Source organism: Liolophura sinensis, chromosome 13 (assembly GCF_032854445.1).
Source record: "Liolophura sinensis isolate JHLJ2023 chromosome 13, CUHK_Ljap_v2, whole genome shotgun sequence".
Classification (NCBI taxonomy): Eukaryota; Metazoa; Mollusca; class Polyplacophora; order Chitonida; family Chitonidae; genus Liolophura; species Liolophura sinensis.
The window spans coordinates 29,483,609-29,627,787 of record NC_088307.1 but is presented as its reverse complement, the minus strand read 5'-3'; the positions used below and the strand labels follow the sequence as shown (position 1 = coordinate 29,627,787).

Here is a 144,179-nt window from a genome sequence, read left to right as displayed (position 1 = left end):
GACCTTAGATTCTGGATGACTGTACTAATGTCTAGAAAGATAATCAGCATATATCAACGAAGTTCATCCTCGACCATTGACCCCCACATTCTGGAATTTTCGCGATCTTGTTGAGCGTACTGAATGCTCATATTAAACTGGAATAATCAGAAACGCTTGCACAACATTTCTATTTGCAATTACGTTTGTTCATTTCAAAGTAATGACGTCCAGACAACTCATTATATAACCCTCCATGCTTATTTCTGGGGCAAGAATGTTCAGTTTGATTACGTAAAGAGTTTAAGAAGAACTTTAATGAAGTCTGGACAAAATGTCATTTTTCCTTGTTTTTTATTTCACTCATCGATCAATCTTTGACTTCCGCATGGTAACCTCTTAATCGTTTCGACATCGAAGCTGGCTGGATGTGGTATATATAACAGTCTGGACAGTTAGCTTAAACATTCGGGCTCCAGTTACCGTTGTCTGGTGAGACCCAATGTCGAATGGGGTGAAAGCCGATATCTCCAAACTCAGCAAAATGCATCACAGTAGATGACAGTAAATAAAACTGCTCACAAGTGTAAATGACTGTAAGCTGCACAAATCCGTCGCTCATATTTATAAGCTAACGTAAAGAACACTCTGTGTGTTTGACCGTAAACATATTTACAAAACCGATGGATATTTGCAGAATGTGTACTCTATGTACAATGACACTAAAGCCTCAAATACCGAAGCCTCGGGCAAGGTCGACTAAACAATAGTCCAGGATATAAGGCAGGCAGAGGGAAAATGTAGATCAGACACTGACCCAATAGCTCAATAAAAAATGAAAAATTAAAACGCTATACAAGGAATAAGTTTGTTACAAACTTTTAATAGTTTTTCCATTCTGTTTTGGTGTGTGTTGAACATCGTCTGGGAATTGGCCTCGTTATGATTGACCTGGGACAGCCATATTTGATGACGCCTTGTATGAGGCGACCAATGTACGCTTCAACGTATAAATCTATACGTATAACTGACGACAGATGCGATCTCACGGTGACGTTTGCTAATAAGAAGATCCCTGGCAGCTACATGGGAAATCGTTCCCCTGTCGCTGGGGTCGATTGCCAAACTGCCCAAGGTGACCTAAATGACACAAGGGCTTCCCGGTATGCGGTTGAAGTTGTTATGTAATAGGTGCAGTCGATAGAAGAGGATATGCTAAAATATTTGGTGCTAACCACCAGGCTACCCATCAGTCTAATGTTGGTATTTGAACCAGGATTTGTCTGACTAATTATACCGTGAATATATTCTAGTGGTTTTATATTACAATTACTACTAAAGTTTTACAGCTTATTGACCTTTCCTCAGAAAAACATTGTACATAAGCTGTAGACAATTGCTCTGTTTTTCATTTTAGCCGCTACCCACTCCACCACTACACCACTTAACACTCATAAAAAGAACAATTATGCCGTGATGGGAATCAAGCTCGTTGTCCTGTCACACTAAAGGTTCTCAAAGCGTGTATGTTACCATTAGACCAGTGGGGACAATGAGCAACAAACCATGAAATGTTATTGTGAATGTAGGCTTCCTTTAAATTTCTCACTTATTCAACTTTTCTGTGCATTCATAGTGTGATTGCGTCAACAAATATGATTTTTTCTTGTATCATACTACTCTTTAACTGGACAACATTTACGTTTAAATGACTTTGATTCCCGTAATTATATATTTATTATGAAGAGAAGTCAATCCAGAAAACGCCTTAAAATAAAAAAATCTGCTTTTTACTCTATTTTTGTCTTTCGATATATCAAAAAGTATAAGCACATCACTCCAATTTTTGACGCACATGTTGTTGGGTAATTGGGCTTCGTATTTAAGTAAATTTTGCTTGTATGTCTGCATGAAAAATTACACCTAACTGCTGCACAGACGTGGAAAGATTTCCTATCCAGTTGCAAAAGGTCCTTTATGTGTGTGGCCTGGCAGATTTACGGGCGAATGATTAAGGGGTTGGGGAGAAGTGGACGGGAGGGGGGCACTGGTTAGGGAACAGTCATATGAAATATCCCTCCAAACGGGCCCCAGGTCAATTTAGAACTCACATATAAATGTCCTATTGGAACACGGTTGATCAGGCTAAAAGTCACAACAGTGCACTGATTTTCCTTCGTATGTAGTGAATTTGTCAAGTTCAACCCAAAGAGTATATCTCGCCCAGGTTTTTTACGGTGCAGTGTCATATCAACACATGCAGCGTGGACTTTGCTCAACAACATATCAAAAAGTTTATATAGTGTATGCTCAAATATGTTCTCTTTGCAAACATTTACACATATGAATGTGTTTGCTCCTGATTTCGGAACGAGGCAATAATTCCTAGAAGCATGGCCGACTTGTCTTATTATGGTCACGATCTGTTAAGCTTTGATTCTGGATTAATGATAAAGTCTAGACAGATAATCCCAATTTATCCTTGTAGTTGAAGCGCGACCTTTGACCCCCGCATGCTGACATTTTAACTGTCTTGCCGAGCGTACTGAATGTTCACGTCACACTGAGATTATCAGAAAAGCTTACTTGTTCACAACATTTTTATTGGTAATCACATTTGTTCACTTTACGTTAATGATGTCTAGACAGTTAAATATATAACCCTTCATGCTGATTTCTTGAGCCGGAATGACTCGCTGAGAAAATTTTACTTAAAAATCTGACTCTGGCTGTTTAATACTCAGTTTTGTTGACAACTAAAAGAATAAGACGCCAGGATTATTTCCTGAGTTTGATTACGTAAAGAGTTGGAGAAACACTTTAATAACGTCTGGACAACATGTCATAATTTGATTGTTTCGTATTTCCCCTATCGTTCAAACTTTGACCTCCGCCTGCTGACCTCTTGATCGTTTCTACATCGAGGCTGTCTCTGGTATATATACCAGTCTGGACAGTTAGTCTAGACATTCCGGCTCGAGCTCTCCTTGTCTGTCAGATCCATCCTTCACTAAAACTGACAATCATGGAAGTTCAGACCAATATCACAACTTCCGACTTTCCCTTTCTCTCTCCGCCATCCGGAAGTGACGACTCTGTTCTCACTTCCAGACGGACAAAATGGCCCAGACGAAAAAGGCGACATATTCCCCACTCCGAGCGACCTTATGAGTTTGTTAAACGTCGTAACTTGAGAGAAAAAAGAAGAGTAGAGAATCTTAACTTTGAATTGGAATCTTTAAGGCGCTGTATTCCTAGTACACGAAGCAGTCCAAAGGAGTCGAAAATAAATATTTTGAGGGAGGCCACAAAGTACATAGCCTATCTCAACCAGCTTTTGTGTGAAGAGAAACCAAATGTTGTGGCCGTGGATGAATTTCCTTGTCTGTTTAAAGGCATAGGCAACAGTGATGGTTTTGCACTGAACGAAAATATCCCAGTCTCCGACTGTCAAGCATGTGTTTTGCCTGCACCAGGCCTATCCAACTTTTTCTCATCTCTTAATCAGGCAAGTCATGATTAATATTTGCATTTCATGTTAGAATCTGTTTTAAAACATTTTTTGTAACATCTATTGCCAGCATTAACTTTATTTAAATCGATGAAAACTGACAAAAATAAAATAAGCAAAGCGCTAATGTTCCTTTTATTTTACAGGATATTTGGGCTGACGGGACAGTCTTTGGTCGTGGCGGACCACGTGTGGAGACCTTGTCAGCAGGAGGGCTAAATACATCTCTGATCTCAGACGACTGTGTTGATGTTTGCACAGCGTCACTAAATACCTCCCTCAGTTGGCTTTGTGCATCTCGATAATTACTTGATTAATTTGCACTTGGCAGCTTGTTACGTGCTACCATTTTTTTTTCATGTGAATTCATTTTTGTTACCTTATTGAATTTTCTACATTTACGTTTTGTTCTTGTCTGTTCTCTATATTTGTTTATTTATTTATTTGATTGGTGTTTTACGCTGTACTCAAGAATATTTCACTTATAAGACGTCGGCCAGCATTATGTTGAATAGAAATCGGGCAGAGCCCAGGAGAAACCCACGACCATCCGCAGTTTGTTGCAAGACCTTCCCACGTACGGCCGGAGAGGAAGCCAGCATGAGCTGGACATGAACTCACAGCGACCGCATTGGTGAGAGACTCCTGGGTCATTGCGCTGCGCTAGCGCGCTAATTGACTGAGCCACGGAGGCCCCCTCTGTTCACTATACAGCTAATAAACTATTTGGTAGTTCGTTTAACATAGTTTCCTTCAGGTATTGTTTTTTTACGAAATTGGATTGATTATACATTTGTCGTGTAAAGTTTGAGTTTTCGGTTTTTTGAAATGACCACACTCCGGATACTCATAACGACACAAGACCTGGTTATTAAGCTTCTTTATAGACATTTACAGAATTGGAAGGTTCAACATAGTATAAGTCACTTGACGCAAGTCTCACGTTTAAATGGATTAAACTACAGTGATCTAACAGGTCACATTTATTGCCTTTAGCCCGAATCTGCTTAGACGGTTGTAAAATCTTATGGAAAATGTTTGCAAGATTGTACGACTTGTTCACGACATTTTAACAATCTCCATTATATCAGAATTGTAATTACCTATTTTGGCCATTCTTTGTTTCTCATTCTCTGGTGTTGTGGATCGCAAAGGTCCAATTGAAGCCAAAAAGTCCCGATTGAAGCAAGCTAAACCGAACTAAAACTAGAAAATTCCCAATTGATCTACATATTTTTGCCAACTTATATACAAGAATGATAGACAATGTTAATACTTATTTCACTCAATCGCCTAGAGCATTCCATGCATATTTTCAGCTTCACTGAAAACAGTTGACTGCTGTTCTTTGCATAGTTTCGCCCTTATTTCAAACTGTTTGCATTTTCTCATTTTTTTTTCTTTTATTTGCGTTTCACACGCTGCTTTTGAGATATTTCGATGAAAAAAGTTGCTAAGTCTCACAAGTTGTTTCTGTAAAAACTAGTTTGTCATGGTCTTTCCATCAACCGTCTTCACCCGAAGTCTCCTAAGTTGTACAATGAGTATAACTCTATTGTAAGTAAATATCGACAGAACGCCCAGAATTTCTGAACGATTGTGTCTAAATCATTTGAGCCCAGGGGCTAGGGGCATATTTATCGTGTTGAATTGGATCGCCACATTGGACACATGAAGAGCTGGAATTAAAAGCGCATTTGATATACCTGTTTTATTATCAAACACTTACATACGAGCTTCGAACCATCTTTGAATGCTGATTTCACTCGTTGGCATAGAGCATTGCGTCTTTTCAACATTATTGAAAACTGTCGACTCTTTCTCTTTACATAATTCTTTTTTAATTTCGTATATGTACAGGTACCATTATCGGAGAATAAAGACAGGAAACATGCGATTTTCGTAAAATACACAAATAATACAGCTGACAATAATGTACAAAACAACACAAACAATTACAAAAATATAAAGTCTCTTACTGATGACAGCGTCCAAATAAGGATGGAATATGCCTACTTCCTAAGGCCACGCAATCAACGTGAATATACAATCCACATTTAAAAGGAATGTAGCTCTGGAAGTGATAATCTGTAGTGGCCACGGCACACTGATGGGGTAAAGTGGGATGAAATGTACCTATTGGCACAAGAAGATTATAGGCGATGTGCTCCAAATTAATGTCTCAAAAATAAAGCAAATGGCGAAACACAAGACCACAAAGTGCTCTGTACATAGAATGGAATACAACTGACTGATGTCGAATGGCGTGAAATTCGATATCTCCAAACCGAGTAAAACCCTTCACTGTGGATGACAATAAATAAGACTGCTCTCAAGTGGACTTGAGTAAATAAATGTGAGCTTCACAACTCCGTTGTTCATCTTTATTAACCAACGTGAAGAAAATTTTGGACGATTTGATCGTAAACATGTTTACAACACCCATGCGTATTTCCAGTAAGCTGTGCACAATGACACTAAAGTCTCTAAATACCCAATCCTCCACAACTCTTGCCTGAATTACAATTCAGGTTATAACGCATGCAGAGGAGAAAATGTAGATCAGGCACTGACCTCATCAACTCGATAAAAAGTATAAAACCATTTATTACGATATTTTAAGACAGGTTTGTATACATTTTTTAATATATCTTTTCATTTCTGTTTTGGTTTGTGTTAAACGAGGTTGTAAATTGGCCTGCTGATGTTTGAACTGAAGCATCCCATATTTGATGACGTCTTGTGTGTGTCGACAAATGTGTATATTGACACATTAATTGATACATATACCCCACAAATGGTGGAATCTCACAATGACGTTTGCTACAAGGAGGATCCCTTGCAACTAAATGAGAAATCGCCCCTCTGTCGCTAAGGTCGATTACCAAACTGCCCAGAGTGACCGAAATAATACAAGAGTTTCCTCGGTATGCGGTTGAACTTGTTATGTTATAGTTGGAAGAGGCCATGTTGAAATATTTACTGTTTAACAGTTTACTGTTTGCCGTTAAATGCATAGAATGATATCATTTTCCCTCTAATATTGGTATTTGAAACAGGTTTTGTCTGACGAATTATACCGTAAATATATGCCAGTGGTTTTGTTATACAAGTATTACAAAGCTCAGCTTATGAACAGGTGCTGCATTTCTCAATGTAATTGTACGATACTCTGTTAGCTGAAGTAAAAAGCTTTGAGCTAATGGGTTTCCTCCCATCATAATGCTGGGCGCCATCGTATAAGTGAAATATTCTTGAGTACGACCTGAAACACCAATTAAAAGAAGAAATAAATAAATCAATCAATAAGTACAGAAACCAGGCAATAATTCCTACCAGCATGGCCGATTTGTCTTATTCTTGAAGCGATCTGTTAACCTTTGACCTTAGATTCTGGATGACTGTACTAATGTCTAAACAGATATTCATTAGCATATATCCACAAAGTTCATCCACGACCAATGACCCCCACATTCTGGAATTTTCGCGATCTTGTTGAGCGTACTGAATGTTCATATCAAACTGGAATAATCAGAAACGCTTGCACAACATTTCTGTTTGCAAATACGTTTGTTCACTTCAAAGTAATGACGTCCAGACAGCTAATTATATAACCCTCCAAACTTATTTCTGGGGCCAGAATCTTCAGTTTAATTACGTAAAGAGTTTAAGAAGAGCTTTAATGAAGTCTGGACAAAATGTCATATATTCCTTGTTTTTTATTTCACTCATCGATCAATCTTTGAAATCCGCATGGTGACCTCTTAATCGTTTCGACATCGAGGCTGTCTATGGTTTATATATACCATTCTAGGCAGTTAGCTTAAACATTCCGGCTCGAGTTACCGTTGTCTGCTGAGACCCAATGTCGAATGGCGTGAAAGCCGATATCTCCAAACTCAGCAAAATGCGTCACAGTAGATGACAGTAAATAAAACTGCTCAAAAGTGTAAATGACTGTAAGCTTCACAACTGCGTCACTCATGTTTATAAGCTAACGTAAAGAACACTCTGTGTGTTTGACCGTAAACATATTTACAAAACCGATGGATATTTGCAGAATGTGTACTCTATGTACAATGACACTAAAGCCTCAAATACCGGTACAGAAACCTCGGAAGCGCTCGACTAAATAATAGTCCATAATATAAGGCAGGCAGAGGGAAAATGTAGATCAGACACTGACCCAATAGCTCAATAAAAAATGAAAAATTAAAACGCTATACAAAGAAGGAGGTTGTTACATAGTTTTAATAGTTTTTAAATTCTGCTTTGGTGAGAGTTGAGCGTGGTCTGGGAATTGGCCTCGTTATGATTGATCTGGGACAGCCATATTTGATGACGCCTTGAATGTGTCGACCAATGTACGCTTCAATGTATAAATTTATACATATACCTCACGACAGATGCGATCTCACGGTGACATTTGCTTATAAGAAGATCCCTGGCAACTACTTGGGAAATCATTCCCCTGTCGCTCGGGTCGATTGCCAAACTGCCCAAGGTGACCCAAATGACACAAGGGCTTTCCCGGTATGCGGTTGAAGTTGTTATGTAATAGGTGCAGTCGATAGAAGAGGTTGTCCTAAAATATTTGTTGCTAACCATCAGGCTACCCATCAGTCTAATGTTGGTATTTGAAACAGGTTTTGTTTGACTAATTATACCGTGAATATATTCTAGTGGTTTTATATTACAATTATTACCAAGCTAAAGTTTTACAGCTTATTGACCTTTCCTCAGAAAAACATTGTACATAGCTGTGTTTTTCATTTTAGTCCCTACCCACTCCACCATTACACCACTTAACACTCATAAAAAGAACAATTATGCCGTGATGGGAATCAAGCTCGTTGTCCTGTCACACTAAAGGTTCTCAAAGCGTGTATGTTACCAATAGACCAGTGGGGACAATGAGCAACAAACCATGAAATATTATTGTGAATGTACGGTTCCTTTAAATTTCTCACTTATTCAACTTTTCTGTGCATTCATAGTACGATTGCGTCAACAAACATGATATTTTCTTGTAACATACTACCGCTTAACTAAACAACAATTACGTGTAAATGATTTTGATTCCCGTATTTATATATTTATTATGAAGAGAATTCAATCCAGAAAACGCCTTAACATACCAAAATCTGCTTTTTACTCTATTTTTTGTTTTTCGATATATCAAAAAGCATAAGCACATTACTCCAATTTTTGACGCACATGTTGTTCGGTAATTGGGCTTCGTATTTAAGTAAATTTTGCTTGTATATCTGCATGAAAAAATTACACCTAACTGTTGCACAGACGTGGAAAGATTTCCTATCCAGTTGCAAAGGGTCCTTTATGTGTGTGGCCTGGCAGATTTACGGGCGAATGATTAAGGGTTTGGGGAGAAGTGGACGGGAGGCGGGCAGTAGTTAGGGAACAGTCATATGAAATATCCTTCCAAACAGGTCCCAGGTCAATTTAGAACTCATATATAAATGTCCTATTGGAACAAGGTTGATCAGGCTAAAAGGCACAACAGCGCACTGATTTTCCTTCTTATGTAGTAAATTTATCAAGTTCAACCCAAAGAGTATATATCGCCCAGGTTTTTTACGGTGCAGTGTCATATCAACACATGCAGCTTGGACTTTGCTCAACAATATATCAAAAAGTTTATATAGTGTATGGTCAAATATTTTCTCTTTGCAAACATTTACACATATGAATGTGTTTGCTCCTGATTTCGGAACGAGGCAATAATTCCTAGAAGCATGGCCGACTTGTCTTATTCTGGTCACGATCTGTTAATCTTTGATTCTGGATGAATGATAAAGTCTAGACAGATAATCCCAATTTATCCTTGTAGTTGAAGCACGACCTTTGACCCCCGCATGCTGACATTTTAACTGTCTTGCCGAGCGTACTGAATGTTCACGTCACACTGAGATTATCAGAAAAGCTTACTTGTTCACAACATTTTTATTGGTAATCACATTTGTTCACTTTACGTTAATGATGTCTAGACAGTTAAATATATAACCCTTCATGCTGATTTCTTGAGCCAGAATGACTCGCTGAGAAAATTTTACTTAAAAATCTGACTCTGGCTGTTTAATCCTCAGTTTTGTTAACAACTAAAAAAATAAGACACTAGGATTATTTCCTGAGTTTGATTACGTAAAGAGTTCGAGAAAACCTTTAATAACGTCTGGACAACATGTCATAATTTGATTGTTTCGTATTTCCCCTATCGTTCAAACTTTGACCTCCGCTTGCTGACCTCTTGATCGTTTCTACACCGAGGCTGTCTCTGGTATATATACCAGTCTGGACAGTTAGTCTAGACATTCCGACCCGAGCTCTCCTTGTCTGTCAGATCCATCCTTCACTAAAACTGACAATCATGGAAGTTCAGACAATATCACAACCTCCGACTTTCCCTTTCTCTCTCCGCCATCCGGAAGTGACGACTCTGTTCTCACTTCCAGACGGACAAAATGGCACAGACGAAAAAGACGACATATTCCCCACTCCGAGCGACCTTATGAGTTTGTTAAACGTCGTAACTTGAGAGAAAAAAGAAGAGTAGAGAATCTTAACTTTGAATTGGAATCTTTAAGGCGCTGTATTCCTAGTACACGAAGCAGTCCAAAGGAGTCGAAAATAAATATTTTGAGGGAGGCCACAAAGTACATAGCCTATCTCAACCAGCTTTTGTGTGAAGAGAAACCAAATGTTGTGGCCGTGGATGAATTTCCTTGTCTGTTTAACGCCATAGGCAACAGTGGTGGTTTTGCACTGAACGAAAATATCCCAGTCTCCGACTGTCAAGCATGTGTTTTACCTGCACCAGGTCTATCCAACTCATTTCCGTTCTTCTCATCTCTTAATCAGGCAAGTCATGATTAATATTTACATTTCATGTTAGAATCTGTTTTAAAACATTTTTTGTAACATCTATTGTCAGCATTAACTTTATTTAAATCGATGAAAACTGACAAAAAAAATAGACAAGGCTCTAATATTCCTTTTATTTTACAGGATATTTGGGCTGACGGGACAGTCTTTGGTCGTGGCGGACCACGTGTGGAGACCTTGTCAGCAGGAGGGCTGAATACATCTCTGATCTCAGACGACTGTGTTGATGTTTGCACAGCGTCACTAAATACCTCCCTCAGTTGGCTTTGTGCATCGCGATAATTACTTGATTAATTTGCACTTGGCAGCTTGTTACGTGCTACGACTTTTTTTTTCATATGAATTCATTTTTTTGCTACCTTATTAAATTTCGTACATTTACGTTTTGTTCTTGTCTGTTCTCTATATTTGTTTATTTATTTATTTGATTGGTGTTTTACGCTGTACTCAAGAATATTTCACTTATAGGACGTCGGCCAGCATTATGGTGGGTGGAAACCCACGACGATCCGCAGGTTGCTGCCATACCTTCCCACGTACGGCCGGAGAGGAAACCAGCATGAGCTGGACATGAACTCACAGCGACCGCATTGGTGAGAGACTCCTGGGTCATTGCGCTGCGCTAGCGCGCTAACCGACTGAGCCACGGAGGCCCCCTCTGTTCACTATATAGCTAATTAACTATTTGGTAGTTCGTTTAACATAGTTTCCTTCAGGTATTTTTTTTTTACGAAATTGGATTGATTATACATTTGTGGTGTAAAGATTGAGTTTTCGGTTTTTTCAATGACCACACTCCGGATACTCATAACGACACAAGACCTGGTTATTAAGCTTCTTTATATACATTTACAGAATTGGAAGGTTGAATATAGTATAACTCTCTTGACGCAAATCGCTCGTTTAGATGGATTAAACTACAGTGATCTAGCAGGTCACATTTACTGCCTTCAGCCCGAATCTGCTTAGACGGTTGTAAAGTTTTATGGAAAACGTTTGCAGGATTGTACAACTTGTTCACGACATTTTAGCAATCTCCATTATATCAGAATTCTAATTACATTTTATCACCATAATTACCTATTATCAGCATGAATAGAGCATTCCGTGCATATTTTCAGCTTCATTGAAAACAGTGCTGTTCTTAGCATAGTTACGCCCTAATTTCAAACTGTTTGCATTTTATCTTTTTTTTTTTCTTTTGTTTGCGTTTCACACGCCGCTTTGGAGATATTTGGATGAAAAAAGTTGCTAAGTCTCACAAGTTGTTACTGTAAAAATTAGTTTGTACTGGGCTTTCCATCAACCGTCTTCACCCGAAGTCTCCTAAGTTGTACAATGAGTATAAGTCTATTGTAAGTAAATATCGACAGAACGCCCAGAATTTCTGAACGATTGTGTCTAATTCATTTGAGCCCAGGGGCTAGGGGCATATTTATCGTGTTGAACTGGATCGCCGCATTGGATACATGTGGCAAACCACCTCTAAATACTGATTTCGCTCAGTGGCATAGAGCATTGCGCCAACATTATTGAAAACTGTCGACTACTTCTCTTTACATATTTCCTTTTTAATTTTGTATTTGTACACGTATCATTATCGGAGAATAAAGACAGGAAACATCTGATTTGTTTATTTCTCAGATCAGGGGCAGGCCTTACACAAGACACGAAGGCACTTCTATATATATATATTCTATAAATGTTCTATATATATATATATATATATATATATATATATATATATATATATATACATTTGGACAAAATACACAAATAATACAGCTGACAATAATGTACAAAACAATACAAACAATTACAAAATATAAAGTCTCTTACTGGTGACAGCGTCCAAATAAGGATGGAATATGCCTACTTCCTAAGGCCACTCAATCAACGTGAATATAGAATCCACATTTAAGAGGAATGTAGCTCTGGAAGTGATAATCTGTAGTGGCCACGGCACTCTGATGATATTTTTCACCAACTCCCTATGAATGTGTAACTTCTCAAGGGGGACAGGTTTACAGCAGCGTCCGTGATGCCTAGCAGGCGTACAATCTTTCAGGCCTTGGAAATACACGCAACGTCACCTTCGGGGTAAAGTGGGATGAAATGTATATAATCGCACAAGAAGATAATGGGCGTTGTGCTCCAAAGTAATGTCTCAAAAATAAAGCAAGTGGCGAAACACAAGACCACAAAGTGCTCTGTACATAGAATGGAGTACAACTGACTGATGTCGAATCTCGTGAAATTCGATATCTCCAAACCGAGTAAAACTCTTCACTGTGGATGACAATAAATAAAACTGCTCTCAAGTGGACTTGAGTAAATAAATGTGAGCTTCACAACTCCGTTGTTCATCTTTATTAACCAACGTGAAGAAAATTCTGGACGATTTGATCGTAAACATGTTTACAACACCCATGCGTATTTCCAGTAAGCTGTGCACAATGACACTAAAGTCTCTAAATACCCAATCCTCCAGAACTCTTGCCTGAATTACAATTCAGGTTATAACGCATGCAGAGGAGAAAATGTAGATCAGCCACTGACCTCATCAACTCGATAAAAAGTATAAAACCAAATATTACGATATTTTAAGACGGGTTTGTAAAATACATTTTATAATATATCTTTTCATTTCTGTTTTGGTTTGTGTTAAACGTGGTTTGTAAATTGGCCTGCTGATGTTTGAACTGAAGCATCCCATATTTGATGACGTCTTGTGTGTGTTGACAAATGTGTATATTGACACATTAATTGATACATATACCCCACAAATGGTGGAATCTCACAATGACGTTTGCTACAAGGAGGATCCCTTGCAACTAAATGAGAAATCGCCCCTCTGTCGCTAAGGTCGATTACCAAACTGCCCAGAGTGACCGAAATGATACAAGAGCTTCCCCGGTATGCGGTTGAACTTGTTATGTAATAGTTGGAAGAGGCCATGTTGAAATATTCGTTGCTAGCCATCAGTTTACTGAGTGCCGTTAAATGCATAGAATGATATCATTTTCCCTCTAATGTTGATATTTGAAACAGGTTTTGTCTGACGAATTATACCGTAAATATATGCCAGTGGTTTTGTTATACAAGTATTACAAAGCTCAGCTGATGAACAGGTGCTGCCTTTCTCAATGTAATTGCACGATACTCTGTTAGCTGAAGTAAATAGCTTTGAGCTAATATCAGAAGAGCACTGCATATATTCTGTGTAGAATTGTTGTGATATTCAATGTTACTCCGCCCATTCCTGCATTACCTCACTTCGTTTAAAAAAACAATATGCAGTGATGGGAATCATGCTCGTTGTCCTGTCACTCTCAAAGTTTTCAAAGGGTGCATGTTACCATTAGACCAGTGTGGACATTGAGTGACCGTTTTTTCTTTTTTATTTTGGAAATATTATTTTGAACTTACAATTCTTCTAAACTTCTGACTTATTTCTGTTTTTGTAATTGATAAAAATACGATTTTTGCCAACCAACACAATACTTCGCTACAACATACCACTCTCTCACTAGACACCAATTACCTGGAAGTGATTTTGATCCATGTAATTATATTTTTATTCTAAAGAAAATTCCTCCAAGAAAACGCCTTAAAGTACCAAAATCTGCTTTCAGCCCTACTTTTGTATTTCGATACATTAAAAAGTGTAAGTCATATCACTCCAACCTCACACGCACATGTTGTTCGGTAATTCGACTAAGTATTTAAGTACGTTTTACTCGTCTGCATGGGAAAATTACACCTAACTTCTGCACAAAAGTTGGACGATTTCCTATCCAGTTGCAAAGAGTCCTTCATCTGGATGACTGGCAGATTTACGGGCGAATAATTCAGGGGTTGGCGGGAGGTGTCGGGGGTGGTTTAGGGAAGAGTCGTGTAAAATATCTTTCCAAACATCACACGAGCGCACTGATTTTCCCTCCGATGTAGTGAATTTGTCAACTTCAAAACAAAGGCTATATATCCCCGAGGATTTGTAGAGTGCAGTGTCATACCAATACATGCAGCTTGGACTTTGCTCAACAACATATCAAAAGTTTACGTAGTGTATGGTCAGTTATTTTCTGTTTGCAAACATTTACACATATGAATATATTTGCTCCTAACATAAAACCGAGGCGGTTTCCTCCCATCATAATGCTGGACGCCGTCGTATAAGAGAAATATTCTTGAGTACGACCTGAAACACCAATCAAATGAATAAATAAATAAATAAATAAATCAATAAATACAGGAACGAGGCAATAATTCCTACCAGCATGGCCGATTGGTCTTATTCTTGAAACAATCTGTTAACATTTGACCTTAGATTCTGGATGACTGTACTAATGTCTAGACAGATAATCAGCATTTATCAACGAAGTTCATCCTCGACCATTGACCCCCACATTCTGGAATTTTCGCCATCTTGTTGAGCGTACTGAATGCTCATATTAAACTGGAATAATCAGAAACGCTTGCACAACATTTCTGTTTGCAATTCCGTTCGTTCACTTCAAAGTAATGACGTCCAGACAACTAATTATATAACACTCCATGCTTATTTCTGGGGCCAGAATCTTCAGTTTGATTACGTAAAGAGTTTAAGCAGAACTTTAATGAAGTCTGGACAAAATGTCATATTTTCCTTGTTTTTTATTTCACTCATCGATCAATCTTTGACTTCCGCATGGTGACCTCTTAATCGTTTCGACATCGAGGCTGTCTATGGTTTATATATACCATTCTGGTTAGTTAGCTTAATTATTCCGGCTCCAGTTACCGTTGTCTGGTGAGACCCAATATCGAATGGGGTGAAAGCCGATATCTCCAAACTCAGCAAAATGCGTCACAGTAGATGACAGTAAATAATACTGCTCACAAGTGTAAATGACTGTAAGCTGCACAAATCCGTCACACATATTTATAAGCTAACGAAAAGAACACTCTGTGTGTTTGACCGTAAACATATTTACAAAACCGATGGATATTTGCAGAATGTGTACTCTATGTACAATGACAATAAAGTCTCAAATACCGAAGCCTCGGGCAAGGTCGACTAAATAATAGTCCAGGATATAAGGCAGATAGAGGGAAAATGTATATTAGACACTGACCCAATAGCTCAAAAAAAATGAAAAATTAAAACGCTATACAAGGAATAAGTTTGTTACAAACTTTTAATAGTTTTTCCATTCTGTTTTGGTGTGTGTTGAACGTCGTCTGGGAATTGGCCTCGTTATGATTGACCTGGGACAGCCATATTTGATGACGCCTTGTATGAGGCGACCAATGTACGCTTCAACGTATAAATTCATACACATACCTGACGACAGATGCGATCTCACGGTGACGTTTGCTAAAAAGAAGATCCCTGGCAGCTACATGGGAAATCGTTCCCCTGTCGCTCGGATCGATTGCCAAACTGCCCAAGGTGACCCAAATGACACAAGGGCTTCCCCGGTATGCGGTTGAAGTTGTTATGTAATAGGTGCAGTCGATAGAAGACATTATGCTAAAATATTTCTTGCTAACCATCAGGCTACCCATCAGTCTAATGTTGGTATTTGAAACAGGTTTTGTCTGACTAATTATACCGTGAATATATTCTAGTGGTTTTATATTACAATTATTACCAAGCTAAAGTTTTACAGCTTATTGACCTTTCCTCAGAAAAACATTGTACATAAGCTGTAGACAATTGCTGTGTTTTTTATTTTAGCCCCTACCCACTCCACCATTACACCACTTAGCACTCATAAAAAGAACAATTATGCCGTGATGGGAATCAAGCTCGTTGTCCTGTCACACTAAAGGTTCTCAAAGCGTGTATGTTACCATTAGACCAGTGGGGACAATGAGCAACAAACCATGAAATATTATTGTGAATGTACGGTTCCTTTAAATTTCTCACTTATTCAACTTTTCTGTGCATTCATAGTTTGATTTCAACAAACATAATATATTCTTGTAACATACTACTCTTTAACTAGACAACAATTACGTTTAAATGACTTTGATTCCCGTAATTATATCTTTACCATGAAGAGAATTCCCTCCAGAAAACGCCTTAAGAGATCAAAATCTGCTTTTTACTCTATTTTTATCTTTTGATATATCAGAAGGTATAAGCACATCACTCCAATTTTTGACGCACATGTTGTTCGGTAATTGGGCTTCGTATTTAAGTAAATTTTGCTTGTATGTCTGCATGAAATATTACACCTAACTGCTGCACAGACGTGGAAAGATTTCCTATCTAGTTGCAAAGGGTCCTTTATGTGTGTGGCCTGGCAGATTTACGGGCGAATGATTAAGGGTTTGGGGAGAAGTGGACGGGAGGCGGGCAGTGGTTAGGGAACAGTCATATGAAATATCCTTCCAAACGGGCCCCAGGTCAATTTAGAACTCATATATAAATGTCCTATTGGAACAAGGTTGATCAGGCTAAAAGTCACAACAGCGCACTGATTTTCCTTCGTATGTAGTGAATTTGTCAAGTTCAACCCAAAGAGTATATCTCGCCCAGGTTTTTTACGGTGCAGTGTCATATCAACACATGCAGCGTGGACTTTGCTCAACAACATATCAAAAAGTTTATATGGTGTATGGTCAAATATTTTCTCTTTGCAAACGTTTACACATATGAATGTGTTTGCTCCTGATTTCGGAACGAGGCAATAATTCCTAGAAGCATGGCCGACTAGTATTATTATGGTCACGATCTGTTAAGCTTTGATTCTGGATTAATGATAAAGTCTAGACAGATAATCCCAATTTATCCTTGTAGTTGAAGCGCGACCTTTGACCCCCGCATGCTGACATTTTAACTGTCTTGCCGAGCGTACTGAACGTTCACGTCACACTGAGATTATCAGAAAAGCTTACTTGTTCACAACATTTTTATTGGTAATCACATTTGTTCACTTTACGTTAATGATGTCTAGACAGTTAAATATATAACCCTTCATGCTGATTTCTTGAGCCAGAATGACTCGCTGAGAAAATTTTACTTAAAAATCCGACTCTGGCTGTTTAATACTCAGTTTTGTTGACAACTAAAAAAATAAGACGCCAGGATTATTTCCTGAGTTTGATTACGTAAAGAGTTCGAGAAACACTTTAATAAGGTCTGGACAACATGTCATAATTTGATTGTTTCGTATTTCCCCTATCGTTCAAACTTTGACCTCCGCCTGCTGACCTCTTGATCGTTTCTACATCGAGGCTGTCTCTGGTATATATACCAGTCTGGACAGTTAGTCTAGACATTCCGACCCGAGCTCTCCTTGTCTGTCAGATCCATCCTTCACTAAAACTGACCATCATGGAAGTACAGACCAATATCACAACCTCCGACTTTCCCTTTCTCTCTCCGCCATCCGGAAGTGACGACTCTGTTCTCACTTCCAGAAGGACAAAATGGCCCAGACGAAAAAGACGACATATTCCTCACTCCGAGCGACCTTATGAGTTTGTTAAACGTCGTAACTTGAGAGAAAAAAGAAGAGTAGAGAATCTTAACTTTGAATTGGAATCTTTAAGGCGCTATATTCCTAGTACACGAAGCGGTCCAAAGGAGTCGAAAATAAATATTTTGAGGGAGGCCACAAAGTACATAGCCTATCTCAACCAGCTTTTGTGTGAAGAGAAACCAAATGTTGTGGCCGTGGATGAATTTCCTTGTCTGTTTAAAGCCATAGGCAACAGTGATGGTTTTGCACTGAACGAAAATATCCCAGTCTCCGACTGTCAAGCATGTGTTTTACCTGCACCAGGTCTATCCAACTCATTTCCGTTCTTCTCATCTCTTAATCAGGCAAGTCATGATTAATATTTACATTTCATGTTAGAATATGTTTTAAAACATTTTTTGTAACATCTATTGCCAGCATTAACTTTATTTAAATCGATGAAAACTGACAAAAATAAAATAAGCAAAGCGCTAATGTTCCTTTTATTTTACAGGATATTTGGGCTGACGGGACAGTCTTTGGTCGTGGCGGACCACGTGTGGAGACCTTGTCAGCAGGAGGGCTAAAAACATTTCTGATCTCAGACGACTGTGTTGATGTTTGCACAGCGTCACTAAATACCTCCCTCAGTTGGCTTTGTGCATCTCGATAATTACTTGATTAATTTGCACTTGGCAGCTTGTTACGTGCTACGATTTTTTTTTTCATATGAATTCATTTTTGTTACCTTATTGAATTTTCTACATTTACGTTTTGTTCTTGTCTGTTCTCTATAGTTGTTTATTTATTTATTTGATTGGTGTTTTACGCTGTACTCAAGAATATTTCACTTATAAGACGTCGGCCAGCATTATGTTGGGTAGAAATCGGGCAGAGCCCTGGAGAAACCCACGACCATCCGCAGGTTGCTGCCAGACCTTCCCACGTACGGCCGGAGAGGAAGCCAGCATGAGCTGGACATGAACTCACAGCGACCGCATTGGTGAGAGACTCCTGGGTCATTGCGCTGCGCTAGCGCGCTAATTGACTGAGCCACGGAGGCCCCCTCTGTTCACTATACAGCTAATAAACTATTTGGTAGTTCGTTTAACATAGTTTCCTTCAGGTATTGTTTTTTATTTTTACGAAATTGGATTGATTATACATTTGTCGTGTAAAGTTTGAGTTTTCGGTTTTTGAAATGACCACACTCAGGATACTCATAACGACACAAGACCTGGTTATTAAGCTTCTTCATTTTTACAGACATTTACAGAATTGGAAGGTTCAACATAGTATAACTCACTTGACGCAAGTCGCACGTTTAAATGGATTAAACTACAGTGATCTAACAGGTCACATTTATTGCCTTTAGCCCGAATCTGCTTAGACGGTTGTAAAATCTTATGGAAAATGTTTGCAAGATTGTACGACTTGTTCACGACATTTTAGCAATCTCCATTATATCAGAATTCGAATTACCTATTTTGGCCATTCTTTGTTTCTCATTCTCTGGTGTCGTGGATCGCAAAGGTCCAATTGCAGCCAAAAAGTCCCGATTGAAGCAAGCTAAACCGAACTAAAACTAGAAAATTCCCAATTGATCTACATATTTTTGCCAACTTATATACAAGAATGATAGACAATTTTAATACTTATTTCACTCAATCGCCTAGAGCATTCCATGCATATTTTCAGCTTCACTAAAAACAGCTGTTCTTTGCATAGTTTCGCCCTTATTTCAAACTGTTTGCATTTACTCATTTTTTTTTCTTTTATTTGCGTTTTACACGCCGCTTTTGAGATATTTCGATGAAAAAAGTTGCTAAGTCTCACAAGTTGTTTCTGTAAAAACTAGTTTGTCATGGTCTTTCCATCAACCGTCTTCACCCGAAGTCTCCTAAATTGTACAATGAGTATAACTCTTTTGTAAGTAAATATTAACAGAACACCCAGAATTTCTAACGATTGTGTCCAATTCAATTCAGTAAAAAGGCTAGGGGCATATTTATCGTGTTGAATTGGGTCGCCACATTGGACACATAAAGAGCTGCAATCAAAGAGCATCTAATATACCTGTTTTACTATCGAAAACTTACATACGAGCTTTGAACCATCTTTGAATGCTGATTTCACTCGTTGGCATAGAGCATTGCGTCTTTTCAACATTATTGAAAACTGTCGACTGCTTCTCTTTATATAATTCTTTTTTAATTTCGTATATGTACGGGTACCATTATCGGAGAATAAAGACAGGAAACATGCGATTTGCGCAAAATACACAAATAATACAGCTGACAATAATGTACAAAACAATACAAACAATTACAAAATATAAAGTTTCTTACTGATGACAGCGTCCAAATAAGGATGGAATATCCTTACTTCCTAAGGCCACTCAATCAACGTGAATATAGAATCCACATTTAAGAGGAATGTAGCTCTGGAAGTGATAATCTGTAGTGGCCACGGCACTCTGATGATATTTTTCACCAACTCCCTATGAATGTGTAACTTCTCAAGGCGGACAGGTTTACAGCAGCATCCGTGATGCCGAGCAGGCGTAGAATCTTTCAGGCCTTGGAAATACACGGAATGTCACTTTTGGGGTAAAGTGGGATGGAATGTACCTAATCGCACAAGAAAAAAATGGGAGATGTGCTCCAAATTAATGTCTCAAAAATAAAGCAAATGGCGAAACACAAGACCACAAAGTGCTCTGTACATAGAATGGAGTACAACTGACTGATGTCGAATGGCATGAAATTCGATATCTCCAAACCGAGTAAAACTCTTCACTGTGGATGACAATAAATAAAACTGCTCTCAAGTGGACTTGAGTAAATAAATGTGAGCTTCACAACTCCGTTGTTCATCTTTATTAACCAACGTGAAGAAAATTCTGGACGATTTGATCGTAAACATGTTTACAACACCCATGCGTATTTCCAGAAGGCTGTGCACAATGACACTAAAGTCTCTAAATACCCAATCCTCCACAACTCTTGCCTGAATTACAATTCAGGTTATAACGCATGCAGAGGAGAAAATGTAGATCAGGCACTGACCTCATCAACTCGATAAAAAGTATAAAACCATATATTACGATATTTTAAGACAGGTTTGTAAAATACATTTTTTAATATATCTATTCATTTCTGTTTTGGTTTGTGTTAAACGTGGTTTGTAAATTGGCCTGCTGATGTTTGAACTGAAGCATCCCATATTTGATGACGTCTTGTGTGTGTCGACAAATGTGTATATTGACACATTAATTGATACATATACCCCACAAATGGTGGAATCTCACAATGACGTTTGCTACAAGGAGGATCCCTTGCAACTAAATGAGAAATCGACCCTCTGTCTCTAAGGTCGATTACCAAACTGCCCAGAGTGACTGAAATGATACAAGAGCTTCCTCGGTATGCGGTTGAACTTGTTATGTAATAGTTGGAAGAGGCCATGTTGAAATATTCGTTGCTAGCCATCAGTTTACTGTGTGCCGTAAAATGCATAGAATGATATCATTTTCCGTCTAATGTTGGTATTTGAAACAGGTTTTGTCTGACGAATTATACCGTAAATGTATGCCAGTGGTTTTGTTATACAAGTATTACAAAGCTCAGCTGATGAACAGGTGCTGCCTTTCTCAATGAAATTGTACGATACTCTGTTAGCTGAAGTAAATAGCTTTGAGCTAATATCAGAAGAGCACTGCATATATTGTGTGTAGAATTGTTGTGATATTCAATGTTACTCCGCCAACTCCTGCATTACCTCACTTCGTTTAAAAAAAAAATATGCAGTGATGGGAATCATGCTCGTTGTCCTGTCACTCTCAAAGTTTTCAAAGGGTGCATGTTACCATTAGACCAGTGTGGACATTGAGTAACCGTTTTTTCTTTTTTATTTTCGAAATCTTATTCTGAATTTACAGTTCCTCTGAACTTCTCACTTATTTCTTTTGTTTTTTTTTTAATTGATAAAAATACGACTTTTGCCAACCAACACAATACTTCGCTACAACATACCACTCCCTCACTAGACACCATTTACCTGGAAATGATTTTGATCCATGTAATTATATTTTTATTCTAAAGAAAATTCCTCCAAGAAAACGCCTTAAAATACCAAAATCTGCTTTCAGCCCTACTTTTGTATTTCGATACATTAAAAAGTGTAAGTCATATCACTCCAACCTCTCACGCACATGTTGTTCGGTAATTCGACTTGGTATTCAAGTACGTTTTACTTGTCTGCATGGAAAATTACACCTAACTTCTGCACAAAAGTTGGACAATTTCCTATCCAGTTGCAAAGAGTCCTTCATCTGGATGACTGGCAGATTTACGGGCGAATAATTCAGGGGTTGGCGGGAGGTGTCGGGGGTGGTTTAGGGAAGAGTCATGTAAAATATCTTTCCAAGAATCACACGAGCGCACTTATTTTCCCTCCGATGTAGTGAATTTGTCAACTTCAAAACAAAGGCTATATATCCCCGAAGATTTGTAAAGTGCAGTGTCATACCAAAACATGCAGCTTGGACTTTGCTCAACAACATATCAAAAGTTTACGTAGTGTATGGTCAGTTATTTTCTGTTTGCAAACATTTACACATATGAATATATTTGCTCCTAACATAAAAACGAGGCGGTTTCCTCCCATCATAATGCTGGACGCCGTCGTATAAGAGAAATATTCTTGAGTACGACCTGAAACACCAATCAAATGAATAAATAAATAAATAAATCAATAAATAAATAAATACAGGAACGAGGCAATAATTCCTACCAGCATGGCCGATTTGTCTTATTCTTGAAACAATCTGTTAACATTTGACCTTAGATTCTGGATGACTGTACTAATGTCTAGACAGATAATCAGCATTTATCAACGAAGTTCATCCTCGACCATTGACCCCCACATTCTGGAATTTTCGCCATCTTGTTGAGCGTACTGAATGTTCATATTAAACTGGAATAATCAGAAACGCTTGCACAACATATCTATTTGCAATTACGTTTGTTCATTTCAAAGTAATGACGTCCAGACAGCTCATTATTTAACACTCCATGCTTATTTCTGGGGCAAGAATCTTCAGTTTGATTACGTAAAGTGTTTAAGAAGAACTTTAATGAAGTCTGGACAAAATGTCATATTTTCCTTGTTTTTTATTTCACTCAACGATCAATCTTTGACTTCCGCATGGTAACCTCTTAATCGTTTCGACATCGAGGCTGGCTGGCTGTGGTATATATATACCAGTCTGGACAGTTAGCTTAAACATTCCGGCTCCAGTTACCGTTGTCTGGTGAGACCCAATGTCGAATGGCGTGAAAGCCGATATCTCCAAACTCAGCAAAATGCGTCACAGTAGATGACAGTAAATAAAACTGCTCACAAGTGTAAATGACTGTAAGCTGCACAAATCCGTCGTTCATATTTATAAGCTAACGTAAAGAACACTCTGTGTGTTTGACCGTAAACATATTTAAAAAACCGATGGATATTTGCAGAATGTGTACTCTATGTACAATGACACTAAAGCCTCAAATACCGAAGCCTCGGGCAAGGTCGACTAAATAATAGTCCAGGATATAAGGCAGGCAGAGGGAAAATGTAGATCAGACACTGACCCAATAGTTCAATAAAAAATGAAAAATTAAAACGCTATACAAAGAATAAGTTTGTTACAAACTTTTAATAGTTTTTCCATTCTGTTTTGGTGTGTGTTGAACGTCGTCTGGGAATTGGCCTCGTTATGATTGACCTGGGACAGCCATATTTGATGACGCCTTGTATGAGGCGACCAATGTACGCTTCAACGTATAAATTCATACATATACCTGACGACAGATGCGATCTCACGGTGACGTTTGCTAATAAGAAGATCCCTGGCAGCTACATGGGAAATCGTTCCCCTGTCGCTCGGGTCGATTGCCAAACTGCCCAAGGTGACCTAAATGACACAAGCGCTTCCTCGGTATGCGGTTGAAGTTGTTATGTAATAGGTGCAGTCGATAGAAGAGGTTATGCTAAAATATTTGGTGCTAACCATCAGGCTACCCATCAGTCTAATGTTGGTATTTGAAACAGGTTTTGTCTGACTAATTATACCGTGAATATATTCTGGTGGTTTTATATTACAATTACTACCAAGCTAAAGTTTTACAGCTTATTGACCTTTCCTTCAGAAAAACATTGTACATAAGCTGTAGACAATTGCTGTGTTTTTCATTTTAGCCCCTACCCACTCCACCACTATACCACTTAATACTCATAAAAAGAACAATTATGCAGTGATGGGAATCAAGCTCGTTGTCCTGTCACACTAAAGGTTTTCAAAGCGTGTATGTTACCAATAGACCAGTGGGGACAATGAGCAACAAACCATGAAATATTATTGTGAATGTGCGGTTCCTTTAAATTTCTCACTTATTCAACTTTTCTGTGCATTCATAGTTTGATTGCGTCAACAAAGATGATATTTTCTTGTAACATACTACTCTTTAACTGGACAACAATTACGTTTAAATGACTTTGATTCCCGTAATTATATATTTATTATGAAGACAGATCCCTCCAGAAAACGCCTTAAAAGACCAAAATCTGCTTTTTACTCTATTTTTATCTTTTGATATATCAAAAGGTATAAGCACATCACTCCAATTTTTGACGCACATGTTGTTCGGTAATTGGGCTTCGTATTTAAGTAAATTTTGCTTGTATGTCTGCATGAAAAATTACACCTAACTGCTGCACAGAAGTGGAAAGATTTCCTATCTAGTTGCAAAAGGTCCTTTATGTGGCCTGGCAGATTTACGGGCGAATGATTAAGGGGTTGGGGAGAAGTGGACGGGAGGCGGGCAGTGGTTAGGGAACAGTCATATAAAATATATCCCTCCAAACGGGCCCCAGGTCAATTTAGAACTCACATATAAATGTCCTATTGGAACAAGGTTGATCAGGCTAAAAGTCACATCAGCGCACTGATTTTCCTTCTTATGTAGTAAATTTGTCAAGTTCAACCCAAAGAGTATATCTCGCCCAGGTTTTTTACGGTGCAGTGTCATATCAACACATGCAGCTTGGACTTTGCTCAACAACATATCAAAAAGTTTATATGGTGTATGGTCAAATATTTTCTCTTTGCAAACATTTACACATATGAATGTGTTTGCTCCTGATTTCGGAACGAGGCAATAATTCCTAGAAGCATGGCCGACTTGTCTTATTCTGGTCACGATCTGTTAAGCTTTGATTCTGGATGAATGATAAAGTCTAGACAGATAATCCCAATTTATCCTTGTAGTTGAAGCGCGACCTTTGACCCCCGCATGCTGACATTTTAACTGTCTTGCCGAGCGTACTGAATGTTCACGTTACACTGAGATTATCAGAAAAGCTTACTTGTTCACAACATTTTTATTGGTAATCACATTTGTTCACTTTACGTTAATGATGTCTAGACAGTTAAATATATAACCCTTCATGCTGATTTCTTGAGCCAGAATGACTCGCTGAGAAAATTTTACTTAAAAATCCGACACTGGCTGTTTAATACTCAGTTTTGTTGACAACTAAAGAAGTAAGACACCAGGATTATTTCCTGAGTTTGATTACGTAAAGAGTTCGAGAAACACTTTAATAAGGTCTGGACAACATGTCATAATTTGATTGTTTCGTATTTCCCCTATCGTTCAAACTTTGACCTCCGCCTGCTGACCTCTTGATCGTTTCTACATCGAGGCTGTCTCTGGTATATATACCAGTCTGGACAGTTAGTCTATACATTCCGACTCGAGCTCTCCTTGTCTGTCAGATCCATCCTTCACTAAAACTGACCATCATGGAAGTTCAGACCAATATCACAACCTCCGACTTTCCCTTTCTCTCTCCGCCATCCGGAAGTGACGACTCTGTTCTCACTTCCAGACGGACAAAATGGCCCAGACGAAAAAGGCGACATATTCCTCACTCCGAGCGACCCTATGAGTTTGTTAAACGTCGTAACTTGAGAGAAAAAAGAAGAGTAGAGAATCTTAATTTTGAATTGGAATCTTTAAGGCGCTGTATTCCTAGTACACGAAGGAGTCGAAAATAAATATTTTGAGGGAGGCCACAAAGTACATAGCCTATCTCAACCAGCTTTTGTGTGAAGAGAGACCAAATGTTGTGGCCGTGGATGAATTTCCTTGTCTGTTTAACGCCATAGGAAACAGTGTTGGTTTTGCACTGAACGAAAATATCCCAGTCTCCGACTGTCAAGCATGTGTTTTACCTGCACCAGGTCTATCCAACTCATTTCCGTTCTTCTCATCTCTTAATCAGGCAAGTCATGAATAATATTTACATTTCATGTTAGAATCTGTTTTAAAACATTTTTTGTAACATCTATTGCCAGCATTAACTTTATTTAAATCGATGAAAACTGACAAAAAAATAGACAAAGCTCTAATGTTCCTTTTATTTTACAGGATATTTGGGCTGACGGGACAGTCTTTGGTCGTGGCGGACCACGTGTGGAGACCTTGTTAGCAGGAGGGCTAAACACATCTCTGATCTCAGGCGACTGTGTTGATGTTTGCACAGCGTCACTAAATACCTCCCACAGTTGGCTTTGTGCATCGCGATAATTCACTTGGCAGCTTGTTACGTGCTACGATTTTTTTTTGATATGAATTCATTTTTGTTACCTTATTGAATTTTCTACATTTACGTTTTGTTCTTGTCTGTTCTCTATATTTGTTTATTTATTTATTTGATTGGCGTTTTACGCTGTGCTCAAGAATATTTCACTTATAGGACGTCGGCCAGCATTATGTTGGGTGGAAATCCTGCACAGGCCGGGAGAAACCCACGACGATTCGCAGGTTGCTGCGGGCCCTTCCCACGTACGATGGGAGAGGAAGCCAGCATGAGCTGGACATAAACTCACAGCGATCGCATTGGTGAGAGACTCCTGGGTCATTGCGCTGCGCTAGCACGCTAACCGACTGAGCCATGGAGGCCCCCTCTGTTCACTATATAGCTAATAAACTATTTGGTAGTTCGTTTAACATAGTTTCCTTCAGGTATTTTTTTTTACGAAATTGGATTGATTATACATTTGTCGTGTAAAGTTTAAGTTTTCGGTTTTTTGAAATAACCACACTTCGGATACTCATAACGACACAAGACCTGGTTATTAAGCTTCTTTATAGACATTTACAGAATTAGAAGATTCAATATTGTATAACTCACTTGACGCAAGTCGCTCGTTTAGATGGATTAAACTACAGTGATCTAGCAGGTCACATTTATTGCCTTTAGCCCGAATCTGCTTAGACGGTTGTAAAGTCTTATGGGAAATGTTTGCAAGATTAAACTTGTTCACGACATTTTAACAATCTCCATTATATCAGAATTCGAATTACCTATTTTTGCCATTCTTTGTTTCTCATTCTCTGGTGACGTGGATCGCAAAGGTCCAATTGAAGCCAAAAAGTCCCGATTGAAGCCAGCTAAACCGAACTAAAACTAGAAAATTCCCAATTGATCTACATATTTTTGCCAACTTATATACAAGAATGTTAGACAATTTTAATACTTATTTCACTCAATCGCCTAGAGCATTCCATGCATATTTTCAGCTTCACTGAAAACAGTTGACAGCTGTTCTTTGCATAGTTTCGCCCTTATTTCAAACTGTTTGCATTTTCTCATTTTTTTTCTTCTCTTTGGGATTCACACGCAGCTTTGGAGATATTTCGATGAAAAAAGTTGCTAAGTCTCACAAGTTGTTCCTGTAAAAACTAGTTTGTCATGGTCTTTCCATCAACCGTCTTCACCCGAAGTCTCCTAAGTTGTACAATGAGTATAAATCTTTTGTAAGTAAATATCAACAGAACACCCAGAATTTCTAACGATTGTGTCCAATTCAATTAAGTACAGGGGCTAGGGGCATATTTATCGTGTTGAATTGGGTCGCCACATTGGACACATAAAGAGCTGCAATCAAAGAGCATCTAATATACCTGTTTTATTATCGAAAACTTACATACGAGCTTTGAACCATCTTTGAATGCTGATTTCACTCGTTGGCATAGAGCATTGCGTCTTTTCAACATTATTGAAAACTGTCGACTGCTTCTCTTTACATAATTCTTTTTTAATTTCGTATATGTACGGGTACCATTATCGGAGAATAAAGACAGGAAACATGCGATTTGCGCAAAATACACAAATAATACAGCTGACAATAATGTACAAAACAATACAAACAATTACAAAATATAAAGTCTCTTACTGATGACAGCGTCCAAATAAGGATGGAATATCCTTACTTCCTAAGGCCACTCAATCAACGTGAATATAGAATCCACATTTAAGAGGAATGTAGCTCTGGAAGTGATAATCTGTAGTGGCCCACGGCACACTGATGATGTTTTTCACCAACTCCCTATGAATGTTTAACTTCTCAAGGCGGACAGGTTTACAGTAGCGTCCGTGATGCCGAGCAGGCGTAGAATCTTTCAGGCCTTGGAAATACACGCAACGTCACCTTCGGGGTAAAGTGGGATGAAATGTACCTAATCGCACAACAAGATAATGGGCGTTGTGCTCCAAAGTAATGTCTCAAAAATAAAGCAAATGGCGAAACACAAGACCACAAAGTGCTCTGTACATAGAATGGAGTACAACTGACTGATGTCGAATGGCATGAAATTCCATATCTCCAAACCGAATAAAACTCTTCACTGTGGATGAAAATAAATAAGGCTGCTCTCAAGTGGACTTGAGAAAATGAATGTGAGCTTCACAACTCCGTTGTTCATCTTTATTAACCAACGTGAAGAAAATTCTGGACGATTTGATCGTAAACATGATTACAACACCCATGTGTATTTCCAGTAAGCTGTGCACAATGACACTAAAGTCTCTAAATACCCAATCCTCCACAACTCTTGCCTGAATTACAATTCAGGTTATAACGCATGCAGAGGAGAAAATGTAGATCAGCCACTGACCTCATCAACTCGATAAAAAGTATAAAACCATATATTACGATATTTTAAGACAGGTTTGTAAAATACTTTTTTAAATATATCTTTTCATTTCTGTTTTGGTTTGTGTTAAACGTGGTTTGTAAAATGGCCTGCTGATGTTTGAACTGAAGCATCCCATATTTGATGACGTCTAGTGTGTGTTGACAAATGTGTATGTTGACACATTAATTGAAACATATACCCCACAAATGGTGGAATCTCACAATGACGTTTGCTACAAGGAGGATCCCTTGCAACTAAATGAGAAATCGCCCCTCTGTCGCTAAGGTCGATTACCAAACTGCCCAGAGTGACCGAAGTGATACAAGAGCTTCCCCGGTATGCAGTTGAACTTGTCATGTAATAGTTGGAAGAGGCCATGTTGAAATATTCGTTGCTAGCCATCAGTTTACTGTGTGCCGTTAAATGCATAGAATGATATCATTTTCCGTCTAATGTTGATATTTGAAACAGGTTTTGTCTGACGAATTATACCGTAAATATATATGCCAGTGGTTTTGTTATACAAGTATTACAAAGCTCAGCTGATGAACAGGTGCTGCCTTTCTCAATGTAATTGCACGATTCTCTGTTAGCTGAAGCAAATAGCTTTTAGCTAATATCAGAAGAGCACTGCATATATTCTGTGTAGAATTGTTGTGATATTCAATGTTACTCCGCCCACTCCTGCATTACCTCACTTCGTTTCAAAAAAAAAAATGCAGTGATGGGAATAATGCTCGTTGTCCTGTCACTCTCAAAGTTTTCAAAGGGTGCATGTTACCATTAGACCAGTGTGGACATTAAGTGACCGTTTTTTCTTTTTTATTTTGGAAATATTATTTTGAACTTACAATTCCTCTGAACTTCTGACTTATTTCTGTTTTTGTAATTGATAAAAATACGATTTGCGCCAACCAACACAATACTTCGCTACAACATACTACTCCCTCACTAGACACCAATTACCTGGAAATGATTTTGATCCATGTAATTATATTTTTATTCTAAAGAAAATTCCCCCAAGAAAACGCCTTAAAATACCACAATCTGCTTTTAGCCCTACTTTTGTCTTTCGATACATCAAAACGTGTAAGTCATATCACTCCAACCTCGTACGCACATTTTGTTCGGTAATTCGACTTAGTATTCAAGTACGTTTTACTTGTCTGCATGAAAAGTTACACCTAACTTCTGCACAAAAGTTGGACGATTTCCTATCCAGTTGCAAAGAGCCCTTTAACTGGGTGACTGGCAGATTTACGGGCGAATAATTCAGGGGTTGGCGGGAGGTGTCGGGGGCGAGAAGTGATTAGGGAAGAGTCATGTAAAATATCTTTCCAAACATCACACGAGCGCACTGATTTTCCCTCCTATGTAGTGAATTTGTCAATTTCAAAACAAAGGCTATATATCCCCGAGGTTTTGTAGAGTGCAGTGTCATACCAATACATGCAGCTTGGACTTTGCTCAACAACATATCAAAAGTGTACGTAGTGTATGGTCAGTTATTTTCTGTTTGCAAACATTTACACATATGAATATATTTGCACCTGACATAAAAACGAGGCGGTTTCCTCCCATCATAATGCTGGACGCCGCCGTATAAGTGAAGTATTCTTGAGTACGGCCTGAAACACCAATCAAATGAATAAATAAATAAGTAAATACAGGAACGAGGCAATAATTCCTACCAGCATGTCCGATTTGTCTTATTCTTGAAACAATCTGTTAAGCTTTGACCTTAGATTCTGGATGACTGTACTAATGTCTAGACAGATATTCATTAGCATATATCCACAAACCTCATCCACGACCAATGACCCCCACATTCTGGAATTTTCGCCATCTTGTTGAGCGTACTGAATGCTCATATCAAACTGGAATAATCAGAAACGCTTGCACAACATTTCTATTTGCAATTACGTTTGTTCACTTCAAAGTAATGACGTCCAGACAGCTAATTATATAACCCTCCATACTTATTTCTGGGGCCAGAATCTTCAGTTTGATTACGTAAAGAGTTTAAGAAGAGCTTTAATGAAGTCTGGACAAAATGTCATATTTTCCTTGTTTTTTATTTCATTCATCGATCAATCTTTGACTTCCGCATGGTGACCTCTTAATCGTTTCGACACCGAGGCTGTCTATGGTTTATATATACCAGTCTGGACAGTTAGTTTAAACATTCCGGCTCGAGTTACCGTTGTCTGGTGAGACCCAATATCGAATGGGGTGAAAGCCGATATCTCCAAACTCAGCAAAATGCGTCACAGTAGATGACAGTAAATAAAACTGCTCACAAGTGTAAATGGCTGTAAGCTTCACAACTGCGTCGCTCATATTTATAAGCTAACGAAAAAAACACTCTGTGTGTTTGACCGTAAACATATTTACAAAACCGATGGATATTTGCAGAATGTGTACTCTATGTACAATGACACTAAAGTCTAAAATACCGAAGCCTCGGGCAAGGTCGACTAAATAATAGTCCAGGATATAAGGCAGGCAGAGGGAAAATGTAGATTAGACACTGACCCAATAGCTCAATAAAAAATGAAAAATTAAAACGCTATAAAAGGAATAAGTTTGTTACAAACTTTTAATAGTTTTTCAATTCTGTTTTGGTGTGTGTTGAACGTCGTCTGGGAATTGGCCTCGTTATGATTGACCTGGGATAGCCATATTTGATGACGCCTTGTATGAGGCGACCAATGTACGCTTCAACGTATAAATTTATACGTATAACTGACGACAGATGCGATCTCACGGTGACGTTTGCTAAAAAGAGGATCCCTGGCAGCTACATGGGAAATCGTTCCCCTGTCTCTCGGGTCGATTGCCAAACTGCCCAAGGTGACCTAAATGACACAAGGGCTTCCCCGGTATGCGGTTGAAGTTGTTATGTAATAGGTGCAGTCGATAGAAGAGATTATGCTAAAATATTTCTTGCTAACCATCAGGCTACCCATCCGTCTAATGTTGGTATTTGAAACAGGTTATGTCTGACTAATTATACCGTGAATATGTTCTAGTGGTTTTACATTACAATTATTACCAAGCTAAAGTTTTACAGCTTATTGACCTTTCCTCAGAAAAACATTGTACATAAGCTGTAGACAATTGCTGTGTTTTTCATTTTAGCCCCTACCCACTCCACCATTACACCACTTAACACTCATAAAAAGAACAATTATGCCGTGATGGGAATCAAGCTCGTTGTCCTGTCACACTAAAGGTTCTCAAAGCGTGTATGTTACCATTAGACCAGTGGGGACAATTAGCAACAAACCATGAAATATTATTGTGAATGTACGGTTCCTTTAAATTTCTCACTTATTCAACTTTTCTGTGCATTCATAGTACGATTGTGTCAACAAACATGATATTTTCTTGTAACATACTACTCTTTAACTAGACAACAATTACGTTTAAATGGCTTTGATTCCCGTAATTATATCTTTACCATGAAGAGAATTCCCTCCAGAAAACGCCTTAAAAGATCAAAATCTGCTTTTTACTCTATTTTTATCTTTTGATATATCAAAAGGTATAAGCACATCACTCCAATTTTTGACGCACATGTTGTTCGGTAATTGGGCTTCGTATTTAAGTAAATTTTGCTTGTATGTCTGCATGAAATATTACACCTAACTGCTGCACAGACGTGGAAAGATTTCCTATCCAGTTGCAAAGGGTCCTTTATGTGTGTGGCCTGGCAGATTTACGGGCGAATGATTAAGGGTTTGGGGAGAAGTGGACGGGAGACGGGCAGTGGTTAGGGAACAGTCATATGAAATATCCTTCCAAACGGGCACCAGGTCAATTTAGAACTCATATATAAATGTCCTATTGGAACAAGGTTGATCAGGCTAAAAGGCACAACAGCGCACTGATTTTCCTTTTTATGTAGTGAATTTGTCAAGTTCAACCCCAAGTGTATATCTCGCCCAGGTTTTTTACGGTGCAGTGTCATATCAACACATGCAGCGTGGACTTTGCTCAACAACATATCAAAAAGTTTATATGGTGTATGGTCAAATATTTTCTCTTTGCAAACATTTACACATATGAATGCGTTTGCTCCTGATTTCGGAACGAGGCAATAATTCCTAGAAGCATGGCCGACTTATTATGGTCACGATCTGTTAAGCTTTGATTCTGGATGAATGATAAAGTCTAGACAGATAATCCCAATTTATCCTTGTAGTTGAAGCGCGACCTTTGACCCCCGCATGCTGACATTTTAACTGTCTTGCCGAGCGAACTGAACGTTCATGTCACACTGAGTTTATTAGAAAAGCTTACTTGTTCACAACATTTTTATTGGTAATCACATTTGTTCACTTTACGTTAATGATGTCTAGACAGTTAAATATATAACCCTTCATGCTGATTTCTTGAGCCAGAATGACTCGTTAAGAAAATTTTGCTGAAAAATCCGACTCTGGCTGTTTAATCCTCAGTTTTGTTAACAACTAAAGAAGTAAGACACCAGGATTATTTCCTGAGTTTGATTACGTAAAGAGTTCGAGAAACACTTTAATAACGTCTGGACAACATGTCATAATTTGATTGTTTCGTATTTCCCCTATCGTTCAAACTTTGACCTCCGCCTGCTGACCTCTTGATCGTTTCTACACCGAGGCTGTCTCTGGTATATATACCAGTCTGGACAGTTAGTCTAGACATTCTGACTCGAGCTCTCCTTGTCTGTCAGATCCATCCTTCACTAAAACTGACCATCATGGAAGTTCAGACCAATATCACAAACTCCGACTTTCCCTTTCTCTCTCCGCCATCCGGAAGTGACGACTCTGTTCTCACTTCCAGACGGACAAAATGGCCCAGACGAAAAAGACGACATATTCCTCACTCGGAACGACCCTATGAGTTTGTTAAACGTCGTAACTTGAGAGAAAAAAGAAGAGTAGCGAATCTTAACTTTGAATTGGAATCTTTAAGGCGCTGTATTCCTAGTACACGAAGCAGTCCAAAGGAGTCGAAAATAAATATTTTGAGGGAGGCCACAAAGTACATAGCCTATCTCAACCAGCTTTTGTGTGAAGAGAGACCAAATGTTGTGGCCGTGGATGAATTTCCTTGTCTGTTTAACGCCATAGGAAACAGTGGTGGTTTTGCACTGAACGAAAATATCCCAGTCTCCGACTGTCAAGCATGTGGTTTGCCTGCACCAGGTCTATCCAACTCATTTCCGTTCTTCTCATCTCTTAATCAGGCAAGTCATGATTAATATTTACATTTCATGTTAGAATATGTTTTGAAACATTTTTTGAAACATCTATTGCCAGCATTAACTTTATTTAAATCGATTAAAACTGACAAAAAAAATAGACAAAGCTCTAATGTTCCTTTTATTTTACAGGATATTTGGGCTGACGGGACAGTCTTTGGTCGTGGCGGACCACGTGTGGAGACCTTGTTAGCAGGAGGGCTAAACACATCTCTGATCTCAGGCGACTGTGTTGATGTTTGCACAGCGTCACTAAATACCTCCCTCAGTTGGCTTTGTGCATCGCGATAATACACTTGGCAGCTTGTTACGTGCTACGATTTTTTTTTCATATGAATTCATTTTTGTTACCTTATTAAATTTCGTACATTTACGTTTTGTTCTTGTCTGTTCTCTATATTTGTTTATTTATTTTTTTGATTGGCGTTTTACGCTGTACTCAAGAATATTTCACTTATAGGACGTCGGCCAGCATTATGTTGGGTGGAAATCCTGCACAGGCCGGGAGAAACCCACAACGATTCGCAGGTTGCTGCGGGCCCTTCCCACGTACGATGGAAGAGGAAGCCAGCATGAGCTGGACATGAACTCACAGCGATCGCATTGGTGAGAGACTCCAGGGTCATTGCGCTGCGCTAGCACGCTAACCGACTGAGCCATGGAGGCCCCCTCTGTTCACTATATAGCTAATAAACTATTTGGTAGTTCGTTTAACAAAGTTTCCTTCAGGTATTTTTTTTTACGAAATTGGATTGATTATACATTTGTCGTGTAAAGTTTGAGTTTTCGGTTTTTTGAAATGACCACACTCCGGATACTCATAACGACACAAGACCTGGTTATTAAGCTTCTTTATAGACATTTACAGAATTGGAAGTTTCAATATAGTATAACTCACTTGACGCAAGTCGCTCGTTTAGATGGATTAAACTACAGTGATCTAGCAGGTCACATTTATTGCCTTTAGCCCGAATCTGCTTAGACGGTTGTAAAGTCTTATGGGAAATGTTTGCAAGATTAAACTTGTTCACGGCATTTTAACAATCTCCATTATATCAGAATTCGAATTACCTATTTTTGCCATTCTTTGTTTCTCATTCTCTGGTGACGTGGATCGCAAAGGTCCAATTGAAGCCAAAAAGTCCCGATTGAAGCCAGCTAAACCGAACTAAAACTAGAAAATTCCCAATTGATCTACATATTTTTGCCAACTTATATACAAGAATGTTAGACAATTTTAATATTTATTTCACTCAATCGCCTAGAGCATTCCATGCATATTTTCAGCTTCACTGAAAACAGTTGACTGCTGTTCTTTGCATAGTTTCGCCCTTATTTCAAACTGTTTGAATTTTCTCATTTTTTTTCTTCTCTTTGGGATTCACACGCCGCTTTGGAGATATTTGAATGAAAAAAGTTGCTAAGTCTCACAAGTTGTTCCTGTAAAAACTAGTTTGTCATGGTCTTTCCATCAACCGTCTTCGCCCGAAGTCTCCTAAGTTGTACAATGACTATAACTCTTTTGTAAGTAAATATCAACAGAACACCCAGAATTTCTAACGATTGTGTCCAATTCAATTCAGTACAGGGGCTAGGGGCATATTTATCGTGTTGAACTGGATCGCCACATTGGACACATGTGGCGAACCACCTTTGAATACTGATTTCGCTCAGTGGCATAGAGCATTGCGCCAACATTATTGAAAACTGTCGACTGCTTCTCTTTACTTATTTCCTTTTTAATTTCGTATTTGTACACGTATCATTATCGGAGAATAAAGACAGGAAACATCTGATTTGTTTAATTCTCAGATCCGGGGCAGGCCTTACACAAGACACGAAGACACTTGAAAAAGTTCAATATATATATATATATATATATATATATATATATATATATATATATATATATATATATATATATATATATATATATATACATTTGGGCAAAATACACAAATAATATAGGCGACAATAATGTACAAAACAATACAAACAATTACAAAATATAAAGTTTCTTACTGATGACAGCGTCCAAATACGGATGGAATATGTCTACTTCCTAAGGCCACTCAATCAACGTGAATATAGAATCCACATTTAAGAGGAATGTAGCTCTGGAAGTGATAATCTGTACTGGGCACGGCACACTGATGATGTTTTTCACCAACTCCCTATGAATGTTTAACTTCTCAAGGCGGACAGGTTTACAGTAGCGTCCGTGATGCCGAGCAGGCATAGAATCTTTCAGGCCTTGGAAATACACGCAACGTCACCTTTGGGGTGAAGTATGATGAAATGTACCTAATCGCACAACAAGATAATGGGCGTTGTGCTCCAAAGTAATGTCTCAAAAATAAAGCAAATGGCGAAACACAAGACCACAAAGTGCTCTGTACATAGAATGGAGTACAACTGACTGATGTCGAATGGCATGAAATTCCATATCTCCAAACCGAGTAAAACCCTTCACTGTGGATGACAATAAATAAGACTGCTCTCAGGTGGACTTGAGTAAATAAATGTGAGCTTCACAACTCCGTTGTTCATCTTTATTAACCAACGTGAAGAAAATTCTGGACGATTTGATCGTAAACATGTTTACAACACCCATGCGTATTTCCAGTAAGCTGTGCACAATGACACTAAAGTCTCTAAATACCCAATCCTCCACAACTCTTGCCTGAATTACAATTCAGGTTATAACGCATGCAGAGGAGAAAATGTAGATCAGGCACTGACCTCATCAACTCGATAAAAAGTATAAAACCATATATTACGATATTTTAAGACAGGTTTGTAAAATACATTTTTTAATATATCTTTTCATTTCTGTTTTGGTTTGTGTTAAACGTGGTTGTAAATTGGCCTGCTGATGTTTGAACTGAAGCATAAAAATTTTTGATGACGTCTTGTGTGTGTCGCCAAATGTGTATATTGACACATCAATTGATACATATACCAGACAAATGGTGGAATCTCACAATGACGTTTGCTACAAGGAGGATCCCTTGCAACTAAACGAGAAATCGCCCCTCTGTCGCTAAGGTCGATTACCAAACTGCCCAGAGTGACCGAAATGATACAAGAGCTTCCCCGGTATGCAGTTGAACTTGTTATGTAATAGTTGGAAGAGGCCATGTTGAAATATTCGTTGCTAGCCATCAGTTTACTGTTTGCCGTTAAATGCATAGAATGATATCATTTTCCGTCTAATGTTGGTGTTTGAAACAGGTTTTGTCTGACGAATTATACCGTAAATATATGCCAGTGGTTTTGTTATACAAGTATTACAAAGCTCAGCTGATGAACAGGTGGTGCCTTTCTAAATGTAATTGTACGATACTCTGTTAGCTGAAGCAAATAGCTTTTAGCTTATATCAGAAGAGCACTGCATATAATCTGCCTTAAAATGCCAAAATCTGCTTTTAACCCTACTTTTGTCTTATTTCGATACATCAAAAAGTGTAGGTCATATCACTCCAACCTCTCACGCACATGTTGTTCGGTAATTCGACTTAGTATTCAAGTACGTTTTACTTGTCTGCATGAAAAGTTACACCTAACTTCTGCACAAAAGTTGGACGATTTCCTATCCAGTTGCAAAGAGCCCTTTAACTGGGTGACTGGCAGATTTACGGGCGAATAATTCAGGGGTTGGCGGGAGGTGTCGGGGTCTGGAAGTAGTTAGGGAAGAGTCATGTAGAATATCTTTCCAGACATCACAACAGCGCACTGATTTTCCCTCCTATGTAGTGAATTTGTCAACATTAAAACAAAGACTATATATTTCCGAAGTTTTGTAGAGTGCAGTGTCATACCAATACATGCAGCTTGGACTTTGCTCAACAACATATCAAAAGTTTACGTAGTGTATGGTCAGTTATTTTCTGTTTGCAAACATTTACACATATGAATATATTTGCTCCTGACATAAAAACGAGGCGGTTTCCTCCCATCATAATGCTGGACGCCGTCGTATAAGTGAAATATTCTTGAGTACGGCCTGAAACACCAATCAAATGAATAAATAAATAAATAAATAAATAAATACAGGAACGAGGCAGCAATTCCTACCAGCATGTCCGATTTGTCTTATTCTTGAAACAGTCTGTTAACCTTTGACCTTAGATTCTGGATGACTGTACCAATGTTTAGACAGATAATCAGCATTTATCCACAAACCTCATCCTCGACCATTGACACCCACATTCTGGAATTTTCGACATCTTGTTGAGCGTACTGAATGCTCATATCAAACTGGAATAATCAGAAACGCTTGCACAAAACTTCTATTTGCAATTACGTTTGTTCACTTCAAAGTAATGACGTCCAGACAGCTAATTATATAACCCTCCATGCTTATTTCTGGGGCCAGAATCCTCAGTTTGATTACGTAAAGAGTTTAAGAAGAGCTTTAATGAAGTCTGGACAAAATGTCATATTTTCCTTGTTTTTTTATTTTACTCATCGATCAATCTTTGACTTCCACATGGTGACCACTTAATCGTTTCGACATCGAGGCTGTGTATGGTTTATATATACCAGTCTGCACAGTTAGTTTAAAAATTCCGGCTCGAGATATTGTTGTCTGCTAAGACCCAATGTCGAATGGGGTGAAAGCCGATATCTCCAAACTCAGCAAAGTGCGTCACAGTAGATGACAGTAAATAAAACTGTTCACAAGTGTAAATGACTGAAAGCTTCACAACTGCGTCGCTCATATTTATAAGCTAACGAAAAGAACACTTTGTGTGTTTGACCGTAAACATATTTACAAAACCAATGAATATATGCAGAATGTGTACTCTATGTACAATGACACTAAAGTCTAAAATATCGAAGTCTCGGGAACGCTCGACTAAAAAATAGTCCAGGATATAAGGCAGGCAGAGGGAAAATGTAGATTAGACACTGACCCCAATAGCTCAATAAAAAATGAAAAATTAAAACGCTATACAAAGAATAAGTTTGTTACATAGTTTTAATAGTTTTTCAATTCTGCTTTGGTGAGAGTTGAGCGTGGTCTGGGAATTGGCCTCGTTATGATAGACCTAGGACAGCCATATTTGTTGACGCCTTGTATGAGGCGACCAATGTACGCTTCAACGTATAAATCTATACGTATAACTGACGACAGATGCGATCTCACGGTGACGTTTGCTAAAAAGAGGATCCCTGGCAGCTACTTGGGAAATCGTTCCCCTGTCGCTCGGGTCGATTGCCAAACTGCCCAAGGTGACCTAAATGACACAAGGGCTTCCCCGGTATGCGGTTGAAGTTGTTATGTAATAGGTGCAGTCGATAGAAGAGATTATGCTAAAATATTTGTTGCTAACCATCAGGCTACCCATCCGTCTAATGTTGGTATCTGAAACAGGTTATGTCTGACTAATTATACCGTGAATATGTTCTAGTGGTTTTATATTACAATTATTACCAAGCTAAAGTTTTACAGCTTATTGATCTTTTCTCAGAAAAACATTGTACATAAGCTGTAGACAATTGCTGTGTTTTTCATTTTAGTCCCTAACCACTCCACCATTACACCACTTAACACTCATAAAAAGAACAATTATGCCGTGATGGGAATCAAGCTCGTTGTCCTGTCACACTTAAGGTTCTCAAAGCGTGTATGTTACCATTAGACCAGTGGGGACAATTAGCAACAAACCATTAAATATTATTGTGAATGTACGGTTCCTTTAAATTTCTCACTTATTCAACTTTTCTGTGATTTTATAGTTTGATTGCGTCAACAAACATGATATTTTCTTGTAACATACTACTCCTTAACTAGATAACAATTACGTGTAAATGACTTTGATTCCCGTAATTATATATTTATTATGAAGAGAGATCCCTCCAGAAAACGACTAGAAATACCAAAATCTGCCTTTTACACTATTTTTATCTTTCGATATATCAAAAGGTATAAGCACATCACTCCAATTTTTGACGCAAATGTTGTTCGGTAATTGGGCTTCGTATTTAAGTAAATTTTGCTTGTATGTCTGCATGAAAAATTACACCTAACTGCTGCACAGACGTGGAAAGATTTCCTATCTAGTTGCAAAGAGTCCTTTATGTGTGTGGCGTGGCAGATTTACGGGCGAATGATTAAGGGGTTGGGGAGAAGTGGACGGGAGGCGGGCAGTGGTTAGGGAACAGTCATATGAAATATCCTTCCAAACAGGTCCCATGTCAATTTAGAACTCATATATAAATGTCCTATTGGAACAAGGTTGATCAGGCTAAAAGGAACAACAGCGCACTGATTTTCCTTCTTATGTAGTGAATTTGTCAAGTTCAACCCCAAGTGTATATATCGCCCAGGTTTTTTACGGTGCAGTGTCATATCAACACATGCAGCGTGGACTTTGCTCAACAACATCAAAAAACATCAAAAAGTTTATATAGTATATGGTCAAATATTTTCTCTTTGCAAACATTTACACATATGAATGTGTTTGCTCCTGATTTCGGAACGAGGCAATAATTCCTAGAAGCATGGCCGACTTGTCTTATTATGGTCACGATCTGTTAAGCTTTGATCCTGGATCAATGATAAAGTCTAGACAGATAATCCCAATTTATCCTTGTAGTTGAACCGTGACCTTTGACCCCCGCATGCTGACATTTTAACTGTCTTGCCGAGCGTACTGAACGTTCATGTCACACTGAGATTATCAGAAAAGCTTACTTGTTCACAACATTTTTATTGGTAATCACATTTGTTCACTTTAAGTTAAAGAGGTCTAGACAGTTAAATATATAACCCTTCATGCTGATTTCTTGAGCCAGAATGACTCGCTGAGAAAATTTTACTTAAAAATCCGACTCTGGCTGTTTAATCTTCAGTTTTGTTGACAACTAAAAAATAAGACACCAGGATTATTTCCTGAGTTTGATTACGTAAAGAGTTCGAGAAACACTTTAATAACGTCTGGACAACATGTCATAATTTGATTGTTTCGTATTTCCCCTATCGTTCAAACTTTGACCTCCGCCTGCTGACCTCTTGATCGTTTCTACATCAAGGCTGTCTTTGGTATATATACCAGTCTGGACAGTTAGTCTAGACATTCCTACTCGAGCTCTCCTTGTCTGTCAGATCCATCCTTCACTAAAACTGACCATCATGGAAGTTCAGACCAATATCACAAACTCCGACTTTCCCTTTCTCTCTCCGCCATCCGGAAGTGACGACTCTGTTCTCACTTCCAGAAGGACAAAATGGCACAGACGAAAAAGACGACATATTCCTCACTCGGAACGACCCTGTGAGTTTGTTAAACGTCGTAACTTGAGAGAAAAAAGAAGAGTAGAGAATCTTAACTTTGAATTGAAATCTTTAAGGCGCTGTATTCCTAGTACACGAAGCAGTCCAAAGGAGTCGAAAATAAATGTTTTGAGGGAGGCCACAAAGTACATAGCCTATCTCAACCAGCTTTTGTGTGAAGAGAAACCAAATGTTGTGGCCGTGGATGAATTTCCTTGTCTGTTTAAAGCCATAGGCAACAGTGGTGGTTTTGCACTGAACGAAAATATCCCAGTCTCCGACTGTCAAGCATGTGTTTTACCTGCACCAGGTCTATCCAACTCATTTCCGTTCTTCTCATCTCTTAATCAGGCAAGTCATGATTAATATTTACATTTCATGTTAGAATATGTTTTAAAACATTTTTTGTAACATCTATTGTCAGCATTAACTTTATTTAAATCGATGAAAACTGACAAAAAAAATAGACAAAGCTCTAATGTTCCTTTTATTTTACAGGATATTTGGGCTGACGGGACAGTCTTTGGTCGTGGCGGACCACGTGTGGAGACCTTGTCAGCAGGAGGGCTAAATACAATCTCTGATCTCAGACGACTGTGTTGATGTTTGCACAGCGTCACTAAATACCTCCCTCAGTTGGCTTTGTGCATCGCGATAATTACTTGATTAATTTGCACTTGGCAGCTTGTTACGTTGTACGAATTTTTTTGATATGAATTCATTTTTGTTACCATTTTGGATTTTATACATTTACGTTTTGTTATTTTCCGTTCTCTCCATAGCTAATGAACTATTTGGTAATTCGTTAAACACAGTTTCCTTCAGGTATTTTTTTACGAAATTGGATTGATAGTACATTTGTTTGAAGTTTGAGTTTTCTGCTTTTCAATGACCACACTCCGGATTTTCATAACGACACAAGACCTGGTTATCAGGCTTCTTTTTAGACAATTACAGAATTGGAAGGTTTAACATAGTATAACTCTCTTGACGCAAGTCGCCTCGTTTAGATGGATTACACTACCGTGATCTAACAGGTCATATTTATTGCCTTTAGCTCGATTCTCCTTAGGTGGTTGTAAAGTCTTATGGGAAATGTTTGCAAGATTGTACAACTTGTTCACGACATTTTAACACTCTCCATTATATCATAATTCTTATTATTTATTATAACCATTTTTTATTTCTCATTCTCTGTTGTCATGGATTGCAAAGGTCCAATTGAAGCCAAAAAGTCCCAACTGAAGCAAGCAAAACCGAATTAAAAGTAGTAAATTCGCAATTTATTTATATATTTTTGTCAACTTATATACAAACACGTTAGACAATTTCAATATTGATTTCACTCAATTGCCTAGAGCATTCCATGCATATTTTCAGCTTAATTGAAAACATTTTTGGGCTGTTTTTGCATAATTTAGCACTAATTTCAAACTGTTTGTATTTTCCCATTTTTTTTCTTTTGTTCCGTTTCACTCGCCAGACGCTGATGATGATTTTCACCAACTCCCCATAAATGTGTAACTTCTCAAGGCGGACAGGTTTACAGTAGCGTCCGTGATGCCGAGCAGGTGTAGAATCTTTCAGGCCCTTGGAAATACACGCATCGTCACTTTTGGGGTAAAGTGGGATGAAATGTACCTAATCGCACAAGAAGATAATGGGCGATGTGCTCCAAAGTAATGTCTCAAAAATAAAGCAAGTGGCGAAACACAAGACCACAAAGTGCTCTGTACATAGAATGGAGTACAACTGACTGATGTCGAATGGCGTGAAATTTTATATCTCCAAACCCAGCAAAATCTTTCACTGTGGATGACAATAAATAAGACTGCTTTCAAGTGGACTTGAGTAAATGACTATTATTAACCAACGTAAAGAAATTTCTGGACGATTTGATCGTAAACATGTTTACAACACCCATGCGTATTTCCAGTAAGCTGTTCACAATGACACTAAAGTCTCTAAATACCCAATCCTCCACAACTCTTGCCTGAATTACAATTCAGGTTATAACGCATGCAGAGGAGAAAATGTAGATCAGGCACTGACCTCATCAACTCGATAAAAAGTATAAAACCATATATTACGATATTTTAGGACGGGTTTTGTAAAATGCATTTTTAATATAATTTTTCATTTCTGTTTTGGTATGTGTTAAACGTCGTTTGTAAATTGGCCTGGTGATTTTTTTAACTGAAGCCTCCATATTTGATGACGTCTTGTGTGTATCGACAAATGTGTATATTGACACATAAATTTATACCTATAACCCACAAATGGTGAATCTCACAATGACGTTTGCTCATAAAAGGACCCCTTGCAACTAGATGGGATTTCACCCCTCTGTCCCTAAGGTCGATTACCAAACTGCCCAGAGTGACCGAACTGACACAAGGGCTTCCCCGGTATGCAGTTGAAGTTGTTATGTAATAGGTGCAGCCGATGGAAGAGGCCATGCTAAAATATTCGTTGCTAGCCATCAGTTTACTGTGTGCCGTTAAATGCATAGAATAATATCATTTTCCGTCTATTGTTGGTATTTGAAACAGGTTTTGTCTGGCGAATTATACCGGAAATACATACCTCCAATACGACTTGGGCTGTCCTTGTCTTTGGGAAGCCCTTAGAGTACATAGCCCATCTCAACCAGATTTTGTGTGAAGAAAAACCCGTTGCTGTGGCCGTGGATGACTTTCCCTGTCTGTTTGACGCTATCGGCAACAGTGGACATTTTGCACGGGACGAAAATGTCCGAGTCTCCTACTGTCAAGCTTGTTCTTTTGCCTACACCAAGTCAATCCAACTCATTTCCGTTTTTCTTAAGTCTTATTCAGGCAGGTTATACTTAATATTTAATTTATAGTTTAATAACTCTTTTGTACATTATTTTTGTATCATATATCGACAGCATCAGCTTTTTTCTCCGCATTGAGTGTCTCCGGACCTTCCTTTTTTTAAATCTATGAAAATTGCCCAAAATAACATGAGCCGAATTCTAATATTCCCTTAACTTTGGGGGATATTTGGGCGGACGTCACAGTGTTTAGTCGTAGCGGGCCACATGTGGAGATCCTGTCACCAGGAGAGCTAAATACCCCTCTGATCTCGTCAATCGTGTTCCTGTTCATACAGCGTCACTAAACACCTCCGTCTGGGAACCCAGTTGGTTTTGTGAATCACGACATTTATTTGATTAAGTTCCACTGGGCAGCTTGTTACGTTTTATGATCCTTTTTTTTATAGATTCATATTTGTTTCCTTATTGTATTTTGTACATTTACATTTTGTTAGTGTCTTTCTACACCTAATAAACTATTTGGTAGTTTGTGATACATATTTCCCTTTTTGTATTTGTCAAGAATTTTGTTTGATTGTACACTTATCGTGTAAAGTTTGAGGTTTCTGTTTTTTCCATGACCGAACTCCGGACATTGATAACGACACAAGAGCTGGTTATGAAGCTCCTATCCAGACAGTTACACTGTTGGACGGTTCCGCATAGAATAACCCAGAAGACGCAAGTCGCTCGTTGAGAGGGACGGCTTAGGCGGCTGTATAGTCGTACAGGAAATGTTTGCCAGATTGTAATTTGAGCATGGTGTTTTATAAATGAGGAACTTGTGACATAGCTTGTTGATGGTTATACCGTTACACGGTTTGGTCATGAAGTCACGAGGGTTGTTGATGGTTATACCTTTACAGGGTAAGACAATCAAGTTATGAGAATTGTTGGTGGATAAACAGTTACAGGGTAAGACTATCAATCCATGTGGATTGTTGGTGGATATACCGTTAGATGATTTGATGATCCAGTTACAAAGATTATTGGTGGATTTATAGAACTACAGGGTTTGATGATCAAATGACGAGGATTGTTGACGAACAAGTACAGGAAGAGTTAGTTATATGTAGCCTTCCAATGGATGTTTACACTACTAGAAAATCTGCAGTTATGAGGTCTGTTTAGGAAGACAGTTACATCATTTTAAGTTTAAACACGACTGACCTCATTCAGCAAAACAGGTCGGCTGTAAGATATAGTTATTTCAAATGTCGTTGGGTAACATACCCCTGTCTTATTGTCCGGGAAAGGAAGGTTGAAGTGTTATTGTTCTAGTTTCCGCAGACACGTTGCATTTGTATTGAATTTTTACACTGTACATGATAATGTCAGACTAAAGACACAACGCACTTAGACATGTATGCACTTTTTTCTCCACTATATCATGAGTTTTGTTACAGGCACCTGTTATGACAATTTGTGTATCTCATTTTCTTTTGTGTGGAATAAAAAGCCAAAACTGAAGCATACAAATCCGGAATCGACGCATACAAAAAAGGCAACGAGGCAAACAAAGTCGCAGTTGAAGCAAACAAAGCCGCGGCTGAAGCAAACCAAACCGCTATTTAAGCAAACATTTTATTTAATTCTTGTTTATATTAATGCGTACACAGGATAAGGAATTAAAAGCCTATTTCTACGCAGGACACTGATGCCATAAAATACGCACCTGCTTACTTTAGCGGTCGCACTGGATTTTCATTTTCTCTGCGTACCAGTATATAAATACCGTGATGAATGAATCCGTGCGGATGAAATCTTCATTTTACTTTGCGGAGGAGATATTTTCTTTGACGCTCTAACAAGTTCTTCGTTTTAATGTGTGTATCAGATCGTTATTTTACCAGGTCCTCAATCTGGGTTTCTGTACGCAGAAGATCTTGTCATTTCATTGTGTACAAGATGTTCCCGTTGTCGGGCTAACGAAAACTTCAGCCTACGATCCGATAGATGTCTGCACGTTACTGTGCGTGATAGAGCTTAGGGTCACCCTGCGCACGAGACCTTCCATTAACCAGATACACAATATCTTCAAAGAACATATCGATGAAGGAAAATCAGATGTTTAGAACTCTTTGAGCTAAATACAAAAAATGTTTGAAGTTGATTCCTAACCAAAAGCCCAAGGCATATATTTTTTTGAAAAATGTCATGTAACATAATTACAAGGGGAAATCCGTCACCGGTGTAAACTGCCCGTCCAATGAGATGACATGCAAATGAGGCCGCACCGAGATTCCCACAATGCAGCATAAATCGCACACCTACTGACCTGAATAGTATTAAACAAACTCATGTATAGGTATTGACCTCCCCTTTCCATTCATCGTGTATCATAAAATATTCGTAATTTCCAGCGATTTGTACAGTAGAGCTGAATTTGCACATAGTAGCTGGAGCTAGCTGCATGGTAGGCTGCCAAATTACGACATAATAATGCTGTGCCACAGACCCCCATTAATTTTCCATAAGTGACAACTTTAACGTTAAGCGTTGTAGCTCCGTCCCAAACATTCCGTGGCCAGTGGGCCATGAAAGTCTTGACATAGGTTGATTGACAAAATCTGGACCTTTCTATGTCCGCATGTGGGAAGGGGGGGGGGGGTGGGGGGGGGGGGGGTAGCAACACCAAAGGAATATAACTCGCAGCCAAATCACCATCTATCTCCTTGTGTCCTCTCGGCCAGAATTTCACACTTACATCATTAAAACTCATACCTGCCTAAAGCTCAAACAATTTCCATTATTTTGATAACAAGCATCCACCTGTACCCCAAAAATGGCAGGCTGGCAGCAGGAAAAGACTTTAAATACACAGAATTACATTTCTAATTCGTAAAAACGGAAGTTGAAATGGGGTTCTGTATACACGTAGCGATTTGAGCCAGTGGATGAGTCAGAGGGAAATTCAAGATATCTTTACGTTAAAATTCGCATGATATATTTATGACACTGTCTGCACTAGATCTTCACGTTACAGTCTGCATGAGAACTTAACAACTCAGCCTGCACCAGATCTTTACGTTAAAATTCGCATGATATCTTTATGACACTGTCTGCACTAGATCTTCACGTTACAGTCTGCATGAGAACTTAACAACTCAGCCTGCACCAGATCTTTACGTTAGAATCCGCATGAGATTTTTACGACACATTTGGAACCAGACCTTTACATCACGGCCTGCACCAGATCTTTACGTTACAGTTGGCATTAGATCTTTACGACACAATCCCCATGAGATCTATACGACACAATCTGCACCAGATCTTTATGAAACAGTCTGCACGAGATATTTACGTTACAGTCCGCATGAGATTTTAGCGATACAGTCCGCACAAGACCTTTAAGTTACAGTTCAAATGAGATCTTTACAACACAGGCTTCACAACCTGCACGACATCTCCACGTTACAGTCCGCATGAGATTTTTACGACACAGTCTGCACTAGGTCCACAGGAGATCTTTACGACACAGCCTGCACCAGATGTTCACGTTACAATCCCCATGAGATCTTTACGACACAATCTGCACCAGATCTTTATGACACAGTCTGCACGAGATATTTACGTTATAGTACGCATGGGAGATCTTTACGACACAGTCAGCACCAGATTTTCACGTTACAGTGTGCATGAGATCTTTACGACACAGTCCGCACAAGATCTTTACAACACAGTCTTCACCAGATCTTCACGCTACCGTGCGCATGAGATCCTTACGACACAGTCCGCATGAGATCTTTACGACACAGCCTGCACCAGATTTTCAAGTTACAGTCCGCACCAGATCTTTGCGACAAAATCTGCACGAGATATTCACGCTACACTACGTATGAGATCTTTACGACACAGTCGGCACGAGATCTTCCGTTACAGCCCGCATGAGATCTTTACGACACAGTCTGCGCGAAATCTTCACAAAACTGTGCACATTCTTCACGCTACAGCCCACATGGAACATTTACGACACAGTCTGCACCAGCTCTTCACGCTACAGCCCACATGGAACATTTACGACACAGTCTGCACCAGCTCTTCACGCTACAGCCCACATGGAACATTTACGACACAGTCTGCACCAGCTCTTCACGCTACAGCCCACATGGAACATTTACGACACAGTCTGCACCAGCTCTTCACGCTACAGCCCACATGGAACATTTACGACACAGTCTGCACCAGCTCTTCACGCAACTGTGCACATTCTTTACTGTGCGCAGTAAATCTCCATGTTTGCAGCTGGACCTCCATGTTTACCGTGCGTACAAAACCTTTACATTACCGTGAGCAAGATCTCAAAACTTAATCGTGTGTATGAGATCTTCATATTCCCGTGCGTACAAGATCTTCACGTTGCCCAGAGTATGAGATTTTCTCGTAATCGTGTGTATGAAACCCACACGTTACCATGCGTATGTCACTGGGTTACCATCCTCACGAAATGTTCAACTCAGCGTGTAATCGAGGTCTTTAACTTTTTGACTAATTCCTCCACGGTAGTGTACGAGCAGTTCACGTTCAGGTCAGAAAGTTGTCACTTTACCGTGAAATCGTAAGTTCTCATGCAGACTGTAACGTGAAGATCTAGTGCAGACAGTGTCATAAATATATCATGCGGATTTTAACGTAACCGTGCACTCTGAATCTTCACGTTACCGTGCATTAGATGTTGATGTCCCTACGATTCTAATATGCCAACGCAATGTTACAAATCACGTGCAAGAAAATGAATGTCTATGTTTCAGAGTTAAGAAAAGCAACTAATGAAGTTTGAAATTTTGTCAAGCTCCCCTGAAGTGCTAAAAACAACGAACAGTTGCAAGGAAAACAAATATCGAGATTGGTACACGTGGTAATAACGGGGGCCTCTTTGACAACCTTGAGTGCAAACCGATGTCAGTTGTAGCTTAATTATGTCCGTCAGATGCAGTTGTGTGTAATCATTGATATGGATGAGCTGACTGCGGCATACGACGATAGTGTTGTGTTCAGTGCAGTTTATGGCGTTGGCATTTGTTAATTCGTTTAATGTTAACTGAGAGAAAATGATGCGTTTTGTCTATCACTTCAGTGTGCCGACCTACAGCTCAGCTCTCTCCCTGAAAGGCCTTTATATGAGCCAACTACCCGTGTATTATTTACCACGAACGGATGTTGTGTCACTCAGGTAGTAGAATTTCTAAGCACAAAAAAAGCTACAATCAGTACGCCAAGTTTCCAAGAAATAATTATTCTTTTCTGAATAATAGCCGTTCATTGAAACCTGGCGCACGCAGCTCGGGAGTAGACTAGAAAATCAATCGACAAATTATGCAGATAAATAAATGGGATATTAGTAATGCTTGTCCACTTAGTAGCTGTGACATACACGGTGACTGAAACAATAGCAGCAGGTAGATAGTTGATCAATCGGATGCCGAGTCAGCCAGATACGCCCCGGCCGGGGCAGCAGAGCTGCACGAGGAACGCGCAGCTAGGCTAGTCTTCTCCCACACACTGCCGTCATCACACAACGAGCTGATGAAGAATGCGCAGCCTGGCTGGTCTCATCACGCGAGGATTCCAGCGTTTACATGTCGACAGAAACCTTCTTTCAAGATCTACAGAGGTATATAACCTGTGGATGGCAATAGTCGGACAATATGTATTATAATCTGACAACAGTCAGTGTATCCCCAAAGTGGGGAGTGTGTAGGGACAATAGTGAATATCACCATAGAAGTCATTGTATCCCCGGCGCAATGCATGTAAACCCGTGGCAGTGAGAGTATACCCGCATATGTGAGTGTGTCTCCGTATAGATGGTTATATCCCCATATTAGTAATTATATCCCCGTATTGTATCCCTCCCTTCGGTGACTGTATCCCATTATACATGATTGTATCATTACCGCTTAGTGTGTATCTCCACAGTCATATGAGATGTCAATATTTACCTACTAGGGGCTAATATGTAACTCCTTGGATAGACTTTCTCTACAGTGGCCTTTTGCGGACCATTGGCCAAAGGCGCAGGCTGACATTGCCACCCCTGCTGTAGTCCGGACCACCCAAGCACCTGTTTCGAGAAAACGTGTGCGAAATCAAACATCGTTCCTTCCAAGGTACCGTTAGGTTTAGTGTTTTTGTCACCAGTGAGTGCACAAAGGGTGTTGTAGCGATGCACAAGTGAGGGAGATGTTGGTGTCTCAGCAACAGCGGGCGGGTGCCTGTGGTGGATACATTCTAATCTTCAGTATGTGCTGGTTCACACTGGAAATAGCACCTCGCATTTCAGCAACTGTTCACGTTGTCGGCGCTGGGGCAACTTTTCCCAGGAATGTCTACCAGGTGTGGATGTCGGCGTACGCAGAGGTGAGACGGGAATACCTGGACGTGTCGGTCACCTACGCCGCTAAGGGAAGCGGGGTGGGCCAGGAACGAATGAAAGGTGAGCTGGAACCTGCTGTGGACTTCGCAGGCTCGGACTCAATTCTGACAGAGGAAGATTACATCGACCATCCAGACTTACAAATGTTCCCTGTCATGGCAGGGTAAGTTATTGATATATTTACTTTTTTAATTAGACGCCGCTGTCGTGTTTTTTGGAGCATGGTGGCAGGGCAGGGCCGGCGACACTGATGGGGGCATTTGTACAGTCTTAAATACCTTTGATAAAGACACTTGTCTTCCACTAATGCGGCTCACACGTCTGTGTCCCCTACTCAAAATGCTGACTACTATTGTATAAGTCAAAAATGCGTATGACTATACGGTTAAACACCAAATTACTAAACATCCAGGAAGCTGAAACTGAGGCTGATGTTTGATTACCTCTAAAATACAGGTGAGACTTATGATAGACAGACCGGGTCAACCCCGTGACCAACAACAACATCTACATCAAGTTACCTGACGCAAGTTAGTCAGCAGTCTGTGGATTGCCGTGTTTCCCCCGGGCTTCACCCGGTTTCATCCCACCACAACGCTGGCAACCGTCGTATAAGTGAAGTATTCTTGAGTGCGGCGTAAAACACCAATCAAATGAATAAGTAAACAAATCAAAAGCCCAAGTAGCATACATTAATTCTTTGAAGATGTAGGAAACCATAACTTTTAAGAATTAGGTGAGTTAAAGATAACAATTAGGTGACTATCCAGTAATTCAGTTATCCAGCAGTTGATTGAAAGTTTATTTTATTTATTTTATCCGAGATTTAGATTGTTACAATAGTGGCGTAACAGAGCTAAATGGACACGATACCGTATTTCACCATTTACATGTTACACCTGGTTTCACTCTCTATTCCGTAAGTGTTTTATTTAAGATAACAAGATTGAATCAACAAATTATTGTTGATCAGTCATTTTGTTCCATTCCAGAAGACCACACTACCGTAATTTACAGTTGATATCGTACCAAACAAACCTCCTCACTGTGAGTCAGGTCTGTTCTACCCACAAACCTCGTCACCGTCATACATCTTGAACCTGCATTCACGAGTCACGCTTGCTCTACCCACGAACCTCGTCACTGTTATACATGTGAAACATGCATTTATGAGTCAGGTTTACTCAACCCATAAACGTCATCACCGTTGTACATGTGAAACCTGCATTCATGGGTCACGTTTGCTCTACCCACAAATCCGGTCGCCGTTGTACATGTGAAACACGCATTCATTAGTCACATTTGCTCTTCCCACGAGCCTCGTCACCGTCATACATGTGAAACCTGCATTCATGGGTCACGTTTGCTCTACCCACAAACCTGGTCGCCGTTGTACATGTGAAACACGCATTCATTAGTCACGTTTTGCTCTTCTCACGAGCCTTGTCACCGTCATACATGCGAAACATGCATTCATCAGTCAAGTTTGCCCTATCCACAAACCTTGTTACCGTTATAAAGCTTGCCACCGTCACACATGTAAAACGTGTCAAACATGGGAAATGTTCTTGGTATTGTTTTTAACCACAATCCAAGAGACAAACAAACAAACAGTTCCCTTTAGTTCCCTTTAGAGCAATATGAAAAAAATGGATATTTCATGCACCAAGTCTTAACCAGACAAATTGATATTGTCTGTAAATATAAATCCAACTCAACAGATGCCCCTTGTTTTCCACATCAATATAAACAGTTCATATAAGCACCAAATGTATATAAAGTCCCTTATGATTCCAGTTTTGAAATTAGTCGTATATCCATACTTATGATCAAAGCCCTCAGGTTTGCAGTCTGACAATCTCCAGTTACCCATTATCTACAATCATAGCTGTCATCAAAGGACTCTTCCTTTACTTGTTCTTCAGGAAAATCAAACATTTATCCCTCGCCCAAGACATCTTTCTATAGAGGAGCTCTGATAGTAGATGACGATATCCTTGAAGATACAGGACAGTTTAGATAAGGTTCTACATCGCCTGAAACCCCCTGCACAGGTGTTATATCGCCTCCCACTCCCCGTGTTGATGATACATCGCCTTAAATTCCCTGAGTAGGTTTTACATCCCCTAAAACACTCGGTGTAGGTGTTACATCGCCCTAAATCCCATGAGTAGGAGTGACATCGCCTTAAATCCCCTGTGCAGGTATTACATTACCTAAAACCCCTGTTGGAGGTGTTACATCGCCTTAAATCTCCTGTGTAGAAGTTACATCGCCTGAAACCGGCGGTGTAGGTGTTACATGGTCTGAAACCCCCTGTGTAGATGTTACATCGCCTTAAATCCCCTGAGTAGGTTTTACATCGCCTAAACTCACGGTGTATGTGTTACATCGCCTTAAACCCCTTGTGTAGGTGTTACATCGCCTTAAATCCGCTGTGTAGGTGTTACATCAACTTAAACTCCTTGTGTAGGTATTACATTGCCCGAAACAGCCGATGTAGGTCTTTCATCGCCTTAAATCCCCTGAGTACGTTTTACATCACCTAAACTCACGGTGTATGTGTTACGTCGCCTTAAATTCCCTGAGTATGAGTTACATCTCTTAAATCCCCTGTGTAGGTGTTACATCGCCTTAAATCCCCTGAGTAGGAGTTACATCGCCTTAAACCCCTTGTGTAGGTGTTACATTGCCTAAAACACCGGGTATAGGTTTTGCATTGCCTGAAAACCCCTGTCTAGATGTTATATGGCATGACAAAAAACCCTGTCTAGGTGTACATCACCTTAAATCCCCTGAGTACGTTTTACGTCGCCTAAAACTCACGGTGTAGGTGTTACATCGCCTGGAATTCCCTGAGTAGGAGTTATATCTATTAAACCCCCTGTGTAGATGTTACATTGCCTTAAATCCCCTGTGTAGGTGTTACATCACCTAACCCCCCCCCCCCCTGTGTAGATGTTACATCACCTAAAACCCCCCGTGAAAGTGTTACACCGCCTGAAACCCCTTGTGTAGGTGTTACATCGCCTTAAATCCCCTGTGTAGGTGTTACATCGCCTAAACCCCGTGTGTAGGTATTACATTGCCTGAAACCGTTGGTGCAGGTGTTACATCACCTTAAACCCCTGGTCTAGGTATTACATTGTCTAAAACCCCCGGTGTAGGTGTTACATTACCTTAAACCCCCTGTGTAGGTGTTTTAACGCCTAAAATCCCCGGTGTAGTTGTTACATCACCTTAAACACACTCTGTAGGTATTACATCGCCTAAAACCCCCGGTGTAGGTGTTATATGCATGTGAACTCGATGCTCATATGCATATACCGTACAAAGACGTATCCACATGGGATTTCTCTACTCTTTATACTACGATTCCTCACAAAGATCTTACTGAAAGAATATCGTCGTTAACTGTCTCGGTGTTCACTAAAACAGGTCACCGTTATATTAACGTCAGAAGCAATAAGGCTTTCTTTAATTCTACTCTTTATAAAGGTTACCACTCATGGGATGTTACATTATTTATTGAATTACTTGAATTTCTCATTAATAACATCTATGTGAAATTCGGAGCTACCATTTACCAACAGTGCATAGGTATTCCAATGGGTACCAGTTGTGCGCCTCTTTTGGCAGACCTATACCTGTTTTCATATGAATACGACTATATGCAGAAATTACTTAAAAGTAATATCTCCAAAACTCGATCTTTTTCATTTACCAAGCGGCATATTGATGATCTACTGGAGTTAAATTATCCCCATATTGCTGAAGCGGTGAAGGAAATCTATCGGCCTTCATTGGATTTAAAGGAGACAAAAGATAGTCCTGATGGTACATTTTATTTGGATCTATATCTGTACAAAGACGAACAAGGTCTCCTTTCACGCCGCCTTTACGACAAAAGGGATCATTTCAATTTTGATATTGTAAATTATCCTTATTTAGATAGCAATATAAAAAAGGGTCTTGCATATGGCGTATACATATCTCGCCTTGTAGCATTTGTCAGATCTTGCGTTAATTGTGATAACTTTACTCTGCGTCACAAGTTGCTAGTTCAAAAGCTAGTTTGTCAAGGATACTCCATCAAACGCCTTCATTCTAAGTTTCTCAAATTTTACAATCATTATAACACTCTCGTTGGCAGGTATGGACAAAGCGTTCAGAATCTTTGGCGATCTGCATTGTGATCAACCAAATAGACCGCGCTGTTATCCCAATGTACATATCTATCACGTACATGGTATTTAACAACATAGATGGCGCTGGTTGCCCAGTGTAACTGTCTACCTTGTATGTCATGTGTAACATCATAGATGGCGCCTCTTGTAGCATGAGATCTTTACATATTAACGGGAAAGACGCAATCGTCCGTTACTTTTGAATCACAATCTGATCGGTCAGGGTCTGTAACGCTCGTTATTTTCAAACTGTATCCAACACCGCTTAACCTGGGGCTAGGGTCCGTAAAGGTAGCCATGCTAATTACATCAGCATGATGCCTTTATGAACAGTTGCAATTAAAGCGCGACTGAGATACTTGTTTAATTGTTATTTGACATGGAACTCATTCGCGGACTACGAATTTGAACTTTGATATGGAATTAATGCCTGGAATATTCATTGTCTGCCCGGCATCATTGAAAACTGATGACCGCTTCTCTCATGTGTGTTACCGGCTTTATTTCTTATTTGTATAATTTCTTACATACCTTTGTCTTTGGGAGTTAGTGTTAAACGTTGTTTTGGGAATGGATCTTACGATTATCGACTTGGAACGCCCTTTACGGACTACGAATGGTATAGGAATGTCGGACTTGACGCTTATATTTACATCGCCTTAACCCCTCTGTGTAGGTGTTACATTACCTTAAACCCCTTGTGTAGGTATTACATCGCCTGAAACCCCCGGTGTAGGTGTTACATCACCTTATACACCCTGTGTAGGTGTTACATCGCCTTGACCCGCTGTGTAGGTGTTACATCACCTTAAACCCATTGTGTAGGTATTACATCACCTTAAACCCCTTGTGTAGGTCTTACATCACCTAAAACTCCCCTGATTAGAACATACACCTACACTAGCTCGTTTACAGGACCTACCGCGAATCAGACAGAATGAATGATTGTAACTTAACGCCAACTGGGCTGTGTTTCAGCCATATTTCAGATAGAACACTGAAGATAGTAAAACCAGAGCATTGCCATCTGGGCCATATATCAGCCACATTGCAGATAGAACACTGAAGATAGTAAAACCAGAGCATTGCCATCTGGGCCATATTTCAGCCATATATATTGCAGATAGAACACTGAAGATAGTAAAACCAGAGCATTGCCATCTGGGCCATATTTCAGCCACATTGCAGATAGAACACTGAAGATAGTAAAACCAGAGCATTGCCATCTGGGCCATATTTCAGCCAATTCTCAGATAGAGCACTGCAGATAGTAAAACCAGGGTTGCCACGACAGATTTACATTTGGCAAATGGTCACATGCAACTTTTTAAAATACTGCCTCTTGTCGAATTACCTTGGTCATGGTTTTGCTGTGCTTCACGACCTTGCAATAACTTGTTGAAAGAAACTTAAGAAAATATTGTTTTGTGACCATAATTTACGTACAAAACCCAGGTGTGTCATAGGAAATTAAACCAGACAGCCCACAACCATGCCTGATGACAATATGGGGTAACTGATGGAGGGGTCCAATATGTTGCCATTCAGGGAGACAGGACATTCGACATAACACCGGAAAACCCAGCCTTTGGTGTAATTCTGTTAAAGTGACGTCCATTAAATTGTAATTAACATGAGGTTCACTGCATTTTTAACTTGATTCTGCTCAAGTTATGGTACTAGGAGGCGCGAAAGTGATACTATCTAAATATTTATATTAACAGTTGGGATAAAACACGTGAGTGAAGATATACTGCTGCTCGCAGTTGGCGGCTAGATATTCAACGGGGACAAGTCAATATTTCTATGAATTATATCTTAGGTTATATCCCCATTAATACTGCACCTACAGTCATCATACTTGGTACATTAATGACACTTAATGCGGGCTATCACGCGATAGAATTATATAAAAGGAAAAACTAATATTCTTAAAACAAAAATACTTACATATCGGAAATGTGAATATGTAAGACAAATCGTTTGAATGATATAATGGAAAACTGCACATATAACTTATGAAATAAATGAAGACCTAAAACTGTACGGACTTTAGAATTAATCATTTAGTAATCAATGAATAATTATTGGTATGGAAATGATATATTTGGTTATTGTTAGTGTCATTGCTATTGGCCTTCTCTTACCGCCTATGGTCAGGATGGGCGACAGGATATTTCACAGGTAACAGACATATAATTTACATCCCTCACATGATAATTTTGATACACTGCGACATGCATATAAACACATATTTTCGAGCAGATTTATATAAGCATACGCAAGTATGCACATCCGAATATACACACACATAGATGCATCTGTACACATACACACATATACATATGTACGCATATACACACATAAACATACATACCATTATACACACACACGCACACACACACACAAACACACACACATATATATATATATATATATATATATATATATATATATATATATATATATATATATATATATATATATATATATATATATATATATATATATATATATATAATCAAATTCACACACTATTTGGCTCTACTCTGCTAATTAAATCTTTTTGTTCTCAGAATGTATTTATAAACCTCAAGAGAAATTAACTGATTAACCGTGGTACTAACATCTGTGTGGCCATATAATAGGACAGCTGTCGCTATATCGTCCAAGTTACTTAATGTCTTTATACGTTCTAACATGGGTTGTCTCGGTACATTGTATCTACTACATTCTAAGAGGACATGGGCAGCAGTTCCGTTAGGATTGCCTCTTTGACATCTTGCAGAGTCAAGAATAAAATTATCGTGGAGGTCGTCGCTTATGGAGTAAGCCGTAGCCCTTTCTTAATCGACTGAGGATAATGCTAGAGGTATGAACTGAATCAGTTTTGAACTGAGTATTATCTTCTATACTTGTAAAGGTTTTGGTAAGGCGTTCCAATCACGGACAGTTTGGTGATGAAAAGATGTACTGAAAGTTGATGTTCCACATCTGTATGTCGTTGAGTGATCCGAAGATCTTACTGGGTAGGCATTGCGCTGATGAGTTGGTGGTGGTAATGTATCTTGGTGAACAGTGCTTAAAGGGTCATTCACCTGCTCTTTATAAGTGACTATGGGGTGCATATACCTCCGGTGGCTCAACTCAAGAAACCCTGCGTCTTCATAAAAGGAGGATCGAGGCTACACTTTTAGGGAGGCCAGTGATGATTCATAGAGCATCTTTTTGTATGTTTTCTAGTGCACAAGCTTTCGCTTCGGACATGTTGCCCCAGACGACGTCAGCATATTCTAGGGATGGCTTGATGAAGCTTTTATACATTACTTCTCAGCATTTCCTGTTAAGCAGGTACTTAAGACCCCTAGAGATCGACAGTTTCTTATTACCTTTTTCGATGAGATTTTCTTTGTGACAGGCTTAGTTACCATAACTGTCAAAAAGTACATCTAGATGTTTATGGGTGTTAGTCGATTGATTTGTTTCTTCTACGTCTCAGACGTCTCGAAAATAACTGTGATTTGTCTTGTTTGAGTTGCAGTCAACAAGCCAAGTTTTCCCCCAGTGTTCGGCTGTATAAACGTCACTACCCATAGATCTCTTTTTTTATATCTATGGAGGACAGGTCTTCATCGAGGACAAAGAGACCGGTGTTGCCTGCAAAAAGCTTTAACGTATGTAGGATCTCGTTTGGGAGATCATTGATAAATATTAGAAATACCAAGGCCCTAGGACAGATGCCCGTGGAACTCAAGGAAAAAGTTGCTTTAAGTCTGATTTGCATCCAGTACAACACGTTAGTCTCTTTGGTCAAGGTAACTTGCATACCAGGTATGGAGTGTACCAATTCATCCAAGAGATCATATCTTGGCAAAATGTTTTTGTGCCAAACACGGTCAAAGGCTTTCAAAAAAGCTAAAATAAACTTCCTTTCCGTCATCCACGGCTTTGGCAATATCAAAATACACGCCAGGAAGCTGTGTAAACCTTGATTTCGAGGGTAAAAGTGCATACAGATAGGGAGTAATGCTTGAGTGAAGGTAGTCAAAAACTTGCCGAAATACAAGACGTTCGAAAACTTTACTAACACAGCTTAAAAGAGAGATGGGTCTATAGTTTGTCACCTTGGAGCCGTTTCCAGATATGAGTTTAGGTGTTACATTTGATGATTTCCTTAAAGACGGGAATATACCAGAACCTAAACAGCGATTGAAGAGGACTGATACTATTAGGAATATTTCATCTCAGCCTTCAAAAAGCATTTTTGGACTAATTCAGTCTGGCCCTATGGCCTTGAATATGTCAATAAGTGTAAGTTCCCCAAGAAAATAATCGGATTTAGTAGTGATGTCAGATGGTGGAGGACCAGCTGTCAGTGGACGGTCAGGGAGAATCGTTCCGATGTCGTCCAGGCTGCAAACGTTTGGAAAATAATCGTTGAGTAAGATAGCTTTACTGACATCGTCACATGAGTAAGGGTTGATAGATTTCTTTAATGGAGGTATAGAGGATACACAAGAGTTTGTGTTTTTTTAAAGTGAGACTTACATAGTTTTCACCAGAACTTATTTGATATATTACCAGACTCTAATTTAGCTGTCACGTTACCTTGGTAGGACTTTGGCGCACATGATAAGCGAATTTACATTGTAAAGAATTACTTTTGTTGGGTAGTTTATGCGACTTTTTGTATTGTTTACTCCCAAGGTTTATTTCGTTCTTAATCTCGGATTTATTGTGATATAATAATTAGGGATGTGTGTCTTAGCGGCATTAATTATGAGATTTGATGCCGAGGAACACAAATCCTCAACGTTGTCAGTTTCATTTAACTCAGCAAAATTAGTTTGAAATAGTAATTGTCGATAGCCGTCCCACTTCGTGTACTTGTATTTCCATATTCTCCTCTCATATTTCTGCAGCCTTGGCACCCTTTTCATGTTTACAAAAACAAGATAGTTATCACTGCAGAAGTTAGACATAGTTCCATAGTTGGACATTAATCACCGTTTGTTGCAAATAATTGGGTCTAGTAGTGTTTTTTGAAGCTGGCCTTGTTGCTCCGTTAAACAGATGTGTCATTCTAAAAGAATGAATAATATTAGTTTCTATTTGATGGATTTAAGACATTTTCGGTTAAATCACCTGTAATAATTATATTATGGTCCTGGAAGGCATTAATGCTTGCTTGTACATTGTCCTTCAATACTTCCCACATTCCAACCTCTATTTCGAGATGGTCGATAAATGATAAATATGAGCGAAGATGGTTTATCGTACAATTTGAGCCATATCGTTTCGATGTCGTCGCACTCTATGCCTTGGAGACGAGAGACAGCTAATTTCTGAGATACATGAACACATACTCCAGCCCTGGCATGATAGCGATCACGTCGGAGAGGCTGCTGAAATCCTGATAGTAAAATAACGCTAGTTTCAACTTTAGGGGCTGCTCATCTGTTGACTGTGATGGACCAAGGTTCCCCATCTCCACAAATGAACAGTATAACTGAGATCAGCAAGACACAATGAAGAGAATGGGTTATTTCACGTTGTATAAGGCTAAGTATGTGGGCTCTGTTGACTGCTTTAACTTTAATATAGTTAAGGAAACATACAGAAATTCCAGGATGAAAACTTCGCATGTAATAAAAATATTCACCTAAAAAGACCAATTGTCGTACGATAAAGCACCCGATTGTTACTCATTGTCACGTACAATAATCATACAGAATATACATGTATGTAGCGGAATAGAGACAGCCAAGTCTTCCGAATAAACTATATGGAAATAACATAAAAAATAAGGGCTGGCATATACCAGTCCAAAAGAAAGGTAACACAAAATAGTGAAAGAAAAACAAAGGAAAAAAACACATGTGTAAATATGTATAGAAAAAACACATGTGTAGATACGTGTAGAAAGGTATATACGGTAGCAGACAGTCAAAGTAGTCGTTATATATAGCAAATTAATTTAACCGGCTACGTGTAACTATATGCCAATCGTCACAATGACGTCCTGCTCTGGTTTTACTGTCTTTTGCTGATCCAGGAGCCACTCACCAATGCAGCCGCTGTGAGCTCAGGTCCAGCTCATGCTGGCTTCCTCTTCGGTCGAAAGTGGGAAGGTCTGACACCAATCAGACAGATCAATTAAAAAGTAAATAAAAAAACACGAGCAACAAATACTACACAGGGATGACGTGATAATAGCGTAATCGGCTTGTTGATGGTGAGGTTAAATGTTATACAACTATAGACACACCAATAACTAGGGTGGTAAATGTTAAACAAACAGCCTCATCAACGACTGAGGTGGTAAATGTCAAATAAGTAAGCTCATCAACAATTGGGGTGGTAAATGTCAAACAAACAGGCTCATCAACAACTGGCGTGGTAAATATCAAATAAGCAGGCTAATCAACAACTGGGGTGTAAGTATCAAACGAGCAGGCTCATCAACAACTAAGGTGGTAAATGTCAAACAAGCAGGCTCATCAACAACTTAGGTGGTAAATGTCAAACAAGCAGGCTCATTATCAGCTGGCGTTGTAAATATCAAACAAGCAGCATCATAAACAGCTAGGGTGGTTAATGTCAAACAAGCGGGCTCATTATCAACTGGTGTTGTAATGTCAAACAAGCAGGCTCATCAACAACTGGGGTGGTAAATGTCAAACAAGCAGGCTTATGAACAGCTAGGGTGGTTAATGTCAAAGAGGCAGGCTCATTATCAACTGGCGTTGTAAATGTCAAACAAACAGGCTCATAAACAACTGGAGTGGTAAATGTCAAACAGTCAGGCTCATCATCAACTGGGGTGGTAAATGTCAAACAAGCAGGTTCATCAACAACTGGGATGGTAAATGTCAAACAGTCAGGCTAATTATCAACTGGCGTTGTAAATGTATAACAAGCAGGATCGTCAACAACTGGGGTGGTGAATTTCAAAAAACAAACTAATCAACAACGTAGAAGGTAAATCTCAAACAAGCAGGCGCGTCAACAACTGGAGTGGTAAATGTCAAACAAGCAGGCTCATTAACAACTGAGGTGGTAAATATCAAATAAGCAGGATCATCAACAACTGGGCTGGTAAATGTCAAACAAGCTGGCTCATCAACAACTGGGGTGGTAAATGTCAAACAAGCAGGCTTATGAACAGCTAGGGTGGTAAATGTCAAACAGACAGGCTCATTATCAACTGACGTTGTAAATGTCAAACAAACAGGCTCATAAACAACTGGAGTGGTAAATGACAAACAGGCAGGCTCATAAACACCTAGGGTGGTAAATGTCAAACAGGCAGGCTCATTATCAACTGACGTTGTAAATGTCAAACAAACAGGCTCATCAACAACTGGGGTGGTAAATGTCAAACAAGCAGGCTCGTCAACAACTGGGGTGGTAAATGTCAAACAAGCAGGCTCGTCAACAACTGGGGTGGTAAATGTCACACAGTCAGGCTCATTATCAACTGGAGTGGTACATGTCAAACAAGCAGGCTCGTCAACAACTGGGGTGGTAAATGTCAAACAAGCAGGCTCGTCAACAACTGGGGTGGTAAATGTCAAACAAGCAGGCGCGTCAACGACTAAGGGGTTAAATGTCAAGCAAGCAGGCTCATCAACAACTGAGGAGATAAATGTCAAACAGGCAAACTCATCAACAACTAAGAAGGTACATGTCAAACAAGCAGGTACATCAACACCTGGGTTGGTAAATGTCAAAGAGGCAGGCTCATTAACAACATATGTGGAAATTGACAAACAACCAGGCGCTTGAACAACTGGGGTTGTAATTATCATATAAGCAGACTCATCAACAACTGAGGAGGTAAATGTCAAACAAGCAGGATCATCAACAACATAGGTGGTAAATGTTAAACAAGCTAGCCTATCATAAACTGGCGTGGTAAATGTCAAACAAGCAGACTCATCAACAACTGGGGTGATTAAAGTCAAAGAGGCAGGCTAATCAACAACATAGGTGGTAACTGACAAACAAGCCGGCTCTTGAACAACTGGGGTTGTAAATATCAAATAAGCAGACTCATCAACAACTGAGGAGGTAAATGTCAAACAAGCAGGCTCATCAACAACTGAGAAGGTAAATGTCAAGCAAGCAGGCTCATCAACAACTGGGGTAGTAAATGTGGAACAGGCTGGCTCATCAACAACATAGGTGGTAATTGAAAAACAAGCAAGCTCCTAAACAACTGGGGTGGTAAACATCAAATAAGCAGATTCATCAACAACTGAGGAGGTAAATGTCAAACAAGCAGGCTAATCAACAATCGGGGTGGTAAATGTTAAACAAGCAGGCTCATCAACAACTGGGATGGTAAATATCAAATAAGCAGACTCATCAACAACTGAGGATGTAAATGTCAAACAAGCAGGCTCTTGAACAACTGAGGAGGTAAATGTCAAACAAGCAGTCTAATCAACAACTGGGGAGGGAAATGTTAAACAAGCAGGCTCATCAACAACCGGAATGGTAAATGACAAACAAGCAGGCTCATCAACAACTGAGGAGGTAAATGTCAAACAAACAGGCTCATCACCAACTGGGATGGTAAATGTGAAACAAGCAAACTCATCAACAACTGAGGAGGTAAATGTCAAACAGGCAGACTCATTAACAACTGGGGTGGTAAATGTCAAACAAGCAGACTCATCAACAAGTGAGGTGGTAAATGTAAAACAAGCAAACTCATCACCAACTGGGATGGTAAATGTGAAACAAGCAAAGTCATCAACAACTGAGGAGGTAAATGTCAAACAGGCAGGCTCATTAACAACTCTGATGGTAAATGTCAAACAAGCAGGGCCATCAACAACTGGGCTGGTAAATGTCAATCGAACAGGCTCATCAACAACATATGTAGTAATTGACAAACAAGCAGGCGTTTGAACAACTGGGGTGGTAAATGTCATATAAGCAGACACATCAACAACATAGGTGGTAATTGACAAACAAGCAGGCTCTTGAACAACTGGGGTGGTAAATATCAAATAAGCAGACTCATCAACAACTGAGGAGATAAATGTCAGACAAGCAGGCTCATCAAAATCTGGTTGGTAGATGTCAAACGGGCAGGCACATTATCAACTGGGGTGGTAAATGTCAAACAGACAGGCTCATCAACAACTAGGCTGGTAAATGTCAAAGAAGCAGGCTTATCAAGAACTGGGGTGGTCAATGTCCAGCAAGCTAACTCATAATAAACTGGCGTTGTAAATGTCAAACAAGCAGGCTTCTTAACAACTGGGGTGGTAAATGTCAAACAAGCAGGCTAGTCAACAAATGGGGTGGTAAATGTCAAATAAGCAAGCTAATTAACAACTGAGGTTGTAAATGTCAAACAAGCAGGATCGTCAACAACTGGAGTGGTAAATATCAAATAAGCAGGCTGATCAACAACTTAGGTTGTAAATGTCAAACAAGCAGGCTTACCAAAAACTGGTGTGGTGAATGTTAAACAAGCAGGTTTATTACCAACATAGGTGGTAAATGTCAAACAAACAGGCTTATCAACAACTGGGGTGGTAATTGTCAAATAAGCAGGCTAATTAACAACTTACGTTGTAAATGTCAAAAAGCAGGCTTATCAAAAACTGTTGTGATAAATGTCAAACAAGCAGGCTAATCAATAGCTGGGGTGGTAAATATCAAATAAGCAGGATAATAAACAACTTATTTTGTAAATATCAAATAAGCAAGCTCATCAACAACTGGGGTGGTAAATGTCAAACAGGCAGGCTCATCAACAACATAGGTGGTAATTGAAAAACAAGCAGGCTCCTGAACAACTGGGATGGTAAATATCATATAAGCAGACTCATCAACAACTGAGGAGGTAATTGTCAAACGGGCAGGCTCATCAACAACTGGGGTGGTAAATGTCAAACAATCAGGCTCATCAATAACTGAGGAGGTAAATGTCAAACAAGCAGGCTCATCAACAACTGGAGTAGTAAATGTCAAACAAGCAGGCTCATCAACAATTGGCGTGGTAAATGTCAAACAGGCAGGATCATCAACAACATAGGTGGTAATTGACAAACAAGCAGGCTCTTGAACAACTGGGGTGGTAAATATCATATAAGCAGACTCATCAACAACTGAGGAGGTAAATGTCAAACAAGCAGGCTCATCCGCAACTGGGGTGGTAAATGTCAAACAAGCAGGCTCATCAACAACTGTGGTGGTAAATGTCAAACAGGCAGGCTCATCAAAAACATAGGTGGTAATTGACAGACAAGCCGGCTCTTCAACAACTGGGGTGGTAAATATCAAATAAGCAGACTCATCAACAACTGAGGAGGTAAATGTCAAACAAGCAGGCTCAGCAACAACTGAGTTGGTAAATATAAATCTAAATACATCGTACTGTAGCGTTTTAAGAACAGTTGACTTATTTGACGTCTGTGAGAGTTTCATATCCTGCTGGTGAAGGGTTGCTTGTCCTCCTAGGCAGTGTATTAGACACATTGATCATCGAGAAAGGCATGTCTTGTGTCGGACTGTAAACTCCTAAAGATATACCTAGCACTGCTAGTACCGATAACTGAAAATAAACAAGACTTCCTTAAACATGCTGATCGTGTTGGAAACAAAAGGACTACATCATCACTGGAGAACTTCCCACTACACAAAGCAATAGGGTAAAAACACATGATTAACGGACTTATCTAACAGACATTGTCTGATATCCTTTGCGAACCGTGCCATGCAGGTAATTGCAAGCCTGTATACATGAATGCGGTCTTGATTCAATCTTTTTATGCCTAGGGAACTCAATATTGTGTGTAGAATTCAGCGAAATTGGAAGCTAAGCGCTGATCCAACAACTGCTTTTTGATTCGATACCTTTCATGACTTTGATGTCTACTGTTACAAAAGGCTGCCAGTCTAATGGCAGGCTAAAATCAATGTATTGGCGGGTGTTATATAATGACAACAGGACCTTGCCTGGATTGCCATGCTCTTTTTTTCACCTCAGTATGGTTGATTCAGAGAACCAGGTAAAGCCAGATGTCACATCTCAGGATGTATCGGATGAAGGAGACAAACGTCCTGAGCTAAAGCCGTAGCCAGCGACCTTTTGCAGGTGGTGATCGATAAGCTGCTATGAGGACAGAGACAAAGAACAATTAGAAACTTATTGATCTCCATCTGAACACTGCCTGCGGTTTTCCATTAGCAGATTGTCTCTGTCTGCTCTCTTGAACAGGACAACATCCAGATGCTTATTATAAAAACGTCAATATCATAAAGCAAGAGATGATTTAACTGCCAAATTGTTCGATATCCATCCACTGGTAGGAATTTCCCGGAGCCACGGTGTATACCGCATGCGCACGTTTAGCCTTGCCAATTAGACGTACGCTAGAGCTTGTACACATGCAGATTTCAGTCCACATCACTAAAGAATTACATTTTTTCAGAAATTCAAGGCTTCACAACTAGTCTCTTTCATATTCAGACTTTATGAAATGTTGTCTAATTTATCGAACGTTAATAGGAATCTTCGGCCATAAGGCAGGTCGACCGGCTCCCTTCAACACAGTTGGCGGGGGCGGTAGATTCAGGGTCAATCCTGGGCCGAGTCACACCTGAGACTTTAAAAGAGAAAGTAACTTCCTCGCTTGGCATTCAGCATAAATGGATAGTGCAACGACTGGTTGACCTGTATCAGTATAATGGCTTGGGCGGGGCGGCTTAATTGCCTTCGGTAAGACCTTTCAGTGAAGCAGCACTAGATAAAAGAGCGATGGAAATCCGTCCTGCAACAAGGAGGCACATAACATGCACTCTAAGGATACCTTCGTCGCCATATGACTTAAAAATTGAATAGTACGACGTTGAACCCCAAGCACTTACTTACTTACTTACTTATAAGGCAGATCAAAGGGCGGTGTTTTTTCTCACGTCAAATATAACTTTGTGAAATTGGTTTGAGGTGTATGTCATATACCGACCACCACACAGGTAAAACTGGCTCATTTCTCAGCCGTGTAATATTCAACAACGTAGCAGTAGAATACTGTCTCGACACAAACCGCATAAATCATCGCATTGAGCCCCATGTGAGTAGCTAGGCTGTTACAACTATATAAGTATATGTACATTGCTCATTTTAGCCTGGCTAACAACTTATATTAGATATTAGAGTCAGTGATAAATTCCTTTGGAATGTGGATAGTTTACGGGACAGCTGACATGTCTGAAGAATTTTAATTTGGTTGATTTTTCTTTCTTGCAGACCAAAATGTTTGTTTTTTCTGTTTTTTTTTCTATTTTAGTTTTGTAAAAAGCAATAAAATTATACAGGTGCGGTGTTGGAGCCGAAGGGGTATTTCTGACATCTGCAATAAGCAGGTCAGGAAGAAAGTTGATCTTACAATCCACTACCCAAGCACTTTGGATTAAATGGTAGCAGTTGATACAAAATAACCCATAAAACTAACCATGCACTCGTAGCTTATAATACTGCTTTAGTGGTAATTGTCCACTTTGTCTCATTATCAACCCGCAAAATATTTAATTAATGCGTAAAATAGGGAAACCAAAATACAGCGAACCAGCGACAGTAGAACGTGAAGGCCAATATCATCAACTCACTTTGTCGAATCAGCAAATGCTGAGCCGTCGACTGTTGTAAAAGGTGGTAGGCCTACTGTAGCAACAGCTAATTTATTCACTTTCTTAATCGAGAGTTTTACGCCATGGGACCTAACAAAAGTATTGCACTTAAGTGACGGCGGTCAGCATTATCATGGTTGGCTGGAACCGTGCACAGTCCCGGGGAAAAGCAATTTGGCAGCAGGCGTACGACTTTACCAACAGCTCAAGCCGTGGAAGAAGTAATATCCTTCCCATGGGCCCAATTTCCCGAGACCACTTATAAATGGTTGGTCACTTACAAGTTCAGCCCGTACATCCACCACTTTTTGCTGCCACTATCCTGCCTAATGGACATACGAAAAATACCTTCGACGTTAAAGAGATTGCGTAAACGTGACGTCACATTGCTCTCGATTATAGCGATCTGTTAAAAATCAAGATTCACTCTCTATTGTTGGTTTTATAAAAATTCCTCCAAGAATGTTTAATGTCGATTTAAGGTATTTTTAATACTCATCAGTCTTTCACCTGACAGAATAAAGAAGATAATGCAGCATTGTATAACTTTCCTTGAAAGCAAGATCATTCTGATGTACGGTTAGCAGCAGTAACAACAAGGCAAACTAGTCGAACAGCATTTGTGTATATTCGTGGTATATATTTACTTGCTGCTCAACGAAAATTAACAATAACCCAGAATGTTGCATGTAGACTCAAACTGCCGATCTTTTCTGCCCACCGTGTGTTGTCTATGCGCTTGGAACAAGTCACGTTCTACTTCTTAGGTATATCACTGGAACGGTGTTAAAGATCATTGCCACGTGAACGTGTTTTTTTTTTTTTTTTTGAGTTTTAATGTAGATACAAAAGCACTGAAATGGTTTTCGGGGCTTAACTACAAAGAAAATTCAGTAGATCTCTCGAGGAAATGATAAGAGTGCGCTTCCTTTATCCCAGTCTGTAGGTTACCAATCAGAAAAAGGTGGTAATGACTGGGAATCTTTAAAGATTGGATTAAGGAGTTTATAATGAATGGGCCGATGCTTTGCAACCTTATTCCTTTATTGTCGTTAACACTAAGAACCTTACATCCAACTGTAATTATCACACCAGAGGAATCTTCAGTAAAACATCTCACACGAAACAAAGCCGATGGAGGCAAGAAGTTTTCGTTGCTATAGTAACGATTTCAGCTTTACATCAACAATGTCAAAGTGTGTAATCTGAGATAACCCTCATTCAAAAACATCATATCTAGGATTATATGCCTGGATCTTTTGGGATTAAATCTAATCGGAAATGGGATTTGAAAGAGATGTGTTATCTGTGTTATATTCATTTAAAGCAGTACAACTGAGCGTGTCGACACTTCCCTGCTTTCACTCAGTATGCCTTGCGTCTTCAGTATATTAAGGCTCACATGGCAGGTAGATATTGGTCATTTTTATTAACGAACCAAAACCTCTGTTATCACATTGACCAATAACCTTGGATGCAGCACGATAATTTAAGTGGTGGTAATAATTACTTAGGCACCTGTAAAACGACTTTTTACATTAAAAATGACCATCTCATTCGTAGGAGGGCTGTCCAAGACACTCTGGCATTTGTGTAATCAACTGTAAAACGAACCTTCATTTCCTGTTTGTTATAACTAGTCATTTATTCCAGCTTCTGCTTTGATGTCCTCACTTAATTTATGCTTTTCCGGGTGACGTTAAAGGTGAAGAAAACACAAAAAATCACACAAAGTTCAGATAAAAGAGTGCGATTTGGTTGTAAATGTGCTCTATAATGTTTCTTTCAATTTTTCTTTAAAAAAACCACTTCAAAATAACTTTTGGGACCACCTTTTGGTATATATAGTCTTTGTGTAATAATGTTATAAATTAGGATGTGACAGGCATGTTTAATATATAATAGCAAATATGTTCAACCTGGATTTTATTCAAATTTATATTTTTAATATATTCATAAATCTCAGATTAAGTGAATATGTTTGTGATGTAAATCACGAGTTTACACTCAAATAAATTTATCAGGACTTGCATCACATCTGTATTTAGAGATCTATTATGCTAGGACGATAAATACCAAAAGGTAGTCCCAAATACCCACCTACCGAAAAATTTTCAAATTTTCTTCTGCAAAAAAAAATCGAAAAAATATTAAAAGTTTTGATGCTCTTTCATCTGAATGTGACATCAGTTTTATGTTTTTTCTCCTTTTAATGTTCAAAAACAAATGCGAAAAAATGAGGCCTAGATAAATGTATCTTCATACTGTTATTTAGCTTTTTAGTTAAACCGAAAACGCGAGCATGTGTGATCTCCGCCCTGGAGTCCTTTAAGGAAATATGATATGTATGTTGGCCTTATGTTGGATTTTAGTTACTCCACCACCCCTCGCCCATCTCAACCATGTTAGCTAAAATCCCACGTTTTATTTAGGGATATTCTCGACATGTATCACTTAATCCCGCTACCAGTCCCGGCACTAAGTAGAGTCAGTAAACTGCCCTTTATTAGCTCACATTTTAAATTGTAATTAAGGCAAAAAGTCACTCGTGTGTATCAACAACGGCAGTAAATCTAGCTATGTGTGAGAAACCACAACAGCTATGTGTGAACAACCACAGTGGCTATGTGTGAATAGCTACAGTAGTTACACGTGAGTAACCACAGGTACCTATGTGTAAGCAACCAGAGTAGTTATGTGTGAATAGCTACAGTAGTTGTGTGTGAAAAACCACAGAAGTTATGTGTGAAAAACCTACAGTAGTTTCATGTGAGTAAACACAATAACTATGTGTAAACAACCGCAGTAGTTATGTGTGAACAACCACAGCAGCAATATGTGAGTGGCCACAGTAGTTATATATAAGCAACTACTCTAGTTATGTGTGAGCAACCACAGCAGTTATGAGTGAGTAGCCAGGGTAGTTATATGTGAGAAACCACGGTAGTTATATATAAGCAATCATGGTAGTTATGTGTGAATAGCTACAGTAGTTACATGTGAATAGCTACAGTAGTTATATGTGAGTAACTACCCTAGTTATATGTGAGTTATATGTGAGCAAACATAGCAGATATATGTGAGCAACCACAATAATCATGTGTGCGCGCGTTATAAGCGTTTATATGAACAGATAGAATAAAACCATAACTGAGGTAAACTGACAAAAAATGAGTATCACACTGTCGCCGCTGTTCTGGTTTTATCTGTACGCTGTAGTCTTCCACACGATCTTCGCCCTTCTGGTTTTACCCTATATGCTGTAGTATTCCATGCCGTCGTCGCTGTTCTGGTTTTATCTGCACGCTGTAGTATTCCACACGTTCTTCGCTGTTCTGGTTTTTACCCTGTACGTTGTAGTATTCCATACTGTCGTCGCTGTTCTGGTTTTACTATCCATGTCGTTGTGTTTTGTGTCAGATTAAGCACAGTGCCAGGTGCCATCCGCATTATCGTTCCTTTAGTCGTCATAAGCATTCCCTTTAGTCATTGCTATAAATCCAGAATGTATTTCCCTCCTAACCCTATAAATATCCCTTACATGCCCATTTAAATCCTTGCCTCTCCATCCCCAATCACGTAAGTATACCCCCTTGCAAACCACAATGGAAATAAAATTATTTATGGCTCAGTTACATCTACGAATGAAATTTATTTGTCTGTTTCTTTACTTTTCCAGGGCAGTTGTTCTAGTGCATAGTTTACCTGGTAAGCCTAGACTAGTACTTACACGAGAACAAATCGTCGGCATTTTTAACGGAACCTACAGACAATGGAACGATACCACATTTCAAGGAAACAAACCCAGATTTGGAACTGCCAGGCGAACCAATCCAAGTAATCGCACGTGCTGACAAATCCGGAAGCACAGAAATCCTTACGCGTTCGCTATCATCATTCAGTGGACGATTGGGCAAACAAGTACGGAACATTTAGTCGTGGTCTTACTCTTGACGGTAAACCCATGCACTGGAATGACTCCGTGATCTCTTACTACGGCCGTGGAGTATTCGACGTTCTTTTCCTGTTGTCCGTATTTCAGTATTGTATTGGATACGTATCCTTGAATGATGCCATTAGTGACGGCGTGGCTTATGCCTCCATTGTTAATAGAAATGGTGAAGTAGTAGAGGCGGACATGGAATCTGTTCACAACGCCATTGAGTCCTCAACCGAGTCTATGACTTCTCGTCTCACCGCGTCCCTCTCCGATTCAGGCTCTTCTGGCTCCTATCCCATTCTCGGCTACACATACTTTATCGTCCGAATGTTCAACAATTCTAAGTGCGATGTCGCGAAAGAGCTCGTACGTTTTGTCATGTGGTTCCTCTCGAGTCCCGTCGCGGAACGAACTTGCGCGGAACATGGCTTTGCCTTGGTCAGTGAATCGGTGAAGCAGATAATAAACAGTTTGGTTTTAGAGAAAATGAAATGCAATGGTAAGCTCGTATATACTTTGGTCCGAAAGGACATAGAGTGGGAACTTGCTCAGGAAAGGTATCGTGTTCTGGAACTTCCTCTGAAGGTCGCCATACCTATTGTGATAACGATCTTCCTTGTCGGTGGTGTTGTCATGATATACCTCCGGATAAAGGCCAACCGAGCATTAGACTGTCACGACTGGAACATTGCTATCGAAGACGTAGTATTTTTTGAACCTGGGACGATGTCGTTTTCCAGATCTCGATCCAGGTCCCAAAAGTCGACCATGTCGCTAGAATCAAAGAGAGAAGGTTTCCACCCCGAAGAAGCCACTATGAGCGACATAATCCACTGGCCGGCCAAATGGAACAATCACACTGTCAGCGTGAAGATTCAACACCCGTTCAAATTGAGAGCCATTTCTAGCCGCAGTAGACGAGAGCTTAGTTCGTGCATCAGTAATTTAGTCCACGAAAATATCGTACGCTTCTTTGGGTTAACGACTGTGGGTGATGAGCGCTATATCGTGACGGAGTACTGTAGCAAAGGAGTCCTGCAGGACATCTTGCACGATGACAAGCTTAGCCTAAACACTAGTCTGAAATTTTCAATAGCCGCGGACATCATCAGCGGTCTGCAGTTCCTGCACGCGAATGGCTTGGTGCACGGTCACTTGACCACGGAGTCCTGTCTGCTGGACACTAGGTGGACAGTGAAAATCGCTGACTGGGAGGTGGGGCTGGTCAAGGGTTGTGTGTCGCTTGAAACGGACAAGCATATGGTTTCCGAGGTTCAACTCTACAACGTTCACGAAGACGAAAACAAACAGGCCTTGGGGAATTTCTTCACGGCGCCGGAAATTATAAAATCTCATTTCAAGGATGCCGCCACGAAAGCTAGTGACGTGTACAGTTTTGCGATCTGCCTTCATGAGATTTTTACTCGTGACGAACCGTTCAGCGAACACGCGGAGAGTATTGCGCCTCGTGAGGTCCTTGTGCTCATTTTAATGAACAACCTAAGACCTATGCCGACGGAAGAAATTCCTAGCAAAGTTCGGCAAATTATGGAGATTTCATGGACAGATAACCCGGAGAGCAGACCGACGGCCTCTCAAGTAGCTGGGATGATGAAAAAGGCGAATCCGGGCAAGCGAAGTGTGATGGACAGCATGATGGAAACTCTGGAGGAATATGCTGTTCACCTCGAGAAAACAATAGAGGAGAAAGCTATTGAACTGGAGCTGGTCAAACAAAGTGCTCTGCATTCTAAATCTAGCCTGCTTCCCAATTGGCTGGCGGAAAAGATTTCCAACAACGAAATTGTCAGATCTATGAACTTGTACAAGTCGTGTATAGCCTGTGTTGGTTTTTCAGGGTTGTCTGCCCTTGCCGTGACTTCCGGTGCAGACACATGCGTTGACATTCTAAACGACGTGTATCATGAAATAGTACAGTGTGTTAAAGAGGAAGAGTTTATCTTAGTGCCTCATCTCAAAACGCCAATCGTTATTGTCCCTTTCAGTGATCACATGACGGAGCATGCATGGGTCGCGAACGTCGTTGAAATCCTGCAGGGGTTTATAACAAAGACTTTTGAAGCCAATACTAAGTACCACGGCGAAGAATCGGGCGGTGTGAAGCTAAGAATAGCGCTACACCTCGGATCGGCCACTATAAGTTACGTACAAACTCTGTCGCAACTCATCGCATTCGGCGGTGGGGTGGAGACTGCAAAAGTTCTGGTTGACCATAGCAACGACAGTTCTTTCCTCGTGTCCGACGACGTCTTTCAAATACTTGGTAAGAGTCGACAGTATCATTTCGCATCTGGCAGCAAAGTGAGGCTAAAGGTAAGTGTTGTTACTGCAAAGATGTTACTAAATGTCACTGTTATTTCTTGAAGAATTGGACTAAATGTCATGGCTGTTTCTTGAATGGTGGACTAAATGTCAAGGCTGTTTATTAAATAGTGGTACTAAATGTCGCTGTTATTTCTTGAAGAATTGGACTAAATGTCATGGCTGTTTCTTGAATGGTGGACTAAATGCCAAGGCTGTTTATTAAATAGTGGTACTAAATGTCACTGTTATTTCTTGAAGAATTGACTAACTGTCATGACTGATTCTTGAATGGTGGACTAAATGTCAAGGCTGTTTATCAAATAGTGGTACTGAATGTCGCTGTTATTTCTTGAAGAATTGGACTAACTGTCATGACTGATTCTTGAATGGTGGACTAAATGTGATGACTGATTCTTGAATGGTGGACTAAATGTCATGGCTGTTTATTAAATAGTGGTACTGAATGTCGCTGTTATTTCTTGAAGAATTGGACTAACTGTCATGACTGATTCTTGAATGGTGGACTAAATGTCATGGCTGTTTCTTGAATGGTGGACTAAATGTCAAGGCTGTTTCTTGAATGGTGGACTAAATGTCAAGGCTGTTTATTAAATAGTGGTACTAAATGTCGCTGTTATTTCTTGAAGAATTGGACTAACTGTCATGACTGATTCTTGAATGGTGGACTAAATGTCAAGGCTGTTTCTTGAATGTTGGACTAAATGTCAAGGCTGTTTATTAAATAGTGGTACTGAATGTCGCTGTTATTTCTTGAAGAATTGGACTAACTGTCATGACTAATTCTTGAAAGGTGGACTAACTGTCATGACTGATTCTTGAATGGTGGACTAAATGTCATGGCTGTTTATTAAATAGTGGTTCTAAATGTCGCTGTTATTTCTTGAAGAATTGGACTAACTGTCATGACTGATTCTTGAATGGTGGACTAAATGTCAAGGCTGTTTATTAAATAGTGGTACTAAATGTCGCTGTTATTTCTTGAAGAATTGGACTATTTGTCATGACTGATTCTTGAATGGTGGACTAACTGTCATGACTGATTCTTGAATGGTGGACTAAATGGCAAGGCTGTTTCTTGAATGGTGGACTAAATGTCAAGGCTGTTTATTAAATAGTGGTACTAAATGTCACTGTTATTTCTTGAAGAATTGGACTAACTGTCATGACTGATTCTTGAATGGTGGACTAACTGTCATGACTGATTCTTGAATGGTGGACTAAATGTCAAGGCTGTTTTTTGAATGGTGGACTAAATGTCAAGGCTGTTTATTAAATAGTGGTACTAAATGTCGCTGTTATTTCTTGAAGAATTGGACTAACTGTCATGACTGATTCTTGAATGGTGGACTAAATGTCAAGGCTGTTTCTTGAATGGTGGACTAAATGTCAAGGCTGTTTATTAAATAGTGGTACTGAATGTCGCTGTTATTTCTTGAAGAATTGGACTAACTGTCATGACTGATTCTTGAATGGTGGACTAACTGTCATGACTGATTCTTGAATGGTGGACTAAATGTAATGGCTGTTTATTAAATAGTGGTTCTAAATGTCGCTGTTATTTCTTGAAGAATTGGACTAACTGTCATGACTGATTCTTGAATGGTGGACTAAATGTCAAGGCTGTTTATTAAATAGTGGTACTAAATGTCGCTGTTATTTCTTGAAGAATTGGACTAACTGTCATGACTGATTCTTGAATGGTGGACTAACTGTCATGACTGATTCTTGAATGGTGGACTAAATGTCAAGGCTGTTTCTTGAATGGTGGACTAAATGTCAAGGCTGTTTATTAAATAGTGGTACTAAATGTCACTGTTATTTCTTGAAGAATTGGACTAACTGTCATGACTGATTCTTGAATGGTGGACTAACTGTCATGACTGATTCTTGAATGGTGGACTAAATGTCAAGGCTGTTTCTTGAATGGTGGACTAAATGTCAAGGCTGTTTATTAAATAGTGGTACTGAATGTCACTGTTATTTCTTAAAGAATTGGACTAAATGTCATGGCTGTTTCTTGAATGGTGGACTAAATGTCAAGGCTGTTTATTAAATAGTGGTACTAAATGTCGCTGTTATTTCTTGAAGAATTGGACTAAATGTCATGGCTGTTTCTTGAATGGTGGACTAAATGTCATGACTGATTCTTGAATGGTGGACTAAATGTCAAGGCTGTTTCTTGAATGGTGGACTAAATGTCAAGGCTGTTTATTAAATAGTGGTACTAAATGTCACTGTTATTTCTTGAAGAATTGGACTAAATGTCAAGGCTGTTTCTTGAATGGTGGACTAAATGTCAAGGCTGTTTATTAAATAGTGGTACTAAATGTCGCTGTTATTTCTTGAAGAATTGGACTAAATGTCATGGCTGTTTCTTGAATGGTGGACTAAATGTCAAGGCTGTTTATTAAATAGTGGTACTAAATGTCACAGTTATTTCTTGAAGAATTGGACTAACTGTCATGACTGATTCTTGAATGGTGGACTAAATGTCATGGCTGTTTATTAAATAGTGGTACTGAATGTCGCTGTTATTTCTTGAAGAATTGGACTAACTGTCATGACTGATTCTTGAATGGTGGACTAAATGTCAAGGCTGTTTATTAAATAGTGGTACTAAATGTCGCTGTTATTTCTTGAAGAATTGGACTAACTGCCATGACTGATTCTTGAATGGTGGACTAAATATCAAGGCTGTTTCTTGAATGGTGGACTAAATGTCAAGGCTGTTTCTTGAATGGTGGACTAAATGTCAAGGCTGTTTATTAAATAGTGGTACTAAATGTCACTGTTATTTCTTGAAGAATTGGACTAACTGTCATGACTGATTCTTGAATGGTGGACTAAATGTCAAGGCTGTTTATTAAATAGTGGTACTGAATGTCGCTGTTATTTCTTGAAGAATTGGACTAACTGTCATGACTGATTCTTGAATGGTGGACTAAATGTCAAGGCTGTTTATTAAATAGTGGTACTAAATGTCGCTGTTATTTCTTGAATGGTTTACTAAATGTGATGACTGTTTCTTGAATGGGGGGACTAAATGTCAAGGCTGTTTATTAAATAGTGGTACTGAATGTCGCTGTTATTTCTTGAAGAATTGGACTAACTGCCATGACTGATTCTTGAATGGGGACTAAATGTCAAGGCTGTTTCTTGAATGGTGGACTAAATGTCAAGGCTGTTTCTTGAATGGTGGACTAAATGTCAAGGCTGTTTCTTGAATGGTGGACTAAATGGCAAGGCTGTTTCTTGAATGGTGGACTAAATGTCAAGGCTGTTTATTAAATAGTGGTACTAAATGTCACTGTTATTTCTTGAAGAATTGGACTAAATGTGATGGCTGATTCTTGAATGGTGGACTAAATGTCATGGCTGTTTATTAAATAGTGGTAGTAAATGTCGTTGTTGTTTCTTGGAAAGTGGAGCTAATTGTCATTGTTGTTACTTGAAGAGTCGGGGTAATTGTCGTTGTTATATTTGAATGGTGGTACCAGATGTCGTCGTTGTTTCTTAAAGGGTGGAACGAAGTGTCGTTGTTTCTTCAAGGGTGGAACTAAACGTCGCTGTTGTTTTTTGACGAGTGGGATTAAATGGTCGTTGTTGTTACTGAAGGGTGGCTAAATGTCGTTGGTGTTACTTGAAGGCTAGGACTAAATGTCATTGTTGCTGGTATGTTAAATGTGATAACACCACACCATTTTGAGCTATTTAGGACCAGTGAAATTGCAAATAATATCACTATACAGCGTTTTACGTCAATCGTAACAGACAAAATAGCACTAACTGAGGTATATGTGATTAACAAGAGGCCGGATTTCACCGCCTTATTGTTGACCATTTGCCAGCTGTCATGTACAGACGTCATTGCCCTGGTTTTAATCTGTCTGCTGAAGATCATTGTAATGTCACTTGAAGTGTGGGACTGAAATATCAGACCCGATGTTGTTGTTGATTGAAAGATGAGACCAGTTATACATGTGGGTATTTTTACATGTACCTGCAATGTGAAACTAAGTGCAGGCTTCGTTCTAAAGTATGATCTCTCCGCCATAAAAGTGCTTTCGCTCATGTTCACCGAATAGTAGATAGACTATTATTAGAGAACAAAAGTACCAGTATATGCGCTTGCCCAAAGGAAATCCCCGCATTTTAAGGGTGTAGTGAGATTCTTACAATTTTTTACTGTCTACCATTCTCGCTGCTCCATTCTGTCTAACTTGGATCTGGTGCCATCAGAAGCCCAGTGCAGCTTGGAAATCCAGTAGGCTTCGCTTGATATCATAATCCCCTTTTTACCATATCCTGTACATTTTCACATGTCCTTCCTATAGGGCGGGAGAAACCAGAGGAGACGTACGGGTACATATAGGCCACCCGAATACTGCATTTTTCTTAGCGTCAAAAGTGTGGAACACATCATATGGACTTATCTACTTCCTTTTTCATTTGTCTGTTTTTTGTTTTTACTCCATTTAGTCCACGTTTTACTTACCTATAAGTGTGTATTAATATCATCACCTTTGTACCACATATTATTAAAATAGCTCCATCCTATTGTAAGTCTGGAAGATATGTCACAATTGTACCACATATTATTAAAATAGCTCCATCCTATTGTAAGTCTGGAAGATATGTCACAGTTGTACTACATATTATTAAAATAGCTCCATCCGATTGTAAGTCTGGAAGATATGTCACAATTGTACCACATATTATTAAAATAGCTCCATCCGATTGTAAGTCTGGAAGATATGTCACAATTGTACCACATATTATTAAAATAGCTCCATCCGATTGTAAGTCTGGAAGATATGTCACAATTGTACCACATATTATTAAAATAGCTCCATCCGATTGTAAGTCTGGAAGATATGTCACAAATTGTACCACATATTATTAAAATAGCTCCCATCCGATTGTAAGTCTGGAAGATATGTCAAATTGTACCACATATTATTAAAATAGCTCCATCCTATTGTAAGTCTGGAAGATATGTCACAATTGTACCACATATTATTTAAATAGCTCCATCCGATTGTAAGTCTGGAAGATATGTCACAATTGTACCACATATTATTAAAATAGCTCCATCCGATTGTAAGTCTGGAAGATATGTCACAATTGTACCACATATTATTAAAATAGCTCCATCCGATTGTAAGTCTGGAAGATATGTCACAATTGTACCACATATTATTAAAATAGCTCCATCCGATTGTAAGTCTGGAAGATATGTCACAATTGTACCACATATTATTAAAATAGCTCCATCCTATTGTAAGTCTGGAAGATATGTCACAATTGTACCACATATTATTAAAATAGCTCCATCCGATTGTAAGTCTGGAAGATATGTCACAATTGTACCACATATTATTAAAATAGCTCCATCCGATTGTAAGTCTGGAAGATATGTCACAATTGTACCACATATTATTAAAATAGCTCCATCCTATTGTAAGTCTGGAAGATATGTCACAATTGTACCACATATTATTAAAATAGCTCCATCCGATTGTAAGTCTGGAAGATATGTCACAATTGTACCACATATTATTAAAATAGCTCCATCCGATTGTAAGTCTGGAAGATATGTCACAATTGTACCACATATTATTAAAATAGCTCCATCCTATTGTAAGTCTGGAAGATATGTCACAATTGAAACTTATGAATTTGCAGCGCTCTGAAGTCTTCATTAATCCATGCAAATTGCCTTAACGAACGTGAGATGTATACCAGCGTTTTACATGTCGAGCGTCATAAAGGCTTTGTGGATCTATTACTTAACTGGGGTTATAGTTTCTGTGTTGAACCAAGCAGTCCCCAGGCCTGGTGCGTTTACGTTGTATTCCTGTGATTGCTTGTTTAGTGCGATGGTAACACAGCTTTTTTAGTATTCATGTCTTATGCATTTACATAACGTAAATGGGATAGCCTTTGGGTTTGCATAACTTAACCAGTACAACACCATACATGTTAAATGAACGTGAACATTCAGGTAACAAATGCTGTAACCAGCACAACTTTTCCTGCTGAAGCGCCCTGCTATTGAAGCATACACATTGCGTTTTCCTTTATCATGATACTTTCAACAAATGTTGAACCAATCAATCCATCATCAGAATCATCCAGTCAATGATTATCTTTAACACCGTAATAAAGTGCATTTGATCAATGTCAGGGCAAGAATAGGGTAGACCTATGAAGTTATGGTGTCCTACATGCACACTATTGCAGGAAGCGACAACGCAACAGTATGGGAAATCGACTCAATTTGTGATGAATCTCATATAATGTCATATATGCTTTCTTAACTTGTTCGGAATGTTAAAATGATTTTATGCCACGTCAGTGACACGTCAGCAATGTAACAGCCCTATCGTTCTTCGGACCGTTTATATTTTTGCGTGAGACCCGTGGGACCGCGGCCGCGTCTATGTGCTCTCTAGGGGAACACGACGGTTGCGGCAAGCGTTGTTCCTTCATTTTTGGGGGTTAAAACCGTATTTTTAGCGTGGTCGTGAAGGACATGAGGACGACATGAGGACGCCATTGCATGACCACACAGTATCATACTCACGTCACGTCACAGGAAGTGTCGTAGGCAGCTATTGCTTGGAGTAATACTTTTGATTTTAGCGCTCTGAGAATGTCGATTAACTGGAGGACGTCCGGTGATGTGAAGATGTACCTCGGCTTTCCTACGGTAAACATCAGCAACTATAAACACTTTTTGCACCATGTCGATTTTACAACTCTGTCGTTTTACTATCAAGCTGTTCTGTGGCTATGACGAGATGGAATAAAGCAATCTGAGACAAACATATGGACAGACCTTGATAAATTATGTTTTTACTTTTGATTTGGGAATTCTCCAGTAAAATGCGAGCCTGTGAACCAATGCCAAAGTCATTCGCTTATTTCTCCTCGACGACCATATTTGGTTCATTGCCTGACATAAAATACCCGGTACTGTACATGGGTATACAGATAACGCGTTACTTTGAGTCCTCAGTGTAAAATATTTAGCGAAACAACGCAAACAATGCCAGATTTCCTGGTCCAAGTGGTTTTTGTGTGTGGCCCGAGAATAAGGTCGTTTTCTGCTTGTAAGATTTCAGCTGTTATCTGGTAGACGCCCATTTAAATTTTTTGTCTCATTTAGAAACGCAAAGCCATTTGAAATCGAGTCTGTTGAATAGAGTTGACGTCCTGCATTTTAAATCAAACTTGGAAGTCTTTCAGCACTGGACAGCATTAAACTTTCACAAGTCACATCGTGCCCGAAGAGTTATTGATCACAAACTACACCATAAAGCTAGTGTCAGGTTCCGACCATGGGCGTTGACGTCTCACAGTTGGAATTACAACCTACAGCCGTGCGCTTAGCTAGCCAGTATCACTTGGGGGAGCTTGTCAGTGTATCTGGATAGATGATAATGTTTCAAGAAAGGAAGTGATTGATCAAGGTTAAGACAGCCGTTGGGTTGGGCGTTGTGCAAGTAGGACCGGATATCATGTTAAAGCAGTTTTCTTTTTTTCTTTTTTGCGCCAACCAGTGTGATTGGTCTCTGATTATTATCTATGGTTTCTACGCGTCATTTTCTACATACAAAATGTATCCATCGTTTTATAAAAGGCAGATCAATTTGAGGCGCTAACAAGACCCGCCCAACCTACACACGATCTATGGCTAAAGAGTATGTTAGCAAAATAAAAAATCTGAGACTAAGTACCGCAAACTATATTTTTATTTTCTTTCTTAAAGAGTGGTAAAACCAGAGTAAATCATTTTGAAGTGATTTGTGCGATGTTATGATGACATGATTGCCTCTCGTCAACCTGGTTATGAGGATAGACCACATGTTACCTGTCCTACTGGCCTCTATGCGGGTCAACAGCGGACATATTGCTAAAGTTGCACAACCAGACGCCGATAACCGACGACATATTACATTTCATTACATACAGTAATGACGTCATTCAAGCATTTGATAAATGTTGACTAAAGGACGCGTCACTCTCGTTGTCTCAGTTGTCTGACACGTCGTGCTATCACTGTTTCCAAAGGCATGGATTCGTCACATAGACTCTATTAACCCATTACACTTGTGAATTAGTTTATTAAGACCGCACTAAATCAAATGTATATATGCATCGAAAATATAACCCGCTGGAAGTTTAGAAAGCATAACTTTGATGTTGCACAACCGAGATATCACAGTTCAAAATAAGTAAAATTACTCACACTGAGACAACGTAAATAGCCAGCATGTTATCTCTTACATCCAATAAGGCGTGGTTTATCTCTACAGCCCGAGGACGTGTTTGTTTCCGCTGCGTCAGCTGTACCCGCCAGGTAAGAGCTACGCGACTCCGTGCTTCCGATTGTTCTAGCATGGCACATCCCATGGTATCGTCAGAATATATTATAAGCAGTAAATTTATAGAGTTAAGTGTACCAAGCACGTGACTGTTTACGTCTCTTCTCATTCCCAAACAACACCTTCCCCGCACTTCCTAAATATTATATTAGGTTATATTAGCATTTTGGCTGGCTCCCATTCCTGTACTACTAACTTTTTAAACTATACAATAAATTTATTTATTTATTTGATTACTTTTTAGGAGGAAATCAAGAATATTTCATTCATTTTACCTCCCACCATTATACTGGCTGCCATCTTATAAGTAAAACATTTTTGGGTACAGCGTAACACACCAGTCGAATAAAATGAATAAATATACGACGGCGGTCAGCATTATGATGGAAGGAAACCGGATTGAGCCCGGGGAACTGTACAGTCAATGCTAAAACTGTATGATTAGTGTACAGTTTAGGTAGAAACTACATGTACCCTGTAATCAATACACACAGCAGGCCAAATACTATAACGTTAATTACATGGATTGCTGTTAAGGCCATTTGCTAAACATAAGTACACTGTGGCTAGTGCATATTCAGTTGATCTTACCCAAACGTCTCGGTCAGTTTAATTCGCCACTCCACGGACCCAATTAGCTGTAATTCGTTGATTTATAATATGGGTTGTTCAGTCCATGTAGCCTACGTGATCAGCACATTGACAGCCCTGGGCCATGTAACGATTACTGAGTCAGTTGTTGATGATAAGTCAGGCCAAGGAGATGTAGACAACTTGTTAGCTCATTCAGGCACTACTGCTAGTTAGCATTCATTAGGTCAGGAGATTTTTTTTTTATTTCCAAATCAATATATCTTTTGTTAGGCGTAAGCAGATACCAGTCATAAACTTTGACTCTGCGATCACAAAAATAAAATACGAGTATGGTTCCACACTACACTGCCACCATATATATGTAACTACAAAACGTTTCTCATCCCATTACAGGGATCTGAGGCTTTAATATGAAGTAAAAATCTATACAAACAATTGCTTCAACCGGTGCACAATGTTGCTCCTCATAGTAGAGTTCAAGAGCTCTAAATTCCTATGAAGCTGAGAGGATAAAGAGTTGATTTTATCTCAACTTTCAATTGCCATGGTTACATATCCTTATTAGGCCTCCCCTTCCCTATCACATGAGTAACGACCCTGTGTGGAACAGCGCAGGTTCATTACCTTAATTGTTTAATCTGTCACAACCTGATAGATAAATTCTACCTGACGAGGTGGTAAAACGGCCTTTGTTTTACATTTCGATAGATAGTTTTGCATTAGTTATTCACAAAACGCCTTTGCCAAATTGCTAGAGAGGGGTTTCGCTTCTTTCAGTTAGACTCAGTTTCGTTGACTGTATTAGATACATCTGCGTAGGCTGCATTATTCACAACCAGTTATTCTCTTTTATCTTTCAAATCGAAGGCAGCCAGCGGTTTTACGTATCACTCTCAATTCGGATCAGGACAGTCGTTAAAAATGCATGTCCCCTTGGTCAATAATACATTACTGTCTATCCCACGGGACAAGCAATCGACAGACGACCCTGCCATGGACCACGTGACATCACACGTGTTCGGTTTCCTGTCGAGAAATCTCATACTCAAGGCTCATTTCTAAATCGATTAGAGTCCATCCGCTCTAGGAGCGTGTAAGTCAGAACAGGATCTAAGTCATGTGACGTTCTAAACACAGTTACATGTAAAAACATACCGGCGACTCTGGACAGCAAATTGTCAAAACCCGAAAGCAATCAGCAGTTTGTGGAACAAGGAGTGAAAATTTTTATGTATTTATGTTAGCTTGTTTAGTGTTCAAATTTTTAACCCATATCCTCTCGAAAGCAGAATCCACGGCCATCCACAGGCTGGTCACAGACGTTTCTACCTTTGACCACAAAGGAAGCCACCGTAAACTGGACTGGGAAGCATTCACTGAAAAAAATAAGATTCCTCGAGAATGGAATAGGTGTATACATTATGGGTGCACATTATCTGACGCCATGCATTATCTGACGCACATATATGCTGTGTCTGCACTGTCACCCCATTCTCTACTGAAGACATTTTGGTGAGTGTCGCAACGTACGAAATTGTTTAAATATATGTCTGGTTGACCTGTCTCAGTGTTTTTGTTTAATATACTCTACCTGGATGACTCATGATATTCATTCCTAGGTACATTCAGTAACCAGCCGGTACATGACAACGTATTAGTGTAGAAAAAAATTGCTGGTTATCAATTAACATGTACCAAGCTGTAACTGAGCTTACTAAGCTGTGACTGAATTGTACCAAGCTATAACTGTGTTGTACCAAGCTGTAAATGATTTGTACCAAACTGCTTCTGAGCTGTACCAAGCTGTAACTGAGCTGTACCAAGCTGCTACTGAGCTGTACCAATCGGTAACTAACCTGTACCAAGTTGTAAGTGAACTGTGCCAATCCGTAACTGAGGTGTGCCAATCTGTAACAGAGCTGTACCAAAATGTAACTCAGCTGTACCAAGATGTGAGTTGTGCCAATCTGTAACTGAGTTGTACCAAAATGTAACTCAGCTGTACCAAGATGTGAGTTGTGCCAATCTGTAACTGAGTTGTACCAAGCTGCTACTGAGCTGTACCAATCTGTAACTGAGCTGTACCAAAATGTAACAGAGCTGTGCCAACTTGTAAGTGAGTTGTACCAAGCTGTAACTGAGCTGTACCAAACTGTAATTGAACTGTACCAAGCTATAACTGAGCTGTACCAAACTGTAATTGAACTGTACCAAGATATAACTGAGCTGTACCAAACTGTAATTGAACTGTACCAAACTGTAATTGAGCTGTACCAAGATGTAACTGAGCTGTACCTAGTTGGTACTGCAAGAAAAGGCCCATGCTGTATGGTACCGACCTGTGAAATGTTGCCTGTGTATGAGCACTAGGTGTACTCTGTGTAGAGTGTGTACGGTGTGTACTTTGACAGTGTACACAATCAATGCAGTAAACAACCACCAGTTCGTCAAAAATCACTCCGCTTCTCTTACTGGATACAGGATAATGGGAATAAGTGCGTTTTGAAGGTTTATAAACATTATGATGAATGCATCGCAAGGCGTAGACAGACAGGCACTGCTTTATAATTCAGCTTTTTAGTTTATTCATAGTTTTGTACACTGAAAACAAATCAATTATTAATATATAAGACATCATATTGTTCCTTTTTCTCCATTTCGGCTTGTTTTTAGTACAGCGATAAATCCCATCCATACAAATAAGTAAACATGCTGTTTGTTTAAACATGTTAATGCACTCAGTGCACACAGGGGTAACAAAAATAAATTAACACTGACAGAGCAAACACCAGATTGGAGTGAAGCTTATGTGCTTTTGTCAGCGGAGACAGATTCGTATCCCCACCCAACAATGCTTAAGTAAACACCATGTCGACACATACTGAAGACGAAAACTATGAGTTCATGTATAAATAATAACTATAGTGGCGTATAAGAATTCGTAATGTACATCCGTCGTTACGCTGACATTGAGAGGCTTTCTGTTAAACAACAGCATTTATTACGTAACGGTAGTAGTGATAGATGTCCTTATCGTGACGGAGTTGCGCCTATTCGGCTGTTAAGACGCCGTCATGAAACATACATGACTTTACGTGAGTGTATGGCGATGCGTGTAAATTGCACACCATTAATTTCATACGGCAATTATGAGATCCAATGTGTAGACCCCAAGTGTGTATAAATGATTATCGATCGAGTTTAGCATTTTGCCGTTTCAAGCCTTCCCTGTGCCGAGTTTCAACACGCAAATACACTCTAAAAGATAAACTGTTATCATGTGACTAGAGACGGACAACAGCCTTCACTGTTGTTGATGTTTAGTACAAAAACTAGTTCTCAGTTGAACCAATCTCCTGTTTGATATTCAAATGTTTTTGTCGATAATGTAATAATTCATTTTCTGTCGCTGTTCCATAAAATGCGCAGTGTGGTAGTTTAGAGCAGGCAGTGTGGACCCTTGCGGTGTGGTGGATTAAAAAACATGCAACACTGAAAGCCCAATGCGCCAGCTTTATGCACGCAGCATGACCCTGCGCGGTGTGCTATGGTCTATTTCTTTTAGCCAGTTGCCAATATTCAGCTGTATGTAAAGTCAGTCATACTTGCTACCAAAATTGGCTTCCCATAAAGACGCGTAACAACACAAGCCCTACACATTGATGCGATGTGCGTCTATATTATTCATTGGAAAATGCAGTTATAAGCATATAAATAATGCAGCGTGTGTTCCAAATTTCCTTATGGATTTTCTTATATTGTGTTCTGTTTTGTGTGGGAGCGAATCGCTCCAATAAATATCATCAGTACAAGGCAAACATTTCTATTTGGTGATCCACACTGTTATAAGGAAGCACAGTGACAGATGACGAAGCACATAAGATCATTCTGATGTAGATGACTATAGATTCTAAATAAATCTGGACACAATGAAAGTCAACTGGCCGATATATATGCTGATCTAACTGAAACTGAGCCATAGAATGCAATAGCCATCTTCTAAATCAACATCTAAATTGTAGATTGGTATCATTAATCAATAAATGAACGGTATTAAAAAGTACTTTATATATAATCATAGTAAGACACAGGTGAGAGATCAGAGGACTATGAACTTATTTCAGGCCTCTGCTCTTCTGTTAAGTGAAGCGACATCAGTCTGAAACCCCATCAGCTAGACTCTTGTGTACAGAGTGTCATCATGATCACACAGTGCATGATTTCCACGCTTGTGTACACTCCGCCTTTGTCTCGTGCAGTCTAACAAAGGTAGCGAATTACAAATGCATTTGTGACCTTCTGTAAGGATGCATCCCGGAGACTCTAATCGGATAATAGTTGCCATTTCTTTGTTCAATGTTTACCTATATTCTCATTTGAACAAATCTACATTCACTCCAAGGTTCTGTGGACTTTACAAAATCGATTAAAAGGAAGACATGTATACACGCCCCGAGCACAACTGATGTTAGCAGAAAGACGACCCGGAAATGCTGGAAGTGACAGTCGGTGCATCTTCTCCACCGATCATTTCTGAGGGTGCTGATAGGAGATCTATATGTGTTTGAACCTGATGCCAATCTGTCACAAGTGTGTATTCAAAAGATTCGAATAAAACATCATGGAAAAGAAGGCAATCACACCGTCACGTGCGACATTCTTTTACCACTCGTAAACCAGGATGGTGCGTTCCAATCTATAATTATAAGATCCACTTTCAACCTGCAACCTAAGGGTAGATGTGTCACATGGACAAATAAGGGTACATGGGTCACAGAGATAAATAAGGGTACATGTATTACAGAGACAAAAACGGTACATGTGTCACAGAGATAAATAAGGGTACATATGTCACAGAGACAAATAAGGGTGCATGTGTCACAGGGACAAATAAGGGTACATGTGTCACATGGATAAATAAGGGTAAGTGTGTCACAGAGGCAAATAAGGGAACATGTGTCACGGAGACAAATAAGGGTAGATGTGTCGCGGAGACAAATAAGGGTACATATGTCAGAGGGACAAATAAGGGTACGCGCCTCACAGAGACAAATAAGGGTACATATGTCACAGAGGTAAATAAGGGCACATGTGTCACAGGGGGAAATATGGGTATATGTGTCCCAGGGACAAATAAGGGTACATGTGTCAGAGGGACAAATAAGTGGACATGTGTCACAGAGATAAATAAGGGTACATGTGTCAAAGAGACAAATAAGGGTGCATGTGTCACGGGGACAAATAAAGGTACATGTGTCACATGGATAAATAAGGGTAAGTGTGTCACAGAGACAAATAAGGGTACGTATGTCACAGAGGCCTATTGACAGCGGCACAAAGCAGCCTATGTTAACTTTTCCTCTACACGAGACGAACCACATGCGTGATGAACACCCTGATCTAAACCCCAATGACTTCGTCTCCAGAGTTTAAGCCTTTGGGACCTTAGTGTTCAGGTTTTAGCGCTTGTATGACCATCAAAACAAGCTTTTGTGAACAACAGAAAGGTTTAGGTCAGGATGTCCATCACGTATGCGGTTCTGTCAGGTTTAGATCAGTAGATTCATCACGTATGTGGGTCTGTCAGGTTTAGATCAGTAGATCCATCACGTATGCGGTTCTGTCAGGTTTAGATCAGTAGATTCATCACGTATGTGGGTCTGTCAGGTTTAGATCAGTAGATCCATCACGTATGCGGTTCTGTCAGGTTTAGATCAGTAGATTCATCACGTATGTGGGTCTGTCAGGCTTAGATCAGGAGGTTCAATACGTATGTGGGTCTGTCAGGTTTAGATCAGTAGATTCATCACGTATGTGGGTCTGTCAGGTTTAGATCAGGAGGTCCATCACGTATGTGGTTCCGTCAGGATTAGATCACTGCGTTCATCGAGTATGTGGTTTTGTCAAGTTTAGATCAGGAAGTTCAATACGTGAATGGTTCTGTCAGGTTCAAATCAGTAGGTTCATCACGTATGTGGGTCTGTCAGGTTTAGATCAGTAGATCCATCACGTATGCGGTTCTGTCAGGTTTAGATCAGTAGGTTCATCACGTATGTGGGTCTGTCAGGTTTAGATCAGTAGATCCATCACGTATGCGGTTCTGTCAGGTTTAGATCAGTAGATTCATCACGTATGTGGGTCTGTCAGGTTTAGATCAGTAGATTCATCACGTATGTGGGTCTGTCAGGTTTAGATCAGTAGATCCATCACGTATGCGGTTCTGTCAGGTTTAGATCAGTAGATTCATCACGTATGTGGGTCTGTCAGGTTTAGATCAGTAGATTCATCACGTATGTGGGTCTGTCAGGTTTAGATCAGTAGATTCATCACGTATGTGGGTCTGTCAGGTTTAGATCAGGAGGTCCATCACGTATGTGGTTCCGTCAGGATTAGATCACTGCGTTCATCGAGTATGTGGTTTTGTCAAGTTTAGATCAGGAAGTTCAATACGTGTATGGTTCTGTCAGGTTTAGATCAGGAGGTTCATCACGTATGTGGTTTTGTCAAGTTTAGATCAGGAAGTTCAATACGTGTATGGTTCTGTCAGGTTTAGATCAGGAGGTCCATCACGTATGTGGTTTTGTCAAGTTTAGATCAGGAGGTTCATTTCGTATGTGGTTCTGTCAGTTTTAGATCAGGGCGTCCACCACTTGTGTTTCTTGGTCAGGTTTAGATTAGCAGGTTAAGATTTGTTTTCTTATCCCACTGACCACTTCTATTTGGGTGTTCCCGTCTGCGGTACACCAGTTAAATAGGGCGTGTCGATCTTCTGACTCACTCTGATCCACTTTTGTCTACTTTGATCCATTCTGATCCAATCTCAGTCCTTGATTCTGATGTAATGTATGTATGTATGCCGTGGTTTTGACGATGTACTCAGGACCGTTTCGCCTATATACCATCGAGGAGTCTTTTGGTGTGCGTGCAAATACTGTCTTCTTACCGCAAGGCGAGTACATGCTGCCAGTGTTGCTGCCATTGACGTATCATGCCGTAGACACCAGACATGACACTTCAGTCACATTATACTGGCACCGGCCCAACGAGACCTGTTTCATGACTCTTATCTCTCAGTGTTGAGCGTCAATCGAGGCAGCAACAAGTACACTTTGTTTAAATATAGAGTATGACTAGACCCGGCCTTGCGTAATAAGTATGTTGCGTAAGTCACCAACATGGCTAATAAAGTCGCGTAATCGATTCTGTGTGTCGAAACGGACATTCGTACACCAGCCGTCAACCAAGATGGATGTTTCAGGTCAAAAATCGCAAGGCCGATTTCCAACGCGACGTTAAACGTAAACTTGTAAAGAACTAAGAAAGTATATGAAGTACGAAAATATGACGGATTCATGGAAAGAGAAGCAGTCAAAAACTTTCAGTAGTGTTGCAAAAAAGCAACGGATCCTTTAGGCTTGTGAGTGTCATCAGTATTCAAATCGTGTACCATGTTAGAATATAAGTTGTCGATAAAAATATGTACCTCGGTTGCGCCTTGATTGTAACTGTTCATATATTCAAAGTGACGATCCAATTCATGACGATGAATATACCTCCCCTTGCCCCGGGTTAAGCGAAATTAGACACAATCATGAGGCAGAGCCCCAGAGACTTTGAACGTTCTGTCCATATTTACTTACAAGAGGATTATACTCATTGTAAAACTTAACAAATTTAGAGTGAAGGCGTTTTGATGGAATAACCTTGACACACAAGTTTTTGCAGTCATAACGTTGGTTGAAATCATCAATATAGAATATAACAAATGATAGGTTCTGCAATAGGCAGAACTCTTCGGTATATTGCTGTCCAAGCAAGGATAATTTACAGTGCCGAAGTTGAAACTATCCCTTTTCTCCTGTAGTCTGTCAGAGAAGAAGCCGTTTAGGTCTTTGTATAAATATAGGTCCAGATAAGACGTACCATTTGGAGAGTCTGTGGTTTCCTTTAAATTCAGCGAAGGTGGGTAAACATTATTCACAGCCTTTTCTATTTATGGATTGCTTAAAGCCAGCCGATCACTGATGTACGGTTTAGTGAAGAAGAAAGATGGGCCTGGTGAGGATAACTCCTTAATACTTTTTGTCGTCTTTAAATGAGAACAGGCATAGGTTGTCCAAAAGGGGGCAAAATCTGTCCCCATCCGCATACTTATACGCTGTTAATATATAGCTTCCCCGAATTTCACACAGATGTCATTCCTGAGAAATTCAAGCAACTCATTCAACATAGAAATATCCAATGAATGTAGTGACCCTTGTTTGTAGTGGCACTAAAGAAGGCTTTGTTGCCCCTGGCGTTAATATAGCGGTGACTGGTTTTATTAAACACAAGTGATTTGTTTGAAAATGATGAAATTCTACCTATCAAATCCGTGTGCGGAAGAGTAGTACAGAGAGTGAAGAAACCTCAAGTCAATATGTCGTTATACGGTACGTGTATTAGAGCGTCTAGTTCTTCAGTGAGACGTTTAGGGATTTTTAAGAATCAACATACTGTTGGCGCCTGAACATTTTGCAATTACACAACAGTACTTGTTCCAAAATGACCATACTTGTAGCGCTTTCCTTAAAAGAGTGGATAGAAATTTTATAGGTACAGCGTCCTTACCCCGCGATGAAGCCAGCTTTGTATGGGGATTTATGCAATTTTTGAATCCAATGGAGTTGTGGTGTATGTGTGTGACGGGACGGTACGGATATACTCCTCTGTTTGAGAAAGGACTGATTGTTTTTAAATAGCCCCTCCAGAGGTCGCTCTAGAATACGTTGATGTCACGGCAATGGTGACATTAAGCTCTTCCACAAGAACCATTCCTAGAGGGAAATGTAATATTATTAGGGACTTTGTCTTCAGGAAAAATAACGTATTTTCTGTGAAGATCATAAAGTACCTTTCGCGCGTTACGATCAACGAGGCTCATGGGTCCGTATCTGTAATAAGCGACACATGAGGCTCATGGGTCATGGGTCCGTTTCTCTGTAATAAGCGACACACGAGACTCATGGGTCCGTATCTCTGTAATAAGCGACTCACGAGGCTCATGGATCCGTGTCTGCAATAATCAGTTGTCGAAGCTTGTCGGGCCATGTCTCTGGAATAAGCAATTCACCAAACACGCAGGGCCATGTCTCTGTAATAAGCGGCTGACGAGATAGTCTCTGTAATAAGCGACGGACCAGGAACACCGGTCCGTATCTCTGTGATAAGCTGCAGACCCGAGGCTCGTGGAGCAGTTAGCACGATTGACCGCCAGTCCTAATCCTCTGATAGGGCATGGAAGTTTTATGTCATGGATGGAAGCTCCTCCAGTCATGGAGGATGGGTGAAGACATCCCGTGTGTGGCGTTACACATCAGCGAATAATTCACCGAATAAAGTCTTCGTGTGTTGGTTGAACATCAATACATGTAACAATTTGATAAGAAATTGTTTATCTGTACATACTGCATTACTGGTTTCTCCACCTGAATTGTTTATCTGTACATACTGCAAAACTTGTTACTCCACTTCAGTTGTTTATCTGTACATACGGCATTACTGGTTACTCTACTTGAACTGTTAATCTGTACATGCTGCATTACTTGTTACTGTACTTGAATTGTTTATCTGTACATACTGCATAACTTCTTACTCCACTTCAGTTGTTTATGTGTACATACTGTATTACTTGTTATTCCACTTGAATTGTTTATGTGTACATACTGCCTTACTTTTTACTCCACTTGTTAAAATTTCAGCGATTCCTAAGGTCCATCCGTTTATCTTACTTTATAAACTTTCTTACAATCAGCACCATCGTGATTTAAAGTATTTTTTCAGAATATCTATGACCAGTGACACAGATAAGTTTGGCATACGGACTGACATTTGCTACTGTTGGTGCATTTACATGAACAGCTAGAATAAATCCTTAACAAGGGTAAACTGACAAGAGGCCGTATTTCTCCGTTTACGTGTAACTATTTGCCGACTATCACACTCGTCGCTGTTCTGGATTTATTCTATGCTGTGTGTCTTTAACAGTGTGAGCTTCAAGGCATGTTTGATTTTTAGCGATAGGAATGGCGTTTTCAGCGGGCGCTTGAAAACGATTATCGAAATTATCCAATAATTTCATTTCGGCGTACTTTCATGGCTACATCAACAATCAGTTCATGTATAGGCTAATCTACCAAAAAATTGTTTCATTGTTTAAGTGAATTAAATCTTTGCAGAAATAAATTTTTTAAAATTTCTCTCTCTTCTATTCGCAGGACAAGAGCTCAGTGATGACTTATTGGCTGATGGATTCCGACTCTAGTGTGGTGCTGGGGGATCTAAGTAAAGGTGAATCAACCAACATGGCGTGTGTGGATTGTTGAAGAGACGATGCCCTTGAATGTCATGATCATTTGAGGAAAACATTTCTCCTGTGAACTGCCCTTTTCACCTGATATTTCTTTTACTTTAAGAGTAACCGTTTTTAATACTGCGCTTCATACTTACATGGCTTGTGTTCAGTTCTACAAACCGCTCCGTCATGCTACCGTCCATACAAACACGACCTGTCTTCACCCTTACATCAGTGAATCTTAGTGACTGTCACGCCAGCGTCCATGCAAACAAAGCCTATCTGGACCTTTACTTTAGTGGATCCTAGTAACTGTCACGCTACTTTCCATACAAACACGGCCTCTATTCACCCTTACATCAGTGTATCCTAGTGACGATTACACAACCGTCCATACAAACTCGGCCTCTCTTGACCTTTACATCAATGAACCTAGTGACTGTCACGCTACCGTCCATACAAACACGACCTCTCTTGACCCTTACATCAGTGTATCCTAGTGACGATTACGCAACCGTCCATACAAACTCGGCCTCTCCTGATCTTTACATCAATGAACCTAGTGACTGTCACGCTACCGTCCATACAAACACGACCTCTCTTGACCCTTACATCAGTGGATCCTTGTGACTGTCACGCTACCGCCCATTCAAACTCGGCCTCTCTTGACCTTTACATCAGTGGATCCTATTGACTGTTACGCTACTGTCCATTCAAACTCGGCCTCTCTTGACCCTTACATCAGTGGATCCTAGTGACTGTCACGCTACCCTGTCTGGTTTCAGATCTTGCGCTTAATGGCACAGCTACGTGATATGAGTGACTCTTAACTCATAGTCCTAGGAGAATAGTTATTCGTTAATTTGTGAGATGTGACTCAGCCATCACAGTGCACAGGCGCTACACAATGGGCAGTAACCCATGAAGCACCAGTGCCCTCTATGTCCTGTGACACCAATATGAGGAAACACGCATTTTCCGCTTAATTAAAAAACCTAATTTGAAATGATTTAGGCCTATCTACATTTTTTAAGCTTTTATTTTATTGTAGAAACATTAAACAACTTTTTGTTTTTGATTCATGTGCATCCATTCTTAGTTGTACATTTTTCATGTGTGTTTTTCCACTGAATACAGAATTGATTGTAGTATTGTGACTTCGGTTGTAGTGTTGTGCCTTCGGTTGTAGTATTGTGCCTTCGGTTGTAGTATTGTGTCTTCGGCTCTAGTATTGTGACTTCTACCGTTTCACAGCCTGTGCTATGTGATTGATCATTGGCAAGCATCAAAGGAAAGTAAAAACATAATATATGTGAACTCTGGTTTCCAGACGACATCATTGACACACACCAAAGGAAAGTAAAAACATAATATATGTGAACTCTGGTTTCCAGACAACATCATTGACACGCATCAAAGGAAAGTAAAAACATAATATATGTGAATTCTGGTTTCCAGACGACATCATTGACACGCATCAAAGGAAAGTAAAAACATAATATATGTGAACTCTGGTTTCCAGACGACATCATTGACACACACCAAAGGAAAGTAAAAACATAATATATGTGAACTCTGGTTTCCAGACGACATCATTGACACGCATCAAAGGAAAGTAAAAACATAATATATGTGAACTCTGGTTTCCAGACGACATCATTGACACGCATCAAAGGGAAGTAAAAACATAATATATGTGAACTCTGGTTTCCAGACGACATCATTGACACGCATCAAAGGGAGGTAAACAAAATAATATATGAGAACTTTCAAGACGTGACATTAAATTACACTCATGATTGACTAGTATCGTGTTTGTATTTTCTATCCGTGCAGTGTGTTTCCCTTCAAACAATGCTCAAATACCTTAAGTATAAGTTATTCCTGCTGGTGGCAAAATAATACCCCGAATTACTGAGTGTGTATGCTTCTTGAGAGCTTTATTGTTTCACACTTTATTAGTATCAAGTTGTAAATTATTCAAGACAAATAGTAAAAATGTGACATAGATAAATAGACAGATAGATAGGTAGATAGATAGATAGATACGTAATGCCACTCAAATCATTTATCGCCAAAGTTTGAAGAAGATTGCTCAAAGATCAGGCACTTGTGCACTGTGATGCAAAGGCTAATATTTTAATTACACTTTTGCCATGTGTCTTTAATAATTTACAACTTAATACTAATAAAGAGTGAAACAATAAGGTACACTCTGAATTTACTACATTTCCTTTTGTCACTTGCCGGAATCAGAAATGTACTAAAATTGATGAATAGTTTTTATTTCACATTACTTTTGTGGTGTCATCTGCCGAGTGACACGTAGAACTCCGCACCATTACAGACTTCATTCATATGCATTATAAAACATAGCTCTGACAATATGTCAAACCTTGATAGCATAATATTTATCATGAAAGTGTTTTGTGCAGGTCAATAAAATATCAGATACTGCTTAAAGCAAATGTTTTTGTGTCTGCTTCCAACTATTTACCCGCTAGTTCCTAATCTGTTAACAGGATAATAACTTCTAGTCTGGGACTGATGTCATCGCACTACATCTCTCGTTTCACTCTTTACATCTACATTTGTAACCTCTTTGATTCTTGTTCTTTTCCCTTATGAATGGCATTTTGAACAGGAGTTGTATAAACATATTTTGGGTCAATTTGTTTTCAAGGATTTACATCCGCTCTCGCCACAAAACACAACAAACTACAGGAGAACATAAATTCTCCAGATTACAGAAACATAGCGGACCATGATACATCACGATCACGAAACAACAGGACACTAAAGTACTTCCTGGTCGCAAAACCAATGGAGACAACAATACTTGCCGATCACAAAACCAATGGAGACAACAATACTTCCCGACTACAAAACCAATGGCGACAACAATACATGCCGATTACAAAACCAATGAAGACAACAATACTTGCCGATTACAAAACCAATGGAGACAACAATACTTCCCGACCACAAAACCAACGGAGACTGCAATACATGCCGATTACAAAACCAATGCAGACAACAATACATGCCGATTACAAACCCAAAGGAGACAACAATACTTCCCGACCACAAAACCAACGGAGACAACAATACATGCCGATTACAAAATCAATGCAGACAACAATACATACGGATTACAAAACCAATGGAGACAACAATACTTCCCGACCACAAAACCAATGGAGACAACAATACATGCCGATTACAAAAGCAATGGAGACAATACTACCCGACCACAAAACCAATGGAGACAACAATACTTGCCGAATACAAAACCAATGGAGGCAACAATATATACCGATTACAAACCCAATGGAGACAACAATACATGCCGATTACAAAACCAATGAAGACAACAATACTTCCCGACCACAAAACCAATGGAGACAACAATATATGCCGATTACAAAACCAATGGAGACAACAATACATGCCGATTACAAAACCAATGGAGACAACAATACTTGCCGATCACAAAACCAATGGAGACAACAATACTTGCCGATCACAAAACCAATGCAGACAACAATACATGCCGATTACAAAACCAATGGAGACAACAATACTTGCCGATCACAAAACCAATGAAGACCACAGTTCTTTCGGATCACAAAACCAAGGGGACCACGTTACTTCCCAATTACAAAACCCTTGGAAGCCACAATAATTTATTTCTTTGATTTATTTGATTGGTGTTTTACGCCGTAATCAAGAATATTTCATTTATACGACGGCGGCCAGCATTATGGTTGGTCGAAGCCGGCAGAGCCCGGGGGAACCCACGACCATCCGCAGGTTGCTAGCAGACCTTCCTACGCCGCAATACTTCTCGATCACAAAACCAATGGAGGCAACAGTACTTTTGGATCACAAAACCATGGGAGACCCCAAAACTTCTCCATAACAAAACCAAGGAAGACCAGGATACTTGCCGATCACAAAACCAATGGAGACAACAATACTTGCCGATCACAAAACCAATGCAGACAACAATACATGCCGATTACAAAACAAATGGAGACAACAATACTTCCCGACCACAAAACCAATGCAGACAACAATACATGCCGATTACAAAACCAATGGAGACAACAATACTTGCCGATCACAAAACCAATGAAGACCACAGTTCTTTCGGATCACAAAACCAAGGGGACCACGTTACTTCCCAATTACAAAACCCTTGGAAGCCACAATAATTTATTTCTTTGATTTATTTGATTGGTGTTTTACGCCGTAATCAAGAATATTTCATTTATACGACGGCGGCCAGCATTATGGTTGGTCGAAGCCGGCAGAGCCCGGGGGAACCCACGACCATCCGCAGGTTGCTAGCAGACCTTCCTACGCCGCAATACTTCTCGATCACAAAACCAATGGAGGCAACAGTACTTTTGGATCACAAAACCATGGGAGACCCCAAAACTTCTCCATAACAAAACCAAGGAAGACCAGGATACTTGCCGATCACAAAACCAATGGAGACTACAATATTTCCCCATAACAAAACCAATGGAGACTACAATATTTCCCCATAACAAAACCAATGGAGACTACAATACTTCCCGTTCACAAAACCAATGGAGACTACAATACTTCCCGTTCGCTAAACCAATGGAGACTACAATACTTCCCGTTCACAAAACCAATGGAGACTAAAAACATGGGAGACCACAAAACTTCCCCATAACAAAACCAAGGGAGACCAGGATACTTCCCGATCACAAAACCAAGGGAGACCACAATACTTCCCGATCGCAAAACCATTGCACACAACAATAGCTTATGATCACAAAATTATTTCAGCCAACAATAAGCCAAGATTACAAAACGACCGCAGACAGCAACACGTCAAAATTACAAAACGATTGCAGACAGCAACAGGTCAAAATTACAAAACGATTGCAGGCAGCAATAGGTCAAAATTACAAAACGACCGCAGACAGCAATAGGTCAAAATTACAAAACGACCGCAGACAGCAACAGGTCAAAAGTACAAAACGACCGCAGACAACGATAGCTCACAATAACCATACCGATGGACATACGACTTGGACCGACATACAGATAACGATTAGAATACAACTCAGTTCAGCTGGCTTGTTTTCCCATACATGAGCCTTTGACACAATGCAACTGTTGAGTCGATTTGGATCTTAATCTCATGTCCTCCAATGTGGTGTGCATATTTGTACGTGGTAAAGTTAAACTGTTACTTGCCAACAGTTGGTGGTTTACCCCACGCACTCCGGGTCCCTCAAACCTTAAAAGTGACCCGCATCGTAAAAATGCTGGGGTATGCCGTTTAAACAACAATCAATCAATGTACAGTTAAACCTCAAATCAATTAAATCAATCAAATCAAATGCATCAATCAATCAATCAATCAATCAATCAAAACAAACAAACAAATAAATAAATACAATATCTGGTGATAATGTGGTGGTTAAGGGCAGTGCTTTACCTCGGACCATGTCCAGTGGGAGAAGTGGGAACGTCTCTCAGCAACGTGCGGATGGTTGTGGGTTTTCCCCTGGCTCTGCCCGGTTTCCTCCCACTATAATGTTGGCCGCCGTCGTATAAGTGAAATATTCTTGAGTACGGCATTAAACACCAAACAAATAAAAAAATAAATCCACTGGTGGTTTAGGGCAGTGCTCTACTCCGGACCATGTCCAGTTTCCTCAGACTTGACAATCGCCTTATCAGTGAATAATTCTTGCATACAGCGTTAAATATCTATCCAGAATATAAATATATGGTGATGACGATAACAATGATAGCGATAACAATGATGAAGACTAACTGCTGTAAGTCATCATGGTATTATACGAAACCTGGCTTTGGCAGGAAACTGACAAACTTTAACATGCGATGTATATGTAGGCTTTTGCACGCCATATTAGTGTGAGACAAAGTAGTCTTTTGGTGCCTCCGCTACCGAGGGGATTAGCGGGTCAGCGCGGTTCAATGACCCAGGAGCCTCCCACCAATGCGGTTGTAACGTTTACAAGCCCATCGTTTGCTTGCTTTCTCTCCGTCCGTTTATAGGAAGCTCTGCAGCAACCTGCGGATGTTCGTGGATTTCCTCCGTACTCTGCCCGGTTTCATCCAATCATAATGCTGACCGCCGTCGTATAAGTGAAATATTCTTGTGTGCGGCGTGAAACATCAATCAAATAAGTAAAATAAAATAAAAGCGGTCTTACGAACGTTAGTCTGCACAAACAGCCACACGGGCGTCGTCTACAGCTCTTTGTCATCAAGGAATCACAAGCTGTGAGAGCTGAGTTGAGCGGATGACAGGCTAATCATAACTCACAACCTTTCTGCTAGTAAATTGTGTTTAGAAAGAACGCAAGCTACAATATTCTTGTCCGTTTTATATTTTTGTATACAATTCATCGATTTCTAGCAATAATTAGCCATTGAATTGTTTATTGCCTGGTTCTTTACTTCAATGAACTATTCCTTTAAAACGCCGTTCGTCCTCTTCTTTGTGAAACCTAATTGTTTGCCTTATCCAGTCCACGTGACGATCCACTCTCGTGTAGACAATAAACTGACAGCAAGTTGATGAGGACAAAACACCTGCAAAGACAAAGTCAAGCTGAAATAAAATGCCATTGTATTCTGTCTGAAACCTATCTTAATTCACAGTTCCACCAAACATGCATGGCTTCATCAATCTTTCATTGTACATTACACATCATATTCACCACGTTGATTCCATAACCGATTTAGTATAGCCAGAAGTTTCTTTTAAAAGGTATGTTAGATTTAGCCGCTTTGTCCAACACTGAAGTGACACAGAAGTCCATGCCAAAGGAAAATAAAACATGGCCGTCAAACACCAGATACATGCATGTTCAGAATCATACAAACACTAATGACTTTGTTGACGGTTTGTTTCATGCCATGACAATGCTAACCTGTTTGGATAACGGGACTCAGTCTATATTTGTCTTGCATCATGAATGGAAAACCTTTGTCTCTCACACAGTCGCGTCCTGAAACAAATTATAATGGTAAACAGCGGCAATTCTGCTACCTGTGTCAATATTAATATGGTAATCTATATAATCCAGGTAACTTCATACCGCAATTGGATTGTCACAGCGATTGTCTTCTACTGAGATGACAGTTTACGAAGATAAGATACTAAGTGAATGAACTGCTTCCTACAACTGTCATTGTTATGGAAAAGCCACACGACTCGCAACAAGCTTCTTTGTGGGGTGTTTTGTTGTTTTTAGCTGATCACTGTCAAGGTACTCATACATGCATTTCGCTCGAGTAGGTGTGCAAGCACAAAAAATATGTTGTATACCAATTAAATAATCAATATTACATTTATACCGCATGGCTCGTCTTTATTGCATATAAGGCGTGAGGAAAACAATAAAAATCAGTTTTGAGGTGAGGGATATGATAACTATTACCACTTGAAGTGTACAGTTTTCATTTTTGTTATGACCTAACCCTTTGTTACTTTGGGCTCAATAATTAATTAAATTAATTTAACTTGTCAACATAAGGAGTGCAATTTTTTTATCCCTGTACTCGACATGTTACTTTCAAATTTCCTAGCATGGATGCATAGGCACATCTGCACAGTCTGAAAAACACCAAAGACCCAATTGAAAGTTAAACTGGAACACGGAGCTAGATTGATCTATTGCTGGATTTACCAACGTTGAACACAATCCTAAAGGGATTACAAAGAGAAATGCGAAATACCATGGCTGTATTTCACTAAAAAAAACCCAGCTCGAACTCTACCTTATTTGTGCTAGCCACCTAATCCCTAAACCGCCGGAAATGTAATATGACAAAGCCAGCCTTGGTAAACCCTCCTTCAACAATAATTCAGTCAGCCATTAAAACTTTCGAACCGGACAATTCAAATTAACGTCTGCCGTGTTTGGAATTTATTTTCTCATCTCCCGGCAGGCTGGTGGGCCAGGAAAATTTTATTTGTTTACCATGGAATGCAATTTTCAAAGAGAATCTTCGGTAAGATAAAACTTTCGCGGCCCATCACCTTGCCCAAAGCTGAAAAAAAGTTCCAAACATGGCAGACCCAAATTAAAGGCAAAGAACTCCACTAGAATTAAGAACATGTCATACGAAGATATTGTCCGGGAAAATAGTTTGATTTAATTCTTTAGAATATTTTTCAACCAAGTAAAATGCATTTAAAACTTTGGATTCCAGCGTAGACAGTAGTCATACTGGGACCAGTGATGTCACTTCGGCCTTTTGCCATTTGACACACATAGATTTTCTATATTTCATAATTCAAAATGCATTTTCATTTAGAGCCATGAATGCATTCACCAAGTGGAACTTGCAACGAACTCTTTCCAGCCAACAAAATTGCTGTGACGTCGCTGGTACTCTCTGGGTCCGACAGATTACCACTGTGTTCGAGTTATTTCCCGTTGCCCGATTGCGACCCCCCGCTGCGCACTGATCAATATTGCAGACTGCACGCACTGCGGTACTGTAAGAATCTTGTAAGTTTTGTACAGTAAATCCCAGGAGATTTACGCTTCAGGTAATTTAGACTTTTATTTTATTTTATGTAAAGTCAATGCATTATACGCACATTTTCCTTTCAGTCAATCTGCTAGTTTATTATATTTCCACAGCAGCGTTCGTTGTTGTTTTAGACTGGGTAATGAGTGCATTGTGCTTTCAAGAGTTAAGTGTTTGTCTAGATATGTTTTGTATCATAAATAGGAGATATTTTCATTGGGTTTTTGACTGAGAAGTTCACAGAATGTGGTAATGCATTTATTTTCTTGTAATTCTTTGACTTGTACCTTAAATATACCTTAAATGACTGGGGCAGTGCGGTGATTCAGATGATATATAGCTCTGTTGTAGCATAACGTTGAGTAACGTGCTTTGATTATAGTTGTAAGAGTTCTTCCCCCTGATCTGATATTTTATTCGATTAATCGAATTTGATTGAGTGTACACGTATTTTGTTACTTTCCTTTGTATACTAGAAAGTTTGAATGGCTGTTTTATTAGACGATCTTCATGATACATACCTTCACAAGATTTGCGAGATAATGACAGTATTTTTTGTGTGTGTCTGTTATTTAATGTAATATGATGGAGAAATTTCGCTGTTTATTTACGTACACAGTTGTCTTGGTCTAACTGATTATTATTTGATTTAACTACTTATTACATAGTACAGGGTCGCGCGATGTACATTTGATTTAATTCCGTATCACTCTTCTGATATCCTGTATTTCTGCATTTTACAGAACTGATCAGAAAACTCTCTGTCATGTCGTGCACGCTGAACAAACTGTTCCTGAATATTCTCTCCTAGTGTGCATTTTATATCATTTTCACACAAACATTGCTAGTATCACACACACACACATCCCCATATCACACACACACATTTCTAGTATCACAAACACATTTCTAGTGTCACACAAACATTTCAGTATCAAACATTTCTAGTATCAGACGCATTTCAGTATCACACAAACATTTCTAGTGTCACACACAAACATTTAAGTGCCACACAAACGTTTCTAGTATCACACAAACATTTCAGTATCAAACATTTCAGTATCAAACATTTCTTGTATCACAAACATTTCAGTATCACACAAACATTTCAGTGTCAAGCATTTCAGTATTAGGTACACATTTTAGTAGAACACATTTTAGTATCACACAAACATTTCAATGTCAGACAGTTCAGTATCAGACAAACATTTCAGTGTCATGCATTTCCGTATCAGGTACACATTTTAGTATAACATACACATTTTTTGTACTACACAAACATGAATTAACGTCGAATACTTGTGACTTTGGGAGAGCCATTGCTAAAAGGTGGAGCTCAGATTCGTCCTACAAGATGATAGGCTTGTGTGAGACAGCAATAATCGCCTAATAACCTTCTCCGCCTTTCAGTTACCCACCACGAAACTGTCTGTCACTTCTCATGCGACAAGCCTGAATTAAGGTGATTGGCGCAAAGCAGAGTTAAGTATTGTAAATTGTGTGGCTTAAGAACTCAATGTTCAGCCGGTTGTAAAGGTCGCTGGGGTTGCGAATGCCGCTGGGGTGCTTAATCCTTCATGGTGGAAGGGTTTGATGATGGTTTGTGCTTTATGCCAGATGAACTCGATGCTACTAGAGCCCTTATGGAAAAATATGTATATCTCTCTCTTTGGTTCACAGCGATGTGCCCATGGACGATATTGTGGTTAGAAGATCTACTATTTACACAAAAACCAGCACCATGGTCTTCACTCTGACGTTACATACCTGACAACCTCTCTTTGTGGAGAAGTCCACATGGTATCACTAACATCAGGTAGTTGTAAATGAAGGCCTATCTAATCTTACAAAGGCAACACCAAGACAGCAGTGCTGATACGTGCTATTGCAAGCATGCATGCTGTAAATGTCTATATTATTAGGTTTGCTTGTATCTTAGAGTGGTATTTGTGCTATCGCCACGTTTTATGTGTGTGTGTGTTTGGCGTGAAAAGTTGACGACTGTGAGGTGAGGGTGTGAGGGTGCATAGAGTGCGTGCTGATGGTTTTTGTGTCTGTAACTTATGGATAACACTGTGATTTTACATGTGGAAAACATATTTCTTTGCACTGATAGGCTTAGGCTGTATTCCTCTTGAATTCACAACGTAATCAACCATGAAGACTTAAGGTTTCTAAATATGTATTTCAGAAACTGCTCTTTAATCAACAAATAGTTTGAAACATGGCTTCAGATAGGAACCCAGAGGAACATAAAGATGGAAAAAATGTAAGTCATAAATTAGTAAATATCTGGTGATCTCAGTACAAACCTGTTTCATGGGATGTGGTTTTGTGGTGTGTGGTACAGGGTTGTGCGGTTTTATGGCGTGTGCTTTTATGGTGTATAGTTTGATGGTGTGTGCGTTTATGGTATGAGTTTGATGATTTGTGGTTTTATGGTATATAGATTGATTGCGTGCGGTTTTATGTTGTATATTTCGTTGGTGTGTGGTTTTATGGTATATAGTTTTGCGTGTGGTTTTATGATGTATGGTTTGATGGTGTGTGAGTTTATGATATGTAGTTTGATGGTGTGTGGTTTTATGTTGTATAGTTTGATGGTGTGTTGTTTGATGGTGTGTAGTTTTATGGTGTGTGGTTTTATGGTGTATAGTTTGATGGTGTGTGGTTTTATGGTATATAGTTTTATTGTGTGTGGTTTTATGGTGTGTACTTTTATTGTGTGTAATTTTATGTTGTGTAGTTTGATGGTGTGTGGTTTTATGGTATGTAGTTTGATGGTGTGTGGTTTTACGGTGTATAGTTTGGTGGTGTGTGGTTTTATGATGTATAGTTTGATGGTGTGTGGTTTTATGATGTATAGTTTGATGGTGTGTTGTTTCATGGTGTGTAGTTTTATGGTGTGTGGTTTTATGGTGTATAGTTTGATGGTGTGTGGTTTTATGTTGTATAGTTTGGTGGTGTGTGGTTTTATGATGTATAGTTTGATGGTGTGTGGTTTTATGATGTATAGTTTGATGGTGTGTTGTTTCATGGTGTGTAGTTTTATGGTGTGTGGTTTTATGGTGTATAGTTTGATGGTGTGTGGTTTTATGGTGTATAGTTTGATGGTGTGTGGTTTTATGGTATATAGTTTTACTATGTGTGGTTTTATGATGTATAGTTTGATGGTGTGTGGCTGAATGCAAGACGTATATTTTCGTGATGAATGGTTTCTTTATATGTACCTGTAGTCTCCTGACATGTATTATCATGACCTCTAGTTTCATGACCGTATCTATTGTTTGCTTTAACTCCATCCCATTTTGTGAACCGCTACACAAATCAAGGGAAATACAAATCAAACCGTTCAGCACCAGATGTATTCTCCCAAAATATCTTCCATTTCATTCTGGCAGGAACTAAAAATTACATCAGATAGGTACATATCAAACCAGATTCGGGATTTGACGTCATCGGGGAACCCTGAAGAAAATGAGATTAAGGAGCACGTAAGCTATACATATTATACACTTTGTGTATTGTTGTTGTTCTGTTTATTTGTTTGTTGTTGTTTTTTTTTCTTCTTTTTTTTTTTAAATTTTTTGGTAAATTTGTATTCATGTTTTCAACGTAACCTTCTTCAGTGTTCTTCAGTGTTATTTGACGCATTTGCGAATTACGTACCACGTAATATAATAGTGAAAACGTGAAAATGCCAGCTGCTTCCTGTCCCGTAATAAGCAAAACTATTAGTCCTACAAATATGGTTATATGTATGTTTGTTTCTGTGTTTCACGGCAAAAGCTGACAACAACCGAAGAGAGGGGAGAGAAAAACCCAGGACCAACCCTGAGAATTCTGCTCACGGGAAGCAGTCATATTCACAGGCTAGAAAGCAGTATCCTACAAGGTTGCTTCCCTTGTTCCAGGCTAGACTTCGGCACTGGGCAAGATGTGCACTTTCTCGGCATAGGGGGCGCTAAAGTGGCTACACTGAGAAATTCGAGCCATCTGGAAAGCCTGTTAGAGGAAACTAGACCGGATGTCGTCATCGTACACATCGGCAGCAATGACGCAGACTCCACCAAAACCTCCTCAGACATTTGTGCAGAGATCCTCGGCTTTGTACGTATCCTAAAAACCAAATTCCAAGTCTTCAAGGTGTATTTTAGCCAGCTGTTCCGTCGACAGGCCACGAGGCGTATTTCTGTGGCGGACTATAACAAGAAAATTCTAGAAATCAACCGTCGGCTTCGCAAGGAAAAAACGGTGACATTTTGGAAACATAAAAAGATGATGGAGCCTGTTAAAAACATCCTGCTTAAAGAGGGCGTTCATCTGAATATGTGCGGACAAGTGCTGTTTTACAGATCCTTCATGAAAGCCATCTACGCAGCTGTTCGTGAACATGAATATTTCAGATCAAAGCGGGAAAAGGGAAAGGGTGAGCTCCCCTCAGTAGCATCATAGCCGTCAGATGGCGGTGATGGACGTTGTCATGGTGACTAGTGCTTCATGTCTCTTTCATTATATGCCGAGTAATCTGGTATTAATAGGTCTCTACTTCCTGGTGGAATGCCGGTAGCCAGTGAAGCGTCCTTGTGGGCGTGCGCACATACGACTAACAGTGTCAGGCGTAATGTACAGTAAAGTAAGTAACATTAAAGCCAAATATACTTAACTCATTACCAAAAGAGACCTTGTGTTTCGATTTCGATTAGTAACCTGTACATGTTTACAGTGTTTAGTTTTTGTTTGAAGGCCGTAGACTCTTGAGGCAGCTAGACGGTGGTCATATTCATTTGTGACTGCAAAAGACTGTAACCCCGATCTAGTTTAGATATTCACCTGAGACAGCATAGTGCTATATATACTCACAAGAAACAGCTAAATTATGATGACTGCAAAGAGATGCGTTGGTTGATATTCATCTCTAGAAAGCCTCATCTTCAGTTTTTTCTTCCTTCTAGGAACAGCCATGCAACTTGCGTGAAATGCATTACGTGCAATGTATCACAGACTACTACATTTATGAATATGTAATGAACTTTATATATCTATCATATAATTAAATTTATTTAATTTATATATTCATTCGTAGCTTACAGGTCATGCAGAACATTATACGTTGACTTAAATGACAGTGGCCAGGGCTAGTACAGTCCCTGTGAAACAACTGCACTTGGCAGGACTGGTTTATCAAACCTCCTGATGTAAGGCTCCAACCAGCCATAGAGTGTAGGATTTAAACACGCCATCACACGGAGTAAGGCTTTAAGTTTGTCTACGAACTAAGTTTGTCAGAGAGGCCAGTGCTTTTATTTAATAAATTTGTGTAATTTAACTCAGTTCCTAACTTAACAGGTCCCAATTTTGGACATGACCAATCATTTATCTAGAAGAAATAAAAATTTACTCACCCGTGCGCTGAATGGCACAGAAACTGCGGAGGTCGGAAAAGGTCTGCTTCGAGCGTTTCTGACAAACAGTTCTGTGCAAGCGATACATCATCCCCTGAAAATACTGGAGTTTCTTCACCTCTTTGGTTTTGCCTGCCCATTTCTCACAGGAGATGCTGTTCAGGGTGACAGACCCCACAGACCAACCCCACCGGCTAGAAAGACTGCTGGGCACGCGCTCTGAAGTGTACACAGTGTTTTGCTGATGTGATTTAAATCAGAGATCTCAGCGTAAATTCTCTGAGATAAGCTGAACACTGTAATTCCCGATAGATATTATGCCAGACACAATGGTTATCAATGTTTTTACTGTTTATGTATACTTATTCATAATTTGAAATGTCAAACTCAGCAGTGAAAGAAACCACTGTACCTCTCTTGCAGGCAACAAGATTGACATTAATAAACATGTACATGTACCTGTGCGAACTGAAATAAAATAAATCAAGCCCAAGCATTTTTAGGTTCATACATACCCAGTGACCCGTGGTCCGGTAAGCACACGGTCCTAATCTTAGGGTTAAGAATCACGGGCCTGCCTAACTTGACCAATGCGATGTCGTCGGCCGTATTCGGTCGAAAGATCACGTCCTCTACGTCAAGACTTATAGCGCTCTCGTTCCGGTGAGCAGAACCTACCGACGGAAAGATCCAGTTTAGATTTATCAAGACCTAGACAAGGAATAGGGCAGTTCAGATCCATACGGACTTAGAGAAGGAGGTGGCCAGTTTAGATTTATCAAGACCTAGACAAGGAATTGGCCAGTTCTGATCAATAAGGACTTAGAGAAGGAAATGGCAGATTTAGATTTATCAAGCCTTGGACAAGGAACTGGGCAGCTCAGATTCATAAGGACTTAGAGAAGGAAATGGCAGATTTAGATTTATCAAGACCTAGACAAGGAACTGGGCAGCTCAGATTCATAAGGACTTAGAGAAGGAAATGGCAGATTTAGATTTATCAAGACCTAGACAAGGAATTGGCCAGTTCTGATTCATAAGGACTTTGAGAAGGATGTCGCCAGTTTAGATTTATTAAGACCTAGACAAGGAACTGGGCAGCTCAGATTCATAAGGACTTTGAGAAGGATGTCGCCAGTTTAGATTTATCAAGACCTAGACAAAGGAATTGGCCAGTTCTGATCAATAAGAACTTAGAAAAGGAAGTGGACAGTTTAGATTTATCAAGACCTAGACAAGGAATTGGCCAGTTCTGATTCATAAGGACTTTGAGAAGGATGTCGCCAGTTTAGATTTATTAAGACCTAGACAAGGAATTGGCCAGTTCAGATTGATAAGGACTTTGAGAAGGAAGTGGCCAGTTTAGATTTATCAAGACCTAGACAAGGAATTGGGCAGTTCTGATCAATAAGAACTTAGAAAAGGAAATGGCAGGTTTAGATTTATCAAGACCTAGACAAGGAATTGGCCAGTTCTGATCAATAAGAACTTAGAAAAGGAAATGGCAGGTTTAGATTTATCAAGACCTAGACAAGGAATTGGGAAGTTCAGATTGATAAGGACTTTGAGAAGGATGTCGCCAGTTTAGATTTATCAAGACCTAGACAAGGAATTGGCCAGTTCAGATTCATAAGGACGTTGAAAAGGAAGTGGTCAGTTTAGATTTATTAAGACCTAGACAAGGAATTGGGCAGTTTAGATTTATAAGGACTTTGAGAAGGAAGTGGCCAGTTTAGATTTATCAAGACCTAGACAAGGAATTGGCCAGTTCAGATTCATAAGGACTTAGAGAAGGAAGTGACCAGTTTAGATTTATCAAGACCTAGACAAGGAATTGGGAAGTTCTGGTTCACAAGGACTTTCAGAAGGAAGTGGCTAGTTTAGACCTGTCAAAACCTAGACAAGGTATTGGGCAGTTCAGATTCATAAGGACTTAGAGAAAGATGTGGCCAGTTTAGATTTATCAAGATCTTGACAAGGAATTGGGAAGTTCAGATTCATAAGGACTTAGAGAAGGAAGTGGCCAGTTTAAATCTGTCAAAACCTAGACAAGGAATTGGGTAGTTCAGATTCATAAGGACTTAGAGAAAGATGTGGCCAGTTTAGATTTATCAAGATCTTGACAAGGAATTGGGAAGTTCAGATTCATAAGGACTTAGAGAAGGAAGTGGCCAGTTTAAATCTGTCAAAACCTAGACAAGGAATTGGGAAGTTCAGATTCATAAGGACTTAGAGAAGGAAGTGGCCAGTTTAAATCTGTCAAAACCTAGACAAGGAATTGGGTAGTTCAGATTCATAAGGACTTTGAGAAGGAAGTGGCCAGTTTAGATTTATCAAGACCTTGACAAGGAATTGGCCAGTTCAGATTCATAAGGACTTTGAGAAGGAAGTGGCCAGTTTAAATCTGTCAAAACCTAGACAAGGAATTGGGAAGTTCAGGATTAGATTTATCAAGACCTTGACTAGGGATATGGCAGTTCAGATTCATAAGGACTTTGAGAAGGAAGTGGCCAGTTTAAATCTGTCAAAACCTTGACAAGGAATTGGGAAGTTCAGATTCATAAGGACTTTGAGAAGGAAGTGGCCAGATTAGATTTATCAAAACCTTGACAAGGAATTGGCCAGTTCAGATTCATAAGGACTTTGAGAAGGAAGTGGCCAGTTTAAATCTGTCAAAACCTAGACAAGGAATTGGGTAGTTCAGATTCATAAGGACTTAGAGAAAGAAGTGGACAGTTTAGATTTATTAAGACCTAGACTAGGGATATGGCAGTTCAGATTCATAAGGACTTTGAGATAGAGGTGGCCAGTTTAGATTCATTTGGACCTAAAGAGAGGGATGTTTGACTTCTTTCAATGGCATTTAGAAGTTCATAGTTGAGCTAAGACAAGATTGATTTCTTATGGATAACAACATTTTGTTTTTTAAGCACACGACGTTTCGATGGCGATAATAGCATCATTTACAAGTCTTGTCTTAGAGGGGGATGTGGCTAGTTTAGATTCCTTAACACCTGGACAAAGAAGTGGCCAGTTTAGATTCATGAAAACCGAGACATAGAAGTGGCCAGTTTAGATTCATTCGGACCTGTAGGGAAGGAATTGGCCAGTATAGATTCATTAGAGCCTAGAGAAGGAAATGACCAGTTCAGACTCATTAGGACCTCAAAAAGGTGGCCATTTTCGATTCACTCAGACCTAAAGAAGGAAATGCCCAGTTTAGATTTATTAGAAAGTACAGAAGGAAGTGGCCAGTATAGACTTATTAGAGCCTAGAGAAGGAAGTGGCCAGTATAGACTCATTAGAGCCTAGAGAAGGACGTCGCCAGTATAGATTCATTAGGGCCTAGAGAAGGAAGTGACCAGTTTAGACTCATTAGAGCCTAGAGAAGGAAGTCGCCAGTATAGATTCATTGGGGCCTAGAGAAGGAAATGACCAGTTTAGATTCATTAGGACCTAAAGAAGGTGGCCATTTTAGATTCATTCAGACCTAGAGAAGGAAATGGCCAGTTTAGATTCATTAGGGCCTGGAGAAGGAAGTGGCCAGTATAAATTTATTAGAGCCCAGAGAAGGAAGTTGCCAGTGTAGATGCATTAGAACCCAGAGAAGTGGCCAATATAGATACATTAGAACTTAGAGAAGAAAGTGGCCAGTCTAGATTGATCACGACCTATAGAAAGAAGTGATTCATTAGGATTGTGAGCAGGGAGTAGGCAGTTTAGATTCAGTAGCGCCTAGAAAAAGAAGTGGCTAGTCTAGATTCATAAGGGAGCCTCCTTGACCGAGGGAGTTAGCACGCTAGTACAGCGCATTGGCTCAGGAGTCTCTTACTAATACGGTTTCCCGCGGTGCAGCTTTATCCCATGGATGGTCCTGCTTTCTTCCGGGCTCTGTCCAGTTTCCTCCCACCATAATGGTGGTCGCCGTCGCATAAGTGAAATATTCTTGAGTACGGCGTAAAACACGAATCAAATAAAGGAATAAATAAATTCGTTAGAAACCGGAAAAGGAGGTGGCAAGTATAGACTCATTAGAGCCTAGACAAGGAAGTGGATAGTATAGATTCATTAGGACCTGTAGAGAAGGAATTGGCCAGTATAGATTCATTAGAGCCTAGAGAAGTGGACAGTATAGATTCATTAGAACCTGGAAAAGGAAATCGCCAGTATAGATATATTAGAACCTGAAAAAGGAGAGGCAAGTAAAGATGCGTCAGAGCCAAGAGAATGAAGTGGCGAATATTGATTCATTAAAGCCTAGAGAAGGAAGTCGCCAGTACAGATTCATTAGGACCTGTAGAGAAGGAAGTCGCCATTACAGATTCATTAGGACCTGTAGAGAAGGAAGTCGCCAGTACAGATTCATTAGGACCTGTAGAGAAGGAAGTCGCCAGTACAGATTCATTAGGACCTGTAGAGAAGGAAGTCGCCAGTACAGATTCATTAGGACCTGTAGAGAAGGAAGTCGCCAGTACAGATTCATTGCAAGATCATTGAGAAGCAAATGTTCCCCGAGAATCATTGGATCGTAAATATCGAAAAGTTTTCTCTGTTTTGGTTTATTGGATCCTTTGGTGCATATGTCTATGTATATAGAGGTAAACATGTATATATTTCTACGAGTAAATAATACATAAGTATAGGGCATAGTTTAATGTATCAGCAGATAACTACATACTTATCTCTGTGGGGAGTAAATACGTCTTTCAGTGTATACAATAATGTATGATGAATAAGTGCCTGTAAATGTATTCTTTAGTAAATACATTACTATATCTGCAGACGAACATCACGCGTCTCTACCAGAAATGGGTATATCCTTTAGTACATATTTTACTGTATCTGCAGGACTTATATCCATATGTCTCTACAAGATAGGGATATATCCTTCAGTACATACATTACTGTATCTGCAGACAAACATCCATGCGTCACTAACAGACATGGACATTTCCTTTAGTACATACATTACTGTATCTTAGACGAATATGCAATGTGTGTCTATCAGAAATGAATATATCCTTTATACATTCCTGTATCTGCAGACAAATATCCACGTGTCCTCTACCAGAAATGGATATATCATTTATACATCCCAGTATAGCCACAGGAATATCCACGTGGTCTCTACCAGATTTTAATGTATTCTTTAGTACATAAAAATAATGTATCTGCAGACGAATATCCCTGTGTCTCTACCAGAAATGGATATATCATTTAAACATTCCAGTATATCCCACACGAATATCCACGTGTCTCTACCAGAAATGAATGCACTCCTTGAGTACATACATTATTGTATCTGCAGACAAATATCCATAAATGGATATATCCTTTAGTACATACATTACTGTATCTGCAGACAAAACATTCACGTGTCTCTACCAGAAAGGGATGTATCTTATATACATTTCTGTATCTACAGACGAATATCTGTGTGTCTGTACCAGAACTGAATGTATCCTTTATACATTACTGTATCTGCAGACAAATATCCAGGCATCTTACCAGAAATGAATATACCCTTTATACAATACTGTATTTGTAGACAAATATCCTCGTGTCTCTGGCAGAAATGGATATATCCTTTAGTACATACATTACTGTATCTGCAGACGAATATCCATGTGTCTCTACCAGAAATGGATAAAATGCTTTAGTATACACATTACTGTATCTGGAGACAAATATCCACCTGCCTCTACCACAAATGAATGTATCCTTTAGTATATACATTACTGTATCTGCTGACGAATATTAACATGTCACTACCAGAAAAGGGATATGTCCTGTATACATTTCTGTATCTACAGACGAATATCCATGTGTCTCCACCAGAAATGGATATAATCCTTTAGTACATACATTCCTGTATCTGCTGACGAACATCTACGTGTCTCTACCAGAAATGGATATATCCTTTCGCACATACATTACTGTATCTGGAGACGAACATCCATGTGCCTCTACCAGAAATGGATATATCTTTTATAGATTCCAGTATATGCAGACGAATATCCAAGCGTCTCTACCAGAACTGAATGTATCTTTTAGTACATGCATTACTGTATCTGCACACAAATATATACGTGCCTCTAGCAGAAATGAATATATCCTTTATACATTACTGTATCTGCAGACGAATATCCACGTGTCTCTACCAGAAACAAATTTATCCTTCAGTGAATGCAAACAATACGTACCTATCTTGAGCCCAAGAGAAGATCTGCGGAAACTTTACCCTTGGTAAAACAACTTCGAGCGGTTAAGAGCCATTGTCTGTGTATTAAAGTGGCACCACACACAAACTGTAGAGTCTGAAACAGACAAAATAACATAGACAGTTTGTTTCCTTTCTTGTAGTGTATTGCTACCTCGCCCAGGTGTGGAATTACAGGTGAACTTTAACTGTGGTCATGCATTTCTGTGATCGATTTAAAGAATGGAGCACACGAGTGGCATTAAGTTAAATTTAATTCAGCAGTTTTAAAAAAAATTAACAGTAACCCAAACCAAGAGTGTTTCGTCCCTTAGAATAAGAACGTGGACAACATATCCCCTAACTAATGAGGAAACAAATACTGTCATGGCTCAGGATTAAGACCCAGGATCCATCGAAACACATGCCTGGCGATATTGCTGAGTTACCTTCCCTTAGACAACATTTAGATGGCGCTTTGCTGCCTTGACCCTTAAGCCACAAGTCGTTTGGGAAGAAGCGGGGGGGGTGGGGGGGGGGGGGGGGGGGGAGTGACCGTGACGGAGATGCCTAATGCACCAGCGCGGCTGTCTTTTCTTGCTCCCAGGCGTCCATTTTTGGTGCACAGGTGCATGCTTGGTATTAAAATGCTGGAAACTGTCTAAACTTTGATGAGGTATGAGCTTTATTGATGAAAGTTTGAAATCTGGGTGAGAGGACACAAGGTGTGAGGTAGTGATGAGGCTGCGAGTGACGTCCCTTGGCGTTGCTAGGCACGCCTCCCAGCTGCCCGGCATGGAAAGGTCCAGATTTTGACGGTCAACCTATGTCAAGATTTTTATGGCTTCTTTCTCGCAGGCTGGGCCAGGTATGCACCAAAGCTTATTGGCCACGGAATGTTTGGGACTGAGCTACAGTGCTAGACGTTAACATTGTCGCTTATGGAAAATTAATGGGGGTCCGAGGCCAATTCGGTCGCTCTGAGATTAAGGTCCAGCTCAAGTATTTGAGCAACCTGCGCTTGGTACTGGGATAACCGGCCTCTTCCCGGTTTCCTCCCCAATCATACGGGTCGCCATCGAATAAGTGAAATATTTTTGAGTACGGCCTAAAAACCCAATTAAATAAATGAAATAAAGTAAATCCTTCCCCATTGTGTTTCGCCGCTGACACAATGGCATTTTTTTGTTGCTGGAATTCACGTTACTTTGAGAGGAATAAACCAGTTAAAGCAAATATAACGTCTTATAAAGGTTGAAAACCCGATACGTACGTCATCAGAGCAGATGTGTGGGGGCTGTTTTAAGGTGGATTGTAGCGACCCAAGGCCAGTGCCGGATGTCCTTCACTGGAAACCCGCCTCCCTTACGGACAGTCTCTGGTATATCGACCACACCGCCTACACCGCATTGTTCGTATCCTGTGAGATCGATAATATTCTATTGAATAATTAATAAAATGATTGATTAATAGGTAAAACGTATGGTTTATTGGGATTCCTTGAAGGGTTAGCACAGGTCACGGTACTCCGTACCGAATGTGTCAAGCGGTGGACACACTTGTCCACTGTGAACTGTGATTCCCGAACACACTGTTTTACGCTGCCATAGCTCCTGGATTGTTACCCTAAAATGAGAAATTCTGGTGGAAACTGAACCCTCAACTGATAATTAATACTTACCTTAATTGTTGAGTTAACACGCTATTTGAGTTAACACGCTATTTAATACTGAGCAAACAAGCATACATACATAAGTGGAGAAGGGCAGGCCCACTCACTGGTTTCAGATGTGGACAGCAAATGTTCCGTCACTGGGCCAATATCTTCAGAACGTCTCAAGTACCAGAATTTGTCCGGCGAAGAAGCAATCTGGTGTACTGACCTCTTGTTGACGTTATGGCCGATGGCCAGGCAGTAGATGTCCATGTCAAACGGGGACATCTTCAGATCTTCCGCCACCGGGACCGGATCCCCTCCTGTGTTATGTCTCCCTGCAACAATAAGACGGAGGATTACGTTCGAGTTACTCTGAACCCCATGAAAGCTTTGGAAATTGTAAGAAGAAAGGAGATCAGGGTAAATGTTGCCAGCAACATGTGTGTGGATTGGGTGAAAGCACCACGTTAAGTCTTAAATTCCGGACAGGTCTTTGATTCAGTAACGTAAATAGACACGAGAATAATACCACATCGCCCTTCAAATGTTCTTCAGACATAACTGAATATCAGACTTATTTCTTTTGTCTAGTCGTAGTGTAATGTGTCGCGTTTTATATATTAAACCGTCTACAGGGTTCGCTATTTAATTGCAAACACTAGATTGTTTTCTACCTCTATGTGAGAAAGACTCTCCCCTTTCGGGAGGCGGTAGACCCAGATTAAATCCTGCGTCGAGTCACACCTAATACCTTAAAAGAAGTTGTCACTTCCTCGCTTGGACTTCATCATGTAGGAGATAGTGCAACGACTGGTTGACCCATATCAGTATAATGGTTCGGGAGGTGCGCTTACTTGCCTTTAGTAAAGCGTCTTATTGAAGCAGCACCAGATAAAAGAGCGGTGGAAATCCGTGAATGCAACAAGGAGGCACGTTACATGCACTCTGAGGATTCCTCGTTGTCATATGAATGAAAAATTGTTAAGTACGACGTTGAACCCCAAGCACCCGCTCACCTCTTTATGAGAAGAGATGTAACTCTGCGGAATACTTACCGTCTGTGATAAGAATAAGGGCATTCCTAGCGTACGTCCTTGTCTGACGCCCAGTTGCCTTGTCCAACAGACGGTCACGGATGTACCGCAATGCACTGGCTGTAGCAGTGCCTCGTCCTGCAACACGAAGGACGAGATGAGATCATAATTTTTGCGTATACAGTGCCAAAACAATGGAGAAAAGCAGGCCTTCCACATTTAAAGCTGCACGGCAAAGATTCCCGAGCATTATCCGTTTAAAATAGCTCGGTGGTTAATAGGTCACTGTCACCGTATAGGGCGTGTCATTTATGATTTTGGGTATGACGTAGTTACGGTTTAGGGGGATGTAACAGTAAATATAATTAAAAAACGTACAGTACAGAGAGTAAGAACAGAACAGAACAACAGTTTGATATGTGATAGCTGGCAGATGGTCACACCTAACCGGTGAAATACGGCCTCTTGTCAATTTACCTCAGTTAGGGCTTTATTCTAACTGTTCATGTAAATGTTTAAACAGTATCGAATTACACGCCTCCTAGCATCATGGCTTAAGCAAAATTAGGTTAAAAAAATACAGTGATATTAATTGCAATTTATTAGATGTCACTGGTCTAAAATTACTCTAACAGTATTGTCATCACATTTAACATACGTCAACATTAAAACAATCTTAAAGGAGAAGTGTCAGTCATGGTTTAGGGGATATCTCAGTAGGTTCAGATGTGTCGCTTTTAGAAGCTTGTTTCGAAGAGATCTCTACAGACAGCGCCCAGCGGGGACAGGGGGAACATGCACATTTCCGGGCGCTTTTTTCCCGGCGATCTTTACACACAGCGTCTTTGAAAAACATGCAAACTTCTGGGTATTTTGTTTCATGTAGATCTTTACAGACAGTGCCCTTGCTGGACATGCAAACTTTCGGGCGTTTGTTTCATGGAGATTTTTGGCAGGCAGCGCCCGTGAGTAACATGCAAACATCGGGAGCTTGCTTCCTGGAGATGTTTACAGACAGTGTCCTTGAGGAACATGCAAACTTCCGGGCGTTTGTTTGATGGAGATCTTTACAGACACCACCTTTCAGAGGCTTGCAAACTTCCGGGCGTTTGTTTCATGGGAGATATTTTCCAGACAACGCCCTTCAGAGGCTTGCAAACCTTCGGGGGCGTTTGTTTTCATGGAGATATTTCCAGGCAACGCCCTTCAGAGGCTTACAAACTTCCGGGCGTTTGTTTTCATGGAGATATTTCAGGCAACGCCCTTCAGAGGCTTGCAAACTTCCGGGCGTTTGTTTCATGGAGATATTTTTAGAAAGCGTCATTGGGGAGCATCCAGTTTGCGAACATGAATATATTATTACGCTTACCGTAATGTGGAATGCTTTCGATCTGGGCTTTCACCCGTTCTGGTGTCATCCGATCAGGGTCTGTGATCTTTAGGTGAGATTGCACTCTGGTGTCGAAGACAATGAGGGCCACTCGAGTGCCCGTCTCCGAAACACCCACCTAACATAAACCAAACGACACAAACTTTCAATACACTGTAAAAAGTTTGATTCTTCAAGACACCCGACTAATTTCTATGGCATGCTATACACGTGGAACCAAACAAAACAACGAACCAAATGTAAATCTTTTCTTCGCTGCACCGAGATCTTCGATCTGCAGCCACGCGGAAGCACGGTCTATAAACCACTAAAGCCAATGGTCACTGGCCTGCACTGTGCTTTAGGCACTGTTGATTCTTCTCTATCCCCGCCGCCAGAAGGCCGTTAAGGTTAAACCAGAGCCACCCAAACACCGCGAGAGTACATATAACCAACACTAAAGGTTATATTTCCTACTTTTTCCAGAGGACGTTTATTGCTTACCCATGCAGCAGCAATCGAATATTTTGAATTAGATTATATATTCTAACAGATTCCATAGAGAGCCAGTTATGAGAGTAAAGAACCAAGATTTTTTGAAAATGGTACACGTCCGAAAACAACCCATCATAAGCAGGGGTCTTAAATTAAAAATTGTACAAAAAAGCTTTCACAAATAAAGCTATATGTCAATGATGTTGTCCCAGCAACAACAAAACAATGAAACAAACCGAAAAACAAAATGAGAAAATGACGATGCTTCTGGTATCATCTTACACTATAGTATGTAATTAAAGCAGTGGAGACTGTGTGATAACTGATATAAGCTCACATCATTGATGGTGTTTAAAGCAGCTAAACTGTGTGATAGCTGAAATAAGCTCATATCATTGATGGTGATTACAGCGGTGGAGACTGTGTGATAACTGAAATTAGCTTACATCATTGATGGTGACTAAAGCAGTGGAGACGGTGTGATAACTGAAATCCGCCCACATCATTGATGGTGATTGAAGCAGTGGAGACTGTGTGATAACTGATATCAGCTCACATCATTGATGGTGATTAAAGTAGTGAAACTGTGTAATAACTGAAATAAGCTCACATCATTGATGGTGATTAAAGCAGTGAAGACTGTGTGATAACTGATATCAGCTCACATAATTGATAGTGAATAAAGCAGTGGAGACTGTGTGATAACTGATATCAGCTCACATCATTGATGGTGTTTAAAGCAGCTAAACTGTGTGATAGCTGAAATAAGCTCATATCATTGATGGTGATTACAGCGGTGGAGACTGTGTGATAACTGAAATTAGCTTACATCATTGATGGTGACTAAAGCAGTGGAGACGGTGTGATAACTGAAATCCGCCCACATCATTGATGGTGATTGAAGCAGTGGAGACTGTGTGATAACTGATATCAGCTCACATCATTGATGGTGATTAAAGTAGTGAAACTGTGTAATAACTGAAATAAGCTCACATCATTGATGGTGATTAAAGCAGTGAAGACTGTGTGATAACTGATATCAGCTCACATAATTGATAGTGAATAAAGCAGTGGAGACTGTGTGATAACTGATATCAGCTCACATCATTGATGGTGATTAAAGCACTGAAACTGTGTAATAACTGATATCAGCTCACATCATTGATGGTGATTAAAGCAGTGAAGAATGTGTGATAACAGATATCAGCTCACATCATTGATAGTGAATAAAGCAGTGGAGACTGTGTGATAACTGATATCAGCCCACATAATTAATGGTCATTAAAGCAATGGAGACTGTGTGATAACTGATATCAGCCCACATAATTAGTGGTGATTAAAGCAATGGAGACTGTGTGATATCTGAAATCAGCTCACATAATTGATGGTGACTAAAGCAGTGGAGACTGTGTGATAACTGATATCAGCTCACATCATTGATGGTGATTAAAGCAGTGGAGACTGTGTGATAACTGATATCAGCCCACATAATTGGTGGTGAATAAAGCCATGGAGACTGTGTGATAACTGATATCAGCTCACATCATTGATGGTGATTGAAGCAGTGGAGATGGTGTGATAACTAATATCAGCTCACATCATTGATGCTCATTAAAGCAATGGAGACTGTGTGTTAACTGAAATCAGCTTACATCATTGATGGTGATGAAAGCAGTGAAGGCTGTGTGATAACTGATATCAGCTCACATAATTGATTGTGAATAAAGAAGTGAAGACTGTGTGATAACTGATATCAGCTGACATCATTGATGGTGATTAAAGCAGTAAAAACTATGTGATAACTGATATCAGCCCACACAATTGATGGTGATTAAAGCAGTGAAACTGTGTGACAACTGAAATAAGCTCATATCATTGATGGTGATTAAAGCAGTGGAGACTGTGATAACTGATATTAGCTTACATCATTGATGGTGATTACAGCGGTGGAGTCTGTGTGATAACTGAAATTAGCTGACATAATTGATGGTGACTAAAGCAGTGGAGATGGTGTGATAACTGAAATCCGCCCACATTATTGATGGTGATTAAAGCAGTGAAGACTGTGTGAGAACTGATATCAGCTCACATCATTGCAGGTGACTAAAGCATTCAATCTATGTGATATCTAAAATCAGCTAACATAATTGATGGTGAATAAAGCAGTGAAACTGTGTGATAACTTATATCAGCTCACATCATTGATGGTGACTAAAGCAGTGGAGACTGTGTGATAACTGATATCAGCTCACATCATTGATGGTGATTGAAGCAGTGGAGACTGTGTGATAACTGATATCAGCCCACATCATTGATGGTGATTGAAGCAGTGGAGACTGTGTGATAACTGAAATCAGCTCACATCATTGATGGTGATTAAAGCAGTGAAGACTGTGAAAGCAGTGAAATGGTCCTACGTGAGCGAACGGGTTCCATCGCTCACGCCTCGTGTCATATTATCTTTTTGGGGGTTTTATTCAAACTTTACGTGTAAATACACAACTAGTAGCAATATTTGTATGACAATCAAGCGAAATCAACTCCAAATACAAACCACCATAGAACAAAGAAGTTATCTAAGGTATGAAATTCAGACGGATTCGTGTAAAGGGAAACAGTCAGTAGTTTCCACTGATGTTGAAATGAACGTTCCAGGCGAGTGTATGAAATGAGTAGCACATTTTCTGACTTCATTCCGCATTATCGTGAACTAGGCAATGTCCTTGAGGTCATAAGGTAACCTAGTTCGCTTTGTCAGACATCCTTGGTTAACTTCACTTGTTTTTAATTTACATTGTGCCTACATTTACAATGTAGCCAAGTCCTACCTTATCAACTATTGCCTTGGCAAATGTTTTCGCGAAATCCAAATCTTTCTTTTTGATGCTCCCGGAGACGTCAAGGACAAGGTAGAGATCAAGAGCACCGGAAGTTATCCTGTTTTGACAGTTGCCGGTTCTAAGCTCCGCCCCTGTAGTGGAGGATGTGGTAAGCGTTGCGAGGGCGTCGATGCCTTCACGAATAGCGTTCTCCACGTCACCAGTATCAGAGTAACTGTACAAATCTGAAAAATCACCAGCAGCAAGATTGTGAGGAAAATCGCTTCACCACTAACTGGTAACACCATCTATTACGTCAAAAATCACACTTCTTGATTTTGAGCAGTCAGGTCGTTTATTCACAGATCTGACTCGCTCATTTCAATGGCAGATTAGAAGTGTTAAAGACTAGCAGTTTCGCGTTCATTTTTTTTTAATCAGAGTATAAAGGTTAATCCTCGTTGGTTCCAGCCAAAGTATCAACATGTTTCGTTCATTCTAGTTACAGTATAGAAATATATCGTTGATTTGAATCAAAGTACAGACGTATCTCATTCATTTTAGCCAGATTATAGGCTTATCGAGTCAGTTTTATTCACAGTATAAGTTTGAGACATAGTATCATAGACATCTCGTTGCTTGAGTCGTTGTACAGACTTCTCTACAGAATGCTTATTTTTGAGTCATATTGCGACCTCGTTAGTTAGATTTATAGTGCAGCAGTGCTTCATTGGTTAGGGGTACGGTAAAGCAGTGGCTCATCGGTTAGAGTCACGGTAAGGCAGTGATTCGTTGGTTACATGTATAGTGCAGCAGTGCCTCATTGGTTAGATCGACGGTAAAACAGTGACTCATTGGTTAGATTTTTAGTGCAGCAGTACCTCGTTGGTTTGAGTTACGGCTAAGTGCCTCATTAGTTCAATTTAGAGTTTAGTAATGTTGCGTTTATTTTGTCACGCCGTGACAGTGTCTGTTGGATTTGAGTCATAGCCCAAAACTGTTTGGTTGCTTTTCTTCACAGTATTGAAGCGTATCGTCGGGCTGATTCGTCATACCAAAGTGTTGGTTTTAGTCACAGTATTGAAGAGTCTCGTCGGGCTGAGTCATCATCCCAAAGTGTTGGTCTTAGTCACACTATGGGAGCGTCTCGTCGGGCTGAGTCATCCTACCAAAGCGTTGGTTTAAGTCACAGTATTGAAGAGTCTCGTCGGGCTGAGTCATCATCCCAAAGTGTTGGTTTTAGTCACAGTATGGAAACGTCTCTTCGGGCTGAGTCATCATCCCAAAGTGTTGGTCTTAGTCACACTATGGGAGCGCCTCGTGGGGCTGAGTCATCCTACCAAAGCGTTGGTTTAAGTCACAGTATGGGCGCGTCTCGTCGGGCTGAGTCATCATACTAAAGTGTTGGTTTAAGTCACAGTATGGAAGAGTCTCGTCGGGCTGAGTCATCATCCCAAAGTGTTGGTTTAAGTCACAGTATTGAAGAGTCTCGTCGGGCTGAGTCATCATCCCAAAGTGTTGGTCTTAGTCACACTACGGGAGCGTCTCGTCGGGCTGAGTCATCATACTAAAGTGTTGGTTTAAGTCACAGTATTGAAGTGTCTCGTCGGGCTGAGTCATCATCCCAAAGTGTTGGTCTTAGTCACACTATGGGAGCGTCTCGTCGGGCTGAGTCATCACCCCAAAGTGTTGGTTTAAGTCACAGTATGGAAACCTCTCTTCGGGCTGAGTCATCATCCCAAAGTGTTGGTCTTAGTCACAGTATGGGAGCGTCTCGTCGGGCTGAGTCATCATACCAAAGCGTTGGTTTAAGTCACAGTATTGAAGAGTCTCGTCGGGCTGAGTCATCATCCCAAAGTGTTGGTCTTAGTCACACTATGGGAGCGTCTCGTCGGGCTGAGTCATCATACTAAAGTGTTGGTTTAAGTCACAGTATGGAAGCGTCTCGTCGGGCTGAGTCATCATCCCAAAGTGTTGGTTTAAGTCACAGTATTGAAGAGTCTCGTCGGGCTGAGTCATCATCCCAAAGTGTTGGTCTTAGTCACACTATGGGAGCGTCTCGTCGGGCTGAGTCATCATACTAAAGTGTTGGTTTAAGTCACAGTATTGAAGAGTCTCGTCGGGCTGAGTCATCATCCCAAAGTGTTGGTCTTAGTCACAGTATAGGAGCGTCTCGTCGGGCTGAGTCATCATCCCAAAGTGTTGGTTTAAGTCACAGTATTGAAGAGTCTCGTCGGGCTGAGTCATCATACCAAAGCGTTGGTTTAAGTCACAGTATTGAAGAGTCTCGTCGGGCTGAGTCATCATCCCAAAGTGTTGGTCTTAGTCACACTATGGGAGCGTCTCGTCGGGCTGAGTCATCATACTAAAGTGTTGGTTTAAGTCACAGTATTGAAGAGTCTCGTCGGGCTGAGTCATCATCCCAAAGTGTTGGTTTTAGTCACAGTATTGAAGAGTCTCGTCGGGCTGAGTCATCATACCAAAGCGTTTTTTTGTCACAGTGTGGAAGCGTCTCGTCGGGCTGAGTCATCATCCCAAAGTGTTGGTCTTAGTCACACTATGGGAGCGTCTCTTCGGGCTGAGTCATCATACTAAAGTGTTGGTCACAGTATAAGTCGCCGTATAAGACGCAATATAGAAGTGCATCGTTTATTTGAGTCAGGGTAAAGCAATATCACATTTGTTCGAGCCACATTTTAGCCATGGTTTCTTTATTTTTCTAATTACAGTGTCTCGTTGATTTGAGTCACAGTATAAAATACAATATATGTACGGTATAATCATCGCGAGAAAGTTACATTGTTAATGTTGTTAATTTAAGATATTTTCCGTTAGTTATTCGTCTCACTTCCTAAGGTAGAATACTTATATTTTGTGATTTAGTTGTGGTTTGCTGACTAGTGTTCAAGTTCCGTTGTCGTAATAGTACTTTGTGCGCTGTGGTATCGGAGACTGTACATTAAGGTGTATTTAGCCCTGTTACTACTAAAACAAGAACTATAAGCATCTGTAACCTAAGTACATGTAAATAACACATGTGGATAACACACCTCATACACGCGTCCGTTAAAAGAAAACACAACCAACAATTTTACCTTTAAAATCTCGAACTAAGGGCGGGAACAGACGTAAACGGACACAGCCATTTACTTCTGATGACCTTTTTAACTCCGTTAATTAACTTTTAATCTGGAATCCTTACGAACCCATAAGAGCGCAGTGAAACCGGAAACACTCATATGCAACAATAAGCGACAGCTTTGTTCCCCTTTTTACCACGAGGGGTCGCTCCTCTTTTGAACAGAAGCAGATTAACGCATCTGGAAGCACATGATTCAGTAAATCTCCTATCAAAACAAACGCTGTGTGTTATCACTCCCGTCGAAGTCGGGTGTCTGAGTTTAAGGTGAAGTTTATTATATGCATCGGGTCTTCCGTATTATTAACAACACGCAGTGTTAAATGTTGATAAATAATATCGCGGAGCTGCAAGGATAATATGCATGTATACTCCTGCCTTAGAAAATATGCACTCGTATACACGGAATACGTCTAGTCACAACACCTAACTGTACTACATCCTACACTGATTTCCAAGAGTACTTTCATACGGAAGAATAGACTTCCTTCACATTCGCGGAAATGGACTACCATCATAGTAAAGTTTTATTCTGATTCCGTCGACTGCTAATATTTCTTTTATGGACTGGTTTATATTTCTGTATGAACTTATAAAAGCAACGATTTAAGTACGAGTGTCTCTGCTGATGTCTGGACCAAGCAATTTTAATGTTTGACATCAACAAGAATATACAAGAATATATTAGTGGCAAGTATGGGTTTCAATGAATTAAATTTGTGATTACGTCTTGCCTTTCTCTGTTAAAGTAATGAATATTTTTTTATTTATTTATTTGATTTGATTGGGGTACGGGGCCTCCGTGGCTCAGTTGGTTAGCGGGCTAGCGCAGCGTAATGACCATGACCCAAGAGCCTCTCACCAATGCGGTCGCTGTGAGTTCAAGTCCAGCTCATGCTGGCTTCCTCTCCGGCCGTACGTGGGCAGGTCTGCCAGCAACCTGCGGATAGTCGTGGATTTCCCCCAGCATAATGCTGGCCGCCGTCGTATAAGTGAAATATTCTTGAGTACGGCGTAAAACACCAATCAATTTATTTGTTTATTTATTTATATGATTGGTACATTGGTGAGATGCTCCTGGGTCATTACGCTGCGCTAGCAGTATTTGTAGAAAGGGTGGACATAAACTCAAAAGCAAAGCGTGAGCTAAAACTATCTAAATATGCCTAAATTATGCTTGTATATGGTGTAAAGCTAGCAAAGATGAGATAGGGCGTATACGTAAGTTTTAAATGGGACTGATATCACAGAATCACCGATCCGAAATGTTTAGATCAATCGATGAATTGGTTTGTATGCAGTGACATTTTCTCATTTTCAAGCCTTCAGGGAATTAACTAAATGTATTCAAAATTTAGAGAGCACAGTGTACTATTATTGTACAATCATAACACGTCACTGCAAATGATTTAGGTGTCTAGCATTTAGCTCCGTAACTCCTCAAATACAGCTTCTTTCAGAAGCATTTAGGAATTGGGGTGGTATAGATTGACAGAGGCATTACTTATGGATAATAACTTCTGGATTTAAATCCAGGAGTTGTCATCCATAAGTAATGCCTCTGTCAATCTATCCTCAAATATAAAAAAGTTAAAATTACATACAGTTAACATGGACTTAAATGAGAAAATCGAGTCTAATTTTTAAGTCGAAATGAAACTAACTGAAATATGTGGAATGTATTTGATTGTTTTGTTGATATTTTACTTTAACAAGTTCATACTGTATATTGCAATCGCGGCACTTTGACTAGCATGAGGCTTATAGCTGAAATAAGCCGTTAATATTTCGCTCCCATGTTAATTCAATGGCCAACTAATACGGTTTACTGGCTATTTGGTGAGAATGCGCACTAGGCAGGGCTCTCGATCGTTGCATATGATGTCGCGTCACTCCTGCGTCACGCTCACATGGCTAAAAAGGAAAAGAGTTCGCGCAACGAGAGCTGAAACCGAAATAACTCGTCCTTGATTGTTAAAAAATTGACAACACGGTGGTGCCTTAGATTATCTCAAGTTGTGCATTTCAGCTTATTTTGAAGCCCACTATCTTGGTACATGTATGCAACATCACAACCTCATGCGATGCATGTTTATTTGTTTTAGTGTTGTTTGTTTGTTTTAAGTGATTTCGTTACTCACATTCACAGTGGCTATCTCTGCCTGACCACATTCCGTTGTACAAGCACTTCCTCCTTGGCGAACCGACTAGGTAGAAGTCAGTCTCACAGGAATAGCGTACCACGTCCCCAGCATCGTAGAACCGGCCAGTTTTCGTACCACCTATAACGTCTGGAAGAGGAGGGCAGCGGGATCCTGGTTGGGGGAGAGGAGGCGGGGGTGACAACGACAGAACACTCACATTATTGTGCAGCTTCCACACAAGTGCAAAGAGACATATATCTGTGTTAGTACAATTAATGCAGTCACTCTGCTCCGCTTTGTTGAGAAAAAGGATGCCATAAGGTCTTTGTAGAAGTATATATAGTAGAAACTAAATATATTTAATAGCTCTGGCAAAGGACAGAATTTATATTCAATATTACAAATATTCAGTTCATTCCATTTTCAACAATTACAAGGACAATTTGTTCATGTTCCATTTCTGTTTTTCCTCTGGTGGTTATTTCCCTTGAGTGTGCATGAGACCACCGATCTTTGTGTTGCCTGAATTTGTACCGAAGACTTAGTCTTGGCAATCAATAGAAACATACTGTAAGAATGCGATAAACTAATAAGACTTTTACACCTTTTTCATGAAGATATAATTTCAGTTTCAAGGATTTGTAAACCAAATTGGATTACCTCCCTTGTCGCAGACGGCAGGCTTCCCGCTCCACTTCCGCGTCCCCTGACAAGTTCGGTTGGGTGAACCACGTAGCTCATACCCAGAAAGGCACTGAAATCTCACCGATTGACCTTCCCGGAAGTCATTGCCGATCCGCCTTCCGTTCTCCGGCCATCCTGGATCGGGACAGGCGATGGCTGACGATCGGAAGAAGAAAGCTATGTATTTGATTGATTTCTTTCTTTTTGTGATGTGAAAGAAAACAAAATAATAAGGTATTGTCACCGGAAAAAATACAACATGAGCTTATTGCCAAAACTACTTATACTTCTGGCTCTGGAATAAATGTAGTCGAATGCTGGATTTCAATGGTTCCATCTTCGCTTTCTTATCTTTGGACAGGCGCTGGAATAGTCATGGGCGACTCCCATTCACCCTTTAGGACACTTGGTAAAATTTCAGAAAACAGTTGATTACTAACCTGCTCGGCCTATCTAGTAATCCTTTACAATGCTTAAGATGCTTATGGTTATAAATCTCTAGACTGATAAACTACTGAGCTGTCAATCATCCCAAAGGTAAATGGGGCGTATTAAGCAAAATTGGTTTTCCCTGTAAACCGATACAGCTGAAAGTTATAATAAGGCATTGCAAAGGCTATTGCTCTGTACAGCTTTTTACCCATTGCTTCGGTGTTTATCGCTATCGTACACTTCTCGTGTCCGAAATGAACTCGTACCATTACAGTCGGGCACCCAAGCGGACCATTCGGCCGAGTAGTGTTCACAGGTCAGTCTTTCCGGACCTCTCAGCTCATAACCCGGCTCACATTGGAACGTCACCGAACTGTCCACAGCAAATGACGATTGATTGTCGGGCAAGATGGTAGAGTGGAGAGGCACATCCGGTGCCTGGCATCTGATTTCTGTGATACGGATAGAAATGAAAAATGCTCCAGGCAGCGAAATTTGTCTGTGGTACATGAACAATATGCAAACCATCTCAACCAGAAAGTTTATTTCTGTTATTTATTTGTTTGATTGTTGTTCGTCACTTTATCATGCCTTACCATGGCGAATGTCATGAGGAGGAGTGCCCAGAATAAAACTAATTACCCTTGGAGAGTAAATAGCGAACTCTCCCACGGGTGGCATATGTCTTACTGGCAGAATGCGAGTGGTTCCCTGGTGGAACTTCATGCAACACGACGCAAAGATTTTCACCGATGAAGGCCGTGAGAATGGTGAAAGTCAGACACTCCAGAATCTTCCCTGCTTGGGAATGAAACTGAGAACACGTCTTGTCTGACATAACAAGTGAAAAGCGAACACCTTAACCAGTCGACCGCAGGCTGGCCCGTAAACATACACATACTATGTAATTACTATTCTTCTTCATGTTAATACTCTTCCACTTGTTGCTAAAGATACTCTAGAAACTTGCTGACCTTTTTCCACATGTTAATAAAATCTGCCTAAATCATCATCAATATATTTGATTGGTGTTTTACCCTGTACTTAAGAGTATTTCACTTATACGACGGCGGCTAGCATCATGGTGGGTTCAAACTGGACAGAGATCGGGGGAAACCTAAATCATCAAAATAATACTAGGCCTGTACACAACAATAAACAACATGCGCAAACTCTGTTGAATGTTTGACTTCGGAGAAACGTTAAATGTTCGATTGATACGGAAATATCAAGAAGATGGCTCCCCTTCACATTGCTAGTCATTCGCTTAATTTGACAACTTGATAATTAGTTCACAGGACAAACCCAGAACATTAAAGCCAGATCTGTAACAAAAGACAGAAATTGCCCCATAAATGTTTGTTGGAAATTATGGCCCTCGCCCGTAATACGTTTAATGGTCAGACCTAGTAATGTGTGGTCACCTCACCACAACTACAAACGATTTAGTGCATTACTGGTACTACAAGTAAAGTAAACATATCGAATCAAATAGTTCCTACAGTGACAACGACGTAAAATACAAATCAAATAAATAAATAAATAAACACAAAGGCACTACCAAGTCATTCCTGTGCTGTATATCTATCGTACTTGCCACAACTTTTCGTATTCAGTACTTACCCGAGCAAACCGGCAGCACACCATCCCACGAGCCGTTCTCCAAGCATGTAAGGCTGATTTGATCGTAGAAGGCCCCGGCTGAGTAGCCATGGTTACAGATGAAATCTATAGTCTCACCAACCGCAAACAGATCGTCAGCTGCCACAAATTCAGGGGATCTAATGGCGTTGTCAACCTTACCTGGGTCTACACACAGTCTGTTAGACGACGCTGAAATGGATTGATTGATGAATGCATTAAGCGATTCATAGAATAACTGGCCGAGCTGTTGAGTATTATTTTATGCTTATTTATTGATTTGTTTTAGCGATTTTCACTAAGACTTAATGTCAATGGCAGTTAGTCGTAACTCCGTGGATACTTTTTTTCCTTGTTTCCTTGTTAAATCTACAACAAAGCTCATGGAGATCTAAAACATCCAACAATTTCAATTTTTAGAAGTGTTCGCGAAAGGTAAACAAACCTTGGGCAGTGTGATTGTGTGAATCGAGCACACTTGTGCCCATGTATAAAACAGTTCGAATTTCAGCGTAGCCAGATGTGTGTTTATTGGAATGTACTGATTATGTGAATCGCAGATGCGGGAATTCACACACTAGTTCATCACGTGAGTTGCCCACATTTGAACACCGCGTTAAGTCATCCGTGCACCCGCAAACTTTTACTGACTTATACACATTGACATATAAAAATACACCGTGACATTTACTGGCGCACACTCTCGCGCACACTCTCGTGCATACTCTCGTGCACACCCTGGCACACATAATCACTTCCACGCCTACTTTGAAAGTCTGCGCCAAGTTTGACACACCGCTTGTTTTCATGGAAAAGAAAAAAAAGAAACTTACAAACACATCGTGGCAACTTGTCCCACTTGCCACTGGCACGGCAATATATAAGACCAGCAAATTCCTCCTCAAAAGCAAATCCTTCTTTGCAGACCACTTTGATGACTTTACCGACATCGAACCCCTTGTACTCATCTTGATCGAAAACTGGGGTCCGATCGGCGTTCCGGACGTACCCCGGATCGTTACAGACAGGATTCTGCTTTCGGTTCCCATGGTCAAGATCTTCTCCCCCACCGGGTTTTGTCTCCGTCGTTATGACTTTCAGCCCTTCGCCTTTAGCAGGATTTGGTGTTGGTTTTGGTGCCGGTCTTTGAGTTCGTCTTGGTGTAGTTTGTGAACCTCTCGTCGTATGCGCTGGTGTCGTAGGCGTCGGTGTCGTATGCGCCGGCGTCGTAGGTGTCGGTGCGGTAGGCGTCGCTTTCCTAGGCGACCGTGTTATAAGCGTCGCTCTCGTAGGTGCCGGTGTTGTAGGCGTCACTCTTAGCGGTGGCTGGTTAGGTGCGTTTTCTGATATGGTAGGCGTAGCTATGGAAACCGTCCATGTCAGTGATGGTCGGTTGTCTGATTTGCTTGGTAGTTTTGTCGTGTGCCGGGAGTCAGGAGTAGCTGTAAATGTGCCCAAGTCGCCTGGTGTTGTAGATCGAGGGTACCCGCGTGCCGAGTCGGTGGTGGTCTGTCTTATGGACTCACGAGGTGTGGGTTCTGTCACTCGGGGCTTCCTAATCCAAGGGTATGTGGATATGGGTATGTCAATTGGATCTGTGACTGCGCAAATATGGGAAACTTTAATTATAAATCTGATATTTCTCACTTTTGAATGACATGACGTTGGTCAATGTGACGCTCAACATATGACAAAAACCATCTTGGGGAAAACCAATAATGATGCTTGTGACAACAGTAGCGGTGTAAATCATGATAATCCTAACGATGATAGTGACCAGAACAACACCATTCCTGATACTGTTGCTGTTGACAAACATGATGATTATGACGATGATAGTGACCGGAACAACACCATTCCTGATACTGTTGCTGTTGACAAACATGATGATTATGACGATGATAGCAACCAGAACAACACCATTCCTGATACTGTTGCTGTTGACATACATGATGATTATGACGATGATACGTACAGCTGTGTTAATGACATTAGATACACAGACTTTACTCAAAACGCTATTGTTGACATTGTGACCATTGCAGCTAGTGACGGTACCGGTCGTCATAATGCTAGTTCTGATGATGTTGATGACCAGGTTAATGGTGATTTTGATGATGTTGTTGACTCTACGGCGCCAGCAACAATGACTGTCACCACAGCAATAATAGTAGTGCTGATGTTAATGGTTGAATACACGCTTTTGCTAGTAATACTGCTCTTTGCGACGGTAATGATGGCGATATTGACAACTGTAGCAACAAGAATGATTTTGATATTGGGAATGACGCTGTTGTTGGCGACAATGACGATACTGACCACTTTGACGAAGGCAATTGTTCTGATATTGATAATAATACAATTAACAGAGAGAAAACCGGAGCAGTAACGACAGTGTGATTGGTGGGAAATGCTTGCACGTAATCGGTGAAACACGGCCAGTGCCAATTCACCATCAGGGTTTTAATCTGACTGTTTATGTAAATGCATAAATAGTAGCAAATTATACGCCTCTTAGCACCATGGCTTAAGCAAAATTACTTTTAAACATACAGTGATGTTAATTGCAATTTATCAGACGTCGCTTGTCTAGAATTACTCAAATGCTGTATTGTCATCACATTTAACACACAATAGCATTAAAACAATGTAATGTGACCAGGCCTTGGGGATGCTTAGCCCACCAACAGAATCCTGGTTTATGTAGGAATACAAAACCATAAAGGGCTTAGAGCACAGAGGGTAAAACCAGAGTAGCGACTAGGGTGTGATAGTTAGTTTTTTAGATAGTTTAGATAGTTTTTCAGTTAGTTTTTTATTCTGACCCCAGGGTAAAACCAGAGTAGCGACTAGGGTGTGATAGTTAGTTTTTTAGATAGTGTAGATAGTTTTTTAGTTAGTTTTTTATTCTGACTGTTCATGTAAGTGCATAATAGTAGCAAATTACACACATCACCGATGATCACTGAGTAAAAATTCTGTAAATGAAAACAATACTGAAGATGATAGGTGTAAAAATTATGCTAATAAAAACATCACTGATCATGACAGGTGTAAAAATTATGCTAATGAAAACAATACTGATGATGAGAGGTGTATTTATTTATTTATTTGATTGGTGTTTTACGCCGTACTCAAGAATATTTCACTTATACGACGGCGGCAAGCATTATGGTGGGTGGAAACCGGGCACAGCCCGGGAGAAACCCACAACCATCCGCAGGTTGCTGCAGGACCTTCCCATTTACGGCTGGAGAGGAAGCCAGCATGGGCTGGACTTGAACTCACAGCGACCGCATTGGTGAGAGGCTCCTGGGTCATTACATGATAGGTGTAAAAATTTTGTTTATGACAACGCTATTGCTGATGCTATTATTGATAATGATAATGATGATTACGACGACAACAGAAATGGTTCTGCTAATGGCAATAACGCTAATGATGATATCAGGAATTGTATTTATTTTAACATAGATGATAATGATGATCACAGCGCTGTTGAATATGACGACAATATAGAAAATGACAGCGATGAGGATTGTGCTAACCATAGACGTATCAAATGTACCTTTGCACACCGGAGGCAGATGATCCCATCCGAGTACGTCTTGGATACAGGTAAGGACATGTGGGCCTTCCAATTGATAGCCTTCCTGGCAGAGAAAGGTCACAGATTCGTTGACCTTGAATTCCGTTTTGCGCTCATATTTTGTGAGAACTCTGCCATTCGCCGGGATTGGAGGTCGAGGACATATTAACTCTGCGGTAAAAAGGCAGATATAACATACAAGGAGCTTCGATTTTCGAAACTAATTTTCCACGATACAAAGGAATAACTACCGTAACAGTTTTGTAATTTTTTTTCAAACCATGTTTTAACTTAACAATGTGTATCTTGGATATTGAGACCCTGCTGTTCATTACTCAGAAATACTGTCCAATGTTAAAGCTACCACAACAAAAATGCCCTTAATTTCAATGTTTACTACATCTCATACATTGTAAAACGTTAGTATTTGCATAAATTCATACAGTCATCACTTTATATAATGACTGTGGACCAACTGATGCATAGTAAGTTATCAATATTTGGGTATCAGTCCGTTTGATAATAGACTCTATCCAGCATGCCACTGGTTTGGGGGCAATCATCACCTTGGTCAAGGGAATGAGTTTTCCTGCGTTGAAAACAAGCATGTGGAGTCCATCATGGATTGGAAAAAAGTATTAAAGGCAGCATTGGTAGCGAGTATGTCTGATAATGCAGATAAGTAAAAGAAGCCTACAGGTAAAAAAAACCGACTACAGAAATTAAACATTTGACAAGTACTTTGTTTATATTATAGAATAATTTCTGTCATAAGACCATAGGAAAGCGTCGAAACATTGACAAATTTGAAATGTATTTAGGCCACATTTTCATATCCGACCAGTGCATTTCCTTTTTGCAACATTTCAAGTTTAAACTGCGCCGAACACAGAAATAGGGTATGACATCTGCATATTGATGGTCAAACTTCAGTCAAGGCGAAAGGATCTGCAGAGAGAAATGATAAAGTATATATATATATAAACTTATACGATTGCATTTCTGTCCATAAGTTTGACCTACGCCACACACAATTACACACAGAATTAAAATAATTTAAACTAAACCAAGCTGGTTACCTGTACAGGTGGGTTTGTCCGCATCCCAACGCCCGCTGTCTAGACAACGCATTGTTGACCAATCAAATCGATCGTCCACTTTATAACCATAATCGCACTGAAATTTGATGGAAGTTCCCTCCAACACGCCCAGGCCCAAGGCTGGTGGTGAGCGCTCACCGTGAGCGATAGATCCGGGATCGGGGCACAGGGTTGTCTGATCTGTGAAGAGGACAAGAGATTACCCGTGGTGAGCGCTTACCATGAGCGATATATCTGGGATCGAGACACAGTGTTATCTTGCCTGTAAGGAGGACAAGAGATTACCGATGGTAAGAACTCAACTTGAACAATAGATCCGAGATCGGGACACAGTGTTACCTGGACTGAAAGGAGAAGGACAAGGGATTACATGTAGTGAGGGCTCACCGTGAGCGATAGATTTCTGGAATTGGGAGACAGCGCTACCTGACCTATCAGGTGGACAAAAGATCAGCGGTGGTAAGCGCTCACCATGAGCAATTGTTCCGAGATAGGTGCACAGCGTAAACTGGCCTGTAAGGTGATGAACCAGAGGTTACAGGCGGTGAGCGCTCACCGTGAGCGACAGATTTAAGGAATTGGGAGACAGCGCTTCCTGGCCTATAAGGAGGACAAGAGATCAGCGGTGGTAAGCGCTCACCGTGAGCAATAGATCCGAGATACGGGCACAGCGTTACCTGGTCTGTAAGGAGAAGAACAACATATTACCGCTGGAGGGCGCTGAGCCATAAATCTGGGGCCAGGAGACAGATGCAATGCCCTACTCTCAAATGTTCGGTATAATTGTCAGTTATGTTTTTGTATTAACCTTTGTGATCACATGACTGTACAAGCGTGTATGATTGTGATGGCGAGAATACAAGATCGACTTTGAAATCGCTGTCTTCTTTCCTCCATCTACAGGCACACCATATATATGGCTGAATCTCTCCTCCCACCACCTCCGGGCTTTCTACCCAGTCCAGGAGACCCACCCGTTTCGTAGAAGCGCTGGGATATGATTGTTTTCAAACATATTTAACCGCCACTGGACTGAACAGCGAGGAAGTGTCTGAGGCTCGGAAACGTTCAATTCTCATACACTGCCTTGGGATTGAAGGACAACGTATCATCTTCGCCCTGGGAAACACAGACTCGTATGAAAACGCGGTAGGTGCTTTGAACTATCATTTTGCCCCCATACACACACTATGACAGAACGTCAGCGTTTCTGGGAGAGAGCTCAGCGCCCTAGTGAATCAGTTTTACAGTAGACAGTTAAACTCAATGAATTACCATCTACCTGTAAATTTGAAATTCTTCACGACGAGATGATACGTAATCAAATTATCGAGAAAACCAGCACACCACGCATTCGTGAACTCCTACTTATGGAACCAGACACGTCAACCCTTCATAGAGCGGTCACACTTGCCACGCAAATTGAAATGGCCATTAAAGAATTAAAGAAAACACTTCAAAGTGTTCAGGATGTAAAACAGCGGCCATACAAGCCTCGACAACAACAACATTGCCAAGTTTCTAATGAGCACAAGTAGCACTGTACTAACTGTGGATCTTTCTCACACTAAACTCGAAGTCAGCATTGTCAAGCAAATGACCAAAACTGTGATTCCTGTGGACGGCGTGGCCATTTTGGATTTATGTGTAGATATACAAAACAGGTAAAAATTTTAACCCTGAGGATAAGACAGATGTCTCAATCTATAGTGTGTCAAAGAACATTTAAGCACTGTTGTGTGGGCATTAACGGCCAGGATATTACCTTAATCACTAATTTGGGCACCAAGGTGTTAATTCTCAGTGAGATACTGTCTAAGGAGGACTTTTCTCAGCACTCATTGACCGATATCCCTGAGAATCTGTTAACGTACAACAATGGTCATATCCCTGTTCTCGATGTTTCTTAATTCGAACGTTGCAAACGACGATCAAATGTTGAAGAACTTTTTGTTTTACGTCACTAAAGAAGATGCCAATCTTATGTGAACTGATCCCTTTACCCAGTTAGGCTTTACAGTCACTCATAAGGGCAAAGTTATTCAGACCGTGGACATTCCGTTCCAGTTTTCTCAAGTGTTCACCTGTTCGGAAAGGCCACTAAATACGCACACCGGCCAACTGTTGACCCATCAGTTGGACTTGTATCACGGAAACTGAGGCAACTTCCCCTGTCTGTGCGTCCAGAGGTGTCAGCAGAAATCAAACGTTTGGAGGAATCCGGCATAATGGAGAAAATCGATTCGTCGCCATGAATTTCAAACCTAGTTACCGCACGTCGAAAAAAAAAGAGATTTGACTATGCGTTGATCCAAGGCCTGTCAACAAACCTCTTATACTAGACAAATACCTTTTACCGTCCACACAGGAACTCACTCTTGAATTCCATGGGTTTTCACCAAACTTGATCGCAGACCTAGCTGTCTACAGATACCCCTGACCGAGGATAGTAGACCTCTGACAGCATTTATCTCTCATGATGTCGTGTACCAGTACACCAGAATACCGTATGGACTCAGCACCGGGTACTTTCCACAAGATTTTGTGGCTGATTGTGTCCGGATGTAAAGGCTGTAAACATCTCATTGATGATGTGATAGTTCATGGAAAGGACAATGGCGATCATGACAAAAACTTGGAAGAAGCCATGCAGTGTATTTCGGAGAACAACCTGACACTGAACGTCGAAAAGTGCCAGTTTTCACAGAACTCCGTTGACTTTGCCTGTTACAATATTTCATACAAAGGAGTAGTGCCCATTGAATCAAATGTGAAAGCTATTCAGTATCTCCCAGTGCCTACAAACACAAAGGAACTTCAGTCATTCCTTGGTACTACCAATTTCTACCTCAAATTTGTACCAGATTACGCCGAAATTGCAGAACCTGTACGTTACTTCGGAAAACTGAATCATGGAACTGGGCACAGGAGCACGCTAATCCGTTTACCACTCTGAAACAGCGCATTGCCACGCCAAAAATAATCGCTCATTTTGACCCTGCCTATCCAACCTATGTTACATCAGATGCCTCAGGACACGCTGCAGGAGCAGTACTGTCGCAAATCTCGGATGTCCATATACGCCCTGTGGCTTTTGCTGCCCGTACTCTCTGACCTACAGAGGGGAAATATTCCACGAGTGAACGCGAGGCTCTTACCTGTATATTAACATCTGAACACTGGCATATGTATCTCACGGTCGCAAATTTTCTTCGCGAACAGACCATGAAGCACTGAAAGCATTACTGTCAACATCTGGGTCAGGGCAGAGACCTTTGATCTACAGATTCACTGACAGATTACTTCAGTAGAACTTCAATGTGGAACATATCAGAGGAAAGAAGAATGAAGTAGCAGACATGCTCAGTAGACTCACTCTCGATGAAACAGTGTTCGCTTCGGCGACAGGGAAGGCTGACGTTCTGAGAATTGACCTCGATGGTCTTATCACCCAGCCAGATCTCAAGCATGATTCAGCCAGCGATCGAGTTCTATGTTTTAAATGGATGGCCTAATCATGTTTCAACAGAACTGAGAACATATCACCACCTCCAGCATGAGTTATCCCTTTGGATTGTTTCGTGCATTGTCCGTGGTTATAGAACAGTAATACCTGACATCAAAATGGATTGCCAGACGTTGTATTCTGTCACGTCAAGAAACACAACCCAGAGAATCACATTTACAAGTGGAAGACCCAACTTTAGAATCCACGAAGGATTGTGCTCCAAATCCACAACAGTATCCTGTCGCAACTACCGGACGCTCGAGTCGAAACAGAAGACCACCCAGATACTTACAGGACTGTGAACTCTAAACCATAACGCCATTTTCTGTTTATTTGTAAGTCCTACTAAGTTGTATTCTGAAGGGGAAAATGTAATGTCCTTCTCTCGTATGTTTGGTGTAATTGTCAGTTATGTTTTTGTAATAACATTTGTGATCACATGACTGTGCAAGTGCGTATGTTTGTGATGGCGAGAATATAAGATCGACGTTGAAATCGTTGTTTGTCTTCATTCCTTCATCTGCAAACACAACAACAGCATTATCTGACCTATAAGGAGAACAAGAGATTACCGGCGTTGAGCACTCACCGTGAGCGATAGATTTTTGGAATCGGGACACAGTGTTACCTAACTGTAAGGAGAAGGAAAAGAGATTAACGGTGGTGTGCGCCTGTAGTACCATTGGACAGTTTTGGGGAGTTGAAGTTGACAATTGCATGTACCGGTTCTGCATAAAAAATAACGGACAACAAATACTCCTAAGACATTTCTGAGAAGAAAGTGGAGATGATTTACCGTAGCAGATGGGGAGATCTCTGTCCCATGACCCTCCTTTCAGACATGTCAGTCGATTGATGGGCTGTTTGTTCACGAACAGAAACCCGTCGTTACAGCGGAACTTGATGGTTTGACCGGGGGGATAGCGTCCATAACACGCCACGACGGTGTCCTGCTTCAACAGGTAGCCGTAACGAGGTGGCCCGGGGTCAGGACACATCTGGTATGGCTGCAGTTCGTCACATGGGGAAGAGGCTGTCGATAGGAAAGTGAGTGGGTAATTGAGTGGGCGAATGAAGGAGTAAGAGAGTGAGAGAGTGAGAGAGTGAGAGTGTAATTGATTGATTAATTCAATGAGCGGATAAGCGAATGAGTGGGCGGAGTGCGTGTGTGCGTGCGAGAGATCGACTGAATGATTAACTGACTGTTTATGGATGGATTCAATGTTTATTGTTTTGACAGTGATTTTAGATTGATTAATACAGTATAATATTAAAAGTATCGTTACAACAAACCGACCCTAATTCATTTATTTATATATTGACCGCTTCGGCACCTGGCGTAATTGTTAGAGCTTCCGCCTTGAAGTTGGGAGGCTTCAGGATCAAACCCAGATCGGGTCTTATCACGGACTTTAAAAGTGGTACTTGATGCTGCCTCGCTTGGTGCTAGGCACTGAGAGGCTACGGCAAGGAAACATGACTGGTTGGAATGGTGGCAATATAATGTGACTGGGTGGTGTGTCTTTGACATGATACTTCAGTGGCGGCAGCAGTTTAGCGACATGTACTCGCCCTGCCACATGAATACACATTATATGTACATACATATATGTACACCTCGTCGTCATTTGATATTGTTAAGTACGACGTTAAACCCCAAGCCTACAAACATGCATTTAGGTATTGATAAGAAAAGGCCAACAGGCATTCGTTCAGGTACAGACCTGAGTACTACATTCAATGCTGCAGAACTAAAACTACATAAAGAAATAAGGCTAACAAAACAGTACCTAAAAGCTAAATAATTTTTTTTAAATTGCGCTTTCGATCTAAATGTGTCTTAGACCTAAAATCCCTGCGTTTGAGTCATTTAAAAATAATTAGGAAGTGTACAGGTTCGAAAAATTAAAAAAAATACACATTTCTCCAGAGCTTTTGATAGTAAAAAGAGTTTGTTATTACGAAGTGACCTCTTTGGCACATAAAAGTTGATTTCATCTAAAATATATGTACAGATAAACAACACTACGGAATGAATGAAAAACGGTACTGACAACTATCTTCTCAAATTCAGCATTTCTCAAAAAAAACTATATGCATCATTAGATCTCATTACGGATTAATATTCTTGAAACTTAAAACATAAATTTAACTAAACTCTTCTGTAGTCTTTCGAGAAAAATGTAAGATCATATGGGGCAACCATAAGACTTCATTTCCAGAAGCAAAAGTTAAAAACAAAATGGTCGTCGCGATATGTTGATTTTTTGACATGTTGCATTTTGTGGTGTGACATTGCACAAAGGTCAGGGGATATCAACTTTTGGCGTTGAAGTTGACAGATTTACCACGCAAATGGCACTGAAAATCAATACTTTCATGTAAGTTAAACTTCCCGTCCTCATCACACGTTGACAACTCACCTTTTTTCTCGGGGCATACCGGGGGCTGTTGGTTCCACTCTCCCCTATTCAGGCAAAGCAGATCAGCCTGCCTGACTTCCCCGTGGTTACAGCGGTACTGGATCGTGTCCCCGGGGCCGAAGTTTGTCAGGTTATACAGCTTCTGATCAACCCTCTGGCTGTTGGCTATGATCCCAGGGTCCTCGCACTGAACGGCCCCTGTAAAACCAGCGCTAGATGTACTAATCACGTAATGAACATTGATGTACAGGTAAACAGTACATCTCTACCGCACCGTCACCTAGCTGCACTTTCCCAGAAAATTCCCTTTCGGAAGAATATCGCATTAAAATAAAGTGGACATTACGAGAAATCCTCCTGCCATTCCCTCCCTCATTATGACCCTGTACTTACGGTCGTAGTGCCACATGTTTCCCTGGTACACACCCTCTCATCACATACGTGTGCGCTATGATCCTGTACTCCTGTACTCACAGTCACAGTGAGACATGCTCCCCTGTTACACATCCACTCATTACATACGTGTGCGCTATGATCCTGTACTCACGGTCACAGTGAGACATGCTCCCCTGTTACACATCCACTCATTACATACGTGTGCGCTATGATCCTGTACTCACGGTCACAGCGAGACATGCTCCTCTGGCGCTCGCCCCCACGTTACATATGTAAGCACTGTGATCCAGTACTCACGGTTACACCAGGGGAATGCTCCCTTGCCCCTCGCCCTTTCATTACATACGCGTGCGCTATGATCTAGTACTTACGGTCACAATGGGAGAACGCTCCCTTTGCCACTGGCCTCTCGTTACATATGTCTGCACTGTGATCCAGTACTTACGGTTACATTGGGGGAATGATCCCTTGTCACTCGCCCCCTCATTACATATGTGTGCACTGTGATCCAGTACATATGGTTACACTGCAGAAATGCTCCCTTGCCCCTCGCCCTTTCGTTACATACGTGTGCGCTATGATCTAGTACTTACGGTCACAACGGGAGAACGCTCCCTTGTCACTGGCCTCTCGTTACATACGTGTGTACTATGATCCTGTACTCACTGTCGCAATGAGGCATGTTCCCCTGCCACTTTCCTCCTTGGCATGTTCTATGCTCGTTCCCCACCAATATAAGGTGGTTGTCACAAGAGTATATCGCTCTGTCCCCCTCGTCCCTGCCCCCAGAAACAGAGCCACCCACAGGGATGTCAGCATCCGCACACTTTAATCCAGATTCTGACAGACACAAAGAAAGTCAAGTTTTATTTCATGTGCCGAAATAGGACGTATATATAGACCTCCTGAAAGAAATCATGCAATTATCGAGAGTAAATAAAAAGTTTAGGACATTTATTCTCATCCCACTCGTGCTTTCCATTTACATGCTGTTTGCCAGATATTGATACTAGTTCAGGACAAACAGGTAAGCGCCTTGTCTCCGATATATTCCCGTTATCTTCGATTATGTTTATTACAAAATCGTCTGGTTATCTTAAACCGTCTGATTACCTTGAAACCATTGGGTTATCTTAAAACCATCGGCTTACCTTGAAACCACCAGGTTACTTTGAAACCATTGGGTTACCTTGAAACTATCGGGTTACCTTGAAACTATCGGCTATCTTGATAGCATCGGGTTACTTTGAAATCGTCTGACAAATTACAGTGGTTAGGATACCTTTACACTGTACATCACCAGGAAGTGGATCCCATGTACTGTCACGGAGGCAAAACAGCATGTCTGTGCCCAAGAGCTCGTATCCCGGCAAACAACGGATAAACAGGGAGCTGTACTCAGGGTATCGGCCATCTTGATCAGGTTTGCTGTCACTCTCAAGCTCTCCCGTGTTGGGAATGTTTGGTAGTTCACAACCTGGAAATGTCAATCTTTGATATTGCCATGGTTTTTAAATTTTATTTTCTAATTTCTGCATATCTTGGTAACATTGAAAGAAGTTATTAGTCATGTAGCCAAACCTGGTTTGTACAGTCAATGTGATGGATTTATTTTTACACTGTTCTTAAGTTACTGTCTTACGCCGTTCGCAGATATAGATCATATATGCAATGGCGAGAGAATCAAACAGGGCAGACCTAAGGGGAAACCCACGACCACTCGCAGGCTGCTGCTGACAGACCTTTAGACTGACGACCGCAGAGGAAGATAGTATGAAATGGACTTGAACTCGACCGCATGGGATGGAGGTTCCTAGGTGGCTGAAGTTGATAAACACTGGCATGCTATGAACTAGGTCACGGAGGTTCCCAAATATGAAAATCAAGTATTCTACAGGTTTAGGAAATGTCTCACCGCCTTCTCTGTCTACCTGGATTGACGACATCTTCGCCATGCCATTGTTTACTGGCCTGCTACACTCCAGGTCAGTCATATCAAATGACGGAATGCCCTGTGTAGAGTGTTTTCGGGGACACATCCATGTGGCAGATTGCATATAAATAATAAGAATACCCAGATCCAATCAATTTAATGCTTACAGCAGAAGGCGAGAACAGACAGATGATTGCCAAATGAGATCAACACCGGCCACACGTCTACATATTGGGCTTTTGTGAACACAATGAACGCGTAAAGCTGTCAGATTTAACTTCTCATAAGTGAATATTCCATTAATTACGTCATATTTGTGGAAGACGAACTACGTCATATCGTTGGATGTGATTTACGTCATATTTGTAGAAGGCGAATTATGCCAAGGTTGGTGGAAGACGAAATACACCATGTTGGCAGAAGACGAATTACGCCATATTTGTGGACGGCAATTACGTCATAATGAGGCAAGGTGAATGCTGTTTGAAAGACAGTTGATAAGCTAGGTTTCGTAACTGACATTCATATGCCCGTTTCCAATCGATAAAAGATGTTCCAGGTCAATATTAACGACACGATTCTTGATTAAGGCGTAGAACACCAATCAAATAGATAAATAAATGAACGAGACGAATTTACAAAACAATGTTCAACACAAGATGTCAAAGAACTATGAAAGGATATAAAGGGTTAAGAAATTAGGACGGAACCATGGAGCCATTACATAGCGACCAGTCCCCGAGAATAATTGAGGCAGGGCGCTTTGAAAATCCCTTACCGAGGCTGAGGTTGACCAACACCCTGTGAGTCCGAGTTATTGCATCTATGCCTCGAAACAGACATTTGTATATTATTCGTCAACCAAAACGGATAAACATCTGAATCCAGCCGCCACAGTCCAACAACATCAAATAAGGTACCGGTATGGGGCCAAAAGCCACTGCATCTCGCTCAGTGTTGTATAACATGTATGAGTAACAAGGCGATCTCAGAATAACATAAAATATATTTCACATATAACTTCCTTAAAGAAATTCGCAATTTTTCATTAAACAGAGTGCAAAGAATTCAGATAAACAGTATAAGAAACAACATAACAAATCTCACCTGCTTGTACCGTTCCTATTGTGACCAAGACGGTCATCAACTTCAACATGGTGAGGGAATTTCTGAGGACGAAACCGTCCAATGTCAAACTGGCATCCACAAGATCTTTTCCTGTACACAGTTGATCAGGAGACCATACAAAAATTGTACAATTCTGCAAAACATTCACAAATATCGTCACTGAATCTCTACAATTTAAAACAATATTTAAAATTAAGTGTCAACTTGATCCACCAAAGACTGCTATGACGGATTATTTGTAAGTCACTGGTAAATATTTATTCCTGATAAACGGAGGCAATCATTTTGTTCTGAACCTGTGAAGCAGTTTGGAGAAACTGTTTGACTCATTCGATTTTTCAAATCATATGATGCCTGTCTGGTTTATTAGTGCCAGTCTGGTTTATTAGTGCCAGTCTGGTTTATTAGTGCCAATCTGGTTTATTAGTACACAGGGAGAGCTGGATTCGAACGGTGAAAAAATGATACCCAGAGCTTTAATTATCTGAACCAGCGGGCACCCCCTATTTATGGAAAAGTGACAAGGTATACAATTTCATAACTCCACGGTTTGCTTACCAGTGCAAAAAGACTGCAGCACAGATAGAAAAAAACAGATAGTCACGCATAACCGGTGAAATATGGCCTCCTGTCAATGTACGTCAGTTAGGGTTTTAGTCTCACTGTACATGCCCCCTAGCCGCATGACTTATCAAAATTAGGTAAAGTCCAATTAGAATTAGGTAAACACCCTGCACCATCACATGGAGTGCAACCTTTATCACCCTACTCTAAATATACCCACTGTGTACAGCGTAAACAGTAGACAGTTCAATACACCAAATTACACCAAATGTACCGTTATACCTTGGTTAACTATTAGATTAAGTGACTGATTACGGCTTTGCGTCACACAGGCAGTTTTACTTCATTTCAAGTCGACCTATCAGAGTCAATACACTCATAAAAATAATCTGTTAATTTCAACAAGAACTCCCTTGTGTCATACTAAGAATAATAGACCTGCTGTGTCATACTCAGCTTAATACGCCTGCTGTGTCATGCTCAGCACAACGAGTCTGTTGTTTCACGTTCAGCATAATAGGCCTGCTGTATCATACTCAGCATAATAGGCCTGCTGTGTCATACTCAGCATAATAGGCCTGCTGTGTCATACTCAGCATAATACGCCTGCTGTGTCGTACTCAGCTTAATACGTCTGCTGTGTCATACTCAGTATAATAGGCCTGCTGTGTCATACTCAGCATAACAGGCCTGCTGTGTCATAATAAGCTTAATATGCCTGTTGTGTTATACTCAGCATAATAGGCCTGCTGTGTCATACTCAGCATAATAGGCCTGTTGTGTCATAATCAGCATAATAGGCCTGCTGTGTCATAATCAGCATAACAGGCCTGCTCTGTCATAATCAGCATAATAGGCCTGCTGTGTTATAATCAGTATAATAGGCCT

The 144,179-nt window shown here is 40.1% G+C and overlaps 5 protein-coding genes across 6 annotated transcripts; 3 read left to right on the top strand and 2 right to left on the bottom strand.

Moving 5' to 3' along the window:
* The first annotated feature begins 71,433 nt into the window (after positions 1-71,433).
* On the top strand, positions 71,434-73,288 carry LOC135481055 (retinal guanylyl cyclase 2-like). The gene is made up of 2 exons (XM_064760986.1): positions 71,434-73,215; positions 73,268-73,288. Exons 1-2 carry the CDS (start codon positions 71,434-71,436, stop codon positions 73,286-73,288), a joined length of 1,803 nt encoding a protein of 600 aa, XP_064617056.1.
* A 72-nt stretch (positions 73,289-73,360) lies between these two features.
* LOC135480736 (uncharacterized) lies at positions 73,361-94,963 on the top strand. The gene is made up of 3 exons (XM_064760654.1): positions 73,361-73,743; positions 92,996-93,068; positions 93,858-94,963. Exons 1-3 carry the CDS (start codon positions 73,423-73,425, stop codon positions 93,884-93,886), a joined length of 423 nt encoding a protein of 140 aa, XP_064616724.1. The 5' UTR covers positions 73,361-73,422; the 3' UTR covers positions 93,887-94,963.
* Positions 94,964-99,460: 4,497 nt separating this feature from the next.
* Positions 99,461-110,194, bottom strand: LOC135481054 (complement C1s subcomponent-like). Its single transcript, XM_064760984.1, has 5 exons — positions 110,125-110,194; positions 107,552-107,710; positions 107,037-107,255; positions 100,023-100,100; positions 99,461-99,681 (listed from the first exon to the last, which is right to left on the bottom strand). The coding sequence occupies exons 1-5, from the start codon at positions 110,192-110,194 to the stop codon at positions 99,548-99,550; spliced, it is 660 nt and encodes a 219-aa protein (XP_064617054.1). The 3' UTR covers positions 99,461-99,547.
* On the top strand, positions 101,611-106,967 carry LOC135480280 (uncharacterized). Of its 2 annotated transcripts, none has more exons than XM_064760077.1 (4): positions 101,611-101,650; positions 103,312-103,900; positions 105,033-105,125; positions 105,421-106,967. In XM_064760077.1, the coding sequence occupies exons 2-4, from the start codon at positions 103,856-103,858 to the stop codon at positions 106,084-106,086; spliced, it is 804 nt and encodes a 267-aa protein (XP_064616147.1). In that variant the 5' UTR covers positions 101,611-101,650; positions 103,312-103,855; the 3' UTR covers positions 106,087-106,967. The 2 variants fall into 2 exon arrangements, with proteins under 2 accessions (XP_064616147.1, XP_064616149.1); XM_064760079.1 differs by lacking the exon at positions 101,611-101,650 and having other exon boundaries at positions 102,686-103,447; positions 103,823-103,900.
* A 3,024-nt stretch (positions 110,195-113,218) lies between the features above and the next one.
* On the bottom strand, positions 113,219-143,565 carry LOC135480591 (sushi, von Willebrand factor type A, EGF and pentraxin domain-containing protein 1-like). The gene is made up of 18 exons (XM_064760464.1): positions 142,707-143,565; positions 140,949-141,143; positions 140,333-140,506; positions 139,271-139,468; positions 137,644-137,880; positions 133,319-133,519; positions 132,219-132,410; positions 129,484-130,251; positions 128,633-128,842; positions 127,276-127,461; positions 126,554-126,733; positions 125,891-126,064; positions 120,620-120,855; positions 117,297-117,435; positions 115,949-116,065; positions 115,016-115,228; positions 114,510-114,656; positions 113,219-113,354 (listed from the first exon to the last, which is right to left on the bottom strand). The coding sequence occupies exons 1-17, from the start codon at positions 142,753-142,755 to the stop codon at positions 114,514-114,516; spliced, it is 3,612 nt and encodes a 1,203-aa protein (XP_064616534.1). The 5' UTR covers positions 142,756-143,565; the 3' UTR covers positions 113,219-113,354; positions 114,510-114,513.
* Positions 143,566-144,179: the final 614 nt, after the last annotated feature.

Coding starts and splice junctions, on each gene's coding strand:
- LOC135480591 (XM_064760464.1), bottom strand. CDS start 142,755: ATGTTGAAGTTGATGACCGTCTTGGTCACAATAGGAACGGTACAAGCA. Junction 137,881..139,270: donor GGTATGCCCCGAGAAAAAAG/GTGAGTTGTCAA, acceptor TCCTATCGACAG/CCTCTTCCCCATGTGACGAA. Junction 130,252..132,218: donor TCTGCCTCCGGTGTGCAAAG/GTACATTTGATA, acceptor ATATTTGCGCAG/TCACAGATCCAATTGACATA.
- LOC135481055 (XM_064760986.1), top strand. CDS start 71,434: ATGCACTGGAATGACTCCGTGATCTCTTACTACGGCCGTGGAGTATTC. Junction 73,216..73,267: donor AGATTTCCAACAACGAAATT/GTCAGATCTATG, acceptor TTGGTTTTTCAG/GGTTGTCTGCCCTTGCCGTG.
- LOC135481054 (XM_064760984.1), bottom strand. CDS start 110,194: ATGAGTCTGAACTGGTCATTTCCTTCTCTAGGCTCTAATGAATCTATA. Junction 107,711..110,124: donor GGCCAATTCCTTCCCTACAG/GTCCGAATGAAT, acceptor TTCCGTCGGTAG/GTTCTGCTCACCGGAACGAG. Junction 99,682..100,022: donor GAGTCCCGTTATCCAAACAG/GTTAGCATTGTC, acceptor TTGTCTTTGCAG/GTGTTTTGTCCTCATCAACT.
- LOC135480280 (XM_064760077.1), top strand. CDS start 103,856: ATGGCTTCAGATAGGAACCCAGAGGAACATAAAGATGGAAAAAAT. Junction 103,901..105,032: donor AACATAAAGATGGAAAAAAT/GTAAGTCATAAA, acceptor TCATTCTGGCAG/GAACTAAAAATTACATCAGA. Junction 105,126..105,420: donor AAAATGAGATTAAGGAGCAC/GTAAGCTATACA, acceptor TCACGGCAAAAG/CTGACAACAACCGAAGAGAG.
- LOC135480736 (XM_064760654.1), top strand. CDS start 73,423: ATGACGGAGCATGCATGGGTCGCGAACGTCGTTGAAATCCTGCAGGGG. Junction 73,744..92,995: donor GCAGCAAAGTGAGGCTAAAG/GTAAGTGTTGTT, acceptor TTCTATTCGCAG/GACAAGAGCTCAGTGATGAC. Junction 93,069..93,857: donor GCTGGGGGATCTAAGTAAAG/GTGAATCAACCA, acceptor GTCTGGTTTCAG/ATCTTGCGCTTAATGGCACA.